A 131063-nucleotide genomic window follows, 5' to 3' on the forward strand; every position below is an offset into this window, starting at 1 on the left:
CTGCCACCAGTACCCGATTCCCTTCCTGGTTTGAGTTCAGAGGAGGCTTTTGTTCTTCCTGTCCGTCTTCAACTCTGCTGTGCCTTCTGTTTGGGGCAGGAAACTATTTTTGCTGCAGAGATTACGGATCTTCATAATATTGCAGAGGTCACTGATGATTCTTTTGGTACCTTTGAATTAGGCTTCACCCCCCCACCCCCCCACCCCACCCCGACTGCTGCACTGACCACCTTTTCACATGGGAGGCCTGCCAGTTCTTATAAATTACTGGTGTTTGGATGGCACAAATATCACCACTAGATGGCAGCAACAGCCACACATTAAGCCCTAAGTGAGCCGTGAAATGTTCAGGTCGCAAATCAAAATGTATAGAAAATTTTCCAATAGCTTAATACTGTTATCCCTGCTGTAGATACAGGCGATGTTTTCTGTTAAACTTCACTGGCCGGTCTACTGCAGCACAAACTGCCCTACACAAGCACTGCACTAAGTTGACACTTTCCCAAATAACAAGGTTTTTACTGTGCAACAGAGGCTGATTGATATTGAAAATGATTGTATTGTTATTCTCATTATGCAGTAATCAATTTAAAGACTAATGCACACATCAATTATAAGATCAACTAAATTATAAGATCACAGTATAGATGCAGATAAGGTCATTTTGCCCACAGTGTTCATCTATTCAAATAGATCTCACATTCATCTCATATATAATTCATGTGTTTTGTTTCCACTGCCCTATTCACAGGATCATTCCATGTGTTGATCTATTATGTATCGAACTTCCTGACACCAATCCTAAATTTGTCTGTTGCTAATTTGAACCTCTGTCCTCTTCAACTACTCCAACAGTTAAATTTAAAAGTGTTTCCCCCTATCTACTCTATTCAGATGCCCCATCTCATTATTTTGAATACCTCTATTAAATCTCCTCTCAGCCTTCTTTTCTCCAAAAGAAACAGCTCCAACTTCTCCAATCCATCTTCATAACTGAAGTCCCTTATCCCTGGAAACATTCTCATGAATCTTTTCTGCACTCTCTCCTAAAGTGTAGCATCCAGAACTGGATACAATACCCCAGCTGAGACCAAAATTGTGTATTATACAAGTTCAACATAACCTCCTTTCTCTTGTACCCTATGGCCCAATAAATAAAGTCAAGAATACTGTATGCTTTATTAACTGCTCTCTCAACCTGTCCTTCCACCCTCAATGACTTACGCACATATGCACCCAGGTCCCTCTGCTACTGCATCCCTTTTATTGTTGTACCCTTTATGTGATATTGTCTCTCCATGTTCTTCCTACCAAAATTAATCACTTCACATTTCTCTGCACTGAACTTCATCTGCCACCTGTACACCCATTCTACCAACTTGTCTATGTCCTTTTGAAGTTCTACACTATCCTCCTCTCAATTCACAATGTTTCCAGGTTTAATCTCATCTGCAAGTTTTGAAATTGTCCCCAAAATTAAACATTCCAGCAGCTGAGAAGACTTCACACTGTACATTTCAATAATATATATATATATATATATATATATATATACACATACACATATATATATATACACACTCAATTGCCATTTCTAAACTTTAAAACTAGACCTTGGCTAAACAAGATCCTTAAAATGGCTAAACCTATGTCTGCCTGTGACCCAAGAACGAAAGAAGCTGCTTTGCAGTTTCGGGAAAACTCACACCTCATTATCATAATGAGCCACTAACTATCACCTGGGGACTGCACAGCCGAACTTCAAAGAGCGATATACAAAGGCCATTTGCATTTGATAACCCAGGCTTTCCAGCAGGGGACAGAGGGTCTGCTACGACAAAAGGCCCCTCAAGTGTTCCTTTCAACTGGGATGTTTAGCAGTCTTTGAGACCCAGCTGAATTCCAGATGATGGATGCACGTCCTTTGTTGAAGACCTGGTGGAGAAATGGAGGTCATGTGACTTAGGACTCTGGCTTGTGGAACAACTAAAATTGCCTTGCTGAACTGGGTAGTTCAGTTTGTTCTTTAATATCTAACTAGCAGCCACACAAAAGGGAGCTCTGCCCATGATGGACACCTGGACCCATCTACACTGCTTCTGCTGGAACTTCTGTGCCATCACCTACAAGGCTTATTCATCTGTCTATCTCACCTTGTGAAGTTAACACCACTGGAAAAATGAATTCTATTGGGTTTTCAGCCTGGTGACCTCAGTGAAGGAATACCTCATTGGACTTTGATTCAGGACTCTAGAACCCACGTGCACCAATATTTATTTTCTCTGTGGTCTCTGTACTGTGTACTGTAAAACCTTCTTTCCTCTATCCCTCTCTTTACTGTCTGATTGTGGAGGTGGCATTGTGAACCCTCCTTCCCGCATTTTGAGTGTGTGCAAATAAACTAACACTTTTGAGTTCATTCCAGCTCAAGTTTGCTGTGGAGTTATTAATAGAAACTTGGATCACACAAAATCCAAAGGGTTGGGGAAATGTGTCACTGTTTCTAAAGAGAAAAACAAATCAAAACATCTTTCTATTTATGGGAAGGTGGTGAGAGGAGAAATTAGCGCTGTTTAAATTAACCCCTTCCTGTCCGTAACACTCCTTATTTAACTCTATCCTCCTGGCAGTCAGTCTTAAGGAATCCAGCAAATTTATTGTGGGTTATTACCAGCTATGTGATTATCTGTTTATCACAAGTCAGCTGCCCTCACACTCCCAGCTACATTTAATCCAAGTATTCAATTCATGTAAATTGGAAATTATAGGGGTCCCAACACCAATTCAGAGGCATACCACATCACATTAGTCCAACCCCAACATAACCCTCTCACAACTGATGTCTGCGTCATACTCTTCAACCAATTTCATAGACATTCCCATGATTTACCTTGAATCTCTGACATTTCAAGCTTCAGTGTTAATGTTGGCACACTGCATGTACAAAACGTTCACAACATAAAAGGTACATCTTGTTTTATTTTTGATCTGAGAAAACATGTATTTGCTTAGAGATGATTTCACTCGATTTTTTGGTCCAAATGCAGGAATAATATTATCTGCCTAGATTAATGTTGTCAATTCCCTTCATAACTGCTAGACTTTCAGTTTGGTATTCTCAAGATTCCTCTTTTTCCATAAAAACAAGAGGAACATTCCTAACCTTTACTTTTAACTTAAAAACTCAGACACCTTTAATTATGAACTAGAGGGACTGCCTATGTGAGAAGGTTAGGATTTGGTTATGGTTTTAGCACTGCCTGATAGGGTAATGGATATAGATTCAATAGTAGTCTTCAAAAAAGTGAGTGGATCAATATTTGAATGCAAATGGTCTCAGACTGACCACTCTGGAATGGGTGACAGTGCCAGTGCTGGCTGGCTGACAGGCAACAGCAAGGGCACTGGCAGTTTGGCAGCAGTGGTTATCCTGAGGAATGACAAAGGTTTGTACACCAAGAAGCCACTGGCAGTCCCCTGGGGAGGTGCCTCAATAATCTGTTGGAGGGCAGATTCCCTCCTGCTGTGAGGCCAGAATTTTGAGGCCAGAAAAAAATGCAGGGATATGAGGAAAGAGCAAGGACATGGGACTATCTGAATTGCTCTTCAAAAGAGTGAACATAGACTCAAATGGGCCAATGGCCTCTTTCTGTGCTGTACAATTCTATGATCCTATAAGTCTCATATAGTAGAAGATATTCTGATCATTAAGCTGTGGGCAGCCCTGTTGACCCAGATTTTGCAATAGTAATGTCAGCGAAACATCAACATTCATCATCAATACACCACTGAAACTGTGAGCAACTTCTGGAGTCTGCACATGTTCAGTTAAACGTAGAAATTTTGAACTACCTGGCAGTGATTCTACACGTCTCCATGGGCTGCATTGTTGAGGTCTCCCCTTCCCACCCACCAGAAAGGAATCAACTAGAATTCATTGAACTGATGAGAACTTCCACTTTTAACACTCTTAGTCTTGCTGTAAAAACCTCAATCTTGTTGAATGAGGTGTAACTGAGGTTTTAACAATGTACTAAGTTCATAACCACTGCTAAGCAGCCTCATTGGCCCTTAAAGAGTGATTTTATATTTGTTGAATTGGTTCTCCATTATGATAAGAAATTCCCTTCAGTGCTCAAAGGAGTTGGCAGGATCTCACAGCAGGAGGGAATCTGCCCTCCAACAGATTATTGAGGCACCTCCCCAGGGGACTGCCAGTGGCTCCTTGGTATACAAACCTTTGTCATTCCTCAGGATGACCACTGCTGCCAAACTGCCAGTGCCCTTGCTGTTGCCTGTCAGCCAGCCAGCACTGGCACTGTCACCCATTCCAGGGTGGTCAGTCTGAGGCCAGGTCCAAAGCCCAGTGCTGTGTGAAGTCGGCCTGCAAGGCCATATCTGCAGCCTTCCACCAGCTATGCTGCAGCCATTGGGGTGGTGTAGCCTAGGAGTACTAGGATAGGAAAAGGCACCTGAAAGACTGTCATGGAAATATAATAATTTTCATAATATCATTGTAATTTATTGTAAAAGTAGATTAATAGTGAGGCTTGGATTAGTTTCTCTGTGTGTAGGTGTGTGGGTGGTGGGGGGGCTTAATTGAATTACAGAAGCTGGCCTGGGTGCTTTGATGTATCAGAAGGAAAACTAGATTTGAAATGCTAAATACGTAAACATGGCTGAAGTTTTGGAATGGGAGGCATGAAGAACATTTGCATTTTTGGATAAACCAGAGTAGTGAATTTCAAAAAGATGGTAAGGTGTTACACCTAGGCAACAGAGACTAAGCCAAACAATGTGTTTATTTTCCCAAAGATTACTGATAAGTACTATGAAAAATTTATATTATGAAAAAGTAAAGTTGTAAAGATATATTGGAACAATGGGATTTACATTAAAAAGGGAGAAATATGTATAAAGATGAGGTTATGTGTAAGAAGAAGAAATTCTAAGATTTAGCAAGTGTGAAAAGCCTCCGGCCTCTATGTTGCAAGCTGTTGTCTCCAGGAACTGATGCTAAGAGAATTCATTTTAAATATCACTGTTCCAGGCTATGGTGTGTATTACCTGGGTCTGTTGAAATCTATGTTGTTTTACTGTTGCCTTAACGGAGGTGTAACTGGGAGCTAGATTAATTAGGGGATTTAGGAGTTATCTAGGAGTTGTAGACCTATGTATGTGCTTAAAATAATTAATAAGTTTCTAATTTAGTTTTGTAAAAAACCTCTAAGACTCAGTGGACTTATTACTATTGAACTGAAGGCATGCATCTCAATATAAACGTATAAACTGCAAAATAATTGTGGCAGCTGTTTCAAGTTTCCCTCTGGGATTTGAGCAGCTCAGCATTTACTATCTGCTGTGCCATAACAAAAATATACCCTAAGAGAATATCCGTGGTGAATAGTTAATTTTTCTATGTATTATTGGAAGCATTGTTTGATAAAGTTGTTATGGAATTTTTTTTGTTGTTGGCTTTTATTTCAGAATTTGGGTCATGAGGATGCTTTGTTGATCTTTAGCAGATAGATTGGGAGGCGGAGAATTGTGGAATAACCATGGAGGTGACATCTCAGAGGAACCAGACTCTGAGATCCACTCACAGACAACATGTCCAAAGCGACGGTGTCCCGGATGCCTTATGACTGCAGGTTGGGTTTCAGAAAGTGGCACAGTTCAAGTCACTACCTCCTTGGTGAAATGCAGGCACTGAATGCATAGCTCTGAGTAGGTAGAGAAATGACCCGAAAGACCCTTGGTGAGATGGGCTTTACATTACGAGTCCTCCTCCTTCTCCCTCAGCTTCCCTTCTCTACAATCTTTGTTCCATTTCTACGTCATGCTTCAACCTGAAAGATATTGCAACTATAGCCCCGATTCCTGAAACAGGCTTTCTCCTGCCATCTGCAGCCTCCACCAGCCATGCTGTAGCCAATGGGGTAGCACTGCCTAGGAGCACTAGGACAGAAAAAGCCACCTACAAGACATGCACTAAGGGACTACCCGTGGTGAATATTTCATTTTTCTACACATTATTTCCAGTTCTTCTGACCTCCTTGTCAAAATTCAGCACCATCCCCTTGTAAACCCAGAAAGTTTGCAGAGTTCCTCTATTGACATTGTCAAAAGCATCTCACCTGAAGGTTGCATGGCTAACCCTTTAAATAGCACTAGTGATGGTGGGGGTGGGGATCCTCCACATGTTCAGCTGGGACAGCTTAAGAAAGGGTGGTAACTGGACCTGCATGGTCCAAAATGGTAGATTTTTCACCAAAAAGCTTCTGCAAACTTCCGGCATACACATGATATGCCCGCATGACCACCCATGCAATCACGGCATTGCTGACATTTTTAGAGTTTAGAGTTTTGGGGTGCTGCAGCAGCCAATGGTGCTACAAAGCTAAATTTCGTACCAATAACATTATAACTGCTACAAAAGGTAAGTAACTAAGATACGTTCCCTTCTCTTCCACAAATGCATCACAAAAGTGTTTCATTTCTTCCAAAATTCTTTCTTCCATAGATTTTTGTCCAAAGTTTATTAATGCTGTTACTGCAAATTTACGCTGCTTGTTCCATACATGTCCATCAGAGAACCGTATACCTTTGTTGAAAACATTCAGATGGTTTTTGCGATCAGCTCTTCCAGATCACATCAGTGTAATCTTCCTGAAATTATAGTATTTTGTCTTCTGTGATTCAATACATGTCTAAACGACCATAATATTTATGAATAGTACATACAGGCTGAATAGGGAGATGAGATAGGAATATTCTTTGGAAAGAAATTGAAATGAAAACTAAGAGTCATATTGGGCTCGAAACATTAACTCTATTTCTCTCTCCACGGATGCTGCCAGATCTGCTGAGTCTTTCCAGCGCTGTTTTTGTTTTAATCAATTTCAATTGCTATTGTTCAATTAATTACCACTTCTTCTAGTAATTTTCTGAATGAATTTACTTTTACTATTTAATTTTCTCACAGCTACATGCAATCACACATTACCTTGCAGAACTGACCGTGAAGCTCCTTTGTACCTGGCTGAAAGATATTATCAACAAATGGCACAGCAACAGGACAGGTGGAAAGTTCTTAGGAACACAGGTACAGACAGTGTCAGTCACCAACAAGAAAATGAACAAAAATACTAGAAAAAAGTGTGCATCCACCCTGGCATCAAAGTCTAAAAAAGGAAGGGCTCTACATTTTTATTCCAAGCTTGTGCTGTTGTACTGTCCCTCCAACAAATGCAAAAGTTCTTTGAAAAGAAGTGATTTTGGTCTTTAGGAAAGCTCAGATCAAAACTTGCCGTTGGCTCAGCATCACTTACCTTTAAACTAGACTTCAAGCTATCACATTTTACAAAGAAAGCAATAGAAATTGAACAATGCTCTAAACTAAACTATAAAACTCTGTAAACCTGGTGATAAACCCAGCCCCGGAAATGGAAGTGCTTTTTTTGCAATCTGCTACATTCTTTGACAGTTTGATGTGTGCCTGAACTGAGAATGAGGCTGAACTGTCTTCCTTCCTGATTTGGCCTTTCAGCATTCTTGCACTGGCTTGCCAACAGCTAAATGAAGCTGGAATTCTGCCAGATATGCACTTCAGTTTAGTATTCCTTTACCAATCAGTGAAATGGTAGTGCATGACACAAAACATGAATTCACTTGATACTTTTGGCGTTTACATGTCTCAGCATATTTTTGACAAGTTTATAATACTTGAAATAAAAGGTAAGCCAATCTTTGTCTTCATATAAGTGTCACATTGGGCTCGAAATATTAATCTTTTCTCTCTCCACAGATGCTGCCAGGCCTGCTGAGTTTTTCGGCACTTTTTAAAATTTATTATTGACTGACCTAAACTTCTGAGACAACAAGAGCCAGACTGACCAAACCCAAATATAAATGAGCTGAAGTAGTCAAATTTATGACTGTACTATATAATGATGTTTGTTTTGAGGTTGTATCAGTGTTATTAATGTTATATAATGATGTATGTTTTGAGGTTGTATCAGTGTTATTAAATATGAAATTGGGTACATCCAAAAAGTTGTCATTTTAATTATTCATAGATGTTGCAATCTTTAGTGGAGAAGGATGGAAAGAACGTAAAGGGTCAGAAGGGGCAGACATAAGGGAAGACTTAAGGGCAAAGAAACAAAGGATAAGGTGCCTAATGGAATGGATAAGTATAGAAGTGAAAGCAGATTTGTCTGGAATGAACTGAGCCAACAGGATGTGGGATCATGATTAGGTGAGGAGGAAGCAACCGAAAGACATTTTATCCAACATGAACCAGGAAGAGAAAGAAATGATTTATTTCAACATGAAGGGACCTTATTATCTATTGAAGATTGAGTGAGAAAATTGGACAAAGTGCAAAAGAAAATTAATCAATTAATAGATAATAACAATGTGACCAAGGAAAAGCAAGAGAAGAGAGGCCTTTGTAATGAACCTAATCCAGAAAGAATGGAACAAATAAAGAGAGATGGGGCAGAACTCCCCAATATCCCCCAGGGCAGGCTGGAAGGCAGGGGCTGTATAGCTGGATGAGGTGGTGTGGGCTGGAGATCCTGTCGCCTTCCTAGCTCTCCTCTCCAAAGTGGGAAGGGTCAAGATGGCCTTCTCACCAATGGCTGATTGAGTCCCCTAAGTGGCCACTTAAGGACCTTATCTCGCTGCTGCTGGGACTTTACTAATGGTGGGCGGAGATCATGCCTTATAAGCAACCTGCCAAGGAACTCTGGTGTGTATGTCTGTGGCTGGTTGGTGGGGTTCCCTCCTACTTGGACAGCCCATGCCCAAAGGAGAGACCTGCCTGTGGCAAAGGCTGACCCCATGTGAAGAACCTCGCCTGCCTTTAAACCAGCCCCCTGACCCAGGCCTCCGTGACTGCCCCTGGTGATGTCGCCTCACCCACCTTTCTTCCAGGGCTTCATCGATGATCCTGCTCTTTGACCCTCCTGCAATACCAGCAGTGGCCACTGTTCCCAAGGGTACTGCTGATACTGGAGAGCTGCCAGCCTCTGATTTTGGAGGTGGGACATGTATCCTGAAGATGCTGAGGGGCCCAGTGCCAACCAGCTCAGTGACTGGTTATCATTAAATCAAATCAGGAGACCCAGGATGGCTACAGCAGGGTTGCCACGGGCCCTCCAGCCAGTGGACGTGCACACCACTGCAAACAGTATATTCCACCCATGAGGTGCCTCGGTTTATTCATGAAAAACAAATGCACAGATGGTTTAACAGCTCAAAGAACTCAGAGAGTGAATGGGACTATGATATGATCCAGCAAATGGGACTAGCAATCTTGGCCCCTAGAAAAATTGAAAGAAATAAAGAAATTATACTAGTTGTAATGGTCTAGCATTTGTTAAGGAAAAATGGGAATTAAAAGAAACCCTTGTAAGATACATAGGATAGAATTGAATGGAATGTTGGAAGGAACTGTTAGGTTTGATCCATAAGCAGTATGAGGAATATCCAAGATAACTAATTCAGAAGGGAGGAACTTGGATTGCGCCAGATATCGAGTGCTGTACTCAAAAAGAGACAATATGGGTTGTAGATGTGACGTAGCCCATCAACATGCTGTTCCACCCTCAACATGGAACCACCAAGATATCAGATTAGCATAAGTAAATGAGATGAGGGCCAAACTGATTCCATGTATAAAGGAAAATGATAGTCACTTAGCTGTAGATGAAAACGCCTCAAGAAGATGGAGCTATTCAGGCTGTTCCTCATATGGGACACTAGATACCCCACCCCCACCCTCCTTCCCCAGTCTTTTAGCTTTAAGGATTATAAATTGAGTGAATTGCACATGATATAGGCAAATAGAGGGATAAAACAGGCAATCAAGAGTCTTGGGAACTATGAGTAGTGGGAAGTAGCCGCTAGTGTGGAAATGCATCCTTGGGCTAGAGTGTTCCAGATGTGATTAGTGATAACACAGATAAGAGCATTGTAGATTCTCACCACTGGTTTCCTTGCACAATATAACACAATGAGAGATATAGAAAATATAAGAAAAGGTACAGAAATAGCAAGGACATTGAGGGAGAATCCTAGCCCCGAGTAGATTTTTTAAAATGGTATGTTGGAAGATGGATAAAAGAGGTAGAGTGGCAGTTGGGAAGTTCAACAAAATGGCTTAGCAGAGAGGTCCTTGGGAAGTTGCATGTTACCATACAGAAGCATGATAATATGTAACTGTAATATAGTGAATAAGGCATTGTCCCTGGACCTTGAAAATCTGCCAGAAAACAGCCCCTGTTTGGAAAAGTTTCATAAACAAAAGAGTTATTGAAAATGCAGCTGTGTCTTTGCAACTTTCGCACATAAAACTGGCACATAAGGGAAAGACTACATGCAGAATAACCTGGGTTTTGTATCAATGTGGAAATTATGGGAAATTACTGAGTTCAAGTGGTAAAGGAAGCCAATCAAAGAAAAGAAGGTAGATTCAAACCTGCTAAAGGAAAAAAAAACATAAAAGGAGACATTATGTGCTGCAAAAATCAGTACAGTGAGAGCATGCATGCTTATGTCTGCTGTTCTTTATCTGATGTCTATTCTACTTGTAAACTGCTTTCTTTACTGAAGGAAGAAATAAAGATATTGCATTTCTTAGCGTTGAGTATTTTTGACACTACTCAGGGTAAAAAGAAAACACCTATCTTAACAGATCTTCAGTAGGGGTAGGAATAGCACAGCAGGAATGGTAAGTGCTGCGTTCTCTCTGGATGACAGCATGTCTGCTCCCTTTACACACCTTCAACCAATACCTGCCAATGGTGTGTTAGCCACCTGGCTAAATACAGCAGTAGCTGGGCCCCCACAGGTTCGAGCACCCAGAGGCACCTTGTAGGCAAGTTAGTCAACATTCTTTTTCAAAAGTCACTGTAGGTTGAAACCTGGATGAGGGGTGGATTTAAGACGTTTTTTGTTTGACATTAATCACCTTTATCACTTCAGTCAGAAATATGGTTCACAGCAGCTTCGGAGTCTGCATTGTCAGTATGTTATTGATATAGAAGTTGGTTGAATGGTTTGTTGTTTAAGGCAAAAATGGATAAGGAGGACTGTTGGGGAGGGGCTTTGTGCAACTCAATAGTGAAATACTGCAGATGTTGGAAATCTGAAATACAACTAATGGTCATAAGACCTAAAACGTTAACTCTGGGCGGGATTTTCCTCCCCATGCTCTAAGTGTAGTGGGGGGTGGGAAGAGCGGTGTTTTCCCCCGCTGAGCGCAGTGCGGCTTTCCGTGCCTTATTGTCTGCTCCCCACCTCATTAACAATGCAAAAGTCTGAAGCACATTTGATCGTGGGCGGGTGGCCTCTGATTCACCCGTCCCACTGTGACCCCAACAGTTCTTTCCTCTAGGCACCGTTTTTAAAGTGCAGCCGCACACAGATTCCTCAATGTCTTCAGGCCAGGATAGCCCTACGGAAGAAATAGTCCCGAAAGGCAGGAAGAGAGCGGCTCCCAAGTTCAGTGATGCTTCGCTGGGCCACCTGCTGGACGCTGTTGAGGCCCGCCGGGATGTCCTCTACCCCAGTGATGGCCAGAGGAGGTCCACCAATGCCACCACTCTGGCTTAGGAGGCGGTGGCTTCGGTGGGTAGCACAAACATGGTGAAGAAAATGTCTGCAATCCGGTGGAGGAAGAGGATGAATGATCTCATCCGTTCTGGCAGGGTAAGTCAACCATTTCATCACCCTCAACTCACACATCAACAAGCCCATCAGTACTTAGCAGGATAACACTCCACAGGGATCTCACTGCCAGCTAAAGGCACATCACCACTCACTCTCTCACACACACCTTCACATCTCCATCTGGCCTCATGTCCTACGTACGTTGTGTCCTCATCCCATCCACTGCTCCACTCTCATAAGGCAGGCATCCTTTTCCTCTGCAGTGGCATGTCTCCCGCTCACAATTTCTCCATTTGCCTTCATGCAGGGCAAGCTCGCACACAATAGGAGGGAGAGCTTCCAGACCAGGGCTGGAATGGCCGAAATTAAGGTCCTCACTCCATATGAGGAGCGTGCCATTTCACTGGCTGGGAAGGACTGGGGCTGTGCATGTGGCAAGGGTGAGATGGGCGGCACCAACCCAAGTGAGGGCCCTGCACCAGCTCATCCCTCAGACAACCATACGGGGAGTCCATTCTGCTATCTTCCAGTTGCTTGCTATCCTTAAGTAATCTCTCTTTCATAGGCACCTCTGGAAAGTGTCCGAGGGCGTCATCCAGCCAGGCCCTCGTCTCCAGCCCTGAAGACATTTTGGAAGTGGAAGAGGAGGAGAGCACCAATGAAGACCTGTCAGAGCACTCACCCACACCTCCACCAGAGCAGAAACAAACTAGGTGGGACCTAGCTCTAGAGGAGCCTTGGAGTCACAATCCAGTCTACAGCAGGCTAAGGCAGAGATATCTGTGATGTAGCCAGCGCTCGGAGGATGGCTGGAGGTCAGGATTCTGCTGAGTCCAAGTCTGATAACAAACCTCCAGACTTGGTCCTAACTCAGTTGGTGGAGCTTCAGTGACAGTCTTGGGAATATCAGGAAGGGTTGTCAGCTGCTTTGCACAGGTTGCAACAAACGACGGAGGAGTCCATCCATGTTCAGCCTGAAGTAATAGCACCGGCATGCCAACACATTGAGGTCAACACTTGGACGATGGCAGCCACCATGGAGACCTTGCTTCAGGACATGGGCAGGCTGAAATCCATTGTTGTAGTCTTTGGTGGCACCCATCAGTGGCTATGTGAGAGGGGCACAGAGCAACTTGATCTCACTCCAGCTTACCCTTCTCCTCAAGGAGTCACCCAGGGTTCCTCGGGCGCCCACAGGGAGGTGGACCAGCATCGGGACACCCCAAGCAATCCATGCAGGTGACTCTGGAAGTGTCCGGCCAATCCCAATCCCCTCTTTCTGTGACCCCATCACTTCCAGCTCCACAGGCCGAGGAGGGTGCACCTGCCCCACAGCAGGAGACCCAAAGCAGGCCAGGACCATCCAAGTCTCAGCCTTCCAGAGGACACCTGCCTAAGTCATCAAAGACAACAGGGCGTAGCAGTCAGCAGACTGCCTCCACCTCCGCTGTGGATGTCGGAGATGCGTTAAGACATGGTGGTAGGGTTAGGAAAGTTAAGAAATATGAGGAGCACGACGGCGGCATGGATGATAACCACATGTTGCATACTCTGCACTAATGTAAATAGAATACCACCCATTTTGCAGCTTCTGTGTATGCCTCCTGTTTATGATCAGATGTGTTGCTATCCATGAGGTGTGACAGAATGGTCCGTACTGTCACTTATTACAGATGTTAAAACCAGATGTCTAGGGTCGATGTTGTCAGCTTGCACATCCCCACATGGAGAAGTTCATAGATCTTCACTCTATTTACTCAATATCATCTGGCAGGATTTCCTACCCGTGAGACCCTACTCAGAGATGGTATGTGATCCTGTCCACCTTGCACATATCCAGCTCTCTCAGTGCTCAATTACTAAGCTCAGTGAGAAGTGTGGATACCTTTCTACATTTATGTGCTGGAGCTCTGACCCTCGAAGGCACTTCATTTTGCTGGCGCTCAAGCCTCCAACCTTCTGCCTTTCTAAATTTGCAGTTGTCTGCACTGCAACCACAAGTCTCTTGTCACAACTTAGGGATTTAGAGCTGAGCCACATGTTGCGAGTAGCCTCTCCTCACCTACACCCTCACCAAGGTCACTAAAGAGAAAAGTAAATGGTCATGTGCTGCGATCAATGGAGTCTTGCAGAATGCTCTGGAAGCGCATATGGTAGCTTTTGATACTTTTGAGGGTACCAATGGGATGCAACCCAGGTTGTAATGAATCTTATCAGTGCTCTTCTTTATCAAAAAAGCATTACCTTTATGGTGTGTTTGCATTTTGCAGTTGGCAAGGGGAAGAACTAGCCATGAGGGCAGACTGCGTGAACTTCGTGATCCTCAAGTGGTCCGAATCCATGGAAAGGTCAGAATGAATGCATGTCTGCATCCCTAACTGAGAGCGACAGATATCAATGAGATGTGGGAAAAGGAGCACAAAGGACCACGTGATGACAAAATGTATTTATACCTGTGAAACATCCCCTGCTGCCTTGGCACGAGTGTGACCTCTTAGTTAAATCATCGAGCTTGCACAGAATGCGTTGTCTCATTTTGGCAGATGGATCTTCTTGAGGTGCTTTGTCAGCCTGAAGGCTTACAGACACGAGTGCACTGAGGATTGTGGAGCTGCTCCAGCATCTACAAGGCTTCCATGGCAACTGCGATGCTGCAGAGGCATTACAAGAGGCTGTGCCTTCTGCGTATGATGCCAGAACACCCTCGTCCAGGTTGGACCTCCTCTCAACACATTACTGACTCCATCATCCTCCAAAGGACCAGGACAATGGTTGGCAGAATGGTTGAGCGCTCACTCTCAGATTGAAGTGCATGGTTGCAAGGACAAGGTTAGCAATGCTGGTGTTCATGTGGGTCCATGAAAGAAGACACTTGTCCAAGAGGATGTAGATTACTACTCGTCATCCTCCTCTTGGAATCTTGTGGCTATGAGGGCCTCACGTGCATGTTTGCCTCATCTGGCCTGTGCTATAGTCTCTTCCCCTGCAGCCTCAGCTTCCTCAAGCGCTTTGTCCTCATTCCTTTCAATGTCCTCATCAGAGGAGATGTGTAGCTCCTCCATGTCTGCATCTGGCAAGTCCTTCCCTCTTTGCAGCGCCAGGTTGTGCAATGTAGGCACAGCAGATGACAATGATCCAGGAGACCCTCTGGGGGGTGTACTGGAGTACAGATCCTCCAGATCTGTGGAGGCATTAAAGCCGCATCGTCAAGATGCCAACGCGCTGCTCTACCAGTGTTCGGATAGCAATATAAACATCTGCAGGGTTTTGTGGCCACTGCATGGGCGTCTTCAGCCAGGAGCTTTGCGGATACCCTTTGTCACCGAGGGGCCAACCCTGGATTCTGTCTGGTCTCTCGAAGATGTCAGGGATCTGCAATCTGCTCAAGATATCTGAGTCGTGGCAGCTTCTTGGGTATCTCACACACACTTGAATTATTTGCATCTTAGGGTCGCAGACCAGCTGAACATTGAGCGAGTGGAATCCCTTCCTGTTTATGTATTGGAGTGCCTGTGGCCAGGGAGCTTTGACAGCCACATGAGTGCAGTCAATCGCACCCTGCACCTGTGGAAATCTGGAAATCTCAGCAAAGCCCAGTGCTCTATCCTGCTGGCTCTCTTGATCTCTGTCAAAGTTCACGCAATTGTGGGCCTTGGCAAAAAGGGTGTCTGTTGCCTCATGTATACATTTGTGCGTTGACGTTTAGGAGATCCTGCACAGTTCCCAATTGGCGCCCTGGGAGGAGCCGCCCATGTAGAAGTTCAGTGCAGCGGTGACTTTCAGAGCCATGGACAATAGATGGCCTCCCAGTCCCCATGGCGCCAGTTTCTGCAGAACATGGCAGATGTGAGTCACCAGATCCCTGGACATGTGGAGGCTTCAGCGACACTGTCTCTTGCTCATCTGTACATAAGACATGCGAGGTCTGTAAACCCTCGGTCTTGAGAGCCGCCTGGGCACCACGTTTCTGTTAGCCTCATCCTCTGTGTCCAGAGGGGGCCGTGCTTCCCCTTGCTTTTGAGGGTTTAGCTTCTCCCTCTAGTGAGCCTGTCTCACAATTGCAACTGTCTCTGCCTTCTCTCCTGTTTGTATACAAGAATGCAGGCAGCAACAAATCCATCTTCCTAAAGTTTCCCTCTCTGCAGCATCAGTGAGAGAAAAAAATGAGTCAGCATGAGCCTCCAAAGCTCATTTCTGTATATTTCTAGTGTGTGATTGTGGGCTCAAGGACTTGGATCCAGTGATGGCACCTTTTTGACACAGAAATCCTGGCCAGCACAAGGAATGATTGAAGGTACACCTTACCCCCCACCCAACCCCTGCCTTGGCATGACTGATGCGATTGGTTTCGCCAGATGCTGGGATCCTCAATCACTGCACTGTCACACTAATGTTGTTTGTGATACTCATGAGGTCTAATGTTCATTGAGGAACTGGGAATATTGGAGGTGACTCTGAGACTTCTGATATGTGAGCCTGTCAGCGCCAAGACTGTGAGCTCCTGGAATCATCTGGAGCTTGTCCAGTCTCCCAAATGGTCTAGACCTCATTATCGTTATGTGCAATTGGCACGCTAAGAACAAGGGATTACAGCAAGAGGTTCTATTACTGCCATACCTGGTCATTAATCCCAAACGAATGCGCTTCATTGCTTCACTCTCCTGATTCGCTGCAGTGTCATTGGAAGGCTGGTAACATCTCAGGTGTGCTTTTTTTTCATTCATTCATGGGATGTGGGCATCGCTGGCTGGGCCAGCATTTATTACCCACCCCTAGTTGCCCTTGAGAAGGTGGTGGTGAGCTGATTTCTTGAGCCACTGCAGCCCATGTGGTGTGGGTACACTTACAGTGCTGTTAGGAAGGGAGTTTCAGGATGTTGACCCAGCGAGAGTGAAGGAACGGCAATATATTTCCAAGTTATGATGATGAGTGACTTGGAGGGGAACTTCTAGGTGGTGGTGTTCCCATCTAGCTGCTGCCCTTGTCCTTCAAGATGGTAGTGGTTGTGGGTTTGGAAGGTGCTGTCGAAGGGGCCTTGGTGAATTCCTGCAGTGCATCTCGTAGATGGTACACACTGCTGCTGTGTGTCGGTGGTGGAGGGAGTGAACATTTGTGGATATGGTGCAAATCAAGCGGGCTGCTTTGTCCTGGATGGTGTCAAGCTTCTTGAGATTTGTGGGAGCAGCACTCATCCAGGCAAGTGGGATTTATTCCATTACACTCCTGACTTGCGCCTTGTAGATGGCGGACAGGCTTTGGGGAGTCAGGAGGTGAGTTACTCGTCACAGGATTCCTAGCCTCTGACCTGCTCTTGTAGCCACAATATTTATATGCTAGTCCAGTTTAGTTTCTGGCCAATGGTAACCCCCCAGGGTGTTGATAGTGGGAGATTCAGTGATGGTAATGCCATTGAACATCAAGGGACGATGGTTGGATTCTCTCTTGTTGGAGATGGTCATTGCCCGACACTTGTGAGATGCGCATGTTACTTGCCACTTGCCAGCCCAAGCCTGGATATTGTCCAGGTCTTGCTGCATTTGGACATAGACTGCTTCAGTATCTGAGGAGTCGCGAATGGTGCTGAATATCGTGCAATCATCAGTAAACATCCCCACTTCTGACCTTATGATGGAAGGAAGGTCATTGATGAAGCAGCTGAAGATGGTTGGGCCAAGGACACTACCCTGAGGAACTCCTGCAGTGATGTCCTGAAGCTGAGATGACTGACCTCCAGCAACCACAACCATCTTCCTTTGTGCTAGGAATGACTCGAACCAGCGGAGATTTTTCCCCCTGATTCCCATTGACTCCAGTTTTGCTAGGGCTCCTTGATGCCACACTCGGTCAAATGCTGCCTTGATGTCAAGGGCAGTCACTCTCACCTCACCTCGGGAGTTCAGCTCTTTTGCCCATGTTTGAACCAAGGCTGTACTGAGGTCAGGAGCTGAGTGGTCCTGGCAGAACCCAAACTAGGCGTCAGTGAGCAGGTTATTGTTAAGCAAGTGTGGCTTGATAGCACTGTTGATGACCCCTTCCATTACTTTACTGATGATCGAGAGTAGACCGATGGGGCAGTAATTAGCCGGCTTGAATTTTTCCTGCATTTTGTGTACAAGGCAATTTTCCACATTGGTGGTAGATGCCAGTGTTGTAGCTGTACTGGAACAGCTTGGCTAGGGGTGCGGCAAGATCTGGAGCACAAGTCTTCAGTACTATTGCCGGAATATTGTCAGGGCCCATAGCCTTTGCAGTGTCCATCCTCATTTGGCAATACACAGTTCAATTATGTGCCACTTTACTCGGCCCCCAGTGCAGCGCACCAGTCATCCAAACAGCCCCGAGAGCCCTTGCTAGCTCAGTTATTCCTCAGATTAATTTTGTGTTGCGCCATGCCTTCAGGTTGCAAGATGGTGGTGCTGCCTGACCAATTTGGACCCTCCATTGTGGTGCTGCCGGCAGAGCCAGGCTCTGAGCTGAGGTGCTGCGAGCGCAGCGCAATGAAAGGTAGACGAATAAACCTCGAAGTCACGAGTGAAGTGTTGGTTGGGATGTGAACATCGTTTATATACCGTTGTGAAACACATTGGTCTAATTAGACTCTAATATGACCTCTTGATCCAGCATGGGGGGGGGGGGGATGATACTGGCAAGCAGGCTTTATAATGAGTATGCATCACATCTAAGTGTATTCAAATGACCTTCCTGACATTACGCGTCAGGAAATGCACCCTGCACTTGAAGGCCAGAGCAGACAATAGGACCCTGTTTTTCTGCCGAGGTAAAACAGATCTTTAGGCTTTCGCGATATTTTCTGCTCCCGCCTGCCATGACACCAGCTGTGGAAAGTGCTGGCCTTTGTTTCTCTCTACACAAATGCTCTCAGGTCTGTTGAATATTTTCAACATCTTCAGCTTGTGTAACTTTTCAGGAGAGGGGAATGAGCCAGAGCACTATATAAATGTTTCTCCCCGACTTTCATCCAATTCTTCCTTTCCCAAGATGGTTCTTTCTGCTGCTTTGCCTCCTCCAAATGCAATTCTCTCTGTATTACCTGGTTATGCAAAATGCAGTAAATATCGTAGGGAGCTCCAAGATCTATCCAGCCACCTGAATCTTTGCTTCAATAGTGCAATACTGTGAGCTCAATGATGTTACTGGTGGTCCAAAAGCAGTGATTATAATTGTGTGCGGTGGTATATCATGACTCTCTGGATGGAATTTGTAATGCTATGAATAGTATAATGCTGTTCTGAACTTAAATGAGGAAATGTTGGAAATACTCAGCAGGTCTGGCAACATCTGTGGAGAGAGAAAGAGTTAACATTTCAGGTCGAGGACCTTTTCCATTTCTGATTAAAGGTTGTCAACCTGAAATGTTAACCCTGTTTTTCTCTCCACAGATGCTGCCAAACCTGCTGTGTATTTCCAGCATTTTCTACTTTTATTTCAGATTTCCAGCATGCCTGCTTTTACATTAGTGCTGTTGTATGTCAATTAATACAGATTATGGTCACCAAGTGCAAATGTTCTCATTAACCAACTTGAACTGTGTTTATGAGGAGGATTTAAAAACTATCAGCGTTTTGCAATAACAAAACAATGGATGGATTAAGCAAATTTAATTAATAAAAGTGAGTGAAAAAGTTACTATTACAAAGAGAAAGACTGTGTTCGAATTTATTTCATACAGGTGGTGTAAGATGAGTTGGCAACATGTCCTTCATCCCAACATTTACCAGTTGTGAAGATAGATCTTCAACAGCAATTTTAAGGTTGAAGGAATCCTACACGTACAGGAAGCAGGTCAACTAACAATGGGGAATGAGAACATCTGCTTCAAGTCAGATCAGCTTTTTATTCCAGTTATAATTATTTTTGTAATAATTGTGACAGAGTGAAATAATAATTATGGTTCAAATACATATTTAAAAAAATACACAGGAAGATTTAAACATCAAGGGCAGGTCATGGTTGGTGCAAGGGGAGAAAGAGGTTAAAAATATGAAAAATGCCAAACCTGACTCAATGCACCCACTTCCAGTTTTAACAGAGGCGGATAAGGGGTGAGTGGGGATGGTAACTAATGGTTTTCTGGAAGCAGGTCAGTTCTTAAAATATTTTAATGGGGTTGTTTGGCTCAAATTTAACCTGTTTCCTGGGTGTTGGGTTTTCCAGGCCTAGAGAAATCTGGCGCCCCACCACAGCCCGTCCTTGGCGTTTAAATCTTCCTGTGTAATTTTTTTAACATTATGTGTTCGAGCCATAATTATTATTTAATTCTATCAGAAGCGAACCTGTTAATCACGTCACAATCAGACACCCGAAGTGCGGCTCAACTTCCTCTGATATCCAATTGCCTCCTAGATCGTTACAATATCTGAATTCTCGCCCACTCATATGTAGAATTCACCTCCACTCCACTGTCAGCCACTGCCTGCTCAACAACCAGCCTCTGGAAATCTATTCAAAAAGTGTCAATGTGATCGTGCTGTTAACCTATACATATTGATTTCCCAGCCATTAAATTTCTTCCTCCAACCGCAACCACCCACACACCTCACAGTTGATATCAGGGCAATAACATTAAAATGAAAACAACATTTTGCGACCATTTTTTCATAAATTGATGAAATGAAACATATACTGCAACACAAGTTTTATTGCACAATGATCTTTCTCCTCTGCTTTCTTCAAGGAAAGCTTCTTCAAGAGTACGTATACATGCATTAATCAGTTTTGCAATAGTGCATTTGAATACATAAATTAAGATTACATTCGAACAGCACAAACTATATATATATTTTTCCTTTTTACAAAGCAACAATGCACAGCATGTGAATGATGGGTACTCAATGAACTTGAAGATGGACTCACTCAGCTCACTTTTCAAACCTGGAACATGAGTGATGAGGCAGGAAAGTGATACATGCAGAGTGTCTGTAACTGTGCATCAGTAAGTCTAGAATTGTTAAAGTGTTTCATAATATTAGAAATCAAACAAAAATAGGCTAGTTTAAGTGATTTATGTGCATATATGTGGTTATATTATTCTCATCATTTTAGATTAGCATTTTTGTAAGCTTAAGAAAAATTTGGGAAGGGCCTTCTACAGCCACGTCACTTGCACAGCAAATATGATTTTTAACTTTGGCTCAGTTAGAAACAAACAGGTAGAAAAGTATGAAAAGTGAAGTTACGGACAATCTGACTGATCTGAACCCATCTTTAAAGTTGAAAGTTATAACAATATTTTTTTAACTGAGAACATTTGGAACAATTGTAACAAAGAAATTTCAAAATCCACTAAATGCAAACACAAAAAAGGATCTATGCTGGAGCATGTTTCTCTTAAAATCCTGACAAGATTCCATTAAAAAAAACTCATATATTGCTACCACCGCTGGAACAGCAAGAGTTTCAACAAGGGATGATAAAGTGCACCAAGTCTGGTTCGTGAGAAGTAATTTTTGGAAATAAAGCACAGACTTCAACCCAAAACTAGTATAATTGCTTACTACCCACGCCCAGTTTCTTAGGTGCATCAAATAAAGTTTTTGATAAATGCATCCCTCGTTTAATTCGGGCCTAAGCAATCTGGGCACCTTGTGTAACAATTCAAATCTGCTAAAAACATTATAGTAACTATCGCAGCTATATTAGAAAGAATATAAATCCAAAATAATGAGGAATATGTTAATTATATTAGATTTTTCAGGCTAATTTAATAAAAAATAATCAATAATTGTTCAAATTCAGATTTATAAGCATTCAACTTAAAAATTACATTTTTATGAGTAAAGCACTTAGAAATAAAGATTTCATGGAATATAATAAAATCCCTTAGGACACTTTCAAAGTTTAGTTTAGAAATTACAATTGAGTGTTCTTCATGTAATCTCATGTAGCACATTTTTCTTCCTCAATAAATTAAAATGATATTCAGTTTATTGGACATTGAAATCCAAGTTAAAACAAATCAAAATAGGATTTTATTGCTGTGTTTACATGTTAAGATTTGTTCTGAAGTACATGAATATTACAATTATGTTTGATATTTTCTCAAATTTAGAAAAGTGCTAGCATATGTATTGTCACCCTTGTAAACCCAGAAACTACAACAGATCTTTTAAATAAACAGTGACAAAATACCAAGCAAAACATTGAATTTATTTACCAGAGAATGTTTATCTTCATTAACATACTGATGAAATTAAAATCAGGAAATATATATCATTATATATAAATTTAAAATTTGATGCAAAAATAAGCCCTAAATAACTTGCTAAATTTTTCATCTTTGACCCTCACCATTCTGTGCTTCTATATACAAGCAATTTGGATGTGGTGAAAAGAACCTTATAAGAGTTAAAGGTGAGCTTTCCCTTGGGACTAATCTAAAGTAGAAATATACTTTTGAAAGTAGAAGTATTATAAAATACTGATCTCAGTCATATTCCTTTTTGTTTTACCTTTAAACTATTTTAATAAATAGTTTTTAAAAAGGGACACCTGTACACATTGATTCCAACTCCCATTGGTTGTTCTATTTGGGATCTGCTGCAGGTGTAGTAACTGTGAGGGTTTTCCGTGAACTGGTTACCTGTCGTTGTTTTGCTAGGAATGACCCATTTGTGTTTGGACCAAAGCCTCCTAATCGAGCTTCCGTGGCTATCCTCTGAAATGCCAAACTCTGCAACAGTCCACAATTACTTGTCTTACACTGAGAAAAGGAATTTGACATAAAAAGCAGGTAGCAAACAAGCTACCCGAAAAGGTAGTGAGAAATACCTACACTTGGAGAAATGCCAATAAGCACTTATAAAGCACTTTAAAAATCACATTTTTATATGACACATGGAAAAGAGTTTAATCATGATAATAACTGCTATCGCTAGTTACATTTTTCTAGCGGTACTAAGTTTAAAATATGCCATAAACCTCAGTTTTTAAAATAAATGTTCTAAAAAGGAGAAATTGAAAAAACGTGAGTTAGTATATGACGGTCAACATGGAGTTGATTAACTTGATTGAGCAGAGGGTTGATGAGCATAGTACATTTGGAAGCACATCTGGATTTTCAAAAAGTGTATGATAAAGTGCTATGTAATAGACTTGTTAGCAAACATGAAGCTCCTGGGTTTAAAGTGACATAGGCAGCATGGATAAAGTATTGACTAAGGGACAGAAGTAAGAGAGTAGTGGTGAAGAGTTACTTTTCAAACTGGAGGAAAGTGTACAGTTGACCCCAGAGCTTAGTATTTTATACAATTGTTCTTTTTACCATATATTAATGACCAAGACTTGGGTATTCAGGGCACAATTCCCAAGTCTGCAGATGTCACAAAACTTAGGAATATAGCTAAACAGTGAGAAGAATAGTGGCGAACCTAAGGAAGGCATAGACAGGCTGGAATAGGCAGACACATAGCAGGTGCAAATCAAAGCAGTGAATTGCAAGAATGTGGCGAAGCCATATAAATCACAATGTTAAAGGGGCTAAGGAACAGAAAAACCTGGGGGCTTACGTACACAAATATTTTGAAGGTGGCAGGTCAAGTTGACAAACTGTTCTAAAGATATATGTGATCCTTGGCTTTATAGAAGAAGAATACAAAAATTAAGTTATCTAAACCTTTTTAAAACACCAATTAAACCTAAGGAAAATTGCATTATAATAGCACCCTCGAAAAGTAATAGCACACATACATTTGTGTATCTATGTATATATAGTCAAAGCAGAATAAACTAGTTTTTGGTTGTGTACTTTTAAACTCCATGTGCTGCACACGATCTCTTTTTTTGTCCTGCAAAGATATATGCATCAAATTATGGACACCGCACTTAAGGAAGGATGTCAAAGCTCTAGAGAGAGTGCAGAAGTGATTTATCAGAATGATTCCCATCATCAGCTATCTTGAGGGACTAATGAAACTGGGATTATTCTCCATAGAGCAGGAAAGTTACGGGGAGAGATTTAATGGAGCTGTTCAAAAACATGAGAAGCTCTGAAAGAAGAAATAAGGAGAAATGGTTTCCATTGACAAAGTGTTACCAGGGGACATAATTACAAGATAATTAGCAAAATAACCAGAAGGGAGATGAGAGCAAATTATTTTATGCAAAAAGTGGTTATGATCTGGCATGCACTGCCTGAAAGAGCTATGGAAGTAGATTCAGTAGTAATTTGCAGAGAGAAATTAGATATATACTCGAAAAGGAAAAATTTTCAAGGGCTACAGTGAAACAGCCGGAGTGAGACTAATGACATAGCTCCCAAAAAGCAGGTACAATTGCTGCTGTGCTATAAGATCTATGATTCTAAGATATGTTATATATAGTTAATGATTTACCTTATTGTACCATGCTGTTACTATCAGCTCCTCTTCATACCCTCGAAGTTTTGCTTGCTCACATTCACGCTAGTATAAAAATAGGGAAAAAGGACAGACTAATCAAGGACGCTTTGTTTAAAAAAGAACTCCATAACTGCATTATAAAGAGACAGCTTTTTCTGAATTAAAGTTTTGGGATAAATAAACCAGAAAATGGTGAACTTATTTATAATTTATAATCATAGTGCAAGAATACTATCTACCTGTAGATGCTATGTTTTTAAATAGTAGATACCGGTTTAACAAAACCAATTAGACTGTAAGAAAAAAATTGAGCCTAAATGTCCTTACGTAGAAATTATGCCAAAATTTAAATGATTCCTGTGGTGATCTTATTGATGGGAATATCATACCTAAAGATTTCTAAGCTCCTCTGCCTACACCAAAATTTAAAGAAAAGACATTAAAATGAATGCCAATGCAATGCCAGGATCATGAGTGAGCTGCTGTCTTCTGCAATGGTGCCTCACTCTCAGAGCCTATTGTTGCTACTGTGCTTTTTCTTCTGCCATTATTATGCTGAGCTGCCCATTGGAAAGGCCATTCCAGCTTCTTAGTCTCTCTGAAATGGTGGAGTTGAGGGTTTGAAAAATGTTTGTTGCACTGAGACTGATGACACTTTGGTTTAGCATAGAGCATTTATACTCTATACCCTGTAAGCCTGCATCTACAACTTTGCCGCAGAAATGTATGAAGAACTTTTACAACTGCAGTGCACCATGAAATAAGTGGTTACCAGTCCAGCATTACAGGTGGGTCAGAGGACGAGGAATAATGCCCAGAATCAGGTGCTCACAAGAGCACTGTAACTGGATCAATGCAGACCTTAGACCCCATCTGGCAGGAGTCTGTCACTCCTGGATTTGACAGGCTGGGAAATTTCCCAGGTAGAATTGCGAAGCAAGACCTCAACCTCCTCAGGTGATACCTCTTAGGCAGATTGCAGGGCTTCATGCAGCAATACCAGCATGTATGTTTGACAGCAAAAGAGGCAGATTCCTCTCAGGTTGGCTGCACATCTGCCCAAACTAGCCCACCCCTCAAGTGATAGAAAAGAACCAGACCTTCTTGAACGTGGAATTAAATGCAGCAGGGGTATCTCAGAGGTGCAATGCCTTCTTTATCCCTAGGAGTCTGTATTGACCAACTTCAGTCAGCCACCACATTTATGTTTCCCATTCTCCCTTTACTTGGGCCTTCTAGATGGTGGACAGGCTTTGAGGGGTCAGGAGGAGTTACTAGCCCCAGAATGCCCAGCCTCTGACCTGATCTTTTAGCCACACTATTTGTATGGCTGGTTTAATTAAGTTTTTGGTCAGCGGTACCTCCATGACAAAAACAGAATTACCTGGAAAAACTCAGCAGGTCTGGCAGCATCGGCGGAGAAGAAATCAGTTAACGTTTCGAGCCTTCATGGCCCTTCGGCAGAACTGAAGCATAGTTAGAAGAAGGGAGAAATATAAATTGGTTTAAGGTGGGTGGGGGGGGGTGGGGGGGGGGAGAGAGACACATTGAGGGTGTGGTGATTGTGGAGATGAGCAGATAATCAAAAGATGTCACAGACAAAAGGGTCAAAGAGGTGTCGAAGGTGGTGACATTTGTCTGAGAAAAGTGCTAATTAAGAATGGAAGACAGGATATTCAAAGTACAGCTCTAGTGGGGGTGGGGTGGAAAGACTAACAAGGTTTTAGTTTAGATTTAAAAATAATGGAAATAGGTGGGGAAAGAAGAATCTATATAAATTATTGAAAAAAAAAGGGGGGGGGGGAAGAAACGGGGTGGGGATGGGGGGAGGGGGAGTTTAAGATCTAAAGTTGTTGAATTCAATATTCAGCCCAGAAGGCTGTAAAGTGCCTAGTCGGAAGATGAGGTGCTGTTCCTCCAGTTTGCGTTGGGCTTCACTGGAACAATGCAGCAAGCCAAGGACAGACATGTGGGCAAGAGAACAGGGTGGAGTGTTAAAATGGCAAGCGACAGGGAGGTTTGGGTCTTTCTTGCGGACAGACCGCAGGTGTTCCGCAAAACGGTCGCCCAGTTGCGTTTGGTCTCTCCAATGTAGAGGAGACCGCATTGGGAGCAACGAATGCAGTAGACTAAGTTAGGGGAAATGCAAGTGAAATGCTGCTTCACTTGAAAGGAGTGTTTGGGCCCTTGGACGGTGAGGAGAGAGGAAATGAAGGGGCAGGTGTTGCATCTTCTGCGTGGGCATGGGGAGGTGCCATAAGTGGGGGTTGAGGAGTAGGGGGTGATGGAGGAGTGGACCAGGGTGTCCCGGAGGGAACGATCCCTACGGAATGCCGTCAGGGGGGGTGAAGGGAAGATGTGTTTGGTGGTGGCATCAAGCTGGAGTTGGCGGAAATGGCGGAGGATGATCCTTTGAATGCGGAGGCTGGTGGGGTGATAAGTGAGGACAAGGGGGACCCTATCATGTTTCTGGGAAGGAGGAGAAGGCGTGAGGGAGGATGCGCGGGATATGGGCCGGACACGGTTGAGGGCCCTGTCAACGACCGTGGATGGAAAACCTCGGTTAAGGAAGAAGGAGGACATGTCAGAGGAGCTGTTTTTGAAGGTAGCGTCATCAGAACAGATGCGACGGAGGCGAAGGAACTGAGAGAATGGGATGGAGTCTTTACAAGAAGCGGGGTGTGAGGAGCTGTAGTCGAGGTAGCTGTGGGAGTCGGTAGGCTTGTAATGGATATTGGTGGACAGTCTATCATCAGAAATTGAGACAGAGAGGTCAAGGAAGGGAAGAGAAGTGTCAGAGATGGACCATGTGAAGATGATGGAGGGGTGGAGATTGGAAGCAAAATTAATAAATTTTTCCAGGTCCCGACGAGAGCATGAAGCAGCACCGAAGTAATCATCGATGTACCGGAGAAAGAGTTGTGGGAGGGGGCCGGAGTAGGACTGGAACAAGGAATGTTCCACATACCCCATAAAGAGACAGGCATAGCTGGGGCCCATGCGGGTACCCATAGCCACACCTTTTATTTGGAGGAAGTGAGAGGAGTTAAAGGAGAAATTGTTCAGTGTGAGAACAAGTTCAGCCAGACGGAGGAGAGTAGTGGTGGATGGGGATTGTTGGGGCCTCTGTTCAAGGAAGAAGCTAAGGGCCCTCAGACCATCCTGGTGGGGGATGGAGGTGTAGAGGGATTGGACATCCATGGTGAAGAGGAAGCGGCTGGGGCCAGGGAACTGGAAATTGTTGATGTGACGTAAGGTGTCAGAGGAATCACGGATGTAGGTGGGAAGGGACTGGACAAGGGGAGAGAGAAGGGAGTCAAGATAACGAGAAATGAGTTCCGTGGGGCAGGAACAGGCTGACACGATCGGTCTGCCAGGACAGTTCTGTTTGTGGATTTTGGGTAGGAGGTAGAAGCGGGCCGTCCGAGGTTGGGCGACTATCAAGTTGGAAGCTGTGGGAGGAAGATCTCCAGAGGAGATGAGGTCAGTGACAGTCCTGGAAACAATGGCTTGATGTTCTGTGGTGGGGTCATGGTCCAGGGAGAGGTAGGAGGAAATGTCTGCGAGTTGACGCTCAGCCTCCGCAAGGTAGAGGTCAAGGTACCTCCATGATGTTGTTGATGGGGAATTCAGTGATGGTAATGCTATTGAATGTCAAGGGGGGATGATTAGATTCTCTCTTGTTGGAGATGATCATTGCATGGCACTTAAGTGGCAAATAGCATTTGTGCAACATATCAGCCCAAGCCTGAATGTTATCCAGGTCTTGCTGCATGTGGGCATGGATTGCTTCAGTAGCTGAGGAGTTGCGAATGGTATTGAACACTGTGCAATCATTAATGAACAGTCCCACCTCTGATCTATGATCGAGGGAATGTCATTGATGAAACAGCTGAAGATGGTCGGGCCTCGGACACTACCTGGAGGAACTCTTAAAGCAATGCCCTGGGGGTGAGATGATGGACCTCTAACAATTGCAACCATCTTCCTTTGTGCTAGGTATAACATCAACCTGATTCCCATTGGCTTAAATTTTTCTAAAGTTCCTTGATGTCACGCTTAATCAAATGCTGCTTGGCGTCAAGGGCAGTCACTCTCACCTCTTGAATTCAGCCTTTTTGTCTATGTTTGGACCAAGGCTGTAATGAGGTTTGGAAACGAATGGTCCTGGTGGAACCCAAACCGAGCATCAGCAAGCAGGTTATTCCTGAGTAAGTGTCACTTGATTGCACAGTTGACGACACCTTCCATCACTTTGCTGACGATCAAAAGTAGACTGATGGGGTGTTAATTGGTTGGATTGGATTTGTCTGCTTTTTTTTTTTAGACAGGACATACTTGGGTAATCTTCTACATTGACAGGTAGATGCCAGTGCTGTCGTTGTACTTGAACAACTTGGCTGGGAATGGAGAAGTTAGAGCTTATTACTACATTTTGTAATTCAAGATGATTGGCTAGTGGCAGCTTGGGGATAGATATCTCGAAATTATGAGGAAATGTGTTAATTTAGCACCTCAAAGTTTAAGTCATGAAATAGTGAAACATTTAAGTGGGCCAAGTTAGTTATTATGTACTACTATACGAGCCACTCAGAACATTGCAATATTATTGAGGGAAATGTTGTAATCAGTATAAAGTGTAATAATACAATTACATACTTCCAGCATTTGTATTTTTTTGTCCTTCTCAATGATCTGCGTTTTCAGTATCTGGATTTCTGCACTTGCTGGGTTTTGTTTCGGATCCAGAGCTTTAATCACCTGTGTATGGAATACAATTATTTTTCTTCATTAAGTCTCTCCATAAAACTGTACCAAAGTAGTGTCACTTTAGGTGGGTTGGTGGGTGGAGGGCAGGGGTGAAGGGGAGCGGGAAGATGGTTGAGGAGATGGGGGTTGGGGGATCATGGTGACTACAGAACTGGTAATCAGATTTCCCAACTGCCAATCACTGCAGATAACTCCACCAAGAGACACGATCTCTCTGAAGTTCTTGCCTTGGCTTTGCAAGCTCCATAATTGGGAGGTGAAGTAAATGGGACTGACAAATTTGGTTCCCTGTGATTTCTTGTATGCTGAATCTACTATTTCCCTTTTTGCTGAACTAAAATTGTAAAAAATAAATATACACAAGGACATGAGCATGAGCTGATGGAGGAGAATTTTGTCTGCTGGCACTGGGTATTGGAGAATTGCAAGAATGTTGCAACATTTTCTGAAATGTGCTGGTGGCAGGTGTGGTTCCCAGCTGTTGGAGCATGTTCAGAAAATTACCCCTTTGAGACTTGCATACTTTAAAAACAAATTTTCATCTATACAGGGCACTACGACACATGCCTACTCTTGCCAGCAATGCCACATGGTTCCTGCCCAATATATCCTTCAATTTTTAAGCCACTTTTGGCTTCTGATATTCTCCATTTTCTAATAAAAATTTCCCATTTCAAACCTCAGACCCTTGGTATTAAAAAGTCACTCTACAGAAACACAGCAATCAAAAGCCCACAGGTCTTTTATCCCACTGTGAAGGCTACTTCCAGTGTTGACCCTGCTAACCTTTGCAAGGACAGGGGTATTGCCAGCTCAATTCAGTAATGACAGCAGAGGCCTATACTACAAAGGATACATCTCTAGTCTTCAAGTGCTACAGGAGGCCAGGGTTCCGGCAAAGGTTTTCAGTCCAGTTAAGTTGGGGGGGGTGGTTTGGGGAAAGATGGTGCCGCGTTCCACCAAAGAAGTTTCAACAGGATGAGCACAAGGCTACATCCCAAACTTTGAACCCAAAAATGAACTCCACATTCACCTTTGGATTGGGTGGCATGTCAATCCCATTTAGCGACCCCAAATAGGAAATCCTAACCTTGGGTCAGCAACCCCTCCTATACTCCTGAGCTTGTTTGGAATCAGTAGAAGCTCAGCCCATCACAATCTCCCAAAGAAACTCCCAGTCAAAGTCAAAACTCCTCATATCTGGGTTCCAGTTCATAACCCTTTTGCCACGCTTCTATTAGAGTTGCTATGGGAATATCGACTATTTCTGAAATAAACTAACACTGTTGAGTTAAATTTGTAAATAGTCATTTGGTAGTACCGAACTTGAGTATTGCTGAAAAAAAAAAGAGGCACTTTTTGTCTGAACTTTCCATCTTGCAAAACAGGACAATTCGTAAGAAAATACCAGTGTCATGGGAAGCAACATATTTATACTGTATGAGAAGAGAGTGCTGATTGGTTGACAAGTGGACTCTGATTGGTAGAGGTGTTGCCATGGAAAATGCACCAGTGGGTGATGACTAACTGTTAACTGTCAAACATTGTTTGAAATTTAAACCAGGCAGCTCGAATCTGATTGGTTAAGACATTGCCCTAGGGATGCAGGGCAATGTCTTGACCAAGCAGAGTCGAGCTGCCTGGTTTAAATTTCAAACAATATTTGACAGTTAACTGTTGTTGCTTCCCCTGACATTGGTGTTTTCTTGCGAATTGTCCTGATGAGTGCAAGATGAAAAGCTTCAACAAAAAATCTCTTTTCTCAGCAATACTCAAAATTATAATTAGTTAGATGTAATTTAATTCTAGCTCAAACTGTTGAAACTTGGAGCAGAGTTCTAGTAAATAACTCTTCTTGGAGTTGCAATTATTCACAATATCTTCCAACAGTTTATTTTCAGTGCAAATTGATAATGTTATATAGAGAAGTATGCTTTGCTAGTTTTCCTTGGATAAGGGTGGTTGCTGAGCTAGACTATTTGAATTCATGTTTCAATCTTGATCCACTAAATAGGGAAGATTACAGAAAATAAGATTAAGAAAGAGGAAGGAAAGGATAAGTTTAATGTTTTAGACTTGAAGAAATTAAGAGAGGGGACCAAAAATCCTAGATACCGACAAAATCAATGGTTTCCTGTGCACAACAGTTTCCACCAAAACAAATTGCCCTGATCATTTTCCATATACTATTTTAGAGGTACGTTTGATACTTTATTTAACACTCAATAGTATTTTAAAAACAGATTTGAAATGAATCATGTGGAAAATGTATTTAGAACAATTGACAGACCAAAGGAAAAAAGAGAGCATATTGGAATTAGGGGTTATAGGGAACAAAGGTTGAATAAAAAGCAAGCCAGAAGACAGACATACTCACATTACGAGCTTTCTCCAGGTACATCTTGTACCTTTCCTCCATTGCCCGCATGTCGTCATCTTTTTTAGTCAGGGCACGTTGCAAGTCCTCAATTTTTTGAGCTGCAATGATAAGATTTGCACCTTAGAAATGTTTCAATTATGATTTTGAAATTGGTATAATTGTTATGAATCTGATATTTCTTCATGTATACTTTATTAATTATTTTCTTTAAAACAGATTTTGTAGATCAGGAAATTGATCTGCTATTTCTGTTCTAAGTATATTTTCAAATATCATGCATACAATTTCTAATTATTAACATAGGATTTGAATACTTTATAAGGCCCAATTTTAGGATACCAGAACAGGTACAAACAGGGGTTATTAGTAAGAAGATTTTCTATAAATATGAATTATAATATATTTGACCTCCTAACTGAACTGGGGTTAATGTTACTTTCCAAAACAGGTTTATAGAAGAACTGACATCCAACTCGGTCTTCTCCAGGAGGTCCCCAGCATCTCAGATGCCAGTCTCAAACAATTCGATTCACCCCACATGACATCAAGAAATGGCTGAAGGCACTGGATACAGCAAAGGCTATGGACAAAAGCCTGATAATATTCCGGCAATAGTACTGGAGGCTTGTACTCCAGAACTTGCCGCGCCCCTGGCCAAGCTGTTCCAGTAGAGCTACAACACTGGCATCTGCCCAACAATGGGGAAAATTGCCCAGGTATGTCCTATACACAAAAGGCAGGGCAAATCCAACCCAGTCAATAACTTCTCCCATCAGTCTACTCTTGATCATCAGAAAAACAATGGAAGGTGTCATCAACAATGCTACCAAGCGGCTCTTGCTTAGCAATAACCTGCTCACTGACGCTCAGTTTGGGTTCCACCAGGGCCAATCAGCTCCTGATCTCATTATGCTTTGGTTCAAACATGGACAAAAGAGCTGAACTTCCCAGGTGAGGTGAGAGTAACTGTGCTTGGTATCAAGGCCGCACTTGACTGAGTGTCTCATCAAGCAGCCCTAGCAAAACTGGAGTCAACAGGAATCAGGGGAAAAATCTCCGCTGGTTGGAGTCATACCTAGCACAAAACAAGATGGTTGTAGTTGTTGGAGGTCAGTCATCTCAGTTCCAGGACAGCACGGCGGGAGTTCCTCAGGGTAGTGTCCTAGGCCCAACCATCTTCAGCTGCTTCATCAATGACCTTCCTTCCATCATAAGGTCAGAAGTGGGGATGTTCACTGATGATTACACAATGTTCAACACCATTCACAACTCCTCAGATACTGAAGCAGTCCATGTCCAAATGCAGCAAGACCGGGAAAATATCTAGGCTTGGGCTGACAAGTGGCAAGTAACATTCGCACCACACAAGTGCCGGGCAATGACCATCTCCAACAAGAGTGAATCTAATCATTGCCCCTTGACATTCAGTGGCATTACCATCGCTGAATCCCCTACTATCAACATCCTGGGGGTTATCACTGACCTGAAACTGAACTGGGCTAGCCATATAAATACTGTGGCTACAAGAGCAGGTCAGAGGCTAGGAATCCTGTGGGAAGTTACTCACTTCCTGACTCCCCAAAGCCTGTCCACAATCTACAAGGCACAAGTCAGGAGTGTGATGGAATACTCTCTACTTGCCTGGATGAGGGCAGCTCCAACAACACTCAAGAAGCGTGAAACCATCCAGGACAAAGCAACCCGCTCGACTGGCACCCCATCCACAAACATTCACTCCCTCCACCACCGAGGGTTCCTTCACTGTTGCTGGGTCAAAATCCTGGAACTCCCTGCCTAACAGCACTGTGGGTGTCCTACACCACATGGACTGCAGGAGTTCAAGAAGCCAGCTTGCCACCACCTTCTCGAGGGCAATTATGGATGGGCAATAAATGCTGGCCTAGCAAGTGAAACCCACAACCCTTGAATGAACTTTTAAAAAATTATATCGTACCTTTCACCACTTCAAAAGTACTTCATTACCTGTCCTGAAGTGTTGCAATATAAGGGAGCACTGTTGCCAGTGTAAAAACAGCAGGGTCCCACAGCCATGAGATAATTTCCAGATAATCTGGGTTTCATTGTGTGATTTATATTGTGGGATAAACATTGGCCAGGACAATGAAATACTTCCTCTCCTCTTTCAGAAGTGCCATGAGATCATTAACATCCACCCGACAGGGCAGATGGAGCCTAGGTTTAATGTCTCATTTGATAGAAGGCAGGCTTACAATGAACATTTCTCATTATTGCACTAGAACGTCTACCTGGATTTTGTGCTCTAGTATCCGGAGTGAAGGAGAGAAGGGTACCACCACTGAACCAAGGCTCAATAAGTAAGGCAAGTAAACAAATAGTTTTGAATTTACCATTATACCACAAATATTCATATCTATTCTAATATTTAAAAATTAACAGCCCAATTTTCAAAGAAAGAGTGGGAACAGTGCCCACAATTCGCCAAGTGGGTGACGTACCTGGAGAGTGCAGGGCATGGAGACCCCGCCAATATTAATGGCAGGGGCTCATTTAAATAAAATTTCCCAGAGTTCTGCCTGGCACCAGGCCAGATTCACCATATAAACTGCAGGATACAGCAAGAATTTTTCAGCAGGAGGCTACAGCCTGGGTTCCTTGAAGAGATTCCAGTCACTCAGTAGGAGGGAGGAATCTGGGGCAGGGAAGGGGTGGGTGTAGTGGGATATTCCACTACGATCAGAGGGGATTCCATGGCTGGGGAAGACCTGGGACTCCTTGTGGAGCCCAGAAAGAAAGAAAAAGACCTGCATTTATAAAGCACCTTTTACAGCCATCAGACGGCTCAGTGTTTTACAGCCAATGAAATACTTTTGAATTGTAGCCACTGTTATAATGTAGGAAACGTGGCAGCCAATTTGCACACAGCAAACTCCAACAACGTGATAATGACCAGGTAATCTGTTTCTGTGTGATGTTGACTGAGGCAGAAATATTGGTTAGGCCACTGGGAATAACTTCCTTGCTCTTCTTCGAAGTAGTACCATGGAATACTTTACATGCCCCTGAGAGAATAGACAGGGATTTGGTTCAACAGCTCACCCAAAAGACTGGGTGGAGAATGTCTGCTCATCTTGGTTCACAAGGTGAGCATGATCCAACAGGAGTAATTTTTAAAACTTACCTTGACCTCTCCTGGCCATTCAGCATGGGTTGTCAGGGTACAGACATCTTGAGTTATTGTTCATATCATGTCATGGTGTGGACTGTCATCAAGTGTGACTTTGCTTTTAACAAAGACCTGAATTTTCTTCCAGCGGGGACCTCAGTCAACTTGTAATTTGGCCAAGATGAAATGGTACCAGGTAGGATCAGAGTGACCTCAGTTCTGTAAATAGACTTAGCCAAGTTTTAACCCCTCTGAATCGAGGTTCAAGAGTTACTATTTAGCACTTTTATTTATTTATTCTTTCATGGAATATGGTGTCACTGGCAAAGTGAGCCTTTGTTGTCTATCCCTAATTGCCCTTGAACTGAATAGCCTGCTAGGCTATTTCAAAGGGCAGCTAAGAGTCAACCACATTGCTGAGAGTCTGGAGTCACATGTAGGTCAGGCCAGGTAAGGAAGGCAGATTTCCCTCCCTAAAGGACAATAGGGAATCAGATGCCAGATGGATTTTTAACGACCATCGATGGTAGTTTCATGGTCACCATCACTAAGAATAGCTTTCAATTTGAATTTTGGTGAGAAATAAAATATTTTGCCTTCTTATTATAATTTTTGCTGTCCAAATGTGCAACATATAGAAACATCATGAAGAGTTCATGCATCCCAACCCACCACAAATCCTTACCCAAACACTTCAACATTCTTCTGTTTTCCCTATTTGTCTTCCACCATTCCAGGCTTGATTCCCACTGAGATAATCCTACAGAGGCCCCGGTGCCTCACTCAGCATTCTCCAGAGGGCCAATGAGGTATCAGTCAATGTATACTTATAAGTAGTATGGCTTTTAGGAAAGGGGGAGATTGTTGGCTGATGCTTGGGATAGAGTTCCGCTATTGCTACACCATTGGCAGAATGGTCTGTATCACTCAAATCTATTTGCCTTTTTCTTTCACTGTACACCCAGGTCACTGGAGTCTTATCTGTTTTACCAGATTTTTCTGTGCTTCCCTCTCCTCTGCTACTCTGCTGTAATCATTCACACATTCACTGGGTCTCAGACATATCTAATTTCTCTCATTATTGCCTCCTTTTATCTCATACCTTCAGTACTTCTGTAATTTAGTCATCTCCTGATCGTCATCTATTCACTTTGAAGATGATGTTTTCTCTTCTCTAGTCTATGTGGTCATTTTTTTCCTCCCTGTCTCTTCTTTCCTCCTTATAAGCTATTCATCTATAGCATCTCTTGGTTCTGAGGATGGGTCATAAACCTGAACTGTTAACCCTAACTTCCTTTTTCCACAGATGCTGCCTAACCTTTGGAGCCCTTACAGCATTATCTGATTTAATTTCATGGTTACAGCATATGCAGTACTTTGCTTTTTCTTATAAACATTCAGATATTTGAAAGGTTGTGTTTGTTATATTTTTTTAAACTTACAGCTCTGTTGTATTTCAGGTTGCAAGTCTTCAATAAGTTCCTTCTTTTTTTGCAGTTCATCATGGGCCTCATGAAGTTTCTCTCTGGAGATAAAATATGCAGCAAATTAAATGCATAGAAAATTACTGTTTAACACTTAAATGATCTATTTACTCCACCATCAATGCTCATTTTTAAAATTGTCTCTTGTTTGCCATTATATGTGTCAATTTCAGTTTCTGTGTTGCAGTCAGCAGGAAGTCGGCAGGTAGGCTGAAAACTATCAACCTTATCTGTAGAGGTTAGAAACCCCAACCGACTAAGCTGTAAGCAGCTGGAAATTTCCTGTAATTATGTAAGAATTAATTTTTGTTGCACTTTAAAAGCTATCACATTTTCTTGATTTTTAAGAACAATTCCAAATATTAAAGATCAAATTCTACCAAATCATTAATTTGCCAATCCTAGACAATTAACAGAATCAGAATTACAGAATCGTACAATACAGAGGGAGTCACTCGGCCCATCATGCTTGTGTTGGCTCTTTGAAAGAGCCTGTGAATTTCCACATCTGGATAATAAGTGGCAACATCTTTTATCTTTGTATGCAAGTGCTGCTCTTTAAAAGGCTGCATACCTTACCATTTGTGCTTGGCTGCTTGCAATTTATTATAAATGGGAAATTTTACTGGATAGTTTTATTATCATTTAGGTTCCTGCTCCTAATTGTAATTTAGGAACACCTGTGGGAATAGTCCTCTGACGCTCATATAGGGGGAAGGGCCACTGGGATTATATCAGTTCTTCAATTGGAGGAGGGGAGCAAATTCAGTTGAGAAATAAAATATTTCACCTTCTTGCGACAATTTTTACTGGCCAAATTTGCAACATGTAGAAACCTCACACTGAGTCATGAAAAATGAACTGTATTCTACTCAAGGTATTGGCATAAAAAATTAATTCTTCTCATGAAGCATAAATTAAACCATTAATTCTCATAAGCTAACTCCCATATATTTCATGATGTATAATGATCTTTTACTTTTTTCCTTCAAGTTACACCATTATCCGAAACAAGTCCATAATTAGCTTTAGGAAATATTCAATTTTATTTTCAAAATCAGTAAATCAAGTGAGGTGAAATTTAGTTTAAAAGACAGAAAATTCACCATGTTCAGCTGGACATTTGTCAACAATATTTAAATTCGAAGCATTGCAAGGATGCCCAGGCACAAAATTTTTTAAAATCCAGATACACTAGAAGACTTATTCAATATCATGTAAAACAGAAGCAGCTGCACAATCTTGTTCCTGAGTGCATAATCACCATATAGAATTGACTAAATGATGGAATACAAAACTTATCTAGTTGCGATTTTCATTAATGGGTTTGGTTTATAGTTGCAAGAAGAAATTGCATCCTATTTTGATCCTCAGTAACAATATAAGTGTAAAAAATGTACTGAACTTACATTGTTACTGAATGAACAAGTGAGTGACACTTAAATCTATCTATTTTTAAAAACCACTACAGTGTGGATTTCAGAACCTAGCAAGGAGCTGTATATTTAAGAAGAAAACATTTCTTAACTACTATTTACTTACAAGTGCGCATCCAATTTCTTCTTCAGATCACTTGACTGCAAAACAAGACAATATATCAAGAGTTTTTTTACGTGATATTGTAAGGTTGTGCAGTACATAATTCAAGCATATCTTAGCAACTAATATTTAAACAATCTGTATTGGGTACTTCAGCAACATATGCTCATGATGCAGTTAGAGTTGTTTTTATAACTATACAATGCACATTAAAGTGAAATTGTATTTAAGTAGATTTCCTTGATCTTCCTTATTGACCTACTGTCTGGAGCTACTCTTTAAAACTGCTAACAGAAAGGAGAAAATGGAAATGCATAAATGCACTACGACAGATGCCAATGGTGAAAACGTATTAACTCCAGTTTTGGTATGACTACATCCACCTACTTTTTTCTTGCCCTTCAGTCTGAATATCAGTGGCGTATGAACTAGTTACATAAACATATAGGCTAATGGGAGACATATTCAAAATTAAACACTTGCAATTTGATTAATATAAATCAAAACAGTGTCTAGATGATCAGATGCATTTCATTACACAATCTTAATATTCAAGAATAATTTATCTACTTTTCTATGCTTTGTCAAAGGAAAAAAATATTGTTTTCTTCAACATGCAGTTCAGCAGTTAAGAAGGAACTTGTTCAAAGGTTCTTAATTCACCACTGACTGAGAATGAAAGTTCAAAATCTACTGACATGGAAGATAAGCATCATGAGGCAGGTAATGGGCTCAATTTTAACATTTGGACCTGTTTGCAACAGGAAAGGCTGGCAGAGGGTCAGGAAACTGCCAGTCCACAGAACAGGTCTTTTTCCATAGCTCTCCAACTGAGCCATGGCATTAGCATCCTGCTTCTGGGTTTCCCGACCAATCAGAAACAGTGGGTATGATCACACCCCACGCCTGACTGTTGCCAAATCTTAGTATTTAAAAGGACCCTAGCAAGGGCCAGAGTGGAACCATTCTACAATTGAAAAGTAAAGGACAGCAATTCAAGTGATGGAGTCGCAATGAGGGAAGGCTGCCTCCAGTTCTCTGAGGCATCCCTGGACATCATGCTGTGGCTATAAGGGCCCACAGAGACATCCCATTCCCAGCAGATTTGAAAAAGACGTCTGTCTCTGAGACCAAATGGGTATGACAGGGAGCGACTGAAGAAGAATTAAAAGTCTAAAGATGACCATGAAACTATTGTCGATTGTCGTAAAAAGCCATCTGGTTCACTAATGTCCTTTAGGAAAGGAAATCTGCTGTCCATACCTGGTCTGGCTTACATGTGACTCCAGACCCACAGCAATGTGGTTGACTCTTAATTCCCCTCTGAAATGGCATAGCAAGCCACACAGTTCTCAAGGGCAATTAGGGATGGGCAATAAATGCTGGCCTAGGCAGCGATGCTCCCATTCCATGAATGAATAAAAAAAGGTAAGCAGCAGGTGTGTGATACCTAACTCATGGATGAAGTGCCACAAAATGTTTAATGACTTCATCAGAGCAGGAACAGTGAGTGCTGTCCCACGTTCAAGTGCCAATCCCCTCATTCTGACCTTCCCAGCCTTCTCCTGCACAGCATCCCTCAGGCCAAAATACCTTGCAGGTCCACCTATTCCTCTCATTCAAGTTACCACATCACACCCCCATCTGAGCAGCCATCTCTGATGCTCATCCTCATGTTATTGCCATCACATGCCCATCCCTTACAGTAACCTCTATAAACACTGTCATTTCATCCTCTCAGCACATTCCATTTCTCATACTCAGCTCTCTTCTTTTTCTTCTTGCTGGAGAATAGAAAGCAGAAACCAGGAAGAGGCAGAGAACTCATGGTGACCATCCAGTTATAGCCACCCTGACTGCTGCAGAGGACCACTGAAGAAGTAAGCAGGAGCAGGTGTTGGAGATAGAGGCAGAAGTGGAGAGCCTCGTTGCAGGGCAGAGGACCCTTCAAGCTCTGATCGGTTGGATGCAGATGCTGACCCTCCAGGGTCATTGATAAAGAGGAGTATTCTGGACCAGCAGCAGAAAGTGTGATAGATTCTGTCAGCACTTCCATAGGCAGCAGATGCCATTGGAGAGAGATTGGAGAAGTGCCATGATGTTTCTGGCCTCTGAGGAAAGAGTGGCCACCTACATGGAACATTAGACGCAGCAGGTAACCGAGCAGGAACACATTCATGTGTACGTTCAATCTGCCAGCTTAAATAGGGTGGAAAAGAGCCCCGTCTTGGTCATTCAAAGTCTCACTGAAGTGCATGGCTAGCTGGGAAGTGCGGGTGGGTCATGAGAGGGAAGATAGAGAAAGGGGACATGGAACTGGGAACTTTGCTCAAAGCGCCCCCATTCCTGCCTCTTGGCACACCCACCATCTTCCCATTGCCCCCCCAACCCTCAGTCACAGCCCCACATGCTGCTTCCAGTCCTGATGGTCAAGTTTGCACCTGCGCAGATGTGGATGGGGCAGTCGTTGGTGGGGCCCTAGTGGGCTCAAAAATCCAGAGGACATGAGCCATAAACATCTCAGCTGTCAGAGCAGGGGAACAAGCAGCCTGCCTCGAGCTCGACTGTAGCCTCAATGGGGGTACTATGTAGGAGTAAGAGAAAAAGGGAGATAAAAACCTTTTAGTTTCACAAGGGAAATCACTTGGGTGATTAAAAGTTTGTTTAATTTTCATTGTTCTTGTCAGTGTTTGGTAAATATTCAAAGCTCCATTGACCATTGTTACCTGTCACCTACCAGTGGCATTCAGCCTTGTGGAGAATGGTACGGCAAGAGCAGATGGATATCACAGAGGGATGAATTTTTGACTTTGGGACTACTTTGTGTTGGTAGGCTTGGGGTTGGCAAAGTGAGTTCAGAATAGTTGTGCCAGATGGTGGCACTGCCTCAGATTAGTTGAAGCTTGCCTGAATAAGTCTGCCCTGTGCGTCCCTGACAGTTTAGTTTGTGGCTGCAGCTACTCTGGTCACATCAGGCTCCTCCTTCTCCTCCAAAGGCTCATCACACCACTATCAATCTGGACAACTTGCTGATGCCGACTGATCCCAGATCTGTCCAGGCACTGGAATCACATCTTCAGCATCCCAATAGCCTGCTCAATGACCACTCTTATTTTCTGTTGTACCTTTCCTGCAGGTCAGTAGTAAGACTCTTCAAAGGGGTCATCAGCCATGTCTGCAGAGGGTTGCCCTTGTAAGACAGGAGCCAACCGCTGCCTCTGCTTGGAGGCTGGGAAGAGTGTCCTGCAATCAGCATAGCTGTGAAGCAGTCTGGGAAGAGTGTCCTGCAGTCAGTTGTTGTTGAAAATAACAAGAGTGACATCACAAGGCAGCACAAGACAGCGGAGGAGAGGTCAGAACCAGCACGAGTGCGGGGAAGCTTCAAAAAGTGATGTCAACACAAAGGTGAGAGCTGATTGGTGAGTAGTGGGTAAACGTTTTTCTTCAGTTTAAAATAGATTAAGCTAAGGGAAGGTAAGTTTAGTTTTTATTTGAAGTACATAAATAGTTTAACTTTCTTACTGTATTTAACTTAAAGTAAGGAGTTTTTTTCAACTAGAGGCGTGGCAGGGCAGCTCAGTCCTGTGTTATGTACCGACTGCAATATGTGGGAAGTCCTAGACGCTCCTTGCGCTCAGACCGACCATGTGTGCAGGAAGTGCCACCAGTTGCAGCTACTTGAGCTCCGAGTTTCAGAGTTTAAGCGGCAGCTGGAGGCACTGAGGTGCATCCGCGAGGCTGAGAGTTTCTTGGATAGCATGTTTTTAGACGTGGTCACCCCACAGCTTACGGAAGTGCAGACAGAGAGGGAATGGGTGACCATCAGTCAGAAGAAAGGTGTCAGACGGGTAGTCAGGAAATCCCCAGGGTGCATCTCACTCGAGAACCGTTTTTCTGTGTTGGAAAACGGTGAGAGTGACGGTTCCTCTGGGGAATGCAGCCACACTCATGGCATTGTGAATGGCTCAGCTGCACAGTGGGGAGGAAAAAGAGGGGAAGAGCAATAATGGTAGATGGCTCGATAGCAAGGGAGACAGACAGACATTTCTGCGGCCATAGACGTGACTCCAGGATGGTATGTTGCCTCCCTGGTGCCAGGGTCAAGGATGTCACTGAACGGCTGCAGGGCATTCTAAAGGGGGAGGGCAAACAGACAGAGATCGTGGTACATATTAATACCAATGACGTAGGTAGAAAGAGGGATGAGGTCCTGCAAGCAGAATTTAGGGAGCTAGGAAACAGATTAAAAAACAGGACTTCAAAGGTAGTAATCTCTGGATTACTTCCGGTGCCACGTGCTAGTGAGCATAGAAATAGGAGGTTAGTCCAGATGAATGCGTGGCTGGACAGATGGTGCAGGAGGGAGGGTTTTAGATTTCTGGGATATTGGAACTGTTTCTGAGGGTGGTGGGACCTGTACAAGGGTTGCACCTGAACCAGAATGGGACCAACATCCTTGTGGGGAGGTTTGCTAGTGCTATTGGGGAGGGTTTAAACTAACTTGTCAGGGGGATGGGATCCTGAGAGGAGGTTCAGCAGGGGAAGATGTACAGCCAAAATTAGAAGAGAGAGCAAGTGAGTCTGGACGGCATAGAAATTATAGGCCAATTAAGGCACAAGGGAGTTTGGCAAGGTTGGATGGTAACGAGTAAGGCAGATGAGTTGAGGGCACAAATTAACACATGGAAGTTTGATGTAATTGCTGTCACAGAGACATGGTTGAGAAAGGGGCAGGATTGGTAGCTCAATATCCCAGGATATATGGGTCTTCAGGCGAGACAGGGAAGGAGGTAAAAGAGGGGGTATTGCAATATTGATCAAGGAATCAATTACAGCAGTAAGGAGGGGTGACATCTTAGAACGCTCCTCAAATGAAGCCACATGGGTAGAACTTAAAAACAAAAAAGGAGCAATCACATTGTACTATAGGCTCCCAATCATAGAAGAGCAGGCAAATTTCAGAGAAGTGTAAAAATAATAGGGTAGTAATAGTGGGGGGTTTCAACTTCTCCAACATTAACTTGGTTAGTCATAGTGTGATAGGTTTAGAGGGAGCGGATTTCTTAAAATGCATCCAGGAGAGCTTTTTAAGCCAGTACGTAGAAGGTCCTATAAGAGAGGGGGCAATTCTGGACTTAATTTTAGGGAATGAAGCCAGGCAAGTGTTAGAGGTATCAGTGGGGGAGCATTTTGCAGATAGTGATCATAACTCCGTTAGATTAAAGGTTGTTATGGAAAACGACAAGGATGGGCCAGAAATCAGAGTTCTAAATTGGGGAAAGGCCGATTTTAATAAGATCAGATATGATTTGGCCAGAGTGGACTGGGAGCAGCTACTTTTAGGTAAATCTGCATCAGAGCAGTGGGACTCATTCAAGAAGGAAATAGGGAGAGTACAGGCCAACATATTCCAGTAAAGACAAAAGGTGGGACCAACAAATCCAGGGAATCCTGGATGTTGAGGGGTATACAGGATTGGATAAAGAGAAAAAGGGAGGCTTATGGGAAAAAGGGAGGGCTCAGAACAGCAGAAGCCCTGGAGTATAGATTGTGTAGGGGGGAAACTTAAAAAGGAAATTAGGAGAGCAAAAAGGGGGCATGAAAAAACATTGGCAGGTAAAATAAAGGAAAATCCAAAGTTATTTTACAAGTACACTAAGAGTAAGAGGTAACTAGGGAAAGAGTAGGGCCCATTAAGGACCATTGTGGTAATTTGTGTGTGGAGTCGGAAGACGTAGGTAGGGTTCTAAATGAATACTTTGTGTCGGTGTTCACAAGAGAGGGATGACAAGGGTATGGAAATCAGGCAGAAGGACTGTGATATAATTAAAGAAATTAGCATAGAAAGGGAGGAGGTTCTAAGTGGTCTGGCAGGCTTAAATGTAGCTAAGTCTCCAGGCCCGGATGAAATGTATCCCAGGCTGTTGAGTGAGGCAAGGGAGGAGATGGCAGGGGCGCTGGCAATAATTTTCAATACCTCTCTGGCCACAGGAGAGGTGCTAGAGGACTGGAGGACAGCCAATGTGGTACTGTTATTCAAGAAGGGAGAAAGGGATAAACCAAGGAACTACACGCCAGTCAAACCTCAGTGGTGGGGAAACTATTGGAAGCAATTCTGAGGGACAGAATTAATCTATACTTGGAGAAGCAGGGATTAATCAAGGACAGTCAGCATGGTTTTGTTAAGGAGAGGTCATTTCTGACCAATTTGATTGAATTTTTCGAAGAGGTGACCAGGTGCATAGATGAGGGCAATGCATTTGACATAGTCTATTTGGACTTCACAAAGCTTTTGATAAGGACCCGGATGGAAGACTGATAATGAAGGTAAGAGCCCATGGGATCCAAGGCAATTTGGCCAAGTGGATCCAGAATTGGCTGAGTGGCAGGAAGCAGAGGGTGATGGTCGAGGGATGTTTTTGTGATTAGATGCTTGTGTCCAGTGGGGTTCCACAGGGGTCGGTGTTGTGTCCCTTGCTGTTTGTGGTATATACGAATGATCTAGGCTTGAATGTAGGAGGGTTGATCAGTAAGTTCGCAGATGACACGAAAATTGGTGGGGTGGTAAATAGTGAGGAGGATAGCCTTAGATTACAGGCAGATATAGACAGGCTGGTCAGATGGGCTGATCAGTGGCAAATGGAATTTAATCTGGATAAGTGTGAGATGATGCGCTGGGGCAGGACAAACAAGGCACAGAAATACACGATGAATGGTAGTACCCTGGGAAGTACTGAGGATCAGAAGGACCTTGGTATGCATGTCCACCGGTCCCTTAAGGTAGCGGGACAGGTAGGTAAGGTGGTTAAGAAGGCATATGGGATACTGCCTTTATTAGCCAAGGCATAGAATATAAGAGCAGGGAGGTTATGCTGGAACTGTATAAAATGCTGGTTAGGCCACAGCTAGAGTATTGCATGCAGTTCTGGAATCCGCATTATAGGGAGGTTGTGATTGCACTAGAGAGTGCAGAGGAGATTTACCAAGATGTTGCCTGGGTTGGATAGTTTTAGTTATGAGGAGAGATTGGATAGACTGGGGTTATTTTCCCTGGAGCAAAGGAGATTGAGGGGGGGACACGATTGAGGTGTATAAAATTATGAGGGGCATAGGTAGGGTAGACAGGAAGAAACTTTTCCCCTTGGTGGAAGGATCAATAACCAGGGGACGTAGATTTAAGGGGCAGGAGGTTTAGAGGGGATGCGAGGAAGAAATTTTTCACCCACAGGGTGGTGGGAATCTGGAACTCAATGCCTGAAAGGGCGGTAGAGGCAGAAACCCTCAGAACATTTAAGAAGTATTTGGATGTGCACTTGTGATGCCATAGCATACAAGGCTATGGGCCTAGTGCTAGAAAATGGGATTAGAAAAGTTAGATACTTGTTTGACCGGCACAGACTCAATGGGCCGAATGGCCTTTTTCTGTGCTGTAGACCTCTATGACTCTATGAGGTGCGAATATTTGTGGGAGACTGGACAGATGCAGAACAAAGTCATCATGACATCACATCAAACACAGATATACATCATGATTTTTCAGATTTTGCAGATCAGCTGAACATCAATGGAGTGAAATTCCATTCAATTAATGATGTCTGCCGGATGATCTGAAGACACCTTGATTGCCATGTGTCCAGTTGATGACTCCCCATACCTGTGCAAATCTAGCCAGAGCAGCAAATCCGAGTGCCCATTGATTGAGACTGACCTCATCAGTAGTGAAGTGCACGTTAAGTGCCGGCCATGGCAAACATGGCATCCATTACTTAAGATTGTACAGGTGGCACCAGCCGACCCCTGAAAGAAGTCGGAGGCTAAGAAATTCAGGCTGTTGTGACTTTGACTACCACTGTTAATGTATGTCCACCTGTTTCACTTGGCAAGAAGGCTTTTTCCAGGAGGCTGCAAATGGCAGCAATAACCTGACGTAAGCATCTGAACTTCCTGAGGCACTAATCCTTTGCCTGAATACTCTTGGCTGGGTATATTGCCTGCTGGCAACTGGAACTCTGTGCTCATCCCCTTTGTCCTGTGGCGTGGCAGGTGGCAAAGAGAAACATAAGGAATAGGATTAGGAGAAGGCCATTCAGCCCATTGAAACTGCTCTGCCAGTCAATAAGATCATGGCTGATCTCATTGTGGTCTTAACTCCCCTTTCTTGTCTGTCCCTCCATAACCTTTGACTCCCTTGTCGATCAAAAATCTGTCCAACTCAGCCTTGAATATATTCAGTAACCCAGCCTCCACTGCTCTCTGGAGTAGAGAATTGTAGATTAACGGCCCTCTGAAAGAAGCAATTCATTCTCATCTGCAGCTGCTCCTGCTGTTCCTCATCACTGAGCCATAGTAGAGCTGCATAAACTGCTCCCATGCTGCTGAGAAGGTTTATAACTGGGAAATGCAGTTCAGAGTCAAAAACTCCAAGGTTGTAGAAATGACCTTCAAAATCTGAAGCAGTGAAAACACACTCTCAAGACAAATCTTCTGAGTAAAAAACCTTTAACCCAGGCAAAGAAGCAGCTGTCATTTCTCTGTATTTAAAGACTTTCCAGCCTGCCACTGTTCAGCCCCGTCAATCCCTGCTGTCCTCTTGCCTTGTTCAACCTAGTGAGTTGCTGGAGGCCTGGGATACCTGTGCACTGGCAGTTGAAGCCAGAATGCAGGACTAAAGATGCAGTCAACTGGCTTTTAGTAGATGCTATTAGTAGACTTTGTTCCACGAGACTTCCTGCGCAATCACGACTGTGCTCTAGTTAAATGGGGAAATTGGCAGGTTCCTGCTGACTTCCCGACACACCAACATTTTTGGATGTTTTAACCTCCTGCACACACCAACGCCCACTTAACCTGAAAGGTTAAACTTCCACCTATTATTGCACATGCCACTTTCCCTTCCCACAGCTGCAAATAATATAATCAAAAATATATAATGATTAATTTGTAATCAGATGTAGCCAGCAGAGGAATTTTCAAATAGCAAACGTGTCAGTGACAATGCAAAATATCCCCAATGGATCCCATTATTCAGTATCTAACATTACAACTAGATTTAAATTTTGTTGTGTTATAAATTCTGTAAAGTCTCCAAAATATATTGACTCAAATCTTCCAATCAGAGTCAGAACTGCTGCGTCCGACACTGATCAGGCAGAAAACCACCCACTTACCTGGATAAGTTGAAAAGACCAGACTTCCGATCCACAATGTTGAAGAGCTCCCTCAGGAAAGGAATCCTCACAGAGAGCAGTGAATAAATTCTGCACAGAAACCACACCCTCTTTTTTTACAGCACTAGCTGCCATAAGGAAAATGTAAATGTCTATTGCAAATGTTAGTGAACGGATGAGTGAGTGAATGGGTAGTGTGGTAGGGTAGGTAAGTGGGTGAGGTAACTGGTTAGGAGTGGGTGAGGTGGTAGGGTGGAAGGTAGGTGAGGTGGGTAGGGTGGCAGGTGGGTAGGGTGATAGCATGGCAGATGGGTGGAATGACAGCTAGGTGAAGTGGTAGGGTGGCAGATAGGTGAGGTGGGTTGGGGGTAGTCAGCTCACGTTAGGAGGGGTTGTTAGGTTGTGGTCCAGTCAGTTTGGGTGGTGGGGGGTTAGTCAGGTGGTGGGGGCTAGTCAGGTTGGGTTGGGGGTGAATATGAGTGACTTGGGGCGGGGGTATGTGGGTCAGTTGTATAGCTACATGGGAGTTGGACAAGACTTTTCTGTCTAACATTTCCTGGGTAACTATACAAGTAAGTAAACCAGAACTGTCCGAAGTCTCTGTCTCTAACTCAGAGTCGGGGACTTGTTCGGAGATTCCTGGACAGCAAGGGAATTGCCCATCAGAAGTTCAAACTTCTCGGGCAATTCCCACAGAGTGAGTGCACCAGGGCTTCCTCGGGGTCCCAAGTCGTATCTTGGGTTGTATGTCCAGTCTCTGACAAGCCGGAGATCAGAAGATCTGGGCCATTGTTTATAAGCTCCATAAAGATATGCAAGTACTTACTTCTATACTTCTTTCTTTTATAAATGTAACAACACCACTTTAAATTACTTTTAATCACTCACTTCTTCTGCCTTAGAGCCTTGCTCTTGTAAGACTTTCTGGAGATCTTCAACCTGATGTTGCAGTTCTTGTACACGTTGGTTTTCAATTCTGTTTTACAAAATTATAAAGAATAAAAACCACTAGTTTAAACCAATTATTACTTTGGATCATCGTGCTGTGCTGGTGTTAGTTGTTCAACTGAAGACATCTCTCCTAATTCTATTTCACTGCCCTTTACCCATATGCATTCATATTCTTTCCTTTCAAATATTTAAACAACTTCTCTCTTTATATTTATATTCTCTGCTTCAATTGTCACTTGTCACTCACCATATGAAAGCATTTTCTCGAACTTTCCCCATCTGTCTTCTAATGGTAATTCTTAGTACCAATTCACCGACCAGTGAAAACAATTGGGCACCAATTACCTCTTTAAACCTTTCTCAATTTTGAAAATCTCCTTTAGATCCTTCTTTAACCTTATCTGTTCTAGTGAAAAAACTTCACATCTTTCTTCATAGCTATAGCCTCTTATTTTGAATGTTAATTTTGCAAATCTTAATTTTACATTTTAGAGAATCTAATATTTTTCCTATAATGGGGCATTCAGCACTACATCCAATACTCCATCTGTCCTGTACAAATTTAATGTCACTTCTTTGCTTTAATATTGAAAAATCCTCATATATATTAAAAAAACAAATGGGCCCAAATCTTCCGGTCTCCAGGTTACCAGAGACCAGACGTATGACTGAAGATGCGCGTTGGGACCCTTCGGCAGTCCTGATGTGTGGACCTATGTGGGAACTGCCTGAGAAGTTTCAACTTATGATATGCAATTCTTCTCCCCAGGACACTCTGCAAATGTCTCCAACTCTGAGCTACAATTGGAGTCTTCGGACAGTTTTGTGGTACTTACCTGGGTAGTTATCCAGGAACCATTCGATTAAAACCTAATCTAACACCTGGGTAACTACAAAACCGATTCCCCAATCAACCCACTGACTAACCCTCATTAACCCCCGACCATCTGACTATCCCCTGACCCAACTACCCTTCCAACATGACTAGGCTACCCTGACTAGACTAACCTGACTAATCCCCCCGACCCGATCACCCCCCCACCCAATCTGACTGCCCCGACCCAAGTAGCCTCCCATCTCAACCCAACTGCTGCCCCTGGCCAGTAGGGTGTAAATCAGATTGGTTCCTGGCATTTAAAAATATTTCCCCAGAAATCAGCAGCTGAAGAGCAGCTCAAGTCATACCAAAAACACATTTGTACCTATTTTCCGTCTTCAGTTCATTTTTTGTCCGATTCGCATCGTCTAACAGCTTCTGCAGCACCAAAATGCGTTCATTTTCCGATCCCTCTTGTTGCAATTGTAACATCTTGTTCTCATGTTGCAGTCGGATGAACTTCTCCCTGCACATACAAATGAATTGCAATGTTGCTGTTTAAAGTGACTGGCCCAGCATTATGTCTGTATTCCGGAGTATCTGTCTATTCCTCTGTGTGAAAGTTGGATATTACTGTGTAATAATTACCTAACTAATTTTAAAGCAATACATATCACCAAGTAAAACAAATGCAACAAAAAATATTAATATATGCATTTAGAAAAGTTCATTGCATGAGATATCTTTCTGTTTATTTATTAATTGTTGTTGAAGTGTTTAAGAAGTACATCTATTTTAAACGTAGGGATAATATATTTCCATGGGGATTGTCCTGATATTGTGCTTAAATTTCGGCAGGATATCAATGCAACCACTGGGGAAACACCTCAAATGGTTGGAAGCCACAGCAGATTGAGAAACCTGTGTAAGTTCAGGACCAAGGAGCTTAGTGTTGATCCTGCCAGAAATTAAAACTGTTTTCACATCGAAGAAACAATGTTAAAAACATGATTTCCAAATTTCAGCATTAGTTTTTGGGATTTCAATTTTTGGAATGCAAGAAATGTACCTATATTCCACAGGAAGGATTTCAGCAGCAAGATCCTCATGTGAAGCCAGAGAAAATTTACCTAGAGAACAAAATTTTAATTTATTCACCTTTTACTGCTGGAAATTAAGCTATTTTAACATGATAATTCCACTTACATATCCTTGATCCAAGATACCATTTCCCACCAAGTACATATTTAGTTCTCTAGATATAAGCATTTATGAAAAGTGTTCTGTGTGAAAACCCAGTAATGGGTATTTTCACATTTATCAATGCCTTTCAACAACGCTTTGGGCATGTTCATAGATCCAGTGTTCTGGCAGAGTAACAACATTCTCATGAAGGAGGAGGAGGAAATATTTTGGTCTCATTTGAAAATTTAAAAAGTTCTTATTTGAAAATGAAAAACTTCCAAATGATACAACCAAAACAATGCCGTTATGACAAATCAACTAAAGTTCTGTGAATAAATTTATTTATATATATATATATATATATATATATATATATATATATGTGTGTGGATAAAAACAAAAAACTACTGCGGATGCTGGAAATCCAAAACAAAAACAGAATTACCTGGAAAAACTCAGCAGGTCTGGCAGCATCAGTGGAGAAGAAAAGAGTTGATGTTTCGAGTCCACATGACCCTTCAACAGAAGGGTCAACAGTTCTGTTGAAGGGTCATGTGGACTCGAAACGTCAACTCTTTTCTTCTCCACCGATGCTGCCAGACCTGCTGAGTTTTTCCAGGTAATTCTGTTTTTGTTTTATATATATGTGGGTTTAAAGGCATCTTAAACTCCTTGAAGAAAAAATATGCACAATCTTACTTGTTTGAAAACTACAAGAAGTAGAGAACACAGAAAATGAACAATTAAAGAAACTGATTCATACCTGATTGCAACAAGTGGTCTTGCTGCACTTGTGTGCATTTGAGTTCCTCATTGGTTTCCCTAAGAGTATCGCGTTCTATTATCAGTCGCTAAGAAGAAAAAACATAGTCCAGTAAATAACAGCTACGTGCAACTCCATAAAGATGTTACTGGATACTTCTCAACAAATGCAGCAGAAAAAACATCAGTGTAAGGCAACACTGCTGATTTTATAAATATCAGATCTCTTGTGATTTACTAAACTAGCAGTTGAATGAAGAGATTAGATTATAGACTTCAAATCAATCTAAGATATCCATTACTTGTTATATGTTGTGTGTATTTTGTGGAGTGATTTTTAAACCCGGTGCTGGCACAGTTTTGTTTTCTTTGTCATTAATGGTGACTTTTAGTGTGGACAATTGTCATTGCAATCTGCTTCACTGATGCAAAATGCCAACTACACTGGTGCCACAACAATGGGAAGCTGTGACTGAGTGAGATCTACCTACAACTTCACCAGCTAATCACAGACATATTGAACTGTTTAAAGAAGACCTGTTTTTAAAAAAAATACAAGGTAAGACACTGAAAAAAATGGCTGCTGTGAGTCACCTGATGTCTAATACTCTAAGTTAACCATTTATCTGCAAAGTTTCTATATGAATTGCACTGCAGACATGTTGCATGGAATTTCACATCCTGGGAGTGTTAAGGTTCACTTCAAAGAGAGGAAGGCATTAAAAATGCAAGGACTTTGATCAGCTGTAGTTCTATCAAGACAATGGGAACTGCTAACCAGCCAGATACACATCAGACAGTCAAAGCCCCCTGTAGAGGACAAAATAACCCCATCTCCTATTGATTCATATCTTGAAATGTGCCAAAAGTTTCGGAGATGAAAAGATAAAAAAAATGGGATTACTTGGTCTGCAACAATGACTGCAAGATGAGCCAATTAAATTATTTTCTGGGAATGTATAGGCAGGAGTTTTAAAAACTGGTTCTGCCAAGCAGAATCAAGGAGGAGGAGAGCAAAAAAATATAGTCATCTGAAAACACTGCTGGAACACTCTCCCTCTGAAGATAAAAGAGTCGCGACAAAGTACAGACCTTAACCAAATCAACCTCAGAATTCTACAGGAAACCAACTAACTTCAAACAGCCACAACATTCAACAATCTATGCCTCAAAGACAAGCAAAGGACTTAACCGTATACTCTTCTAACTTTTTATTGGACTCTAACCTTCTTATTTCGGATGTGTGTGTGTGTGTGTGTGTGTGTACGTGTGTGTGTGTGTGTGTGTGTGTGTGTACGTGTGTGTGTGTGGTCATGTCTTTATCATTTTTTCTCAGGTTTAGTAACTAATAAACTTACTTTTTCATTGACTCAAGAAAACTTGGTTTGATTGGCTCCTTATTAACAAATAAATACATTTGAATTGGAAAAGGCATTTATGAGGTAAAGAAATTTTAAAAAGCTTTGTTGCAACCAACTGAGGGGGCTGAATAGAAGGGGAGCCAACTCACTTCTCTTCGGTTGTAACGTAACACTGGTGAATTAAAAATTATGCCCCATCATTGTGAAAGTTTGCAGTTGACATCAAGGAAATTATATGGCCATTATAATATATAAATCCAACAAAGATTATGGTAACATCAAACTGTAGGTGCACGAAGTCCCAAGTTATGTCAAATCATCTAAACTCTTTAAAAAAATCCAGGATTAAAATTACTAGAAACAGTTATTTATGGATAACTAATCTTTGTGTAAATTATATTTTCTTTCCCAGGGAGAAATATCTTTAACTGATGACAGATGATTTTTTTTGGCGTTGCTGTTTTGGCTTCCTCTGCAATTTCTCCTTGAGCCCGTAACTCAAAATAAGCCTTAAAACTAGTTTTCTTGCCAGCTATAGAAAAATAAATCACTATCCAATAGATATTCGGACAGGAAAGATCACTTAAGCCAAATATTCAGACTTGTGTTCCATTACATACCTCGATGCAGCTGGATTCTGGTCAGCTGAGAACTATTATAAAATACGCAATTAATTTCACTGTTCTGCACTGAAACTGCATTCTAAGACAAACACAGTAAAGTACAAATCTGAAGTATTCATATACTCTTAATCAAGTACAGTAATAATGAGCAAAGAGATTAGCTTATTTGAGTTCAACCGCATCTTTAGAAGGTGGCTTATAATAAAATCCTCAATGACTCATGATCATGGCATTTTGAATTTACTATTTCCTAAATACAATATAGACAAATATCATAGCAATAATCAGCCAAATTCTAAAACGCATTTGCTATAAAATGTTATCTTATACCATCTTCAAATAATCCTAATTTAGGTGCCACAACACATCTTATTTGTTCTCAGATATGCTCAAAGCTGGATTTTATTACCCATCAATTGCTGCTCTGAGAAGGTGGTAGCACTAGGACTTCCTTCTTGAAAAAGTCCTTGTTACGCCACTTCAGATGGTAATGGGGTCAATCACAGGTTGGGATGGCAGTAAATCAGTTGGATTTTTATAAACAATCTAACATATTTCATTCCTTTTTTTTGGTGTCAAAGAAGAAATTACAACATTTATTCTCTATAATTTCACAACTTGCCAGGTTGGCAGCTGAACTCTCAGCCTCTGTGCTGCTGGTCCAATAACATAGCTACTCAATCCTACCATGTAGAATTCCTACAGCTTGTACTCAAAAGTTCTCAGGTGATGGGTTGCCAGACTAAACAGGTGATTCCAGATTCACAACAGTGGGCAGAATTTTCTGCTTGACGTGCGGGGGGGGAGAGGGCCCTGCACTTCAGCGTGTAAAATGACACACGGTGGCATCAGGCGAGCGTCCCAAAGTCACCACGCGCCATTGCGATATTTCGCTAGGCGGGCGTGCGATGAAGTTCGATGCGCGCCCGCACTTAATTAATGGGCTAGTTAAGGCCCATAATTCGTCAATCAATGGCAATTTTCAGGCGCCCATGCGATCTTCGGGTGGGCGCATGGCGGAACAGGCAGGCGGGTAAGAGACATTTTAATGAAACTCATCCACTGGCGGGATAAGAGGGCTCAGTGGGGTCGTCAAACTGTGTGAATTATTTATTGCAGAAAGTTTTTTAAACTGCCTGTGTGATCTGCAGCAGTTCAGAACGAATTCCAGCAGCTTTCTGTGTACTTTGAACCTTCAACTCAGCACTCTTCAGTCAGGAACCTTTATCGGGCCTGCAGCTTTCCGGGGGCCTCCCTTTAGCCTGGGTATGGGTTCTGACATGTCCACTGGAGGCAGCTCCTCTGAGGAAGAAGAGAGGGCTAGAATAAGGAGGAGGCCAGGAGTGCACAATCAGCCTCCAGTGGAGACACCTTTGGGAGCACAGGCGCAGGCACAAGGGGCGTAGGGCCAAGAGGTAGTCCAAGGTGGAAGGGGCTGCAGAAGACACCACTATCCTGCTGCCAGGGTATACAGGCAGTGAAGCAGCTACCTCAATATGACTGAGGTGCAGTGCCAAAGGAGGCTCCAACTGTCAAGGGAGACAGTCAACTACATCTGTGAGATGATTGGCCCTGAGATCTCTCCTAACTGTGTGGGCGGACACCCCATGCCAGTGGCTCTGAAAATCACAGTTGCCCTCAACTTTTATGCTTCTGGTTCCTTCCAGGGCTCGGTGGGTGATCTTTGCAGTGTCTCCCAATCAGCTGTCCACACTTGTGTCAAGCAGGTCACAGACGCTCTGTTCAGGCGTGCAGAGACCTTCATCCACTTCCGCTGGGGCCAGGCAAGCCAGGCACAGCAAGCCAGAGGCCTCGCAGCCATTGCTGGCTTCCCCCGCGTCCAGGGTGCAATAGACTGCACACATGTGGCCATCAAGGCGTCAGCAGGTAAGCCCGGTGCCTTCATCAACAGGAAGGGCTTCCACTCTATGAATGTGTTGATAGTGTGTGATCACAGGATGCTGATTCTATAAGTGTGTGCAAGGTACCGAGGCAGCTCCCACGAGGCCTACATCCTCAGACACTCCCAGGTGCCAGGACTCTTCAGTGCTCTGGCTCGGCTTGATGGTTGGCTGCTGGGTGACAAGGGCTATCCCCTCAGAAGGTGGCTCAGGACGCCTCTCTGCCATCCAATATCAGAAGCTGAGCAGCGGTACAATAGGAGCCACGTCTCCACAAAGGCTGTGGTGGAAAGAGCCATCGGTTTACTCAAGATGCACTTCCGATGCCTGGACCACTCAGGGAGCGCATTCCAGTACCCCCCAGATCGTGTGTCGCTGATAGTGGTTGCATGCTGTGCTCTCCACAATCTTGCGCTGGAAAGGGGGGACGCAGCGGACGATGAAGATGTCGACACAGTGGATGTGGCTGCACACGATGAGACCAGCACTGATTCTGAGGATGAGGAAGCACAGGGGAGTGATGAGGGGCTAAACGCTGACCCAGGAGGCAGGGACACCCGGGAGTCTTTAATCCAACGAACCTTCAGCTAGCTCAACACAAATGGATTAGCAGGACCAGCCTTGCCTGGCGCTTCCATACTCGGCACCTAAGTGCTAAATCTGCCAGGTCATCAGCTGCAACTAAGGGCTTTGGCCATAAACTTCAATGTCGAAACAACCACTCATGGCATTTATCTTAAACATACAAATGCAGAACAAAGGAGCCACCCTCAGCCATGGTAACACATCTGGTTTTTATTTTAACCATCAGAAGTTCTCACAAATCCAAAACAAAACGTTAATCAAGCAGAAAGTAGAGTACCTAATCTCGGGCCAACACAAAAGCACCAGTGAGAAACCCGTGGTGTGCCTTAGGTGCCTTATGCTTTCGTTTACGGGTGCTACGTCTTGGTGCTGCCCCATCGCTTGGAGTGGGATCTGAGACAGACTACTGACTCTGCTGTCTTGTTGGCCTTGATTACCTTGACGGTCGTCCTCTGGCCCGTGGAGACTGTGCTGGGCCCGCCTGGAAGGGATCTGCCAGTTCCACAGCTGGCATCTCCCCAGGCGTCCCAGCCTCACCCGATGAATCGGTCACTGGGAGGGGGGGCGGAGCAGCTGGTGCCCTCATCCGGAGCGCCATGAGAGGAGCCCGCAGATATTACAGGCAACTGTTCCGCCAATGTGAGGTCACCCCGGACCTCCCCGCTCACTGTCGATAGACGGGCAACGAGCTGGGATGCTTGAAGCCCACACCATCTCCCACATTGGCAATGACCAGCGGTGGCCACTGGCCCTGTGAGGGCTTGCAGGTCCAAGTGTAACCCCAGGAGAACCTGATTGTTCTCCTGGAGGAGCCTCTCCACGAGAGTCGCCACTATCTCCATGGAAGAAGCATGAAGCTCTGCCATGAGGCTCATTGCATCAGTGATGCTCCATGTGGACTCCTCCACCACGGACACCAAGCGAAGCATAGTCTCATGTATCACTCCCAGATGCTCCCGCACACCCGGCCACATTTTCTGCAGCTGCTGCATCGTGGACAATTCCAGAGGCACATCATCACGCCCCGACTCAGCATGTGCCTGGTCCCCTGCAGTCCTCCAACTGCTGGCGCCATTGGCACACTCTGTCTCTGCCAGCTCCTCCAGTGAATGTGAAGTGTCCTCTCCACTGTGCCCCAGGACACTAGCCAATGTCGCAATGACCACTGAGGTGCTAGTATCTGTGCTGGTGCCTGCCTCGCAGAAATGGTGTGACGCAGGTGACACTTGAGGGCCCTCAGGTGTGAGAGGGGGGTATCTGCAATTCCTCCTGCCAGCCATGCTCTGATGATGCTGAAATTAACAAGGACAGTGGATCAGTTAGTGTGCACACAGTGACACACTTCATCCCTTTCCCCCTGGCTTATTTTGCGCTCAACCTTCCAGAACCTACGGACATGAATATTGGTGGGGTGGCAAATAGTGAGAAGGATACCCTTACATTACAGGCGGATACAGATAGGCTGGTCAGGTGGCCTAAGGAATGCCAAATGGAATGTTATGTGGATAAGTGTGAGGTGATGCACTTGGGCAGGAGAAACAAGTCACGGGAATATACAACGAATGGTAGGACCGTGGAAAGTAAGGAGGATCAGAATGACCTTGCTGTGCATGTTGACAGATCCCAAAAGGTAGCGGGACAGGTACATAAGGTGTTTAAGAAGGTAAATGCCATACTTGCCTTCATTAGCCGAGGAATAGAATATAGGAACAGGAAGGTAATGTTTCAAGTGCAGAAAACGCTGCCAAGGCCACAGCTATAGTTCTGCGTTCAGTTGTGAAATGCACTTCACGGGAGGGATGTGATTGGAGTGGAGAGAATGCAGAGTTCGTTGACCAGGATGCTGGCTGGGCTGGAGAGTTTGAATTATGAGAAGACATAGCATAGACTGGGGTTATTTCCCCTGGAGCAGAGGAGATTGAGGGGTGACATTATTGAGACTTATAAAACTATGAGCATAGATAGGATTGACAGAAAGGGACTTTTCCCCTCGGCAGAGGGATGAGTAACCGGGGGCATAGATTTACGATAAGGGGCATGAGGTTGACAGGGGATGTGATGAGCAACTTTTGCACACAGTGTGTTGGGAATGTGGAACGCACTGCCTGAAAGGGTGGTGGATGCAGAAACCCTCCTAACATGTAATAAGTATTTGAATATGCAGTTGCGATGCCGTGGCATACGAGGCCATGGGAATAGTGCTGGGAAATGGGATAATGAGACTTTGGAAGGTGTTTGACATGCGCATCTTCGAAGGGCCTTTTTCTATGATCCACACCTCTGACTCTATCAGTCTGTGACCAAGAAATGTTGCAACAATAACAAATCAAACAATCATCAGTGCTATGGATGTTGGGAGGATATAGCGGATCTCACTGTCGGCCTCAAATACCTGGCCGTTCCACCCCAGCCTCACCAACACCAGTTGACCTGGGCGCATGGCGCCTCTCAAGCTCCAGGGTCTCCTGTTCAAAGCAGCTCAACATCATCAGTTGGGCCTGGCCGCCTCCAGTCCTCGAATGCTCAGACACATTGTGAGCATTCTTTTCCTGAAAAACAGAGAAGACCATTCATTGCGGCAATTTGCACATGGACTTTGCACGCGCACGCTGCACCCCAACCACAGTGGCCCATATCAGGCCTCCTCTCCTGGCTACTGCTGATCAGTCACACAAAGATAGTATGCCTGCTCCCAGCACCCCCTTAACGGCCACCTTGGACACGTTCTGTGTACATCACTTTAGAAAACACACTGTCTTTGCTCCCATAGCAAGGAGGTGCAACTAGGTGCAGCGTTGAGGGCAGCCGACAATTCTTGGCCACGACACCTTGAGGCTCTCCTTCCACAATCTCATCACCGTGAATAGGACATGTGTTGGAATTCTGAGTATGCACCTAGCTGCATCTCCTGCAGGTTGCCCCAGGCTAGTCATGTGCGATTAAGAGCAACACATGGTGCGGGGGAGAGCTCATCTCCTCATGAACCAATCAGGCTGATCTAAGCATGGGCACTATTTGCTTGCCCACCCAACGTACGAGAAATGCCCAACACGATTCAATACAGTCACGACAGTAAGACTTGGGGGGTGTGGGGGGGGCCTCAAAGGCTAAGGCTACCTGCTGGGTTAAATGCCCAATGCCAGCATGGTACTCACCCTTCCAGAGCGCAACAAATCATTGAAGGGCTTACGGCACTGGATCCAAGTGCATCGCACCACATTGTGGGAGCTCACCACCTCCGCCACCTCCTCCCAGGCACGTTTGGTCATTTGGGGGGGGGGCCTCCTCCTCCCATCCTGGGGAACCAACACCTCCTGCTGTGCTGCCACCTCCTCGAGGAGAGCAGCAAGGCAGTCATCAAGAAAGCAAGGGGCGCATTGGAGCCTGCCCTGCTCCTGTGGCAGACCCTGCAGCCTGCCCTGCTCCCCTGCCCTTCCCTCCAGGAGTGACCACTGCACAGTCCTTGTGGAGCTGAAGTCCTGTCTTCACGCTGACAATCCCCTGCATCATGTTGTGTGGCTTTAGAACTGCGCTAAATGGGACAGATTTAGAACAGATCGTGCAGTACAAAACTGGGCATCCGTTATGGTGCGGTGGGCCATCAGCAGCAGCAGAATTGCATTCAACCACAATCTGCAACCTCTTGGCCTGGTACATACCCCATTTTATCATTACTATCAGGCTGAGGGATCAACCCTGGTTTAATGAAGAGAGCATGCCAAGAGCAGTACCAGGCATATCTAAAAATGAGATGTCAACCCGGTGAAGCTACAACACAGGACCACTTGCATGCCAAACAGCATTTGCAACAAGCGATAGACAGAGGTAAGCAATTCCACAACCAACGGATCAGATCTAAGCTCTGCAGTCCTGGCACATCCAGCCGTAAATGATGATGGACAATTAAACAACTTGCCGGAGGAGATGGGGAGGCTGCACAAATATTCCCATCCTCAATGATGGGGGAGCCCAGCACATCAGTGCAAAAGACAAGGCTGAAGCATTTGCAACCAGCTTCAGCCAGAATTGCCGAGTGGATGATCCATCTCGGCCTCCTCTTGAAGTACATGGCATTACAGTTAGCAGACTTCAGTCAAATTGATTAAATTGATCAAGAAATGGCTGAAGGCATTGGATACTACAAAAGGCTATGGGCCCTGACAACATTCCGGCAATAGTACTGAAGACTTGTGCTCCAGAACTAGCCATGTCCCTAGCCAAGCTGTTCCAGCACAGCTACAATGCTGGCATTTACCCAGCAATGTGGAAAATTGCCCAGATACATCGTGTTCACAAAAAGCAGGACATTATCCAACCTGGCCAATTACAGGCCCATCAGGCTACTCTCGATCACCAAAGTGAAGGGATTGTCGACAGTGCTATCAGGCAGAACTTATAAAGCAATGACTGTTCACTGATGCTCAGTTTCGGTTCTGCCAGGGCCACTCAGCTCCTGACCTCATTACTGCCTTAGCCTAAACATGGACAAAAGTTCTCAAGTTCAGTGGTGAGGTGAGTGTGACTGACCTTAACATCAAAGCAGCATTTGACGAAATGTGGCATCAAGGAGCCCTGATGAAAGTGAAGTCAATGGGAATCAGGGGGAAAACTCTCCATTTGTTGGAATCATACCTAGCACAGAGGAAAATGGTTGTGGTTGTTGGAGGCCAATCTTCTCAGCTCCAGGACATCACTGCAGGAGTTCCTCAGAGTAGTGTCGTAGGCCCAATCATTTTTAGTTACTTCATCAATGGCTTTCCCTCCATCATAAGAGTATAAGGGGGATGTTCGCTGATGATTGCACAACACTCAGTACCATTTGAGATATTGAAGCAGTTCACGTCCATATACAACAAGACCTGGACAACATTCAGGCTTGGATGATAACTGTCAAGTAGCACTCACACCACACATGTGCCATCTCCCTATGACATTCAATGGCATCACCATCACTAAATCCCTCATCATCAATATCCTGGGGATTACCATTGACCAAAAACTGAACTGGACCAGCCACATAAACACTGTGGCTACAAGAGCAGGTCAGAGGCTGGGAATTCTGCAGCAAGTAATGCACTTCCATCTCTCCAAAGCCTGTCCACCATCTACAAGGCATAAGTGAGGAGTGTGATAAACATGCTCCACTTGCCTGGATAAGTGTGGCTCCAATAACATTAAAAAAAACTTGACACCATCCAGGACAAAGCAGCCTGCTTCATCAACAGCCATTCACCATTTAAACATTGACTCCCTGAACCACTGTTGCATGATGGCAGCAGTGTGTACCATCTATAAGATACACTGCAGCAACTCACCAAGGCTCCTTCGACTGTACCCTCCAAACACATGACCTCTACCACATAGAACAGGCTTGTCTAACTGGTGGCCCACAGGCTGCCCCTCTATGTGGCCCACGGAGCCACTGTTCAAAAGCCAGTAAGACAGGCTGGTAAGTTCAATATGCAGGTAAGTGAAATTCAAGATTTTGCAAGGGGTTGCTCCTCTAATCAGAGAGTGTTTCTCTCCCACATTTGCTGCTGATAGCCTCACTACTGAGCCTATCAGCAGCAAATGAGGGAGAGAAACAGTCTCTGATTGGAGGAGCAGTGAACACCAGTGCTGGTGAGTGTGCTAAGGGCTGCTGGGCCCAAGGAAAGCCAAGATGCAGCGAGGCTGGAGCCCAGGGAGCCAGGGTGTGGTGGGGGCTGGAGCCCAGGCAGGGTGAATGCTGCACTGGGCCAAGGCAGGGCGAATGTTATGGTGAGCCCAGGCGGGGCAAACGTTGCAGCAGGCCCGGGGAGGAGACAGTGCCATGGTGAGTACATGGGAGTGAGAGAGTAAATGTGTATGTGTGTGGGCTGGGGGGAGCAAGAGAGAGAAAGAGACAGAGAGTGTATCTGTGTGCGTGTGAGAGAGAGAGAGTGTGTGTCTGTCTGTGTATGTTTGTGTGTGTGCGCGCACACGAGAGGGAGTGAGCGAGAGCATGTGTGTGTGTGCGCGGGAGTGAGAGCACGTGTGTGTGTGTGTGTCTTGTGTGTGAGTGTGTGTGCACACGCACATGAGAGAGTGTGTGTATGCATCTGGGAGTGAGCATCTGGGACTGAGGGAGTGGGTGCACGGGGGAGGGTGCATGGGGATGAGAGAGTGAGGGAGAAAGTGTGTAGGAGAGAGGGAGAGAGTGTGGTGGAGAAAGGGGAAGTGAGTGTGCGCCTTACTTCCAATCTCAGGTTTCTCACTCTCTCTCATCATCACACACCAACACGTACACATATACCCACTTGAGTGAGAAAAAAATGCAAATGTGGCCCCCTTGAGTGAAACGGTTGGGGAAGGCTGACCTAGAAGAACAAAGGCAGCAGGTGCATGGGAACACTACCACTTGCAAGTTCACTTCCAAGCCACACACTATCCTCACTTAGAACTACATTGCTGTTCCTTCACTGTGGTTGGGTGAAAATCCTGGAACTCCCTTTCTCCCAGCACTGTGGGTGTACCTATACCAGGTGCACTGCAGCAGTTCAAGGCGGCGGCATATCAACACCTTCTCAAAGGCAATTAGGAGTGGGCAACAAATACTGGCCTTGCCAGAGATGCCCATATCCCAAGGATAAAATTTAAAAGTGACTAATTGTTTCCACATTGAAGGGGAAGAGAAATAGGCTAGGTAACCTGCTACCAGAGGCAGATTTACAATGAAACATGCACGGGGCCCCCAAACGACAGGGGGGGCCCCCAAAATGACGAGTGAGTGCTGAACTGTTGGAAGTGCTGTCTCTCAGCTAACATTAAACTGTCTGCTCGGCTGTATACAAAAAAATCTCCTGGCAATTTCCCTCCTCTCAAAACACTAAAACAAACGGTTAAACGATTTGCAAGCTTGATGTGGCTAGAGAGAAGGGGAGGGAGAGGAAGAGTAGGGCGGTGGGGCGGCGGGGGCTGGGGAAGGAGGATTTGGGAATAAGCAGCAATAGCGTGCTCCAGGCAATGTGGATGGATGGCTGAGATCTGAGAGACGGGAGACACGCTCCAGTAATGTCCCTATCATAATGCCACCTCTTGCAGCTTTTAGATTCATCCTTCTCTGCTTACTCGGTTATAGTGTGCAGGCTGCTCTTGTCAAGGCACTGCAGGTTTCAGTTGTGCAGGGTGAGTACAATGAATGCAAGATGGTTCCAGGGAGAGGAATGGTGACATGGTTCTACCTTTCAGAGGCCCCAGATTGCATTGCTGGGCAGTTGGTTTCCAACATAGGTTGTAAAATGGAGGGGTGAGAGAGAGAGAGAGAAGAGAGAAAGAGGGAGAGAGAGAGAGAGAGAGAGAGACGATTTGGATGCACAACCCTTCTCTTTGTAGGCAGTACAGCAGCAGAAAAAGAAAGCCTGAATATTGCAAAAACCGATTTGGGATCCGAGTTGAACTGAACAATGACTGGGAGGACAGTGAGGGATGGAGCCCGAGGCAATGAGGATGCCATTCCATTGTGATGCTATTCATTCAGAGGGAACTGGGTGGGAAAGGGAGTGGTGTTGATGTTTTCTTCAAGCTTCAGCCCTTGTTGCGGTGTGTGCTTACGAAGGTTCAGGCTGACGCTGTTTTCTGTAAGAACAAGGAAATTTTCCCTGCAGGCCTGCTATCCATCAACCAGCGTCAAAAAAGCAGGTTATCTGGTAAAGGTCACGTGTTGTTTGTGGGAGCTTCCTGTGTGCACCAGTGACTGCAACTTAACAGTACTTTATTGGCTGTATTCTCATTGTTCATGGCCACCGGATGTCTCAAAGCATTATTACATTTCAGTCTTTCTTTAAAAACTCCAGAATAAGGATGGGGAGAGAGATCGAAGAGAGTCACAGGTTAAATGAGCCTGGAGACCACTAGTCGGGAGACTACACGACGACCCCCTGCCCCCAACACTGCCTAGCATATTTTGAGAATTCTATTGCCTGCTTCATACACTGATGCATTTTAAAGGGCAATAAATAAGTTGTGAGGTGAGCTCGGGTATAAATTAAGGCCAGAATTTTACCTTCGGCGTGCGGGTGCGTGCCCGACATGCCCAAACGTAATGTGACATGCAATGACATTGGGCATGCGTCCCAACGTCATCATGCTGTATCGCGATATTTCGTTCGGCAGGCGCACGCTGGAGTCAGCTGCGTGCCCACCGATAACTGAAAGGCCCATTAAGGCCATTAACGAACTAATTAACTTCAAATTTACGCTGCCTGACCAACCTAACGGTTGGCGGGCAGGCGAAAAGGCCAAGTGGCCTTTACATTTTTTAGGAAACCTCATCCACAAGCGGGATGAGGTTTCCTAAAGCTAATACAAATTAAATAAAAGCTTTCTTTTGACATTAAAAACATGTCCCATCTCATGCGACACAGTGAGGCAGCTCCATGCCTCAGGGAGATTGAAGCACTCTTTTGCGTGCATGCGCGAACTGCGTGCCAGGCCCGCTCTCCCTCCTTCCCCCACCCACACAGGTAGCCCAGTGCTACCGCTCGCGATCCACGCAGGGCGGGCCAAGCGTGAAATTGTGGTGCTGAGCCGATCGCGGGCGGCATTTGGGTCCCCGACTGCCCCCCACCCACTCCCGCCAGGCCCGCCCAACGAGGGAAAAATTCAGCCCCAATTGTTTTATAAGATTGAACTTAACCACGGGCTTTAATCACTATCCTGAATGGTTAACCTATTCATTACATCTTATATTACCGATTAAACATCGGACAGTTTAGATTATAGCCACCATTGCTTCAACTTCTTTCAATCCAAGAAATTGGCAACAAATTAAACAACATGAAATGAGCTAAAGAGTCAATACTGGGATGAAACACAGTGCAGAATCAGCGATATCAGAAGGATCATAGCCTCCACTTCTCCCTTTACAGAAGCTGTTTCATCTGCTGAGTATTTGCAGCATTTATATTGATACTTGAGACATTTAACCGGGCCAGATCTGTTCTCAATCTACAGAAATTGGTCCCTTCCAATTGGATTATTTTATCGCACAAGATTGCACCGTGTCCCATTTCACAGCCAGTCGAAAGTTCATGTTTGGCTTGAGCTCACAACCTTGGCATTGCACACGCCTCAATCCTGCCATTAATGTACCACATGCTAACCGATTGCGCCACAAGGGCAAAGCATTTACGTACACATTTTAAGTTGTACCATCTCGTTAGAGGCATAAGTTTTCTCGATTGACTGTGTGAACTATGGTTGTATGATAGTGTGCAGAAATAGTGAAAAAAGCCGGTGAAATAACCAGTGCCCCGTAGTTTTGGCTTGTGCCCGGGATGAGGGTGGGGGGGAATCCTGTTGGGGTGGGGGGAGCAAAAATGAAGCTGAGCACAGGACTAACTGTAAATCTGCCACTGCCTGCTCCTTTTGTGTAGCATTGCATCTGTCATCTACAAAACTACACTGGAGAACAAGGGGCTTGGGAAACACCAGCAGCCATTTCCTTAGTCAAGAAGGTACAAAATACGATCAGTCTACGGAAAGGAAGTCTGATCTTACAATACAACAAGGAGATGAGGAGATAAGAAGTGTTGAGTATTGGATAAAATACTAAACCACCATGCATCAAATTCTCAAACTAATGTTTTACAACATATGAGTTGTGCAGAACTTAGTCAATGTCAAAAGACCTGAGCTATATCTAATTGTCATGAAGGCTAGGAAACCAGGAATTGTATTTGTTTCTTAAGTTTCGTGATGGTAGGTGACAGGTTTTTAGGAAAGTATATGCAATGAAAACCACATCATAATAAATGCCTTATAGTGACATGACAGTTTAAAACATTTCAGCAAGCAAACTACTCAGGTTTGAAGAGCTCAGAAATCAAACCATGTATTGCTATCTGAATGCCAAGGGCACTTGCCTCTTTTTCTTTCAATAATGTTTCATGCTTTTCCTCAACCTGTTTCAATTCAAAAGCCAGTTTGTCTGCTCTTCTTACTTCCTCAGACAATGAGTTGTGGAGTTCCTGAACCTTTTAACGACAATAAAGCAGCCAGTATTACAAAAAGTCATTAGATCAAATGACACTGTTATAGTAAATTGGGAAAAGTATGGCCTTCCTCACTGATTCAGTAGGTAAATGCACCACCCAGCACGACACTTTGGTCAAACAACCTAAAAAAAACTCTCAGGATCAATCCCTGATCTATTCAAAATCAACTGCTCCCAACTGGGGCAACAATAGAGATGCCACAAATGTCTATTATCATACATATGCAATGGACATTTCAGTAGGGTAGTAAAAGACCTGTTTTATCAAGGGTAATTAGAGATGGGTAACAAATGCTGACCTTGCCAGTGAAATTTACATCTCAGGAAAAAATAAAAGTTAAAAACTGTATAATTTAGCATTTTCATGAGGGTGGGGAAATGCTATAAAATATTTTTACAATTTTCCTTCAACTACAGTATTTCTAAAAAGCTACAAAAGAATTAGTTTGTTAAAATTTTGAACAGTTCCAACATTTGGTATTGAATTTAATTTTAGCCTACGTCTTTAGTTATCCAGTTGACTTTTCACATCCCTAGATCAGGAATGCTGATACAATGGACTTACTCGACACAGACCATAAATCAATTGTGGGATCTTCTAGCCTATATGACTTTGTATGGCGTTGAACAGTGCATTTACCGATTAGACGATCCCGGAAGCTATTTCATTTTACGATTAAGTTATTTATATTATAGTACAAATAATGATTTGTCATGAAACTACACACTCCAGTCAGGTAAGAAGATTTGCGGTTGATGCTTACTTGTCTTTTGTATGTCTCTAGCTGAGCACGTGCAGCATTAGCTTTTCGGAGTTCTTCCTCTAGGCTGACTGTATTCTGCATATACATCACGTTTTTGTCCTCCAATAATTTCATCTGCCGCTTCAAGTCATTCAGATCTTCAAGTTTTTTTTTGTATGTCTCCACTGAGGCTTCTAATTTGGTGACCTTATCTGAATAATTCCTGCAAAAACAGTGGTCAGAACACATAAAAGTCTTCTTGGCCTCCAAAGCTCTGTGCCCAGCCTCGAAGTCTGTTCAGCTTAAAAACCATAAAGCTCCTATAAATCACTGTTCAGATTAAGTTTAACTATACTCTGAAGTCCCCATGCTTACTCATACATAGAATGTTGTTTTGATACACATAAAAGGGTTCAACAAGAGTTTTAAAAATCTTTGATGTTATTAAAACCCAACTCCTTCTGAACACTTCACTCAATATCTTGCCCTGTAATCAGCTGCAGTAAATTTCAGGAGGCAGTCAACAGGAACCACTGTATTGAGAAGTGAACCAAAAAAATTACCAAAAAGCCTACAAGATAAGAGTGAACAAGAGGAAATCAATTGCAGGCCTGAGAAAGGATGGTAATCATAACAGCCTAATGGAACCACTAATTGTAAAGCACAAAACACTTTCTTCCTGGATTTTCCAGAATCTCATTGATATCGAAATACCAGAATTGTATAGATTTGTAAATTCAGTTAAAATCACAAATCCAAGAGGAACTATTAAATGCATAGAACCATAAATCAATATTCACTATTCTTCAGTGAACAAGAAAAATTACAAAACAAATTACCAAGTGCAATAGAAAAATACTACAGATGCTGGAAATGTGACATTAAAAACAGAAAATGCTGGAAATACTCAGCAGGTGAGGTGGCATCTTTGGAGAGAAACAGAGTAAACGTTTCAGGTTAATGACTCTTCATAAGAACAGTTCTGATGAAAATCAGATGTTATGAAATGTAACAGGCATCAGGAGGCAGAAAATACTTGACAATACTCTACATTTTAAGGAAAAGTCAGGATACCTGCAATAGGGCTTAAATACGGGACTGTCCCTTTAAAAATGAAACATATGGTGACCCCAGTTAAATGGGTTAAAATAAATAGGGTAATGTTGATGTTCTAATAATGCCTATCGAAAAATCTCGGCTCAGTGGCTGGTTGAACGCTGTACACCAGGAAGCACTGCACTTTGCTGAAAGCCTAATAACAATCCTGCAGAATCCTTATTTATTTACTCTAATCACACTGATAACACACTGGCAGAATTCTCTAAAGTTTCAGCAAAAGCCTCTCAATTCAGTAAACTGCATGATGACAACAATTATACCAGGATGGGCAGGCCTATAAAATTTGTATCTTCATGGATTTCCAGTTTTTCCTCCCCAGTGTTCATTATGTCATTATCACTTTAAACTTATATTTACGAGAGGGGAGGAGCTACCTGTAATTCTTGAGAGCTAGGTAACGGAGGAGTTATTCATTTACTTATCACAGCAGCAATGCAATCTTATGTACAAATTTCATACAGGTCACAAATGATATGGACACGATACAATGTTATTCTGGTACTTTAACCAGAGATCAACCTTTAACAGTATAGATTGTCGTGAAACAATCCCTAATTAGTGTTAATACAATATCGTTGGGAATTGTCAAATATCAGGCACTGTTAACATTCCTTTACCTTAGGACATCAATTTCATCTTTTAGAGCAAGATTTTCTTCGGCCAGGCTATTTAATTCATCATTTCTGTGCTGTATCTCAATCAGTTGTCGCTCCAGTTCTTCACAGTGAACACGATAGTCATCCTTTGCTGCTTCAAGCCTAGAGAGAATGAAGACAAAAATAGATCCTTTGAAATATATATAAAAGGAAACCCTAATCCGAGTGACCAAACTTGCAGCGAACCATGTCACAACCAGTAACCCTTTCGCAATGACAAAATCATGCATTGACTGACATGTCTACTATGATACCCACCAACAACAAATTCATTGTAAAAATAATTAATATTTTTCAATGATTTCAGGCCATAATCTAATCTTGTAATTCAAAAGGCAGCTACAAACAATTCAAGGTCACTTGCTTATGAAATCATTTCAATACTTGTTTATGCTACAAAGGTGCATTGTATGCATTTTGAAAATACCGTCTCCTTATTCATTCTTCTACATATAATTATATATTAGAAATTGTAATTTAGGCCTTCAATTTTTCATACGAAAGACCAAATTGTACAGATGAAACCAGAGAAATAATCTGATAGCAATATAAAGAAAATTGTGCAGTGCGCTGGTACATCTGGCTATGTCACAGATTAGTAGGACATAGCTCCCCACACACTAAGTTGACAGCCAAGAATGTGCCAAGCTAAGCAGCATCCATATATAGAAATGGGAAGGGGAGATTGGGAGGCAGAACTCTCTCAGCTACTCCCTTTGCATACCTGTATAATGTGATTTACATACAATTTTTGACAAGCTATAAAAGCAATAATTCTGTACACAAAGGCATCTTTACATAAACAGAACTGGAAAAAAAATCATACCGGATAAAGTGTACACTTACTGTGCCTGGTTTTCATCATGCCATCTTTCTTGATCCTTAAATGTGCTGAGTTGAAAGTCAAAATGTTATCAGGAAGAAAGTAAAGTAATTGAGATTACATATTAGGGAGGAAGATTGTGGAGAAAAGAAAAGGATGAACTATGGAAAAGTAGAGAAAAACCTGCAAATTCAAATGAACAAGCAGTAAGCAATAAAACATAACTTCAATGTTGCGTAAAAGAAAAAAAGATAGGAAACCAAAGAAAAATAAACACTAGCACAAGAAAGAAACAACAGAATTATTGAAAGAAGCAGAAAAGCAAAGGAAAAACATGAAAATAAATAATAGTGATGAACAAGCTTTAACCTTTCTAGTGGTAACTCAAGCAGCCAAAGTGCGAACCAGAGAACAAGTCAGGTGTGACGCAAAAGTGAAATATGCAGAAATGATAGTGAGCAAGTGTGTAAGAACAACACAAGACAGAGGAAATTGAATCTGAAAAAAGAAAAACAAGTAAAGAAAGGGAGATGGAAAGAATTGAGGTTGAGGGTAAGAAGTGTGTTGACAGCGAGTGAGTTGATAAACAAGTTATTTAGCAACATTTTTAAATCACTTGTTTTTTAGATTGGAAATTTACATTTAATTAGTGGATCTCACAGGAAGTCAGGATGAAGCAAATGTCCCTCATCTCATTAGTGATAATTAGTGATAATGTAGTTAAATGGATGGGGGGGGTGGGTGTCTACATTCAGGAGCTATGAAGCTCCATCTAGTGATAGAAGTAAGTAGCCGCAGATGTGTGGAAATGCTCAACAGATAACTTGCATTAAATAGTCAAAGAAAGCTTAAAAACAGGTTATGATGGCAGGGAAAAAAAACATTTTAAGTGGCAAAAGAAGAAGAAAATCCTGGAGAAGGTAAGGATGAACTCTAACAGGTGAGTATTAAGCAAAATTTGACATGGAGCCAAATAAGGAGATATTAGGGCGAGTGAAAGAGATAGGTTTTAAGGATCATCTTAAAGGAGGAAAGAAAGGTAGAGGAGAGGTTTAGGGAGGGAATTGTAGGAGGTTAGCACAGTTGTCAATGGTGCAGTGAGTAATTGGAGATGTTCTGGACCCCAGAATTGGAGCAGCACAGATATTTCTGAGAGAGAAAAACATTCAGAAAAGTTTCATTAATCTATTAAAAATGAATAGAACAGAATATTATACCTGTAATTTTCTTCTTGTAATTGATCCAATTGAAGCTGGAAGTTGAAGTATTTCTTGCCAGCAAGGCTGTGTGGATCATCAAATGCATCTAATTGGTTTATCCTCTCTGTCATAAGGTCATTCTCAGCTAATAAGCTGTTTCTTTCCTCTTGGAGAGTAGAAACCTAAAAGCAGAGATGCATATATTTTCTGCCACCCAATCAAGCTAAATTAAAAGGATAAGTTCTCAGCATCTAGTTCCACTTGTGTGGATAAAAGTTAACGTAAGCATGATCATTGGGATCTCGTAGTCAGTTTCGATCGCATGGAGGGGTCAGAGAGGAAGTTGCTGGAGATTTTGCTCTCTTATTAGCCCAGAGTTTTATTCAGTTTTTCCACCTAGACAGGAGGTGGTAGCAGGGGCCACGGTAGGAGGTGTCTAGTCATGTTGCTGTAGGCATCATGGTGTGAGGTAGGTTTGATGAACAAGCTAGTCTTTCCCTGCTCATCATTTTGATATGAAAACATAACCTTGCACTCTACTAATCAGTTAAGCTCCTCCATACTGCTCCAAAATACACCTTTGGCCAAGTCAACCAATACATTTTAGCTTACATGAAAGTTTGTGCGCTATTTATGTGACTCATCCCAAGCTCTTACAATTGCACGATTGTACCAAAGAAAGACTTAAGCAACAAACTTGTTTGACTAGAGCTACACCTTGGAAGTTCTACTTCCTCAAGCAATCATTAATAATAGAACATTTCTAAAGAATCTTCACATAAAAGTGGTAATTTGTAACATCTCCTTTAAAAGGTGATTAAGACCATTTAAATAGTACATTCAGTGAAATGTTTTTGATCTAATGGTAACAGAAGAACAAGGAGCAGGAGTAGGCAATTCAGCCCCTCAAGCCTGCCCCGCCATTCGATACAATCATGGCTGATCTCATTTCGGCCTCAACTCCAATTTCCCGCCCTCTCCCCATAACTTTTCAACCCATTACTAATTAAAAATGTCTATCTCCTCCTTAAATTTATTCAGCGTCTCGGCATCCACTACACTTTGAGGTAGTGAATTCCACAGATTCACGACCCTTTGAGAAAAGTAATTCCTCCTCTTCTCTGATTTAAATCTCCCACCCCTTAGCCTAAAACTATGGCCTCTCGTTCTAGAATGCCCCACAAGGGGAAGTATCCGCTCCACGTCTACTTTGTCTATCCCCTTTAGCATCTTAATTAGATCTTCTCTCATCCCTCTAAACTCTAGCGAATATAGGCCTAAACTGCTCAATCTCCCCTCATAAGACAAGCCCTGCATCTCTGGAATCAATCTAGTGAACCTCCTCTGAACCACCTCCAATACAACTACATCCTTCCTCAAGTAAGGGGACCAAAACTGTGCACAGTACTCCAGGTGCAGTCTCATCAATGCCTTGTACAGTTGCAACAACACTTCCCTATTTTTATACTCTATTCCTTTAGCAATAAATGCCAAAATTCCATTTGCCTTCCTTATTACCTGCTGTACCTGCATACTAGCTTTCAGCGATTCATGCACAAGGACACCCAGATCCCTCTGCACTGAAGCATTCTGAAGTTTCTCTCCATTTAAATAATAAGTCGCTGTTTTATTCTTCCGGCCAAAATGGATAACCTCACACTTATCCATGTTAAACTCCATCTGCCAAAAGCTGCTGGTTGTCCAAGCCTCTGAAGCATTTTGGAGCATGAGGATCACTGCTACCCAGTAAACCATGATCTTAGTCTCGGGTTTGAGATCCTGTTTCTCAAATTCTCTTTCCCTCAATTGGTCGAAGGCTGAGCTGGCACTTGCGATGATGAATTTTGTCATCTATGTCTGCCTTCGCCAAGTAGAAATTCCCAAGATATGGGTATGGTTCATATTTTCCAGAATCTCACCACTGATCTTAATCAATGGCTGCACAATCTCATATCTTTCATCTGGGAAAAGAAGCGCATGCCGGGGGGATTTCAGAGACTATATTCAAGAAGGGAAACAAGTCTGCTTGTGGTAGTTACAGAGGAGTCTCCCTATCTGCCACAGGGAAGATAATTGCAAAGATCCTCCTCATTCGCCTCCTCCCAATGGCAGAAGAGCTCCTTCCAGAGTCACAGTGTGGTTATCTCCCACTGAGAGGCATCACAGGCATGACCTTCGTTGCATGACAAATCCAAGAAAACTGCAAGGAACTGCACCAACCACTGTACGTGGTCTTTTTTAAACTCACTGTCAACTGCGAAGGCTTATGCAATATCCTCCTCAAATTTGGCTGCCCTCAGAAATTTGTCACCATCCCCCACCTACTGCATGGTGACATCCTCACCAATGGAATCACCACAGACCCTACTCAGTGAAGATTGGGATCAAACAAGGCTGTGTCATTGCAAAGCCTCTTCGCCATCTTCCTTGCAGCAATATTGCATCTCACCTCCAGCAAACTACCCACAGGTGTGGAGATAATTTACAGAACAGAGAGGAAACTGGTCAACCAATGCCACTTTCAATCCAAAACCAAAATCACTCCAACTTCAGTCACTGAGCTTCAGTATGCAGATGATACTTGTGTGTGCACTCACTCAGTAACTGAACTCCAGGTCATGGTCAACTCCTCTGGAGCAAATAAGAAAATGGGCCTTTCGCTAAACGCTGAGAAAACTAAGGACCTCTTCCAACCAAATACTTTACCATTTTAATAATACTTCATCAGAAATAAAACTTCAAAATAATTTGGCACTTTCCATAGTATTTTATTACATAGAATCTTATAACACAGAAACAAGCCATTCTGCCCTATGAGCTTCATGTCACTATTTTATCTCAGCCTTTCGGTATATCCTTCTATTTCTTTGCCCCTCACATACCTATCCAGCTTCACTTTGAATACATTTATGCTAACTGCCTCAAACACTCCATGCGGTAGTGAGATTTACATTTTCACCACTCTTTAAGTAAAGAAGTTTCTCCTGAATTCTTTATAGGCTTTATTGGTGACTATGATTCATAAATTTCTCAATCTGGTGGAAAATGCAAGTATTCTCCCATATTCATTTATATTTTCATTGTTTCAATTTTGGCAAAGTGAGGTTAGAGAGGCAGGGGGAAGAAATTTAAATATTATGGGCTGTATTATATGGGCCACTGCTCCCCCCCACTCCCCCCCACCCACGCCGGTGAAAACGCCAGTAGGGAGCCCGCCCACCATCCAGACAGCTGCTGCATCGTAATTTAACACTGGGAGCATCGTTAACTTCTTTGAGGCAAGACTGCCGCCCCTATACCAGAGGAAGACCCCACCTTAGAGGACTACCAGCCAATCAGATGATCGGCAATACCATAGTATCTGCAGTGTAGTGGGAGCACTGGCGATTGCTGGGCCTACAAGCAAACCCATCATGCTGAGGAGCCCAGGTAAGTAGGAGTCAAGGGTCTCAGTGAGGTGGGGGGGGGGGGGGGTTAGGGCGAGTTCAGAGGCCAAGAGGGAGGATTGAAGGATCATCTTTGGGAGGGCGGTGGGTGGGGGTGGGGGGTGGAGGTGCCGAGGGCCTGGGGCTCACAAATGACGTTCCCCATCCCTCGCCTGATACCAACCTGTGCAGCTAAAGCTGCTGGGCTTCCCCACCGCCATGGGTTACATAAAGGCAATGGCGGGATAAGCTCCTTAAGGATATAGATGGGTTAGTGAAAATTTGGCAGATAAGAGTATAATGTGGGAAAATGTGAAGTTGTTCACTTTGGCAGAAAGAATAGAAAGCAGCATATTATTTAATATGGAGAGATATTGCAGAACTCTGAGATAGAGAGAGATCGGCTGCCCCGATACATCAATCACAAAAAGTTAGTATGCAGGTGCAGTAAGTGATTGAGAAGGCACATGGAATTCTGTTGTTTATTGCAAGAGAAATGGAATATAAAAGTAGGGAAGTTTTGTTAGTTGTACAGGGCAATGGCGAAACCAAATCTGGAGTACTGTGTAAGTCTCCTTATTTAGAAAAGGATATAATTGCTTTAAAAAGAGTGCAAATAAGGTTCACTCGACTGACTCCTCAGATGACGAGGTTGTCTTATGAGGAAAAGTTGGACAACTTTGGCCTGTATCCATTGGAGTTTAGCAGAATGAGAGGTAATCTTATTGAAATATATAAGACCCTGAGGGGACTTGACAGGGTGGATGCTGAAAGGATGTTCCCCCTTGTGGGAGAGACAGAACTACCATAGAAGAACCACAGAAAAGTTACAGTGCAGAAAGAGCCCATTCAGCTCATCGTATCTACGCCGACCAAAAAGAGAAAAAAGAAACAAAAGCAAAAAGTGCTGGAAAAACTCAGCAGGTCTGACAGCATCTGTGGAGAGAAAGACAGAGCTAATGTTTCGAGTCCGTATGACTCTTCTTCAGAGCTAAATGTAAGTACGGACTCGAAACGTTAACTCTGCCTTTCTCTCCACAGATGCTGTCAGACCTGCTGAGTTTTTCTAGCACTTTTTGTTTTTGTTTCAGATTTCCAGCATCTGCAATATTTTGCCTTTATCTAAGAGAAAAAAGAAACTAGCCGCTCATTTTAATCTCACTTTCCAGCACCTGATCCATAGCCTTGCAGGTTACAGTGCTTCAGATGAAGATCCAGGTATCTTTTAAATGAGTTGAGTGCTTCGGCCTCAACCACCAACTTAGGCAGTGAATTCCAGACGCTCACCACCCCCTGGGTGAAAATGTTTTTCCTCATGTCCCCTCTAATTCTTCTACCAATCACCTTAAATCTATGTCCTCTGGTAATTGACCCCTCAGCTAGGGGAAACAAGTCTTTCCTGTCTACCCTATCTAGGCCCCTCATAATTTTGTACACCTCAATTGGGTCACCCCTTAGCCTCCTCTGTTTGAAGGGAAACAACCCTAGCCTATCCAATATCTCCCCATAGCTGCAATTTTCAATCCCTGGCAACATTCTTGTAAATCTCCTCTGCAATTTCTCCGGAGCATTTATGTCCTTCCTGTAATGTGGTGACCAGAACTGTACACAAAATTCCAGCTGTAGCCTAACCAGCATTTTATACAGTTCCATCATTACATCCCTGCTTTTGTATTCAATACCTCATCCAATAAAGGAAAGCATTCCATATGCTTTCATGACCACCTTGTCCACCTGTCCTGCCACCTTCTCTCACTTCCTCAATCTTCTCAATAACTTCCCATTTATTGAGTATTCCCTTGCTTCATTTGCCCTCCCCAAATGCTTAACCTTGCACTTTTCCTGATTGAATTCCATTTGCCACTTTTCCGCCCTCTCAGCCAAACCATTGATATCATTCTGGAGTCGATAGCTATCCTCTTCACTATCGACGACATGGCCAATTTTTGTGTCATCCCAGTCTTGCCTCCCACATTTAAATCTAAATCATTAATATATATAACAAACAGCAAGGGCCCCAACACTGAGCCCTGTGGAACACCACTGGAAACTGCTTTGCATTCGCAAAACATCCATTGACCATTACCCTTTGTTTCCTGTCACTGAGCTAATTTTGGATCCAACCTGCCACCTTCCCCTGTATCCCATAAGATCATACTTTCTGACCAGTCTGCCATGTGAGACCTTATCAAATGCCTTACTGATATCCATATAGACAACATCCACTACACTACCCTCATCAATCTTCCTTGTCACTTCCTCAAAAAATTCTATTAAGTTAGTAAGACATGATCTTCCCTTAACAAAACCACGCTGACTATCCCTGATCAATCCATGCCTTTCTAAGTGACAGTTTATCCTGTCTCAGAATTGTTTTCAATAACTTGATCACCACTGAAGTCAGACTGACTGGCCTTTAATTTTCTGGCCTATCCCTCACACCCTTTTTAAACAATGGTACAACGTTCGCAGACCTTCAATCCTCTGGGGCCTCGCCTGTATCTAGTGAGGATTGGAAAACGATCCTCAGGGCATTCGCTACTTCCTCCCTGGCTTCTCTCAGCAGCCTGGGATACAATCCATCTGGCCCTGGTGATTTATCCATCTTCAGGGATGCCAATTCTTCCAGTACTTCCTCTCTCACTATGCTTACTCTATCTAATATTTCACACTCTTCCTCCTTAACAAGAATGTCTGCATCATCCTTCTCCTTAGTGAAGACAGAGACAAAGTACTCATTGAGAACCCCGCCCACATCTTCTGCATCAACCTGCACATTTAAAAATAAGGGGTCTCCCAATTAAGACAGAGATGAAGAGAGTTTTTTTTCTATCAGAGTGTCGTTAGTCTGTGGAATTTTCTTCCCTAGTGAGCAGTGGAGGAGGAGTCAGTGAATATGTTTAAGGTTGAGGTAGTTAGATTCTTGACTGACAATGGAGTCCAAGGATATAGGGAGTAGACAGGAAAGTAGAGGCCAAAATTAGATCAGTCATCACCTTATCAAATGGCGGAGCAGGCTCAAAGGGCCGAATGGCCTATGCCCGTTCCTAATTTGTATGCTCATATCTCGACAGAGACAGAAAGTAATACAAGTTGGAGATACTGACAAGTTGGTCAATTTTTATATTTAACAACCATGAAAAATAATTTCAAATAATTTAAAATTCAGCAATATATCAGGAAAAACTAAAAGGAAATTAAAAACACAAAGGGCTCTTAACCTTTTCCCAATCATTGGATCGAGTTAAAACAATTTTTATTTGCAAAATTAAAAGCAGTAGCCTTTTAGTAGGGTTTCAGTATGCAGTTCTTACAGGATTCCCATTTGTCAATGGTTTGCTGTAAAAGAGAGTTATTTTAAATCAAAAATAACATTTTTGCATTAAGTAGTTCCACTTATTAGACGTTACTACTTTCAAACAAACTCACAGTGATGTAATCACCATCTCCAGGTTAAAATGGCATTCTCCAAGCTCATTTTTAAAACATATTGTTCACCACAATTAATTCATCACAGCAAAAAAAACTTTATTCAATATTAAATTTATCCCTGCAAGCTTTTCATTTTAACAATCACTTTTTGTAAATCACTCAATCTGTAAACCATGATGTCATTGCACTGAATGGCAAGTCAATATCAATTATCAGTTTATTTATGTCGCTAAGTGATATGAGGAAAATCTAAACTTGAAAGAGATATGTTGCTGGAAAAACAGGCGCAAATTTCACCTTTAAAACAAAGTTTTCTCACCAATTTTGAACTCCTTCTCTAAGTGGCACTAAGTGAAAATCCAACATCCCCTCCACCATTCTCTGGACTAGATGGAGAGCAGGTGATATGCTCAAAAGCCTCTTCCAACATCAGTGGGTGACAGGAATTGTATTAGGACAGCTTGAATTGATATGCCCTCAAACGACCTGCCCCTCCAACCTCAAACACTCTGCCCCTCCACCCTCAAGCATACTTCCATCCCTCAAACATCCTGCCCGTCTACCCTCAAACAGCCCTCCCCTTCAAACGCCCTGCCCCTCCACCCTGAAACATCCCCCCCCTCCCAAGCACCCTGCCCCTCCACCCTCAAGCGCCATGCCCCTCCACCCTCAAGCGCCCTGGCCCTCCACCCTCAAAAGGCCTGCCCCTCCACCCTCAAAAGATTTCTGAAGAACCTTTCAGCATAAGGGTTAGGCAGGCATTTACACCTCATAGTGATGCCACTGGGGATCTGCTAGTGCAGCCATCATTGGAAGAGGTGCCTCCAGCAGCAATGTAGCATTAAATTGAGACCGCTCTTTGTGGATATTAAGGTTGGGTGCATGTGGGAGGGTCAAAAGCGATTCTCCATCAGCCTGACCTGCCAAGCACCTTTCCGCTTACCCACTTTGCATCCAAACAAGCTAGCTCAAAGGATTCCTGGCAGCAAATCCTTTGGTACCAATTAAGGGAACTTGGGGTAAAAGAAAATAATAACTGCACCTGTCACAAAGGCTTGTGAAAGTCTAAGTGCCGACAGGGAACTAAAAAAAAATATAAGAAAGGCACTTGAAAGGCCTAATGCACTTAGCTTTAAAGTCCTTTTAAAGGTCCTTCCAACTGCAGGTCCTGCCAAGACCATGTTCTCAGTTTCACCAGATGTGCTGGAGACTCCATGACTAGCACGCCTATGGGTCAGAAAACAATGTGGTGCCCTCCTTATTCTATTCAAGTATACGAATTAAGCTACTGCTTGCCTCGGGCAGGCACTACAAACATCTGCTCGTCCCAAAGATCAAATGGGGCCTTAAACAAATGGGAGTTCAACAAAACTAATTTCAATCAAATTTCTGTACCTCAGCCATCCAATTACTGCTCCAAACAGGGCATAAGTTAGACAAGAAAAATCCCTATTAAATTCCATGCTGTGTTTTTATACGGTGCTGAATTGAGAGAGTAAACATAACCAAAACAGAGGTGACTACAGCTTATATGAAATTTCAATATGTACATAATGGCATGTTATTAATTGGGATAAGCCTTTGGCTAGATTTCACCAAATTGCAATATAAGAGGAGTTTCAAATAGGATTAGAAAAATCTGAGGATGCATAAGTACTATCAATTTGCCTCTGCAAATGAACAGATGCTCAAATCATCTGACTAGGGTTGAAGAGAAAAACACAAGCTTAAATGTACAGAAATATTTCATTACTCCGAGCAAACACTCACCTGTTTTATATAGCTGGTCAATGCAGTGTTCAATGGTTCAATTGTTCTGTGTTTAATTCTGCGAGTCTAATAACTGATATATGCTCACTGCGCTTGATGAGGCAGAGCAGTGGCAAAGAAGGAAAGAAAAGGAAAGCAAATCTTGTACTCTGGATCCCGTTACCTCATGGAACGTTCTACCCCATGTGCCCAAAGACCTGCAGGTTGGGAATCGGCCTGTTCAGTCACACGAAGACCCATGGCAGAAACTAACAATCCTCCGTCATCCTCGAATCTAGAGACAGCTGATGACTTGATTGGTTAATCTTGGATGTAGACTCGGAGCTAAAGTAGACAGACACCAAATAAGCTACTAGAAGCTAGAGCTGGGGTAAGCATGGTGCTGACATTTTGTGATTGCAGAGATATTTTAAAACTCTTGTAAATAACCCTGTTGCACACTTAGAAACTATTGTCATCTGGGCATTGCTCTGAGATATATAAAAAATACAACAAAGTTAGTGATGAGGATGGTTAAGAAAAGTTTGACTTTACCAGCTCCAGCAGCATTTCTATCCTCACCAGGAGATCCACCCATGTTGTGGGATTGATGGATTTCGGGATTAAGAAACTATTTGCTTGCTATCAGGATGGACTGTCCAGATGTAGCAGTAATCTGCAAGAAGATGATACTCACCTATTGTCTCAGAATATAAGGTCAGCGAATATTTCAGCAGCTCACAGAAGACACGTCTACGTTTGATATGGCGTTAAGTGCTCTTGAAAAATACTTCAGGCCAAAAAAAATTGAGATGATCAGACAATATATATTCTGCCAGAGATGCCAGGGAAATGGTGAACCCATTAAATAACGTGGCAGCGTTATGAGAATTGGTTTGTGTAAATTTGGTACAGCAACCCATTAATTAATTTGTGACCAATTAATTGAAAAAAACTTCAATTCCATGAATTACAGAATGTCTCTTCATGGAGAGTGATGATTTAACCCTGGAAAAAGCCATGACCTTGGCAGTCCAAATTGAATCCGCCACGTTTAATTCGAGGTGGTTACGTTGCAGACACAACTTACCCAATCAGCTCACATGCAAAGATTGCAAACAAAGACAAAGAGACCTCATCAACACGTGCCCCATCATGGTCAGATAGCTTCTAGATGATGCCTAAGTTGTGGAAATGTTCACTGATTCACAATGCCATGTTCAGCTCGAGGAAAAAAGTGTAACTCATGCTTTAAGTGGAACCATTTTGCAAAGATGTGTCGTTCGCCGAAGGAGAGGACTTCATCAGTTCAACAAGTGGAGGAGTCTCTTCCTGAGAGTGAGGTACAGCATGCATATACCATCACAAATGGCAAAGCACCAAATCATTTTAAGGAATGCTCAGTCGAGATCGCAGACATCTCAATATTACTTCTCAACGATGTTGGCGTGAAAGTAACTATTTTGAGCAATAAACTAGAATTGGTATTTTTTGCAACTTTCTCTCACTTCTGCAACAGACACTCTTCAATCTTACGGCGACTCAATTCTTCTAGAGAACAATCACAGTTCCAGCATGCTACAAAAACATCACCCTAGACAGATTCGCTTTCTGTGTAGTTAAAGGCAAAAGTCTCATAGGAATAAACCTTTTCGATAGGCTTGGATTCAAACTTGAAGACTACATCAGAGCACATATTAACATGATCAATGATGCAGACTATACTAAGGAAGTGTCCTTCCTTATTCATTGGGTTTGGGGAGATTAAGACATAACATCATGCTCCTCACATTGACACATCAATTCCATTAGTTTTGCAAAATTTGATATGGTTGCTTTTTGCAATCTATGCCGAAGTGTCACAGGAGCTGAAATAACTACAAACAGACAATATACTGAGTGAATTGACTCATCGCAGTGGATATCAAATTTAGACATTGCACACTGCAAAAATGGTGAACTTAGACTATGGATTGACCTTAAGGCAGTCAACAAAGCTATCATTTCAGACAAGTATTCACTTAATATGATACAAGAACTGTCAGCATCATTTCATGACTATAGTCTTCACAAAAATATGTGACAGAGCTATCTTCATATATCTCCAGCAGAGAAAAGCAAATATCTTATATCTTTTGTCACTCGTTAAGGCGTGCTTCAGCAGCTAGAGCATTCCAGAAGATCGTTTCTTCAGCCTTGTCAGATGCTGGAGATGGGGTGCTCAACTTATTTGACAAGGTTGTTGTCCATGGAAGGGGCAAAGCAGAACATGATCAGCGTTTATCAGTGGTTCTCACTCAACTCGCACAACACAAATTGACACTCAATAAGGACAAATACACATTTGCGACACCTGAGATTGACTTTCTAAGGTATATAGTGACAGAAGCTGGAGTAAAGCCTACATAAAGCATTCATGTGCTTCCTACCCCACCTAATGTGAAAGAGTTGGCATCATTTTTTGGTACCACCAACTTTTATCAGAAATTCATTCCTAAGAACGCAGAGCTCACAGGGTCTCTGGATGCTGCAATGCAAGGATGCACAATGGGAATGGATAATTGCACAACAAATAGTGTTACGTTAAAGGCGAAGATAGTATCTCTGCCAGCCCTCGCACATTTCAATCCACATTCAGAAATGCATAGAAAGGCGATTGGAGCTTTTCTACCACAGTACATTGAAGGAAGCGAACAACCAATCGCTTATGCATCGCACCCTTCTTCAGAAACGGAACACAAATACTCTACTGGATAGTGGGATACATTAGCCTGCATCTAGGCTTGTGAAAATTGGCGCATTAATCTCTATGGTAGAAAGTTCACTCTTCACACCAATCACCAAGTGATGACTACTTTGTTAGTTACATCAGGATCGGGTCATCAACCGCTACACATCTACAGGTAGTCACATCATCATCATCATGCAACTTCAAGGTTGGGTTTCTCGCAGGTTCGCATAATCAAGTTGATCACACAGAACCACAATGCCAAGTTCTTAGATCTAAGAACAGTCATCGGAGACCTTCGTATCTCAAAGACTGTTTCTGTACTTGGAGTTTAGCTTGTTACTTTTCTCTAAGAAATTACTTGATGTACATATGTTTGTTGTTCAGGGTGATTTATTTCAAAATAAGATCTTTTGTCTTACACGGGGGAAAATTTGTAGTGCTCAATGGTTCAAATGTACTGTGTTCAATTAAGAAAGTCTAGTAACTGATCTACGGTCACTGTGTTTGATTGGTTAAGCCTGGGTGCGGACTCAGAACTTAAGTAAACAGGCACCACAGACGATACTAGAAACTAGAGCTGGGATAAGCATGATGCAGATATTTTGAGAGTCCAGAGATAAACTTTTTTAAATAAGTCTGTTGCACACTTAGAAACTGCATTGCTCTGAGATACATCAAAAAAAAAATGCTCAGTAAATCAAAAGGTAAGCTACAAAAATACACAGAGAATCTACAGTGGGACCATTTCACATCTCATAGTATAAATTTATGTAAATTAGTGAGACAAGTGCACACAGTGTGGCTTAAAGTTGTTGTTAAACCCTTCTCCCACATAAATTGAGATCAACTCAGGCTGACTTTGTTGACCCCAATCTTTTAAATTAAATTTTAAATGGTTCATAGGGTTATGCCAAGGGGCATTTTCCCAAATGCAGATCACGTTGTAGGCTTTTGTACACTAACCTGAATATCCAATTCCTGGCAACGCTGTGTCAATTCCTCCCTCTCTAGCAAAGCCAAGCTGAGGTCTTCCAGGGCCTTCTTAAGCTAAAAATAAAACAAACAAATTGTACATTTTTCACAAGCAACATGACAGACGCATTATAAATTATTCAGCATTTCCATTCACTTTGAGATTTAATTAATGTGAAACACATGCTATTTTCTTCTTCACTAGAATAAAATCTATTTGCAATCTGATTTCTTTTAATGGTCTGAAGACCTAGGGCCATAACTTATCAGCCAGATTTTAAAATTGTTGGGAAAATTCACTGCTAACCTCCACATCGTTTGTCTAACTGCAATTTCTATCTCCTCTGATTTGCCAACTATGATGGGTCTGAGGCCACAGCTGATCACCTCTACAACTGTCTTGCCTCCATCTACATTTGCCTTCATCCCTTGCAAATTCTTGTTCTTCCCTCACCACACATATCTCAAGTAGTCAAAACCATGAGCTGAGAACTTGAAAGCAGATCAGAGGAGACTGAAATTATAGTTAGACAAATAATGAGGAAGTTAATGTGGTATAAAGGTCTAACACAAAGTGTTAATGTGGGACTAAGTACAGTACTACCCATGGAGACAGCTCCTAGCTTGGACCTTTACTGTACTTATGTATATAGCTTCTAGTAGTTAATAAATACTTACTGTTGAGCTACCTAAGACAATGAATACCTTAATAAGACCTACAGAACTACACCCAACACCTTACAATATGGTGGCAGCAAATGGAACATCTCAAAGCCTCACAGGGACTGCGGAAGAAAATTAGAATCCTAGAAAACGGAAGGAAAAATCAAAGAAGCATTCTAACTTGAAGAAAAGCTCACGAAGTGAAGGAGCAGAAATAAATCGCCAGAGAAAAGCTCGAAAGAAAGGCTTGGAAGCTGAAGGCAGAAATTGAGCTCCTCACTGCAGCTGAAGACGCCATTGAATCCAGTCGAAGTCCAGCTTTAATGCCCAGAGCGTGCTGAGTCAGCAGACCTAGCAGGGGTGAGCCAAAACCTTTAAAATTTCTGAACAAAGTTCAATATTGCAGTGGTCAGAAATTGCCGTTTAAATCACAGTCTGAGAAACCCGATTCCTAAGTTGGCGCCTGAACACATGGCGGCCGAGTTCACTCCAAACAAAGAAAAAAATAATAATTAATTAAAAACTAATCACGACTGAGTAGGCAGCTTTAAAAACACAACAAAAGCCAGGGTTCGATGCTTCCGAGACCCAAGAACATTGCACTAAAGTGGGGAAGACTCTAACCAGTCGATCCAGGCAGCCATTGTTGAAAAACTTTAAATGCTGAGATTGTGAATGCTATTACTACAAGAGCCTGCCATAACGGGAAAACATGGGAAAAGCCTTTGTGCAGAAACATATGGCAGTGCCATCTTGGATTTTTGGTAACCTCTTAAAGTTGAACATGCAATTTAAAAATTATAAGCATGGATCAGAAATCCACTTTTCCAGATCAATTTGGACTTATCCAAAGCCCAGGTCAATCACAAAATTGAAGACTCTGGAGAAAGAGATTCCTTAGATACATGATTGCTTCAGGTGCAGATAAAAAGACAGGAGCTGAACCAGGTAACACACTGCTTTATTTAGTAGGCCCGGTAGCCGACGATACAATGGCTAGACAAGGAATCAACGAATCATCTGCAAAATTTGGTTAAGTTTTAAAATCACTTGATGCTTATTTTATCAGAAATAACACAATCCTTGAAAGCACTAAATTTAAAAAACATGTGCAGCAGCCGGGGCACCTGTCAACTCCTTCATTAATAAGTTATACAGAATGGCTGAAGGCTGTGATTACAGATACCTGGAATCTGAGCTAATCAGGGATAAAATAGTTGTAGGACTGGTGGACAACGCACTCTCAGACATGCTTCAAGCGAAGGAAGATCTAAGCCTTGAGAAAGCCATCCAGATTGTCAGGCAATCTGAAATCCATTTACAGCACAGATCCATATTAAGGAGAGAAAGCAGAACATGGTACAAAGTAAATCCCACTGTCCAATGAGTGAAACAACACAGAAACAGGGAGACTCCAGGCCAAGGGAAACAATACCCTAACCAACCAGTAGAGTGAGCAGGCCAGCACTGTTGGAGCAAAATGCCTCCACAGGCATGATCAATGTTCGGCAATTTCAGCCCAACGCTTTCAAAATGTAACCATATAGGACACTTCGGGAAGCTGTGCAAAGCCAAAAACACCAAAACGCACAGAAGATCCCAAGATGATTCATGAGGTCAAGATAGCAGACCAGAGAACATGCAAGCATGCTTCTTGGGTGAGGTCAAGGGTCCTGGTTTTTCATTCTGGAAGTAGGGATGGACAATAATGCTGGCCTAGCCAGTGACACCGGCATCCCATGAATGAATTTTTTTTTAAAGTGCAGATATCTCAGTTAATGGCCATCTCACAAACTTTAAGTTGACCACAGGAGCCAGTATTGCAATCCTATCAGACAAAGAACCATGGCTGATAGACCTCTACCTATGAGCAACTGACACACCACTCTATGGCCTAGAGGAATCAACTTCCAGTTATAGGCGTGATTCTGGTGGCAAACAAACCTTCGAGCTGATGATGATCATCCATAACCAGTCTTTTTCTCTTGAGTAGAAGTGTTTGTGGAGCCCTGAATCTCCTCAAAACAGAAGATGTCAAGACAACCACTGTCGTAAATTATACAGAACTGCAAGTTCCCGAGCTCCAACCAGCAAGATTCTCTCAACTGCAACTTCAGCTCTGAATTCTTTTCTTTTTGCTGAGCAGGTTTGTCCACCTGCTTTACAAGTGCCTGAAGCCCCTCATTGGTCAGATCAGCCAAGCATTCAGATGATTACCACAACACTTCAAGTAAATGACGGTCAAGAGAGGAACCAGCAATGAGAAGAGCCTCAACCTCCGGCTCCGACACTTGGAGAGATAAACCCCGAGACCACAAAGCAGACGCTGCAACCCCCAGCCAACATGACAGTGCCACAAATGATCCTGGAACCGAGTAGCAACCATCTATCGATGACAGCACACCGCACAGCCAAATGCAAGGGTGGGCTTATTACCAAGTCACAGCCTCACAACAAGAAGAGCCATCTTCCATTCCAGCATGCATCATGGTGAGCCACATGAAGGAAGAAGAGATGAGACCAGAGTTCGTCCGCCCTGTAAAGAGTGGGATAAACCAACAGCCATCAATCACTACAATTGTGGAATCAACAAAGAGCAACTCAATGCCAAAGAATGGAAAGAGAATGAAAAGACACCCAGATGCCAGAACAACCTCCGATTCACCAAAGTTTACCTGCAGCAACAGAGCCTATCACTCCTCCAACAGTAGTGAGAACAAGATATAGAAGAGTTATAAGGCCTCCTTTCCACAGACACGTTCTCCTATTACATCCGAGAGATCAGGTAACTACTGCAAATTCCTTTTCTCCAACACAATCCATCTCCCATGACTTTCCTTCCCTGTAGCCCCTTTCATGATATTAGATACTAAAGGCAAAATGCTCATGCATTTGTGTGTGTCCAAATTTGACGCAATCCACAATGCTGCCTCTATCTTCTCTGATATTTCCTTCACCTCCAATTACTCTATAATCCTCCCCCTAATCCAATTCAACTCATCCAAGAACTACACCACTTGCTGCCTTGTTTCCTTCCATTCTAATTTCTACCAGCCTGCCTTCACTGCCTCCACCATGTTTGTCAATATTAGAAGATTGGATTTAACTTAGACATGTCCCCGCATCCTTCAATATCACCCTCCTCGAAAATAATGCACTTTTGACTCCTCTCTAATTACCACTCTATCTCCAACATGTACTTTCTCTCCAAAACCTTGGAATACACCAGAGGGGAAATTCAACTCGCATCATTAACAGCTGAAAAATAGGCCATCACGCGCACCCAAGGACTTTGGAAAGAAGCACAAGGCAAATTGATGCTTGAGCCCCCCCCTCCGTTTGATTATGATTGACGAACTTTGCTTCACACTGTTTATTGACAGCTCACCAATTGAAAGGGATGCTAAAGCGGGTGGTATTGTCGTCATTTAAAGGCAGCCACCCTAAAGAATTGCTTTTAAGAGCTAATCCCTTGTTTTCAAATTCCTCCATCGCCTCATGCCAACCATTTCAATAATCTGAAGCTGTATGTTCCCTGTGCAGAGTATCTGTCCCTCTCACAGTTAATCGTTCCTTGCTTCTTGCATCTTCCACTCTACCATCTGTGACCATTCTTTCAGCCCTGTCCCTTGGAATGATCTCCAAGTTATTGCATCACTTATTTCTTATAAAGCCTCCAAGTGACTGATGGTGCCTCCCCTCTTCAAATATTTGTATTCCCTTTTGGCTCTCTGCCTTTTACCAGACATGTAAAGTACACCAAGATGTTTTCTCTTTGCTTGAGGAGTTTTGTAAGAATCTAAGTTGCCCACTTTAATTAATGATTGTAAGGAGATTTGTATATTAAATTTCTTTTGCTCAGCCAACCACAATTCTGCACTGCAGTACTCAATCTGAATAGTCAGCTTAGAATATTAAAAATAAATAATTGATAAGTTTAAAATGTAAATTGTTCTATGAATCTTATTTGTATACAGTGAACAAAGATTAAGAATATGCCATGCTTTTTTTTGTTAAAAATATAATGTACAAATTGCTTTAAAAGAAAAGCTGAAAGTCAGATTAGAATCAAATTTATTCTGGATTTGAAATTTTAAAAATAAACAAACTTAAGGCAACACTTAATTTAGGTTTTCTAGTTACCTGTTGATCCAAGTCTCCAGAAACTTCAGCGCCAAATGTTCCTGCCAGTTCTTTACTCATCAGCTACAATGTAAAATTAAACAATTAATATTTTTATTCCCTCCCTTCATTTTCCCAATTGTGTTGTGTCCAACACCATAAACCATTACCAGCCCAACAATACTGAGGGGAAAGACCAGTTACCAGGGACATCAAAGTGCATCAGTGACTCTGAATTTGGCACAGCAGACCACAGAGACTGCAAGGATTTCTGAAGAAACTTCGAAGCAGCAAAATGTTTCCATTCATGGACACTTATCTGATTCTTTCAAGTGCAATATGTGTTAAGGTCCTGCAGCAGCAAACATTTCCTATCCTCCTGCCATACCTCAAGAGGCAAACTCTCAATTGGAAATAACTACACCTCTGGCAGCATGCTGAAAATATTTAAAATTAAGCTTAAAATTCACCAGGGTTAACATCAGATCATTTGAACAGGTAGCAGATCTGCCCTGCTGAACTTCTGCTGGTGACCATTCAAAAAGGAACACCCAGCCCACTTAATCTCAATAAGGTAGAAATTAAAGACAGTTTGCTACTTTTATGAAAATCCAAAAGATCTTACCAAAAAGAAAATAGGACTTGGGAACATTTTCTCCCCACAAATATTGGAGTTGCTCTGTTTATTTATTTATTTTTTTAACCTGTCCATCATTAAAATCCAGTTAAAGAGCTTGCATCAACAGCTGCTAAAGAATACTGTAAACTGAAGATGGATAAAATTCGGTCCCTGTTTTGGGGTTACATGATTCATTGTTGATCTATTATTTCCAGTTTATTGTAGAACAAGCCTGTTCACAATCTTAAAATAACACTCACTTCGGTGACTTTTCTTGATGTCTGTCAATCTTAAAAATAATCATCACCAGAGGTTTACAAGCTATATTGTTCTTACTGCTCACCAATGCCAAACCTATCATCTCACCTAATATTGGCAGATATGCATTCCAAACTTACCTTTTTAACATCTAGTGGTGTGATGCCAAAGATGGCTGAAAATATTTTCTTGAATCTTATTTGTGTATGCTCTTTCATTATTTTAATTACTAAGTTAAGTGCTCACCAAAACATTACTTTGAACTTTTCCGTATAAATACGTTTAAAAGTAACATTTGCAAGACTCTATATTACAAACAGGCTTGCATTTTTTCATTATTATTCTTTCTCAGCGTGTGGGCATCGCTGGCAAAGGCAGCATTTATTGGCCAACCCTAGTTGCCCTGGCAACTGAGTAGCTTGCTGAGTAACTTCAGACAGCAGTTAAAAGTCAACCACATTGGTGTAGGACTGAAGTCAGATATGGGTGACAGCAGGTGAGGGTTGCAGTTTTCATTCCTAAAGGACATCAGTGAACCAGTTCGGTCTTGTCATTCTATTGCTGTTCTCCTTAGCTGTGAAAACCTACTGTGTTCAACAGAACATTGCCTGGTCTGGAGTTGAGACACACTTAGATTTGTGGTTCCTTACTTCTTGAATGGCAGTCATAACATTATGCTGCACAGACTCTTCCAGCGTCATGATATTCTGAATGTGCTCTGTAACACAAAAATTAAACACGTTTAGTTACAGTCAAAAGCTTATAAGTGTTTTAATTCTTCATGGACATTGGCCACTCGTGGAACAGTTTGTAACAATCCAACAGTTATGAATATACATTAAGCAAAACAAAAGGTCCTTCAATGGCTTAGTAAATGCTGTAAAGGTCAGGAAGGATCCCAGCTTCAATTTCCATTCTATGATGAGTTAGTGGTTGTCAGCTGGTTTAACAGTAGGACTTATTTGCACTAAACTCCCCAGGGCAAAGGAACATAGGAGCAGGAGCAGGCCATTTGGCCCTTCGAGCCTTCTCCACTATTCAATAAGATCATGGATGACCTGGACTGAGGAACAGTACCTCATCTTCTGATTAGGCACTTTACAGCCTTCCGGACTTAACATTGAGTTCAACAACTTCAGATCACGAACTCTCTCCTCCATCCTCACCCCCTTTTTGATCCCCTTTTTTCTAATAATATGTTTTTTATACATACATACATTTTTCTTTTCCCACCTGTTTCTATTATTATTTTAAATATTTATTTCCATCCATTGTTTTATCTCCACCTTTTAGCCTATTTCGATCCCTTCCCCCCACCCCATCCCCACTAGGGCCATCTGTTACTTGCTCATCCTGCTTTCTACCCTTAATTTCACCATTAGCACATCCATTAGCTAATATCACCACCGTTAACACCCCTTTGACCTTTGTTTATGACATCTTTGGCAATCTCTCCTTTGCCTCCACCTATCACTGGCCTTCTATCCAGCTCTACCTGTCCCACCCACCCCCCCCACCCCCCCCTCTTAAACAGCTTATATTTCACCACATTTCTATTTCTCTTTAGTTCTGATGAAGAGTCACATGGACTCGAAACGTTGACTCTGTCTTCCTCTCCACAGATGCTGTCAGACCTGCTGAGTTTTTCCAGCTATTTTTGTTTCTGTTTCAGATTTCCGGCATCCGCAGTATTTTGCTTTTATATTATGGATGATCTGGTTGTGGTCTCAGCTCCACTTTCCTGTCTGCCCCCCATAACCCTTGACTCCCTTGCCTAATAAAAAAATCTGTCTAACATGTTGAGTGGCGAGGGATTGGTGGTGGAGGAGTCGGCAAGGGGGAAAATAGCTCCTGTAAGAAATGTACAGGTCTGTGTGGATGTTGCAAAAAAGAACAGGATTGAGTCCATATGTGATACTGTCATCCTAGGCCTGCCAAAATTCTGTCTAGGCTTGCACACAAAGGTTACGAGATGATTGGCTACGTCATTAAATCCTTACCCCAGGGTAAATCAGTGCCTTCAGAAAAGAAAGAGAAAAAAAAAAATGAAAGATAAAAAAGAGGCGATTTGGCATCAAACTCTTTCTGGGACAGTTCTAAAGAAATACATAGGACTGGATTTCACAGCCACAAATTGGATGGGCTCACCCCCACATGAACGTAAAATAGGGCGTGATGATGTTGGGCCGGTATTCTGCGTCATCACACCAAACTCAGAAGTTACAGAAGGCAAGCGGGCACTGAAATCAGAAGCCCGCCGTTATTTTGATATTAGCAGTTAACAAGCTATTAAGCTTGTTAAAGGGACAATTGTATGCAATTTTTTTGTTGCCCGATTCATTTTTCGGGCATCGGATGGGTGCTTTACGGCAGGTATGATGAGACAGCGCAAGGGTGGAAAAAAAAGGCCTGTAATTTGTTGGCTGACAATGGCCGCATGTAACAGCAGATTCTGCTGCTGAAGATATCAGCGGCTGTATGATTTTTTTGACTCCATTTGTAGGCTTTTTTGAGCCTGTCATAAGAAATAAAGGGAGAGTCAGAGAGCAGGGGGGGCCTTAAAATTTGTAGCCGTGATCGAGATCCTGTTCACAGGGGTAACCCCTCTGCCTTATGATGCCCCAGCCTAGACTCCCCTTGCACTGCTTATTAACCCAACTTGCACTGTTAATTGACAACCTTCCGGCCGGACAGCTACTCATTGTCTGGCTGATGCTTGATTCGCCACAGGGGCGGGGGCAAGCGGGTCACTCACTTTCCATTTTGTCTCCCTTACTCCATTGAAAACTGTTGGATTCAAAATATAGGACTATATAGGATATACAGCACAGAAACAGACCATTCAGCCCAACCAGTACATGCGGGTGTTTATGCTCTATTCCAGCATCCTCCCAATCTAAATCTATGATTGTAATCTTCCTCCCCAAAATGCTTGTCTAGCTTCCTCCTAAACGCAGATCTATACTATTTGCCTCATCCACTACTCCCTGTGGTAGCAAATTCAACATTCTCACCACTCATTGGGTAAAGAAATTTCTTCTGAAAAGTTGTCAGTAAAGGAGGTACATTAAGCATTTTTTTTAGATTTTAATACTTTTAATTCTTATGCTCTCATTTTAGGAGAGTAAAATCATAAGTCATTGAGAGAGGTTATATACATACCCTGCTTCCTCTCACAGTTTACTGCACACCCCAAAATCAGTTGGAGCAATCTACCCAGTTCCACAATATCCTCATGCTCTACAATCAGGTTCAAATCTGGGTGGAGAGAGTCTGCAATTTGTTGGCCAAGTACCTGTAAATGGTTATCAATTACTAAAAGTATAGCTGGTAGATGGGTTCTTTGACGAACTAAAGAAAATAATTTGCAGAGGCAGAAATTAATTATACACTGGACACCATCATCTGAATAACAGATCTACCTCTGTTGGCTGTGGTTGTAAACATATCATCCAGTCCAGAACTAAGGCACCCACATCACAAAGGCCTAGATTTAATCTCCATGCTAAATTAGCCAATTTCAGGTAGTGTTGCAGTAGGGTGCTAAAAATGGCTAAATTAGTTTAAGCTAATAAAGATTGATTGACAACAACTGGAATTTTAAAAATTCATTCACAGGATGTGGATGTCACTGGCAAAGCCAACATTTATTTCCCCTAATTGCCCTTGAGAAGTTGGCAGTAAGCCGTCTTCTTGAATACAACTGAATTACTTGCGAGGCTATTCCAGAGTTAGGGCAGTTAAAGAGTCAACCACATTGCTGTGGGCCTAGGGCCACATGGAAGCCAGACCAGGTAAGGGGACCAGATTTAAATTCCTTCCTTAAAAGGACATTAGTGAACCCAATAGATTTTTCATGACAATCAGGTGGTTTCACGGTCATCATTACCAGATAATAGTATTTTATTCCAGACTTAATTAACGGAATTTAAATCCCCAGCTGCTGTACCTAGATCATTAAACCAAGCTTTTGAATTTCTAGTCTAGAAACATAACCACTGTGATATTGTGCCCTCATCATTTATGTGTGGGCATTTGGAGGACAGGATTAGGCTCAATTGTGATGCTTCCCACAGTTGAATAAACTGTGACACTGGCCTCACCCTCAAAAGGCATCATCATCCACATCTACAAGCGGAAGGGGGAAAGGGAGGAAATTAGAAATTGGCCACCCATTTCACTGTTGAATTTGGACTATAAGATTCTGTCCAAGGTCATCGCCAATCGGGTCAAGTCTGCTCTGGAGTTGGTGATCCACCCTGACTAGAGCTACGCTGTGCCCGGCAGGAAGATCTCTGACAGCCTTGCGCTACTCAGGGATACGATTGCCTATGTGCAGGACAGGGGTGTGGACACCTGCCTCATCAGCCTGGATCAGGAGAAGGCCTTTGACAGAATATCGCACACCTACACGGTGGATGTGCTCTCCAAAATGAGGTTTAGGGAGGGAATCCACAACTGGATCCAACTGCTCTACACTAACATCAGTAGTGCAGTTTCAATCAATGGGCGGGAATCAGATAGCTTTCCAATTAAATCTGGAGTCAGGCAGGGCTGCCTTCTCTCCTCTGTTGGTGTGTTGCATAGAACCCTTTGTTGAGTCCATCAGGAAGGATCCGGGCATAAGAGGAATGACGATCCCAGGCAGTGGAGGCACTCAGGTCAAAGCCTCCCTGTACATGGACGATGTCGCCGTCTTCTGCTCGGATCCGCTGTCGGTGCACAGACTGATCCACATCTGTGACCAGTTCGAACAGGCCTCGGGAGCCAAGGTAAATTGTGGTAAAAGCGAGGCCATGTTCTTTGGGAACTGGGCTGACCGATCCTTTGTCCCCTTCACCGTCAGGTCAGACAGCCTGAGGATATGGTTCGGAGGGACCGGGGCATGCATTAGAAACTGGAAGGAGCGAGTGGCTATGATGGAAAGAAAACTGGGCATGTGGGAGCGATGCTCCCTCTCCATTACAGGTAAAAACCTGGTCATCAGGTGTGAGGCACTCTCGCTGTTGCTGTACTTCGGCAGGTCTGGCCCATTCCTCACTCCTGAGCGATGGCGATCACCCGAGTCATCTTTCGCTTTATCTGGAGGTTGAAAATGGATCGTGTGCTCAGGGATGGGATGTACAAGCCTTTAGATAAAGGGCCCAACATCGCCCTCATCCTGATGGCTACCTTTGTGTGCGGCTGCATCAAGCTGGGCGTAGACCCTCGGTACGCAAACACCAAGTGTCAGTACGTGCTGAGGTTCTACCTGTCCCCGGTGTTGCGAAGGATGGGTCTGGCCATGCTGCAGCGGAACACTCCAAGTAGTTGGACTGTGCCTTACCACCTGTCCCTCGTGGAAAAATTTATGCAGAGAAATACCTTTGACCAAAAGTCCATCAGGCAGTGGTCGGCACGTAACGTCTTAGAGGCCCTACGGGAAACGGAGACGGTGGAACCTGTCAGATGATTCCCTGAGCAGACTGTCAAAGTCATTTGGCAGAATGCCTCATCGCCAGAGCTTTCCAACAAGCACCAAGATGTAGCTTGGATGATGGTGAGAAAGGCCCTCCCCGTCAGATCCTTCCAACACGCCAGGAGTCTCACCCCCTCTGCATGTTGCCCTCGAGGTGGCTCTGGTGGGGTTGGGGGGGAAAGAGACTGTTGTTCATCTCCTTGTGGAATGTGCCTTTGCAAAGAAGGTCTGGAGAGAAATGCAATGGTTTTTGTCAAGGTTCATCCTGAGCAGTTCCGTGACACAGGATTCTGTGCTCTATGGGCTGTTCCCAGGGACACACACCGAGACAAACATCAACTGCAGCTGGAGGATCATCAACTCGGTGAAAGATGCTCTTTGGTCTGCCCGAAACTTGTTGGTCTTCCAGTCCAAAGAGTTGTCACCTACCGAGTGTTGCAGACTGGCACATTTTAAGGTCCAGGACTATGTGCTGAGAGACGCACTAAAGCTTGGGACAGCCACTGCAAAGGCGCAATGGGGAAAGGTCGCTGTCTAAGACCTTTCTGCCATAGTGCACTGAGGGGCTGGGAATTGTATAGACCGCCTCGGGCTGTACGGCTCACAATGAATGTATGCATTGATTATTAATTGTATTATAATTGTATTGAAGCACCTCAGAGTGCAACATGATGTATGCTGATAACTCCAATACCACTGCACTGTTGAACTGCCAGTAATGACCATATTGAAATGACTGTAATATTCATTGATTGTATTGAAGCAACTCATGATCCATATGTAAAAGTTGAATCTAATTGCACTTTTTGAGATGGCCATTTAGAAATGTTTTGTAATGTTCTTTCAGATATTTTAAATGAATAAAGTATATTTTTCAAAAAAAATGTGACACTCACTATTTAGACACTCACACCCCTCAGGCTGTACGGCTCACAAAAATTGTATGTAGTGAATACTAAATGTATTATAAATGTATGAAGCACTTCAGGGTGCAACATGATGTATGTTGATAACTCCAATACCATTGCACTGTCTGACTGCCTGTAATGACCATATTGAAATGACTTTAATATTCATTGATTGTATTGAAGCACCCAGTGATCCATGTGTAAAAGTTGAATATGATTGCACTTTTTGTGATGGTGATTTAGAAGTGTGACACTCACTATTTAGGCTCACATACGAAGAATGATAATCTTGACAAGGTACCCATATATGGCTACACAGCTCTAATGCCTTCAGGAAAGAAGTGGAGGAGAAAATAATATTGAATACAAAAAGTGGACTTGGCTTATGGGAGACTAGCAGAGCAATGTGTTCATTCAGGCAGTGATAACTCTTTTTGAACATAAGCCCTTCTTCAGGCCAGTTTTAGAATTCTTAGGAGGATGACATCGCCCCATCTCCCAGCAGTGTAGCTAATTCGCTTAATTAATATAAGAGGGCAAAAGCCAGGATGGGCAGTGGTTGTTTGGACAGGGGACAAGGGTTTCAGTGGCGATGACAGTGAGATCGGTTTGGAGGTGGGAAATATGAATCAGCAAGTAAATAGTCTTGATAATGGGTAGAATACAGGATTTGTAGGTCATCTTTAGGTTGATCACTTCAGGCTTAGGTGAGTACAATATACATGTACCAAAAGTACTCCATGCACATTCATTAAATTCACTGGAAAATACAAAACCGGTTAGAAAATAAAAGGCTTTATACTCAAAAGGATCTAAATTATAGACATATAATTATTCTGCAAATTTGCTTAGCAGAGCACCAAGTAGTCTGCTACAATATAAACTTAGAGTCTTACTTCATGATAATAATCGAGAACCATCTGAAGAATCTTCTTCAAATTATTCATCTGTGCAGAATAAGATGAACAAAGATTTTTTAGTTCAGTACATGCAACTGATATATAAATCTCTAAAAGCTCTAAAAGGGGATGGCATATGAAAAATTTTAGTCATGGCAGATGAAATCTGTACCACACCATCAGTCTAATTAATAACAGAAACGTGAAACCAATACTGCTCCCTATATCATATACTTAATGCAGTTATTTAATTGGCTGGTGTTGGAATTGTATTAGAATGTGTAAATATACTAATTCCTATACCACATATAAAAGCAACCAAATATTTGTTCTTTTAAACCATTCACTGCTCTATATTGTCTGTTAACCTTAAGAAATGAAAAGTGCCACGGTACCTACCAACAATCTTTCAATGTTGGGGAAATAATCCTAGAATTCATGGCAATTTGAATCAGGCCAATCACAATTTCTTACAAAAGTGCACTTAATGTTTTTCACTTTTGAATTCATATGAAACACTGAGGAGAACTGACATTTTAAAAGCCTTAGCTGAAATAAATCAAAAATATCTAAAAACATTTGAAATATCCTTCTGATGAAGTTTCTGACAATGAAAGTATCAGCTTCAGTACTGTACCTTCAATCTCGAATTTTCACCCACGTCATCTTTAATGCGATTCAGCCACAATTCATTAAACCAAGATGGGTCTCTACAAGGGTTGCAGAAAAAAATAAATTTTTCACAAAACAGAAGAACCGGAGCCATTTTGTTGTTAACTTGGAGAGGTTGGACTTTTCCCAGTCAGCATTTTCAATTTTTCCTCAGCTTTCATAACAACGCAATCAAGATACCGTGCAGGATAACTCTCCTACATGCAGCGTTGCATTAACATTGTGCTACATGGAACAAACTGAGGACAGAACTAGCAGCCCAAAACTGGCTTCCACGAGGAGCTGTGAACCTTAGCAGCAGCAAAATTGCATATCACCACAATCTGCAATCTACATGCTGCCTAATCAGCAGTCCATAAAGGAACCAGTACAATCTGCAATCTACATGCTGCCTAATCAGCAGTCCATAAAGGAACCAGTAGAGATTGCCACCAAAAAGTTAAGTGGCACATTAAAACTCCCAACCACTAATGGCAACCATTTGTTCCCATTTGGATTGCCTCCCTTCCTCTGAGCACAGCTCCCCCTCCTCCCATCCCCCTCCCTCTCCCTCTCCCCCACCCACCCACCCCCCCCTCCCCCTCCCCCTCCCCCAACCCCTGACCACTTACCCTTCCCAAATTACCTTAAGCCCTTGGCTGGTTCATTCCTTCTTACGAATGGCAAGCTGCCTCTGGGGTTGTGACTGGCACTCACAGCTCGCTGGTACTATCCTAATATAAGGCCAGTGGGCCAATTTCCTGTGGTCCTTCCGCTGGCCTCATTAGGTACTTGCACTGCACTCGGATCAATTCCTGTTTTGGGTGTAATTTAGTTTTCAGCCCAAACTATTTGTGAAATAAAAATTAAAAGACTTACATTTGGTTAAGCACCTGTGCCATTGCAGCTCCACTGATCAAATCCTGAACATTTTCACATGCTGAGGACACACAGAATGTCTGCAACTATGAAGGAAACACTGACATTACACAGTGCAAACTGTAAAATCTGGAGCATAAACTATATCAATACAGCCAAGCAGCTGCATAGACTTTACAGAGTTGGCTACCACAAAACAAGGCACAACTTCAACACTCAATTCTATTGTAGCATGTTTCTTTACATCAGAAAGATATAACAAATTCTTATAATAGAGTAACAAAAGGTAGCTTTTTGTTTCACATTTCATGATGATTTATTTTACAACAAAGCTTCTACTATATCATTATCCTTTCTGACTTGAGATGTTATCATGTTGGTTGCTAAGACACTGCCAGCTATTGATGTAAGATAGAACAAATCAGACTTGTGCAACAGGCACGTAGGAGGGGATTAGGCAGCTGTTACCAGAGCTCCAAGATAATGTTACATTTACTGCAGAAACCACCTGAGCTCATCTTCTTTTTCACTTGTGTTAGAAGTCTTTAAAGAAATGCCCAGGCATTTATCATAAATTTTAAAGAAGATGGGCATAACCTCGTGTTGGTGAAACACAATTTACACACATCACATCTCACAGCAAAAAGTCTTATTGCTAAAAATAGTAAATGCATTCATACTAACAAATTATAGAAAAATGGCACTTGAGCCAAACACACTTTAAGGTTGTGCCTCATTCTTGTCAATTGTCCTTGATCATCATCACTAGTAACAGTGCTTCAGCTACCAGCACATTAGCCTAATGTTAATTTTGCAAAATGCTGGGAGGGTTGAATCTATTGTACTGATGAGTCTTTTCCAACAGGTCAAATGGACACTCATTAGTCAGACTAAAATTTCTTGCCCTAGAATTTCTGGTGTGCCCACTTTTGGGTGCTGAGTTTATGTGCCCTGTGCCAAAATGGTGAGATCTGAGAGCCCTGGAAATTGAAACTCGAGCCTCATTATATTGGAACTGATGAGGTGCAACAGCCAGCTGGCAAAGAGAAGAAAGAAAAGACAAACTTGCCTTTCCATAACACTTTCCACAACCTCAGGATGTCCAAAAGCATTCCACAACCAGTGAAGTACTTTTGAGGTGTAGCCACTGCTATAATGCACAAAATGCACAGCAAACTCCTCAAACAACAACATAGTAATTACCAGGTAATCAGTTTTTTTTAAGTGAAATAAAAATAGAAATTGCGAGAAATACTCAGCAGGTCTGGCAACATTGAGGGAGAAAACTAAGCTCTGTTTTTCTATTCTCGAGAGATGCTGCCACACCTAACGAGCTTGTCCAACATTTTCTGTTTTATTTTAGATTTCCCACATCTGCAATATTTTGATTTTGCTTTTAAAGTGATGATGATTGAGGGATAAATATTGGCCAGGACATTGGGATAGCTCCCCTGCTCTTAAAAATAGTGCCATTGGATCTTTTATGTCCACTCAAGACAGCAGACAGGGCATCAGCTTACCATCTCATCCAAAAAACGGCACCTGTAACAGTGCAGTACTCCCTCAGCACTGCACTAGAGTGTCAGCTTAGATTTTTGTGCTCAATTTTCTGAAGTGGGACTGAACCCACGACCTTCCACCTCAGAGGCAGGAGTGCTAATAACTGAGCCACAGCAGACCTGGAGTGCAAGATTAGGCTGTTGCGGTCATCTCAGCAGCCCCCAGGCAAATGGTTCCTGGAGTCAAGTCCAGTGGTATGGGAGAGGAGGCTGGGTAGTCAAGAGCAGTGCTGAGCTTTCTTTAAATACAAGAAACTGAGGGGTACCTCTGCTCCCCCTGGGTTCCATATTCAGCTAAGTAAATGTGAAAAATATACCTTCTAGTTTGCTGACGATCCCAAAATCTGGTTTGACCAAAATGTAAGTGCAGCCAGTGCTGGGGCAAGCTGTCTCATGGTGCAACAATCTTGAAGTTGGGGGTGTTAGGCCCCCTATTTTCAAATGCATAAGGGTTAACACCTGTTCCAGGTACGGGCGGAGGATGCAGGTATCGTACCTCTGGCCAAAAATGTGCGTGTACTTCTTGGCTAACATAATCGGGAACTTAGTAAGCCAATTGGCATCCAAATGTATGGACCCTTGTGTCTGAAATCCTAGCTAGGTAACAATATTGGGTAATTATATTCCAGTTCTTTATTATGCACCTACTCCTTGAATGATTTGTGGAATGCATATTCTAAAATAGGTTATTGGGCAATAAAGTTCCATATATTAAACTGAATTTCAACGCCCAAGGTGAAAGTTTCCTTATGGATTGTACATTTTGTTTAATTTTTAAAAGTATTGCTATAGCAGTTATAGAATGTGTATTCCATGCCTCTGTTTTACATCCCCAAACTGAGATTATAATAAAATTATCAGAGTATTTCCTTTCTTCAACCAATAGACCGAATGCATAATATTTTAATGAAGCACATAGATTAGTTACAACCTATGGGTGTATAAACAATTGGAATTTAAAGTTCTACAGGTTCTACTGTGCACATCTGTGGTTCACAGAGGCAACTCCACATGTTAAAGTGCAGCTGCATCAGCCAGATCTGATTTGGCTAGTAGGATGCCATAAACATGACTTGTGCACTTTAGACCCGATAGGCACCTCTGGGGAAGGTCAGGTACCCTTTGAGATTGTTAACAGTAGACAGGTATGTGCGTAAAAAGTGCATAAACTGATTGGAACTGTCAAGAGAACTGTCAAGCTGTTGAGAAATTTAATTGTCCTGCCCTTTAAATATCAGAAGAAAAACCGTCCGCAGTGTTAAAAAGAAAAATCAGTGCTTCCTATTTCACACTGTTGACATAAGCCTGAGGACTATCATTACAGGATTAGGGCTGCATGGCTGATTTCACAACCTATCATTATCACAGTGGGATGCCTATCAGTTCAGTTTGATTCACAGCTTCAAGTTAAACGTAGTGGATAGGTTTTTAATCAGAGAGTTTTTTTTTTAAACACTGAATTCATCAATAGGCACTTAAGGGCATTATTTAATATCAGCATGGGACCTGAGGTCTGCCCATGGTGATACTGGGTGAGTTGGCATGGTAGGTGTAAAGGCAAAGTGTGGTGGATGGTGGCGGGGGAGGGGGGGGCGGAAAGAGAAATGGTTTGGCATGAATTGGCATAGGGATGAGAAAGGGGCATGGGAGTGGGTGAAGGGTCATAGGTTCACATGGAGGGTCTGAAGGGCCATGAGGGGTTGTTGGAAGGCCATAGGTAGGCATAGAGGGCATGAGGCCAAGTGGGGGGGCATGAGATGGCACGGGTTGGCATGAATTGGGCATGGTGAGTGTGTGGGAAATGAGCAGGTGTGAGGGCTGGAAAGCTGTTTTTTGTTATATTCATTTTTTGATATTTTCGACAAAGTGCCAGAGTATATGAAGCAGCCCTTCCATCCTGCCCGCATCCACACCTGGCAGCCACTGAACTCTTTCCAGGGACACCCACCAAGACCCACTCCAGCTCCCCCCACCTCTCCACCCACCCACTGACTGAAAATCCAAACTTCCAGGACACTTTTTCCCAGGTCAGGTTTGTGGAGCCAGGAATTCTCCCAACTCTGCACAACCAGGTAAAATTATTCCATAGCTCTATTTTGAGGAAGGGCAGGGTAGTTACCCTAAGTGTCCTGGCAAATATTTATCACTCAATTAATATCAGTAAAACAGATCTGATCATTATCACATTGCTGTTTTTGAGGGAGTTTGCTGGCTGCTGTGTTTCCTACATTACACAATAAGTATTTCAAAAGTACTTCATTGGTTACAAAACCAATGAGGAGGTCCTGTGGTCATGAAAAGCACTATGTAAATGCAAGTCTTTCTTTTTCTGTGCATGGTATTAAATTCCACTCCTGAAAATAGGATCCATTTTGGTGTACTGAGACTGTATTTTTGGGGCTTGGTTAGCTCAGTTAGCTGAACAGCTGGCTTGTGATACAGTGATGCCAACAGTGCCAGTTCAACTCCCGTACCCAAGGTCATCCATGAAGGCCCCACCTTCTCAACCTCGCCCCTTGCCTGAGGTGTGGTGACCCTCAGGTTAAACTCACCACCAGTTGTCTCTCTTTAATGAGAGAGCAGCCTAAGGTCCTCTGGCACAATGGCGACTTTAATTTATCATGCGTTATTGATTAGATGGGGTATATTAGAAAATAAAAGAGTAAGGCCACAGGGCAAAGCCATAAGTTTATCAGCTAAGTCACAATTTATTTTGATAGTGCACTAATGTTTTTGCTAGTATACATTTTTGAATGTTACATAAAATAGCAGGAATTTGTTAACAATTAGTTTTGAGATATGTACAAAAACATGAATATGATTATGAATACAGCAGCAGAAAGCCCTTTAGTAACGGGGTGTGTGAAAGGAATCACGTGGTGATAGGTGAGATGCTTTGTAAAATTTTGTCAGGTAGACCAAGCTGTAAATTAACATCTGCTGTAGCACAGGCTGTCCATGCCAAGAATTCACTGCAGACGGTTGGGGGCTACAATCCATATCAGTTGGTTTTTGGTAGAAATCCAAAAATTCCTTCAGTCCTGAGTGATCATCCCCCAGCTTGGGAGGGATCTACAATTAGCTGTACTTTTTCTGAGCATTTAAATACTTAATGAAGTTTCAGAAAGAACTCAGCGAGACACAATGTATGACCATTGGAAATGATTTTCAATCCGGGAGATGTGGTACACCATAAAAGAGAGGGATTTAATGAGTGGCATGGCCCGAGAAAGGTTATAGGTAAAGATGGTAAAACAGTCATTTTACAGCATGGGAACCAGACAATTCAGGTACACTCATCGCGGTTAGTTGGCGCGGACTACAAATTTGTGGGTCCGAAAAGGGTTATAGAAAGTGAGGAGGAACCATACCCATATGCTGCATGATTGTGAGGACCAAGTAGCTGAAATCGACAGGGTATCTGAAGATGGACACAGTAACTCGAATGATCAAGATGAAGCGATTTGTCCCAGAGGACAACTGCCAAAAGCTGGCACTAAAGTTACATACTTGCCAGAAGGGGCTAGCCAATGGAGGGATGCAACGATTGTAGGGAAGGCCACTGGAAAATATAAAAACTGGTTAAATGTACATGATAAGGGGCAGGAGGTTAAGCCCATGTGTTGGGAACACCAAGTGCAAAAATGGAAGGCACGAAAACGTAGTGTCAGTTCGTACAGTGGGTCTGGGAGTGAACATGCCTCTAGGAAGAGGTCGCAAACTGTTGAAAAAACAGCTATTAATAAGAGAGGGAGATCAAACAGTAACAGTCTGGCGTGTGATAGAAGGCAGGCTAGGGGATATAGCTTAACAAGGTCAAGGAATAAGGCACAGGCTAGAAAAGTAACAAGCAGCAGAAGCCCATGTGATCAAAGTCTTAATAGCTTCAAACAAATTGGACGATAAATTAATAAAGGATGCCAAACAGCAAGAACTACATAGTTGGAAAGAATTTGCGGTATACACAGAGCTGCCAGATAGGAGAACCTACCTAAACAACCAACTCTATCTCATAGATGGATATGCATGAAAAAAGTGCTTCCTGATGGTAATTATAAAACTAAAGCTAGGCTAATGGCCTGAGGTTTTGAAGAAAAATTGGGTGACCAGGATATAAGAGTAGATTCACCTACGGCAGGAAGTTATTTTGAAGATCTTCTTGGCTCTGTTAGCTACAAATGCTTGGGAACACAAGTCTATTGATATTAAAGCTGCCTTTTTGCAGGGACACCAACTTCAAAGGGAAGTTTTTCCCATCCACCGAAAGAGTTGCCAAACACAGAAGGGACATTCTGGAAGTTAAATAAATGCATATACGGTTTAAATGATGCCTCCAGAGTTTGGTATTTCTCAGTGAGGTCAGTTTTGTTAAATTGGGTTGTCTTCAGTTGAAAGCAGACCTGGCTATGTTTTATTGGAGGGAAACTTTCAGGCATCTTTATGATGCATGTAGACGATTTTATGTGGAATGGTAGTAGCAAATTTGAAACGGTTATCATTAATGGATTCAGAAGGAGTTCAAGATTGAAAGTCTGGCTTCTGGTGCATTTAAAAACATTGGATTGGAAATCAGGCAGAGTGGATCGCACAGCACTTTACATCAGCAATCCTACTTAGGAAATGTCAGTCCCACTGCAATTAGTCATGGTAGGGCCTCACAAGAAGATACAGCGGCTTGTAAAACGGAAAAAGAGGAACTCAGAGGTCTAATTGGGCAACCCAATTGGCTAGGCAAACAAACAAGGCCAGGCATCAGTTTTGATATTTTAGAATTGAGCACTAAAATGAACGATCCCAAGGTTGAAGAAATTATTCAAGCAAACAAAACATTGACAAAATTAAAAATGGAATATTGTGTTTTGAAATTCCGATCTTTGGGTGATGTTAGAAAAATGAAACTGTGTTTAGTGACACGTCTTACGTGATGGGTTTTCGAACGCGGGAGGGTTTTTAATATTTCTCATGGGAGAGAAAGGTAAATGTTGCCCTTTGGCATGGGAAGCTAAAAAGAATCAAGGAGTTGTAAAAAGTACGTTAGCAGCGGAGACTCTCACTCTTGTTGAGGCGGTGGCTATGGCATTCTTCATATCAAAGATGCTGGCAGAAATTTTAAACGGAAAGGGTATTCAAGAACACTGCCTATTGAATGTCATATAGATGATAAGTCACTCTGGGAAAATGTTCACTCTACGAAGTGCAAGAACAAAAAGATATTGCAGATTAACATTGCAAACTTAAAACAGATGCTAGAGAATAAGAAGATTGCCAAGATCAAATGGGTTGATAGCAGCTACCAATTGTCCAACTGCTTCACGAAAAGAGGAGAGAGCTCCAAAAAGTTATTGGAAATCCTCAAAGAGGGATGTCTTTTCAAGAAGACAAAAATGAATATTTTTGTGAGCAATTCTATACTTTTTTTTCCCTTTTTTCTAAGAAGGGGGAATAAGGAGGATTTATTGAATGAAGAAAATATTGATGTTTGTGTTATGGAAAAGAAGATCCATCTTTTTTTGAGCTTTATACTTGAGGGTTACTTTCATTTTAAGAAGAGGGGAATCTGTTAGAGAAGGAAACAGTTAACTGTCAAAGAGTGTTTAAGTGGGTAATTCTAAATTGACAAGCTAAGTATATCACTTGGTGTGTATACAAAGCGAAGACAGGTGAGACAATGTGTCTTTGGAGTTTTATGTGATTAGAATAAAACTCTGGAGAAATCAAGACTTTGTCTCCGTCTTTCTTATCAAGCAGCTATTGGAACTTAACATGGGGTACTTTATGGCAAGATCTAGTTGAGGCAGAGAATATTTCATCTTTTAAAGGCAAGTTGGATAAATACTCGAACCACAAGATGCAACAGAGCTATAGACGGAGAAAGAGGCACTTGCATTTGTTTTAGATTGCCCCAGGAAAGAGTTGGCACAGAATGGGCTTTTTTATATGCTGAAAATCACTGTCTAATAACAAATATATTGCTAATTTTTGAGAGTTTAGGTGAGGTCTGTACAGTGAAAGATGCATGCAAAATAAACTGCAGCAAAAATTAGAGTAAACTTTGAAATGAGTTAAATTCCCTAAATATTAATACTCAGCTTTTTGTGTTTTACCTGGGTTAAAATCAAGTCAACCATTTTATTGTATCTTGTCCACAAGCATTCTCCCATTGCTCCCCATTATACCTGCTCAAGACACGAGCATGAAAATGGAAATTAGGCTGCTATGTATGGAAGGCAGAACGATCCTCGCAGAACCTTCACTTCATTTTCTTGAAGGGGCATCTGCACTCAGCACAAATGCTCCACATAACCTCAGAGGATCCTAACAAAACCTTTGGACGGTGTAAAGAAGGTGGAAATCTGGCATCATGGATTTCTGTCTATTTTTCTTTTGCCTTGTCCCTAGGAACTGAATATTGCTGAAGTGTAAACAGAGGATCTGCCGCAGTTTTTTAATGCTTGTAATGTTAATATGTGGTTAGGAAGAGGGGAATGCTTATTTTTGAAAAAAAAAAGAAAAATGGCAAAACATAGCTGCTTTAAAACTTTCATGATTAAATACTAGGGCTGAAAATTAAGCATCAAATTCAATATGAACCCAAGTTTCTGTGCATAAAGTACCAAATTGGGGCCACAACAATACAAAAAAAAGGGTGGTGGCAATCCAATCCTAGGCTGTTGTTGTGTACCTCCCCACAATGTTAAAGGTTGGGGCTGAAGAGACCCACACCTAGCAACAGGACATGAAGAGCCCCAGAAATCCGAAGGTAAAAAATGAAGAACCAGAATATGTGATTCTTCTGATTTATCTATGCCTGCAGTTTTCCATTCCGTCAGTTTCTCATGTGATACTAGTTTTGGAATGTCCTTAAGGCACTACTGAAAATTCAATCTTCATCCAAATTGCTTTCCAACATTCCTCAAAATAAAGTCAATGCAAATCAGTTTGCCAATACTACTATTAGGATAACTTATGTCTATGGAAACATATTCATAAAATTCTTAATTCTAACTGTACAAGACATGTGAAATATGTTCAATATATCAGACATAGATTAGGCAATCTAATAAATAAGCAGTAAATTTTGACAAATGTCAAAATTCCTCAAGTGGCATTACAATGAAATTCTAAAGAAACTAATTCTAATAATCTGATTTGATTCCTAAAGCACATCATTCATAGCTTAAGATGTTCTAAAACTGAACTGAATCTGATATTGGGTGGCTTACAGTAAAGTTCAAGAAACATATCCATTTGGTAGGATCAAGTAATGCAATAAACCACAAAGGTGTGACTCGAGAAGGTCACTTTCATTAACTGAACCCCTTGACTAAATTACTGTCTCCTGATTCATTAACAGCAACTCTGTCTTACTTAAAAGAAACTTATGCAATATATTTTGTTTATTTATAGTAAAAAAACCACTGATGATTGTTCTCTTGACATTAGGGAACAAAAAAAAAACATGCTACATAAAAATTTGTTGATGTCTGAAATATTATTACCATTCACAGAGGAAGGAATGGTTCCTTCCCTCCCAGAGTTGACAACAGACAATTAAAATATTTTAAGCACAGCCTTTCATACAACAAGGATGGAAGGGGTGGAAGGGATGGAAGGGCACTACAAAAGTGTTTCAGATCTTTGATAGATCAATTAAATTACAAATCTACTATCCAACTGTATTACGATCAAATTCTGCTACGCACCTTACAGTTTAAAATAGGTATTAAGTTATCTAAATTGAATTTGCACAAGAATTGCAAGACCTTCAGACAGCTGGTGGTCTCACACTTCCCAAGCAAACTTTAAAAGTTCTTTTCAAATTTATTTTAAACTTTTCCAGTGTTAATAAGTATCCTTGCTGTATTTTTGCTCATAATAAACATGATTGTCATTTGAACAATAAAGCCAGAGTATAGGCAAGCACAGACCAAAGTGTTTTCTCTGAGAAGTCGAGGGGAGAGGATACATTTAACTCATAAGCCTTCAGGTTTTCTGAATCCTGATATCCTGCCAGGCAAAAAAAACTTGTTAATTTTTTTTTGTGTGTTTCCTAAATGTTCATAAAGAGCAATTGACTATCCATTGGAATGACAACAAGGTTATCAACTGGAACTGCACCGACCGGTATGTTATGTCTCCGTGAATTATTTTACATGAGAGACAAGTGAATTCAAAGTTTGTTGTTACAATTTGGTTGGCAGTTAATCTTTTTCTTTCTTTTCTGCTGTGCTGCATCAACAGATTAGCATCAACCTTGGTGAATGTTACGAACAGTTAGATAAGGAAATGTAATGCTGCTCCCAGGAAACAACATTGACCTCAGTTTTAAAAATGTTATTTCCCAATGTATCCTTATAATATCTGTCCTATTTCAGCTAAGAATAGAAAAAAATCTTGGGACAGCCATTTATGAGTCATTCTTAGCCTTTGCTCATCAGTGCCTCAATGCCTGAAAAACCAGGGCCTCAATGTTTGCAAAAGCAAAATACTGTGAATGTTGGAAATAAAAACGGACAATGCAGAAAACACTCAGCAGGTCTGGCAGCATCTGTGGAGAGAGAAACAGAGTTAACATTTCAGGTCAATGTTCTGACGAAAGGTCAAACAGGGTCACAAAGTGCCACATAACAGGCATAGTTAAAGCCAATGGAGCAAAAGGAGAGTGGCAGTCTGGATACAAAGTTGGATGAGTGACAGGAAACAGCGCACAGTGAGGGTGAACTTGGACTGGAGGAAGGAAAATATAGCGGGACTCCCCAGAAATCAGCTCCACTGCTTTTCTTGATGTAAAGGCACAATTTCAAAATTTGTGGATGACAAAAAACTTGGAAGTATTGTGACCTGTGAGGAGGACAATGCAAGATAGACAGGTTGGTGGAATGGGCAGACACAGCAGCTGAAATAATGCAGAGAAGTGCAAAGAGATACATTTTGTGAGGAAAGGCAATATATAAAGGATACAATTCTAAAGGGCGTGGAGGAGCAGAGAGACTTGGAGTCGTAAGTGCTCAAATCATTGAAGGTGGCAAGAATAGGTTAAGAATGCGTACAAAAGCAAGGAATTTAAAAACACTGGTTCAGCCTCACCTGGAGTAATGCGTAAAATTCTGGGTACCACACTTTGGGAAGTATGAGAAGGCATTAGAAAGGGTGCAGAAGAGATTTACAAGAATTGTTCCAGGGAACGAGGGACTTCAGTTACAAGGGCAGACTGGTGAAGCTGGGGCCATCCTTGTTAGAGAAGATTGTGAGGAGATTTGATAGAGGTGTTCAAAATCATGAGGAATCTGGACACAGTAGATAGGGAGAAACTCGTCCCACTGCCGGAAGGGTTGAGAACCAGAGGACACTGATTTATGGTGAAAGGCAAAAGGTGGCAAAAGAAAATACATTTTACGCAGCATGTGGTTAGGATTTGAAATGCATCACCTGAGAGTGTGGTGGATGCAGGTTTAATCATGGCTTTCAAAAGGGAACTGGATAATTAACTGAAGAGAAAAGATTTGCAGGGCTAGAGGAATAAGGCAGAGGAATGGGATTAGCTGAGTTTTCCTTGCAAAGAGCTGGCATGGACACAATGGCCCAAATGGGCTCCTCTGTGCTGTAACCATCCTATGATTCTATGATAAACAATGTCTTTTTAAAATTTTGTATTTTAGTTGTATTCTGCATAAGTTCAGATTTTCACTTTAAGGGTTGAATTTACATCAGTAACTTGCAGTTATATAGGTCTTTTAACAAAGTAAAACATTCTAAGGCACTTCACAGGAGTGTTATTAAACAAAATTTGATACTGAGATATTCGGACAGATGGCCAAAAGCTTGATGAAAAAAGTCGGTTTAAGGAGCATCCTAAAGAAGGGATTAGAGGCTAAGGTGCCAGGTCTAGTCATTCTTGGGTGATCCTTTCTTCCCAGGGGTAAGCGCCCACCATATGCATGGCTTTTCCCCACAATAACGGCCTAAATCAGAAACTCAGCATTATGAGGCAGGAAACTAAGTATTTCATCCTTTAGTGCCACAAGGCAATAAGTTGCTGCTCCAATACACTGAACCTCTCCAGTATCAAACTACTGTGTAAAATTAAAACTAAAATGACTTTAACAAAAACATCATTTTGAAAACTTAAATCTTTCAAAAAAAATTACCACTTTAATTAATGCAAGTAACAAGTCATGTCTTAAAATAATCGACATTTTGAAATACAGTTTTTTTTCAGTCCTAATGTGAAATTCATGCATCTCCTACTAAGATGGAACTGGCAGTATTCATGGTATAAACAGTAGTAGATGGAATATGTCACAATTTTGAACTGCAACACTAAGATAAGACTGACAATAGTCATTCAATAAGTTGTTGGTATACAGATTATGTCACAATTTTGAGTATTACAGTGGTAATGATTCACAAAGATTTTATTAAGAATTATATAATTACAAAGCATCATTATGTGAAACATGTCCACAATGTCCCCATTACCCTTCACCCCCTCCTTCCCCTTTCTTCCCTCCCCCATCAGCTCCAAACTTAAAATTGTTCTCGAAAGAACATTCGACGGGTCATTTAAGCCACCATACTGCATTCATACACCTCCCTTCTTTAAACATACCATATCAGATGAATGATCAAAGTAAAATATGAAATTTCTCTCTGAACTCCTTTAGGTCAAAGAGTAAATATTCAATTACATCAATCTAATTTTACAAGCTGCATTATTAAACCCTGACTTGCATCTCACAGGTGACTATTTTAATATCGATTACATTGTAACCATGAACACAACATCAGCACAATCATAGGCTGCCATGAAACCATGTCTACATTAATCCTCAGAATTTACAGTCACATCCACAGCCAGATGTTCATCCATTGTCTCTACAAAGGAGTTCCTCAACATAGCACTGAGTTACTTGGTACTACAGAATTTGAATATTGTTGAAAAGAGAGACACGTCGCCAAAGCTTTCATCTTGCATTCATCAGGACAAATGCAAAAATGCCAAATTTCAAATGATCACAACAATTTATACTACAGGAGGAAGGGCGGGGGGGGGGGGGTGCTGATTCATTGGCAGATTGACTCTGATTGGCTGAGGCATTGCCATGAGGAAAGCAATGGGGAACTATAGGCTCCACAAGCTCCCAGGTAGTGACTCAAAAAAAAAGACACAAGGCTTTAACATATTCCTTTTGCTTGCTGAGAACGGGTCCAAGCTAATGAATGTATGTCGCTTCTAGCGAGCAAAAACGAGCCCTGTTATGGGCTGGACTGATCATCTTAAATTGGTTGTTAGTATAGATATTAACACACTCAGCATTGTTACACAATTGCGGAATCACATCTAACAGCGCACATTTCTGTGCCATGCAATGCCAGGCATGTAGGGCATACGTCCCAACAATTGGCTGATTGAATCAAACAGCATGTTCTTTTGGCTGTTCATAATATACAGAGTACAGAACGTACTTAACCAGCTCTTCCTTGAAAACTCAAAACAAAATGTCTACTGTTAGATGTAATTCCGTGATTAGGCAGCATTTGATATTATTTACAAAATGAATCTAGCCATACAAGTTGATCTAATAGTCACAATTACTGGTTTACACTATATATTAATCCTAAATTAGCATGCCTTTAAATCTTCTAGTACTTTGTAAGGCTCACAAGAGGGTGGAATATATTCCTGTAAAATTAAAATACAGTATAAAACCCACACCATTAGGCAAAGCAGAGAATACAAAAAAACTTTGCTTGATGTTGCCTGAGTGCCTTGGTATAATTGATCTCAAACATATCCATTATTCTTTATTTTCAAACAACATAGATAGGCAAATGAAAAGGAAAATACTGCAGATGCTGGAAATTTGAAATAAAAACAGAAAATGCTGGAAATACTCAGCAGGTCAGGCAGCAACAGTGGGGAGGGAAACAGAGTTAACATTTCAGATAGATGACCTTTCATTAGAACATATGATAGGTCAACAGCCTGAAGTGTTTCTCTCTCCACAGGTGCTGCCTAACATGAGTGTTTTGCATATCGTTTGTTTTTTTTAAGTCAAACCTATACTATGGTTACAATAAATGGATATTAGACAGAAATTATCCAAAAGCCCAAATTGTGCTATTTACATATTTTGATATGATTATTAGTAGACAGTCAATTCTTAAAAGCAAGGGAACTTATTTTTAGCCAATGGGATTTAACAACAATTAAAATTCATTCCTAATCTGTAATTTGATTGGTGGAATTAGTTGGTTTTACATAGGAACTGCTGTACAGTGACTTGCTCTTCCTTAAAGAGTATCCTACACAAGCTTCTAGAAATCTAAAAAAAAACGTAATAATTGACAATATATGTGGCTAGAATCAGTATTTCTGTGATTTGTTAACAATTTGTTTCATTAATATAAAAATAATTTACCTTCTGTAATATAAAATGTACTGACAATTTTGCTATTGGATTATGCCGAGATTTCCCAATGAAATCAGAGATCAATGTTATTTTTCACCAATCTGCAGTTTAACTGCACTTCCTGTACAATAAGTGACCTAGGCATGGCATCATCTTGTTTTTACCTGACAAGGTTACCCAGGGAGAGAGAAAAACAGGGTGGATTTGTTTAGGGGACGAGTTCAATCAACCACCTATTTAGAATTTCATTCCATAAGTATTTTGTTTTATTTTTAAACATTTTTACAGGGAAAGGGTAAATTATGATTATTTTAAAATGAAAGATAAGTAGTGAACTCTCATTAATAATGGCAAAAGAAAAATCAGTTCCAGCTCACTTAAGCATTACTTTAGGCCTGTAAACTATTTCCCATGCACTTAGAGATTTTAAATCATATTGCTTAACTTTAGTTTGACAAATGCAACATAAACTTAGTGGTTGGGTATCTATGTGGTGTATTTAGACAAAAAAAAGTCGAAAATGTAATCGTTGCCATGCTTGTTCAGAGTCATAATGGCTGTTTGAAAGCCTAGCATTACACCTGTACTAGAGGGCAGCACAGGTGAGTCACTCAACACGGGGCTGCAAAGCGAGAGGTAAACTGTACTTCAGGAGCACTCACTTACCCAGATTATCAAACTGTCGCACAGGTCCGACTTATTCACTTCCATCAGCCTTCAATTCATTAAAAAAAAACACAACTTATTTTAACCTGAAGCTTCTCTCTCTTCCGTCTGATCCTGAGGGAAATTATGACACAGATCGACACCTGAATGGCTACTGAAAGCAACGACAGCTGGGTAGAGAGGACCATTGGCTCGCCTTGTTGATTGACATTAGTGATGTCCATCCAGGGCTCGTTGCGTAATCAAAGCTAAAGTCCCGCCCTCCTCACCTGGAAGGAAGCGTCTCCCGTCCTGTCAGGTAGATAGTGGCAGAGTTTCAGGCTGGGCTGCTTTAAGAGGCGTGCAACATTTGGGGAAAAGATGCAAATAGGTCAATAAATAAATAAGCACAAGATGTACAAAATTTGCAACATTAGTTTTCAAAACATTTCCGTTACAGTCTAATATTTATTCTAAAAGCACATTTGGCCTGCATTAAGGCGATTTTACATTCAAGACTGCAATTTAATAAAATTAAGCGTCCCTTTAACATTTTGCAAATGTCTCATTGATGCACATTACTGTAGTATATTTTGCCGCAGCCATAATAGATATATTAATATTATAATCTGCATTTAGGGGCATAAAACATTAGCTGCTTTCGTGCTTTTTGATTGGTTAGTTGGTTTGTCATTCTGAAAGACGCTTTGAGGAAATAGCTGGGGACGATCCTTAAATTCGCAGCAGATGGTATCCACGTGCTATTTCGCCTAACTGGAGCTCTTCATTCTGCTCAGGACTCTCCTGTATGTCTTCAAGCAGAAGTCGAATCACATTTCAAATGTGCAGAGTATAGACTGCAGCCACCATCGTTTCTACTAGGAATAAAGAACAGAAAATATTTTACTCAGCAGGTCTGGCAGCAGCAGTAGAGAGAGAAACAGAGTCAACGGGCGAGATTTTAACTCACTCAAAACCCATCTACTTGTGTAGAGTTGAAATCAGGCCCGAAGTTTCATCGGAGCTGGAAAATATTACATTTGTAAAAGGTTTTATGCAAGAACATCTCTAACTTTTCCTACATTTCTGATAAAAGATCATCGACCTGAAACGTTTACTCAGTTTCTCTTTGCAAAGATGCTGTCTGACTTAAACAAAAACAGAATTACCTGGAAAAACTCAGCAGTTCTGGCAGCATCGGCGGAGAAGAAAAGAGTTGACGTTTCGAGTCCTCATGACCCTTCAGCAGAACTGAGTCAAGTTAGGAGAGGGGTGAAATATAAACTGGTTTAAGGTTGGGGGTGGGGGGGAGAGAAGTTGGGGGGTGGGGGTGTTTGGAGGGACAAGCAAGCAGTGATAGGTGCAGATAATCAAAAGATGTCACAGACAAAAGGATCAAAGAGGTGTTAAAGGTGGTGATATTATCTAAGAGAATGTGCTAATTAAGAATGGATGGCAGAACACTCAAGGTACAGCTCTAGTGGGGGTGGGGTGGAAAGACTGACAGGGTATTACAGGTATAGATTTAAAAATAATGGAAATAGGTGGGAAAAGAAAAATCTATATAAATTATTGGAAAAAACAAAAGGGAGGGGGAAGAAATGGAAAGGAGGTGGGGGTGGGGATGGGGGAGGGAGTTTAAGATCTAAAGTTGTTGAATTCAATATTCAGCCCGGAAGGCTGTAAAGTGCCTAGTCGGAAGATGAGGTGCTGTTCCTCCAGTTTGCATTGGGCTTCACTGGAACAATGCAGCAAGCCAAGGGCAGACATGTGGGCAAGAGAGCAGGGTGGAGTGTTAAAATGGCAAGCGACAGGGAGGTTTGGGTCTTTCTTGCGGACAGACCGCAGGTGTTCTGCAAAGCGGTCACCCAGTTTGCGTTTGGTCTCTCCAATGTAGAGGAGACCGCATTGGGAGCAACGAATGCAGTAGACTAAGTCAGGGGAAATGCAAGTGAAATGCTGCTTCACTTGAAAGGAGTGTTTGGGCCCTTGGACGGTGAGGAGAGAGGAAGTGAAGGGGCAGGTGTTGCATCTTCTGCGTGGGCATGGGGAGGTGTCATAGGTGCCATAGAATAGTTTATATTGGTTCAGAATTTAGGATTGATTAGAAATTTATATATAAGGACAATAAAAAGGAAATAATTAGTACATTGAAATTCTTTGTTAACAGCACCAATTTTAAAAATATTTTTGTATTACATTCATCAGCATATTAATTTGAATTATTCATGCTTTATCAAAACAAATTAATCTTGCAATGGTGAGTTTTCCTAATATGTTCTGTTTTACCTGCAATGAGCTAGGATTTCAGCAAGTTAGAAGCATTTTGATACCTTCAGCAACTCTGCATCACTGTGCATATCAGACGAACAGTTGATAATTGTCATAACAATAAGCAAATTGGGACCACATACGAACATACAAATTAGAAGCAAGATAGGTCACTCAGCCCCTTGAGCCTGCTCTGTCATTCAATAAGATCATGATTGTAGCTTCCTGCCTACCCCCGAAAACCTTTCAAAAGACAGACCTTTAACACTACGTGTACTTATATTTTGTGCTTCTTCTAAAAATGTTATACTTTTTAAATTCATTGTTGGAATGCAGGCATCGCTGGCAAGGCCACCATTTATTGCCCATCCCTAACTGCCCTTGAGAAGGTGGTCAGGAGCAACCTTCTTCAACTGCTGCAGTCCATCTGGTATAGGTACACACACACTGCTGTTCGGGAGGGAGTTCCAGGATTTTGACCCAATGACAATGAAGGAACGCCAATATAGTTTCAAGTCAGCGTGGTGAGTGACTTGGGAGGGGAACTTGAAGTCTTCAAGTCTTCAAGCATCTGCTGCCCTTGTCTTTGGTGGTGGGGGTCATGGATTTGAAAGGTGTTGTCAAAGGAGCCTCGGCAAGTTGCTGGAGTGTAACTCGTAAATGTTACACACTGCTGCCACTGTGCCCTGGTGGCGGAGTAAATTTTTAAGCTGGTGGATAGGATGCCTTTGTCCTGAATGGTGTCAAACATCTGGAGTATTGTTGTAGCTGCACTCATCCAGGCAAGTGACAATTATTCCATCACACTCCTGACTTATGCCCTGTAGGTGGTGGATAGGATTTGGGGAGTCAGGAGCTGAGTTACTCACCATAGAATTCCCCAGCATCTGACCTCCTCTTGTTGTCACAGTATTTATATGGCTAGTCAATAGTAACCCCCAGGATGTCGTTGGTGCGGGATTCAGCAATGGTAATGCTGTTGAGTGTCAAGGGGAGAAGGCTGGATTCTCTCTTTTGGAGATGGTCATTGACTGGCACTCCTGTGGCATATGTTACTTGCCACTTATCAGCCCAGGCTTAAACGCTGACAAAGTCTTGCTGCATGCAGACATAGATTGTTTCAGTATTGCAAATGGTACTGAACAATGTGCAATCATCAGTGGATATCCCCACATCTGACATTTTGTTAGAGGTGGTCATTGATGAAACAACTGAAGATACCTACACAACATGGACTGCAGCGGTTCAAGAAGGCAGCTCACGACCACCTTCTCAAGGGTAATTAGGGACGGGCAATAAATGCTGAATGAATAAAAAAGTTGAGCCTAGGACACTATGTTGAGGAACTCCTGGAACAACATCCTGGGGTTGAGATGATTGACCTCCAACAACCACAAACATTTTCCTTTTACTAGGTTACAACTAGTGAAGAGTTTTCCCTCAATTCCTATTGACTTCAATTTCACTAGGCTCATTGATGCCACACTTGGTCAAATTTGCCTCACCTCTGGAATTAAGTTTTTTTGTCCATGTTTGGCCCAAAGCTGTAGTGAGACTGCAGTAGTGGCCCTGGCAGTACCAGTGAGCACTGGTAAGCAGGTTGTTGCTGAGTAATTGCCATTATAGAGCACTGTCAATTAAACCTTTCATCACTTTGCCAATGATTGAGAGTAGATTGATTGGGTGTTGGTTGGCAGAATTAAATTTGTCCTGCTTTTTGCGGACATGACATATCTGGACAATAGAGATGGCTGCATTTAACTGCACCACAAGGGGGTTGGACTAGACTGCACCACAAGTGGGTTGGACTAGATTTCTGATTGGTCCCCCACCTTGGAAAAAAAGACACACCCAACAGATTATCTAGAAAGTGTAATTAAATCCTGTCTGCTGTAGAGTAATCCAAGGTATCTGCATTAACTCGTTTGATCAAATCTTCGCAGGCAGGCTCTAAAGCTCTCAGTGCTAACAACACTGCTTTCAGAGAACAGACAGGACTCACATTCCCAAGTTAAGACCACCACACCAGACGCAGGTCCAAATTCAGAGAATGCATGGAGTTCAAAGTATCAAATTCAGAAAATGCACAGCGCTCATAGTATCAGGTTCAGAGAGTGCAAAGTGCTTACAACTTCAAGTTCAAAGAATGCAGTGCCGAATGCAGAGAACACACAGTGCTCACGTTACCAAATTCGGAGAACGCACAGTGACGAGCTCGGAGATCACATGGTGCTCACGGTATCGAGCTCAGAGAACACACTACGCTCACGGTGTCGAGCTCAGAGAACACACGATGCTCACGGTGTCGAGCTCAGAGAACACATAGCGCTCACGGTGTCGAGCTCAGAGAACACACGACGCTCACAGTGTCAAGTTCAAAGAATGCACAGTTCCAAGTTTAAAGAACCCACAGTGCTCATGTTGGAGTTCAGAGAACACACAGTGCTTACGGTACTGAGTTCAGAGAATGGACAGTACTCATGGTACCAAATTCAGAGATCACACAGTACTCACAGTACCATATTCAGAGAACACACTGTGCACACAGTGCCAACTTCAGAGAACACATGGTATTCACACTGCTGAATTTAGAGAGCACACACTGCTGATTTCAGAGAATGCGGTGCTTTCTGTGCCGAATTCAGAGAATGCATCGTGCTCCATGGTGCCGAATTCAGAGGGAACTCTGCTCACAGTGCCAAATTCAGAGAACGCATAGAGCGCCATGGTGCCGAATTCAGAGAATGTACTGCTCACAGTGCCGAATTCAGGGATTGCACAGCGTTCTCAGTGCCAAATTCTGAGAGAACACAGTGTTCACAGTGCCAAATTCAAAGAACGCACAACGCTCACTGTACCAAATTTAGAGAAGACACAGAGCTCATAGTGCTGGGTTCAGAGAACACACAGAGCTCATAGTGCTGGTTTCAGAGAACACAGTGTCAATTTCAGAGAACGCACAGTGTTCACAATACTGTATTCAGAGAACAGTGTTCACAGTGCCAAATTCAGAGAAGACACAGAGCTCATAGAGCTGGTTTCAGAGAACACACAGTGTTCACAGTGCCAAATTCAGAGAAGACACAGAGCTCATAGTGCTGGTTTCAGAGAACACAGTGTCAATTTCAGAGAAGGCACAGTGTTCACAATACTGTATTCAGAGAACACAGTGTTCACAGTGCCAAATTCAGAGAAGACACAGAGCTCATAGTGCTGGTTTCAGAGAACACACAGAGCTCATAGTGCTGGTTTCAGAGAACACACAGAGCTCATAGTGTTGGTTTTAGAGAACACACAGAGCTCATAGTGCTGGTTTCAGAGAACACACAGAGCTCATAGTGCTGGTTTCAGAGAACACACAGAGCTCATAGTGCTGGTTTCAGAGAAGACACAGAGCTCATAGTGCTGGTTTCAGAGAACACACAGAGCTCATAGTGCTGGTTTCAGAGAACACAGTGTCAATTTCAGAGAACGCACAGTGTTCACAATACTGTATTCAGAGAACACAGTGTTCACAGTGCCAAATTCAGAGAAGACACAGAGCTCATAGAGCTGGTTTCAGAGAACACACAGTGCTCACAGTGCCAAATTCAGAGAAGACACAGAGCTCATAGTGCTGGTTTCAGAGAACACACAGAGCTCACAGTGCTGGTTTCAGAGAACACACAGTGCTCACAGTGCCAAATTCAGAGAACAGAGTGCCCATCGTAGAGTTCAGAAAACCCACAGTGCTTATGGTAGTGTTTAGAGAAAGCACTGCTAATGCTACTGAGTTCAGAGAACGCAGAGTGTCCAATTTGGAGAACATACTGCTCACGGTACTGAATTCAGAGAACACACAGTGCTCATGAGAATAAATTCAGAGAACACACAGTGCTTACAATGCCGAATTCAGTGGACGCTCAGGGCTCACCGTGCCGAATTCAGAGAACACGCTGTTCATTCGACTGAGTTCAGAGAAGGCAAAGTGTCCTAATTTGGAGCATGCACTGCTCATGGTACTGAATTCAAAGAACACACAGTGCTCACTGTGCCAAATTCAGACAACACAGTGCTGGTGGTACTGAATTCAGGGAACTCACGGTGCTCACAGTGCCAAATTCAGAGAACAAACAGTACTCATGATACCATATTCAGAGGAGACACAGTGCTGAATTAAGAGAATACATAGTGCCAAACTGAAAGAACACAGTGCTCACTGTGCCAAATTCAGAGAACGCACAGTGCTCACAGTGCAAAATTCAGAGAACACACAGTGCCGAATTCAGAGAATACACAGTGCTCACTGTGCCAAATTCAGAGAACACGCAGTGCTCACAGTGCAAAATTCAGAGAACACACAGTGCTCAGAATGCCAAATTCAGACAACACACAGTGCTTAAAGTGCCAAATTCAGACAACACAGTGCTTAAAGTGCCAAATTCAGAGAACACACAGTGCTTAAAGTGCCAAATTCAGAGAACACACAGTGCTTAAAGTGCCAAATTCAGAATGTGCAGTGCCCATGATACCGAATTCAGAGAGCATACAGTGTGAATTCAGAGAATGCACATTGCCCAAGGTAGTGTTCCGAGAACGTACAGTTCCCATGGTAGAGTTCAGAGAATGCACGGCAACAAGCTCAAGGAACCCACAGTGCTCCTTGTAATGTTCAGAGAATGCATTGTGCTCACGGTAAAGTTGAGAGAACGCACAGTGCTCACAGTACCGAGTTCAGAGAACACACATTGTGAGCAGTAATGAATTCAGAGAATACACAGTGATTACGGTAGAGTTCAGAGAACGCACTGCTCATGCTACAGAGTTCAGAGAACACACAGTACCAAATTTAGAACACGCATTGCTCACAGTACTGAATTCGGAGAAGGGACAGTGCTCACGGTATTGAATTCAGAGAAGACAATGCTCACGGTATTGAATTCAGCGAACACACAGTGCTCGCAGTACTGAATTCGGAGAAGGGACAGTGCTCAAGGTACTGAATTCAGGGAAGACAATGCTCACGGTACTGAATTCGGACAAGGGACAGTGCTCACGGTACTGAATTCAGAGAAGGGACAGTGCTCACGGTACTGAATTCAGAGAACACACAGTGCTCACGGTACTGAATTCAGAGAGCTCACAGTGCTCGCGGTCCTGAATTTAGAGAATGCTCTATGCTCACTTTGCCTAATTCAGAGAATGCACAGTGCTAAATTCAGAGAACACATTGTGCCTCATTCAGAGAATGCACAGTGCTCACAGTGCCAAATTCAGAACGTGCAGTGCCCATGGTACTGAATTCAGAGAACATACAATACATGGTATTGAGTTCAGGGAATGCACAGTGTTCACAGTACCGAGTTCAAAGAATACACAGTGCTCATGGTACCGAATGCAGAGAACACAGTGCCCGCAGTACTAAGATCAGAGAACACAGTGTACTCACGCTACTGAGATAGAGAACGCACATCACTGAAGCTACTGATTTTACAGAATGTGTAATGCTCACACCTACAGATTTAAGAGGATGCACAGCACTCGTGCTGCCAACCTCAAATAAGAGAGTGAAGGATTTCAACATGAGAAAAATGTTAAAATCGAGACATTGCTGGATCAGAAGCCAATGTAGGTCAATGAAGAGAAGGTGATTGTGAACGGAATTTGTTGTGAGTTAGAATACATGCAGCAAAGTTTTAGGTAAGCTCAAGTTCCAATCTCAATGAAGATGGAATCTGACCAGAACATTGGAAAATTCAAGTTTGGCAAATAACATTGAAATGTAATGTAATGAACATTGGTTAGGAATGCAGAATATGCTCACACGCTTTAAGGAGAACAATTTCAGTTTCTCTAGTCTCTCCACAGAACTGAAATCTTTTATTCTTGGTACCATTCTAGTAAATTTTTTCCGCACCCTCTCTAAGGCTTGACATTCTTTCAAAAGTGTGGTGGGCAGAATTAGTCACGGTACCCTAGTTGAAGCCTAACTAGCATTTATAAAGTTTTAACATAACTTCCTTGTTTTTGTACTCTATACTTCTATTAGGATCATGTAAAATGTTAACAGTTTCTCTACTTTTCCTGCCAACTTCAGACTTATTTACATTGACCGGCAAGTCTTCCTGTTCCTGCACTTTTTTGTTTATATTACATCTCCTCATTCTTCCTACTTCTTCCCTCACCACCCCACCCCCAAATTCCTGGCCTCCAGTTCCCTACCCTATCCCCTACACCCAAGTTCCCAGCACTCTCCCCCACCCCCAAGTTCCTAACCTTTTCCCCTAAATTTTCCAGTCCAGGAATGTATGACAAACAAATCTACAAATGTTATTGTCCTGTTGAATTATAGGTTATATTCTGACTCCATGGTTCAGAGCCAAACAGCCACACTACTATCATGCTGGTTAAGATATGTGCTACCAGAAATTAAACTCCCACAAACATTATTCATTAATCAAACACTACATTCTAACTATCCAATACTGTGTTCTAAACAACCAACTATATTTATGTAGCACGTAACAAAGTGTTCCAAGGTGCTTCACAGGAGCATTATAAAACAAAATATGACACCATGTCACAAAAGGAAGTAGTAGGTCAGAAGTCCAAAAGCTTGATCAAAGAGACAAGTTTTAAGGAGTGTTTTAAAAGAGGAAAGCATGGTAGAGAGAGAGTGAGACAGAGAGATGTGGGGAAGGTACTCCAGAGCTTAGGGCCCAGTTAGCTGAAGGTATGGCCATTAACGGTGAAGCAATTAAAATTAGGCATGCTCAAGAGCCAAGCCAGAGTTAGAGGAGTGCAGACACCTCAGAGAAATAGGCTCAGAGAGTAGGGATTACAGAGATAGGGTGGGGGGGGAGGCCATGGAGGGATTGAAAAAGTTGTTTTAAAATCAATGCCTTGCCATTGTGGTCACTGAGCAGTTGATGATTGGGGAACGAGACTTGGTGTGAATTAAGACACTAGTAATAGAGTTTTGGATAGTCAGGTCTAAAGGTAACAAAAGCATGAATGAGGATTTCAGCAAAAGGTGAGCTGAGATAAGGGAAAGGCTGAGCAATGTTACGGAGGTGGAAATAGTTGGCTTTAGTTTTAGTGCAAATATGTGGTCAGAAGCACATTTATGTGCCATACGGTTGTGAACAGACTAACTTAACCTCAGACTGGTGCTAGAAAGCAGGATGGAGTCAGTAGCTCGGGAATTAACTTTGGAGCAGGGACCAAAAACATTGGCTTCAACCTTCTCAATATTTAAATGAAGGAAGTTTTTGCTTATCCGATACTGGACATTGGATAAGCAGTCTGATAATTTAGCAACAATGGAGGAGTCAAGAAAGGTGGTGGTGAGATAGAGCAAATGAAACAGTTAACATATGAACAGGAGTAGGCCATTTAGCCTCTCAAGCCTGTTCACCAGTGAGATTATTGCTGATCTGTGACTTAACTCCACATATCCACCTTTATCCCATATTCTTTAATATCTTTAGTTAACAAAAATTTATCAATCGCAGATAGATTAACAAGACCAAGCACGAATTGCTGTTTGCAGAATAGTTCAAACTTCTATCCCATTTTGCATGCAGAAGTGTTTCCTGACCTTCACCCTGAAAATGTCTCTCTAATTTGCTACAAATTTATTTACTCTCTACATTTACACATTCTACCACTAAAACGCTGTAAGCATGGAATCCATACACACTTCCACAAGAGCATTAAATCCTATTCTAGTTCTTAATTCAACACAAAAGTCTTCACTTTTTAAAAATTCATTCACGGGATGCGGGCTTCGCTGGCTGGGCCAGCATTTATTGCCCATCCTTAGTTGCCCTTGAGAAGGTGATGGTGAGCTGCATTCTTGAACTGCTGCAAGTCCATCTGGTGTGGGTACTGTTAGGAAGGGAGTTCCAGAATTTTGACCCAGCGACAGCGAAGGAACAGCGATATATTTCAAAGTCAGGATGCTGAGTGACTTGGGGAACTTCCAGGTGGTGGTGTTCCCATCTATCTGCTGCCCTTGTCCTTCTAGATGGTAGGTCACGGTTTGGAAGGTGCTGTTGAAGGAGCCTTGATAAATTCCTGCAGTGCATCTTGTAGATGGTACACACTGCTGCTACTGAGAGTCGGTGGTGGAGGGAGTGAATGTTTGTGGATGTGGTGCCAATCAAACGGGCTGCTTTGTCCTGGATGGTGTCAAGCTTCTTGAGTGTTGTGGGAGCTGCACTCATCCAGGCAAGTGGAGAGTATTCCATCACACTCCTGATTTGTGCCTTGTAGATGATGGACAGGCTTTGGGGAGTCAGGAGGTGAGTTACTCGTCGCACTATTCCTAGCCTCTGACCTGCTCTCGTAGCCAGTGTTTATATAGCTAGTCCAGTTCAGTTTCAGGTCAATGGTCACCCCCAGGATATTGATAGTAGGGGATTCCGTGATGGTAATACCATTGAACACCAGGGGGCGATAGTTGGATTCTCTCTTGTTGGAGATGGTCATTGCCTGACACTTGTGTGGTGTGAATGTTACTTGCCACTTGTCAGCCCAAGCCTGGATATTGTCCAGGTCTTTCTGCAGTTGGATATAGGCTGCTTCAATATCTGAGGAGTCACGAATGGTGAACATTGTGCAATCATCAGTGAACATCCCCACTTCTGACCTTATGATGGAAGGAAGGTCATTGATGAAGCAGCTGAAGATGGTTGGGCCGAGGACACTACCCTGAGGAACTCCTGCAGTGATCTCCTGGAGCTGAGATGACTGACCTCCAACAACCACAACCATCTTCCTTTGTGCTAGGTAGGACTCCAACCAGTGGAGAGTTTTCCCCGATTCCCATTGACTCCAGTTTTGCTAGGGCTCTTTGATGCCACACTCTGTCAAATGCTGCCTTGACGTCAATCACTCTCACCTCATGAGTTCAGCTCTTTTGTCCATGTTTGAATGAAGGCTGTAATGAGGTTAGGAGCTGAGTGGCCCTGGTGGAACCCAAACTGGGTGTCAGTGAGCAGATTATTGCTAAGCAAGTGCCGCTTGATAGCACTGTTGATGACCCCACTGCCTGCTCACCTCTCATTATATCCTCTCTTATTATTGAAATGATTTCATGTACAATCAGTAAGGTTACTTCTGTATTGCTGAAAAAAAAAGACGTGTAAGCTTTTCGTCTTGCACTCATCAGGACACTCGAAAGAACACCAATGTAAGGGGAAGATAACAATTTATACTGTATGTGAAGTGAGTGCTGATTGGTTGGAAAGTGGCATTGCCATGGAGAATGCACCACTGATGGTGACTGACAGTTAACTGCAAAGCAGTTTGAAATTCAAACCAGGCAGCTTGATCCTGATTGATCAAGGCATTGCCCTGAGGAATGGTGACGAATAGCTGTCACTTACTTTGTTTAGCTGAAACCGGTGCACTATATGTACATGTTATTTCTGTTTGCAAAGAACAGGGCCCTATGTATTAATATATGTAGTTTCTAGTACAAGCAAATGCACCACACTGTGAGCCTAAGTGACAAGTTTAATTTGTTGTCAGCAAAATTCTCAGATTACCCTGGAAGGGCAAGGTATCTCAAAAAATTTGAGCAACAGGCGAAGCTGGCTGTTTCGTGCTCCTACTATGCCGTAGCAACACAGTGATATTCGTCACTAAGAGGATGCTGCCGTCAAGCCATATCACACTGCCTATCACACAAATGAGTAATGTGGTATATGAATTTCACTGTCAGTGTGATGCTACGTACATCGGCCGTATGTCCCAAAGACTGGCTGATCATTTAAAACAGCATGGGCTGAATTCTCTGGTTGGTGAGCGGGGGCTGCTCGCCGATGCGTAAAATGACCCGCGGTGACATCGGGCGGGAGTCCTAACGTTGCTGCACGTCCTTTAGATTTTCAGTTTGGCATGCATGCAGCCAAACTGTCAAAGGCTTATTAAGGCCTGCTAAATACTAATTTAAACAATTAAATGAGCTGCCCGTCCAACCTTAACGTTTGCAGGCAGATGAAGGCGGCTTTTGCATTTTTCATGGAATCTCATCCACAGGCGGGATGAGGTTACATGAAGTGTTTAAAAATTCAATGACATTTTTAAAAAAAAATCATTGATATGTCCCAGCTCATGTGACACTGTCACATGAAGGACATGTTTTAAGAGTTTTCAAATACTTCATTTAGAAATTTTAAACTTAAACAAATCTCCCTGAGGCACCTCTGTGCCTCAGGGAGATTTCTGCGCTCTTTCGTGTGCATGTGCAAAAGAGCGCACTCCTGACTCAGGGAATCCCCCCCTACCCGCACAGGGAGTGCTCAGCGCTTCCGGTTAAATGTCACATTGGGCGGGCCTTAATTGGCCCGCCCACGTAAAATGTTGACGTGCACCTGATCAGGGGCGCCAGTCGGGTTCCCACTCGCTCACACCCACCCCTGCACAAGCCCCCCGACGGGGGGAAAATTCAGCCCCATATCCCAGCCGCTGTTTGCAACGGACAGGGTACAGTCCGTACCCAACCAGGCTGTGCTTGCAAAACTCAAAACAAGTGTCCAACATTAGATGTGATTCCATGATTGGATAACATTTGCTGAATAATCCTCAATGTGCTAAGAATTACGATGACAACCAATTTAAGATTGCCAGTTGGGCTCACAGTGTGGCACATTTGCATGTACTGGAAGCTACATATATTAAAACATAGGGCCCTGTTCTTTGCAGACAGAAAGAACATGTACACACATTGCTTCTGTTTCAGCTAAACAAAATAAGTGACAGCCATTTTCTGATTCATTCCTCAGGGCAATGCCTTGACCAATCAGGGTCAAGCTGCCTGGTTTAAATTTCAAACAGTGTTTGGCAGTTAACTGTCAGTCACCATCAATGGTGCATTCTCCATGGCAACACCACTTGCCAACCAATCAATACTCTCTTCACATACAGTATAAATTGCTGCCTCCCTCTTATATTGGTATTCTTTTGAATGCCCTTCTAAATGCAAGAGGAAAAGCTTAGACATGTCTCTTTTTTCAGCAATACTCAAGCTCTGTACTACCAAACAACTAAAGGTTACTTCTCCCCCTCTTGCATTTTCTCCATCTCCCCTATAACAAAAAGTCATTTTGAAAACAATTGTTCTTTTTTCTCTCAAATTTTTTTTGTTTCATGGAAGTGACAACTCATACTGAAGCATGATTCTAAGCTGCTGGACAGCCCTCCAATTATTGCACCCAAGTAATTAGTCCTTTGTTGAATCCAGATGGTGGGTATTTCTGGGCTCTTCAGTTTGCACTGGGGATAGGGGGTTACAGCTGAGCGAAATGCTGTCCTGATTACCCTCTCTCCCCCACCCAAAAACACACTTTTCTGTAGGGAACAAGGGTGATAATCAGGAACAACTTTAGCTGATTTTCCCTACCTTTCTACATAAGACACAATGAAGCTGAATATACCATCTCTGCTGGAATTAAGTTACTCCAGGTTACTCAACATAGAGCAGGAATTGAACCTGAGTTATTTTGATCCATGTGGCTCAGCACCACACTGTAGTATGCTTAAACAAAACTACAGATTTAAAGATAAAAATATATTTTTTATACACATGGAAGAAATCTGAAAAGAAAATACTAAAATGCTATAAATGCACCAGCCTGACAGATTTAGACCCTTCATCAAAACTGGGAAATGGGAGATGTCAGATTTTAAAGATGTTGTATTTCTGCAATAGCCCATCTCAGAACAAACTAAAACAAATAAAAGGTAGTGTAATTAGCATATGCAGTAATTAATGTTATTGTTACAAAATGGATGGTAAACTATTTGCCAGGGAAAAACATACCATGACATACAGTACTTTATCAGAACTTCTAATAATATTGAAGCTGCTGTTCATGTTGCTCCTAAATTTTAACAGTACAAACCAGATCAATAAAGATTAATACACTGAAGTTAGAATTCAAAAGCATGATAAATGAAGTGCTGGAATGTTTCATTATAAGTGATACTTATAGCATAAGTACTAAAAAAACCTACTTTATTCCCAGAAAACTGTGAAAAGCTATATAACATTTATAATGATAAATTTAACAGTTATAAAAATGTAATCTTTATGAAAGAAAATATAATGTTGAAATTTTGTAAATTACATCTTAAAAAAATTAAGTGCACTGGAGATCACAGGATGATTCTGGTTTGCTAAGTGGTGCAAAACCTTTTTTGTACCACTAGATGTCATCAATTAATAAACACAGCCCTGAAAGCATTTTCTGCAGGGGAGGACAAAGGTGCAGTATTCAACATGCCTCACTATATTTTTTAAAAATACATAACTTAGCATGCCTACATTCAACAAAGGGTATTATATCTCTAGGAACTTATTTAGGTGTTACTAGTCTCATTGTACTCAACTCCAGGGCTTGAGCATAAAAATCAAGGTTGAAACCCTGGTGCAGTACCAGAGTGCTGCACTGTTGGAGGTACTGTCTTTTGGATGAGATGTTAAACAAAGGCCCTTCCGCCCCCTCAGATGGATTTAGAAGATTCTATGGCACTATTTCAAAGAAAAGCAAGGGAGGCCAATATTACTCTCCCAATCAACATTACAAAAACAGGTTATCTGATCAATATCACTTGCTGTTTGAGAGAGTTTGTTGTGTGCAAATTGCCTGCTGTATTTTCTACATTACAAAAGTGACTACACTTCAAGAGTATTTCATTGGTTGAAAAGTGCTTTGAGACATCCAGTGCTCATAAAAGGTGCTACATAAATGCAAGTTTCGTTTTTCAACATTGTAAGGTGTCTGGTTAGTTGGGAGTTAAAAACCAAGATGTGCATGACCACCTCCAATGGTTGAATGCACTGAGGTCTGGCAATTAGTTTGCAAACGCCACTAGCATCTGCAGCAGAGATTCGATTGCATAACCATTGGCATGAATGCTGACGCTGGTGTTATGGAAAGTTTGGGACCAAAATTCAAAGATGGTCATAGCTAGCTTAAAAAATGAACACATACAAATATGACAGTTGGATTTCAAAACTTCAATACATGCTGATTGCTCTATGCTCACACTGTTTAATAAACATTGGCCCGAATCTTCCGAGCAGCGGCAATGGTGAGTGGGTTGTTGCTGCAATTGGAGATTCCCTCAATTTGACACTGCTGCGCATTCCTTCTGGGCTCTTTCGATCATAGCTGTCAAAGAAACGCGCAGCACAGCGTCCCTCGAGGATCTCTGGCGGGGCAGAGCAGAGTTGGGGAAAGACAGGCCATGGCCCCTTTTTGCAACACTAAACTTACTATACAACAGCTAAAGGTGTAGTCTTTGAATGTGAGTGAATGGATGAGTGGGTAGGTGGTTATGGTGGGTAGCTGTGTCAGGGAATAGACGGGTCAGGGGATACTCGTATCGGGTTGGCTCTGGTCAGGGGCTCGTCAGGTTGGGTTGGGGTAAATGGGTCAGTCCGGGGGTTGATCGAGTGATCAAGGTTGGGGAAGTCAGTTGTGGAATTACCCAGGTGTTAGACTAGGTTTTAATCTGTCCAACATCTCGAGGGTAACTATTCAAGTACCGTGGAACTGTCTGAAGTTCCGACTCTAGCTCGGAGTCTTGTGCAGGTCCCAGGAAGCAGGGTAACTGCTGTAGGAAATTTAAACTCCCTGCCCAATTCTCATGTAGGTCCACATGCCAGGGTCTCAACACACACCTATGTCCAGTCTCCGACCATCCAGAGAATGGAAGATTTGTCACAATATCTCACACCAGTGGCAAATATGGGGTAACATAATTGCAGCAGATTCACTCTCCACAGATGCTGCCAAATATGCTGTGTATTCCCAGCACTTTGTTTTTAATCTGTGCTAGTTATCTTATATTAGCCAAGTAAGAATTTATTTTGTCCTTGACAATAATCTTTAGAAGTTTTCCCTTGACTGATGTAACAATGAGTGACTTGTAGATTTATCCCTCTCTTATTTGAGCATAGGTGTAATACTTGGAACCTTCCAGTCCTCTGGCATCAATTCACGGTGCATGGAGAATTGGAAGATTATGGTGAGAGCTTCTTCTATTGCCACCATAGCTTCTATCAGCAACCTAAAATGCATCTCATCTGGACTGGTAACTTGTTAACTTTGAATGATCCCACTTACTTAATAACTCTATTTTCTATATTTTCACTCTATCCAATATCTCTACACCCCTTCCCCACAACATTAATGTCACCTTTTGTGTAGATGCAAAGGACTCATTCACTACATCACTCATGCTATGTACCTCCACAGGTTACAGGCATTCTACATCATTTACAACTTCAAATTTGATTATCTAACCTTCTGTCATACTTTTTTAAACAGAGAATGCATTGTAGTAGGAGAACATCCACAAGCAGCAGAGTTTAGAACATGAGGGAAATGCATAGCCATTAAACACATAGAACACTAGAAATATTTTCAGATCTTGCAGTTTGGTAATTCCTTTGTTGTGGAGAAATTAACGGCAAAGAACATACTTGCAATATTAAAAAAAAGTTACCAAATAGCAGTTTCATGATTATAAATACAAGTTGAAAAGAAAGCAACTCATGTGCCTTGGAATTTCCTGGTAATTTTTAGCATAACTGGCATTGCGTGGCATCGCAGTTTTTCCAAGGAAATTTGTGCATCACCAGTCTATGTCAGTTTTACAGCAAAACATATAGCTGTACAATAATTTTGATTGTGCTTTCATAATAGGAATACTAAAATCCTCTGCTGCTAATTTACAAAGCTCCACTCCTCATGAAAAAGATCAGATCCTACGAGTTCCTGCATTTACGCCAATAATGCATGGGTGTAATTCACAGTCATACATTTAGGTAAAATACTTTGATATTTGCTTAACCGATATTTGTGTTTGACAGTTGTCATCTTCATAAGGTTTTTTGAATTTTGCTACCTGCATTAAGCTAAACCAAGGTGCTTTCAATTTTACCACACACATCCCCACCCCACGCCCTTTCAGAAGAACTTCGGAACTGGAAAGACCTTCTCAATGGGCATAACCTTGGAGGAGGCCAGAGGCTCTGAATGTGAGATGTTATGGTAGAAAGCAGCGCATTTGTTATTATCCCTATTAATGGTATTGCATTTGTTCAGACAGGCAAATGAGATAAAGAAAGTGGAGCATAAGTTCCTACTAGCGAGGTCAGCACAGAAACCAGTGTAATTGAGATGCAGGCAGTTTTGCTCCAACGAACTGGGAAACAAGATTCATGTACCTGTCTTGTACCAAAGGTCTGCTGCTGGTTATTTCTAATATCTGTCATGGTAAATGTTGAGTCAGGGCTTTATTTACTTCCTTAAGAGAGTAGTTTCATTGAAAATTAGGGCCAGAATTTTGCATTCAGCGTGCGGGTGTGCACCCAACATGCTGGAACGTAAAATGATGCGCAATGACATCGGGCGTGCGTTCTGATGTCATCACAAACTCACATGATATTTTGTTTGGTAGGCGCGCACCAGAGTCGGCTGCGCACCCACCAAAAATTGAAAGGCCTATTAACGCCATTAACAAGGTAATTAAGTTGAATTTTATGGTGCCCGTCCAACCTTACGGTTGGCGGGTAGGCGAAAAGGCCAAGCGGCCTTTACATTTTGTAGGAAACCTCATCCATGAGCGGGATGAGGTTCCTTAAAGCTAATACAAATTAAAACTTTTTTTTGCCATTAAAAACATGTCCCATCTCATGTGACACATGAGGGGGCATGTTTCATTACATTTTTAATGTCATTATTAATTTTTTTTAAAAGTGTTTCAATTTCCCCGAGGCAGGTCAGTGCCTTAGGGAAATTGAAGCGCTCTTTCGCACGCATGCGCGAACTGCGCGCTAGACACGAGTCTCCCTCCTCCCCTGCCCCACAGGCGCGCTCAGCACTACTGCTCGTGAACCACGCAGGGTGGGTATTAAGTGGCCCTCCCACGTTAAATCGCGGTGTGGAGCCGATCACAGGCGGTGGTTGGCTTCTCGACCGCCCCCACCCACTCCCGCTGAGCCTGCATACTGAATGTAAAATTCTAGCCTAGCTAACTCCTGGGATGTCTTCACTGGGTGTTGGAAGCTCCATGTAGCATAAAAGTTGAGGACAATGGTGGCTGCCATCGCCAGTGATGGATCATTCTCCCTACAGGTCTTTGTAGACTAGAAGCTCACTGGAATCAGAATTTCCTTGGATTGTTAGAGCCTCGAGCTCCTCTGACAGTCGAAATAGCTAACTAGAGGTAGACGTTCTCTGTCAGGAAGTATCTGCTAACATTTATGAGCCTCCCAAGAGTTTGAAGAGTTGTAATGCATAGATGATTAATCCATTGCTTTTCTCCCCCCACCCACATTCCAATATTCTTTATGCATATCTTCATTGCATACAAAAAGAATTATTAGTCCAAACATAAAAGGAACAAAAATTTATACTGCATGGGGCCACTTGGCTACCAATCAGGACTTTCTTCTCATGCAGTATATGTTGTTCCATTTACGTTTGGTATTCTTGCAAATCTGTCCTGATGAGTGCAAGATGAAAAGCATCAATAGCATGTCTCTTTTTTTCAGCAATACTCAAATTATTAGTCCCTTAGATTAATTTTGCTAATCTTAACTGATTAGAAACATTAAAACTTAAATAAACCCCTATTCATAAATAAAATAAAAACAGAAAATGCTGGCGAAATACTCAGCAAGTCAGGCAGCATCTATTGGAGAGAGAAACAGAGTTAACATTTCAGATCGATGGCCTGTCAGAGCTGGAAAAAACTAGAGATGTAACAAGTTTTACGCAAGTACTAAGGCAGGGGAAGAGGGAGGAGTGAAAACAAAAGGGAAGATTTTTGATTGAATGGAAAACAGGAGAGATCAAATGACAAAAGGAAGATGGTAATGGGGAAAGAGAAACAAAATATGCATCCAGAATATTTGTAAATGGAAATAGCAGAATCATTACTAACCCAGCTGGGGTCAGAGGCTATGACATAAAATTGAACTCAATGTCGAGTCCAGAAGGCTGTAAAATGCCTAATTGAAAGATTGGATGCTCTTCTGACTTTTTTTTTGGGCTTTAGTGTATCAGTGTAGGAGGCCTAGGACAAAAGACATCAGAATGAGAGTAGGGCGGGAATTAAAATGAAGGCAACCGGAAGCTCAGGACCATGTTTGCGGACTGAACAGAATTGTTCCACAAAGCAGTCACCCAATCTGTGTTTGGTCTCCACAATGTACAGAAGACAGCATTCATGAGCAGCAAATACAGTATACTAAATTGAATGAAGTGAAAGTAAATTGCTATTTCACCTGGAAGGAATGATTGGGATATTGGACAATAAGGAGGGAAAAGGGTATGTGTTGCTTCTTCTGAGCTTGCATAAGAAGGTACCATGGGAAGGGAAGGGGAGGGACTGTTTGGAGTGATTGAATAGCACATGAGGGATCATGGAGTGAACAGTCCCATTGGAATGTTGAAAGGGAAGGGAGGGGAAGATGGTTTGTTGGTGGCATCATGTTGTAGGTAGCAGAAATAGCAGAGGATAATCTGTTGAATGTGGAGGTTGGTCGCATGGAAGATGAAGACAAACGAAACTCTAGCATGATTCTGGGAGGGAAGGAAAAGTGCAAGAGCAGAAGTGTGGGAAATGGAAAAGACATAGTCAGGGCCCTGTTAACCATGGGGGTATCCTTGGTTGCAGAAAAAGAACAACGTATTGTAAGAACTGGTATGGAAGGTAGCATCATCAGAAAAGATATGACAGGGATAGAGAAACTCCTCCTCCTTCAGGTACCATCCCCTAAGAGGACATTGGCAACCATGGACTTCCATTGGATTGGTCCATGATTATGCTTGGCAAAGTACTACAGTAGTTTGCCGTTGCCTTCTGCAGTATGGCTGACTTGGAAACTCTCCTACTCTTACTGCCTGCCATCAGGCGTGTTGGAAGGATTTACAGCCTGATAATCAACTCATTTGGCCACGTTATGAACACACCTTCTGCAGCTGTCAAGTCCTGAAGTAGGGCTTGAACCCAGAGCTGCTGGCCCAGAGGTAAAATGCTACCACTGTGCCACAAGACCTCCACATGATGGAGAAACTAAGTGAATGGAATAAAGTCCATACAGGAAGTGGGGTGAAAGCAACTGTATTCAAGGTAGCTGTGGG

At 42.4% G+C, this 131063-nt stretch overlaps 1 protein-coding gene across 2 annotated transcripts; it reads right to left on the reverse strand.

Annotated features, from left to right (window-relative positions):
• Positions 1-22076: 22076 nt before the first annotated feature.
• On the reverse strand, positions 22077-110804 carry hook1 (hook microtubule-tethering protein 1). Of its 2 annotated transcripts, none has more exons than XM_078561197.1 (22): positions 110665-110804; positions 96027-96112; positions 95134-95206; positions 94494-94544; positions 90394-90526; positions 87882-87949; positions 86376-86438; positions 81561-81644; positions 69279-69442; positions 67200-67340; positions 65485-65686; positions 64590-64700; positions 50237-50324; positions 49358-49418; positions 48674-48814; positions 47409-47496; positions 37357-37391; positions 35773-35855; positions 31183-31283; positions 28695-28796; positions 24030-24098; positions 22077-22369 (listed from the first exon to the last, which is right to left on the reverse strand). In XM_078561197.1, the coding sequence occupies exons 1-22, from the start codon at positions 110707-110709 to the stop codon at positions 22223-22225; spliced, it is 2136 nt and encodes a 711-aa protein (XP_078417323.1). In that variant the 5' UTR covers positions 110710-110804; the 3' UTR covers positions 22077-22222. The 2 variants fall into 2 exon arrangements, with proteins under 2 accessions (XP_078417323.1, XP_078417322.1); XM_078561196.1 differs by having other exon boundaries at positions 22077-22399.
• Between the last annotated feature and the right edge of the window lie 20259 nt (positions 110805-131063).

This window comes from Cetorhinus maximus, chromosome 17 (assembly GCF_964194155.1).
Source record: "Cetorhinus maximus chromosome 17, sCetMax3.hap1.1, whole genome shotgun sequence".
In the NCBI taxonomy this organism is placed as follows: Eukaryota; Metazoa; Chordata; class Chondrichthyes; order Lamniformes; family Cetorhinidae; genus Cetorhinus; species Cetorhinus maximus.

Excerpts from the sequence above, each read along its gene's own strand:
- hook1 (XM_078561196.1), bottom strand. The coding sequence starts at position 110,709 with ATGGAAGTGAATAAGTCGGACCTGTGCGACAGTTTGATAATCTGG. Across the intron at positions 87,950-90,393 it reads AAACTGTGAGAGGAAGCAGG|AGCACATTCAGAATATCATG; the intron begins GTATGTATATAA and ends TTTGTGTTACAG. Across the intron at positions 22,400-24,029 it reads TAACAGCATGGTACAATAAG|TGTAAGACAAGTAATTGTGG; the intron begins GTAAATCATTAA and ends TCCTTTTCTCAG.